The 144,179-nt window shown below is 31.3% G+C and overlaps 2 protein-coding genes, 1 long non-coding RNA gene and 1 pseudogene across 14 annotated transcripts; 2 read left to right on the top strand and 2 right to left on the bottom strand.

Annotated features, from left to right (window-relative positions):
- Positions 1 to 7,638: 7,638 nt before the first annotated feature.
- On the bottom strand, positions 7,639 to 20,760 carry LOC143238950 (uncharacterized). Its single transcript, XM_076479617.1, has 6 exons — positions 20,032 to 20,760; positions 17,590 to 17,623; positions 14,163 to 14,449; positions 11,615 to 11,821; positions 10,444 to 10,590; positions 7,639 to 7,961 (listed from the first exon to the last, which is right to left on the bottom strand). Exons 1-4 carry the CDS (start codon positions 20,181 to 20,183, stop codon positions 11,737 to 11,739), a joined length of 558 nt encoding a protein of 185 aa, XP_076335732.1. The 5' UTR covers positions 20,184 to 20,760; the 3' UTR covers positions 7,639 to 7,961; positions 10,444 to 10,590; positions 11,615 to 11,736.
- LOC143238951 (uncharacterized) lies at positions 14,327 to 46,139 on the top strand. Of its 4 annotated transcripts, none has more exons than XR_013020854.1 (4): positions 14,327 to 14,457; positions 31,354 to 31,444; positions 44,691 to 44,828; positions 45,847 to 46,139. It is a non-coding gene; the product is annotated as an uncharacterized LOC143238951 (long non-coding RNA). The 4 variants fall into 4 exon arrangements; XR_013020853.1 differs by having other exon boundaries at positions 44,691 to 44,975; XR_013020852.1 differs by lacking the exon at positions 45,847 to 46,139 and adding an exon at positions 33,787 to 33,973 and having other exon boundaries at positions 44,691 to 45,073.
- A 13,028-nt stretch (positions 46,140 to 59,167) lies between these two features.
- LOC143238063 (ARF GTPase-activating protein GIT2-like) lies at positions 59,168 to 131,190 on the bottom strand. 9 transcript variants are annotated; one of them, XM_076477984.1, is made up of 20 exons: positions 130,940 to 131,185; positions 119,600 to 119,733; positions 115,964 to 116,076; positions 115,421 to 115,523; positions 105,435 to 105,521; positions 101,801 to 101,931; positions 99,579 to 99,676; positions 98,796 to 98,841; positions 96,246 to 96,294; positions 93,239 to 93,311; positions 92,032 to 92,129; positions 90,633 to 90,759; positions 80,381 to 80,559; positions 79,076 to 79,282; positions 74,962 to 75,114; positions 71,140 to 71,478; positions 70,446 to 70,516; positions 69,750 to 69,959; positions 66,704 to 66,767; positions 59,168 to 61,903 (listed from the first exon to the last, which is right to left on the bottom strand). In XM_076477984.1, exons 1-20 carry the CDS (start codon positions 131,001 to 131,003, stop codon positions 61,709 to 61,711), a joined length of 2,541 nt encoding a protein of 846 aa, XP_076334099.1. In that variant the 5' UTR covers positions 131,004 to 131,185; the 3' UTR covers positions 59,168 to 61,708. The 9 variants fall into 9 exon arrangements, 7 of the variants coding, with proteins under 7 accessions (XP_076334099.1, XP_076334101.1, XP_076334100.1 ...); XM_076477986.1 differs by having other exon boundaries at positions 69,750 to 69,953; XM_076477985.1 differs by having other exon boundaries at positions 99,579 to 99,673.
- A 10,049-nt stretch (positions 131,191 to 141,239) lies between these two features.
- Positions 141,240 to 143,915, top strand: LOC143236373 (potassium voltage-gated channel subfamily B member 1 pseudogene; annotated as a pseudogene).
- The last annotated feature ends 264 nt before the right edge of the window (positions 143,916 to 144,179 follow it).

Here is a 144,179-nt window from a genome sequence, read left to right as displayed (position 1 = left end):
GTGTAGAAAAATGCGTATGCCCATAATTGTTTTAGTCTCTACGAATAATTAACAGCTATGAAAACAGCCTTAAAGGCAGAGCAATTGTGATGAAAAAAAAACCTTTTACAGAAAATTATAAACCTGTATTTTATAATATATTTTTAAATATTGCCTCAATTTGTTATACAAGGAAAGCTCTAGGTTATCGCAAAATTATAATTTTATATTTTAAATTACCATTAATGATATTTTCATATCTGTTTCATATCAACAGTGGGTTATGTTAACATTTTACATATGCTGACTCGAGAAGTCAAACTTGACCTTATATAAATACATTAATTATCAATTGTCATCACTATTTGATTCAAGAGAGGGAAAATGAAGTAAGTAAATCAGTAACAAGCGTACAAATTTTAATATTATGTGAAATCATTTGAAATAACTGAAATCAAAATATGTTTCGAACTACATCGTCACTTTAAGGCAGCTTAACACAAAATACAAATATTTAGCTATCTATGAACAATTTTTTTCTTACTTTTATTTCCAAAACCATGTATTCAATATTTTCATGACCGAATGTTTCCCTGGCGAATTCAACAAATGCTAACAGAATATAAATGGCAAACTATTTTTTCAAGTTTGGATAGTGTAATAAATGTATATTTTTAGGGACATATTAGAAGTTCTAAGACGATATCCCGGTTAGACCGAATCATTTTCGATATGTAACGTGATAGTCTTGAATCAATCCACTTTAAAACCTTTCTTCAGCTAATCCAACAATACTTAGAATCCATTCTCAAAAGCTAGATTTTCATTTTATTAAAAGTCAAGCTAATAATATATTTAAATACTGCACTTATATATTTTTCATTTAGTCTTTATCTTACCAAAATAGCCAGATATTCTACAAAAGAAATTGTATGTTTCACTTCTTGTACTCACAAAACATATAACTTAATCATATTGAAAATCGTGTTTCAGAAGTTGTATAGTAAATCTAAAGAGCTGGAAGGGATGTACGACATTATTACATACTCGCAAAAATGTAAATCAAGGTATATGTACAAAGTGTAAGTAATATATTTTTAGTTCACAACTTACCAGGAAGTTTTCTAGCTTTAGTTGCTGTTGATTTCTAGAACAAAATTATGTGCACATCAATTTAGTCAATATATATAAAATGATTATTAAAATAGTTGAAGAATTTCTAGTGTAGATATTACTAAAAAGTTGAGTTAGATTGATATTTTCATTATGACAGTTTTTCTTTATAGTAAACTACGAAGTTGTACAACGAGTTATTTATCTCTGTGTACAGCTTATTATCGAAACTCAATTTTTAATGGCATAAGTCTTCAGATATACACCTGAGCCAGTGGAAATTGAATATTGAAATAACAAATTTTGATTATTCGTGGAAACAACCATTTTAACAAACAAATGCAAACAGTCTGATAAACCAGAAAAACTATAAAGATCTTAATTTTCTACGGAGCGAGTAGAAATATAACCAGTTAAGGATATACCATCTATTATAAAATTGTAATGACAGTATTTGAACATTTATAGAATTAATATATTATTCCATAACTTTGAGGTTTCGAGATAAAAACAAATAAAAAGTCATTCAAAATAAAACAATAAATACATCTTGTGTATCTGTGTATGTTGTCTTCAAATTTTTAGCGTCTAGTGGGTTTTTAACTCATTCTGCACATATATTCCGTAGTTAAGTGGTAAAATCAGTGGATGTATGACTCGAAAAGACTATCGATAGACGTTCTTGTTAGAGTACAGATTGTAGAGCTTCAAGCTTTGTAACAAAGAAAAACGATTGTTCCATGAGCACAATATTTATAAAAGAAAGTGAAATGTTACACAACGACAGTATAATTGCATAGCAACAATTATATAATTAAAAATATTTCCTCATCTTTAAAAAGGAGTGATCAAAATTTACACAGAAGCCTTAGATGATACAAACTGTGATTAATGGTCTTACAGATTTAGAATTGTAGCATCTTATAATCTTAAGTTACATATTAAGATTTGCATCATAAGAGATAATCTTAATTTCTATTGTATAAAATATTATTTATTACTTATTTTAGACCTTTCTTGCCTGACACCTCTCATTCACGCTCTATAAACAGACAAAGTTGAGAACAACTTTTTGATCTTCTTACGTCATCTTTGGGTTAACAAAGAAAGTTTGCAATTCTCAGTTCCAAACTATTTCTGTTAGCCTGAAGATGACATAAGAAGGTCGAAACGTTGTTATCTACTCATTTTAATAAAATTTTTAACACCCATAGCAGCCGTCATTTTTACTTCAAAGGAGTTTCTCGACATCACGAACAACAAACATAAGTCCAAGGTCACGATTATAAATCTTTGACAGCCTTGTTAACTTCACGTCGTGTTTGTTTCAGCTATTTACATGAAATAACTAAATATCTGGAAGGTGTTTAATTACATCATTTACTACTAATCTCAACCAAGTAAACATCTAAGCGAAAATTATTAAACTCTATACCCGAATTGCCTGAGTGTGTGGATTATTTCCATATTCCATATACCTTGCTATTATTCCTTTTATTATATAGGCTTCTCTATTGTGATAGGCTGTTGCAGTTAGGTTTATGCAACAATTTTTTTTTATCTAATATACCTGAATTGTTATTTTTGTTGTTGTTTGTGTTTTTCCAAAACAATGAAGTCCACTATTGCATGGAACGTTATAATTTTTTTTTTTATCTCTCCCTCTATATTCAAGGTTGGTTCGTGTATTTCATGTATTGTAACTTCTGAGCACTGTTCTTTCTTTATTGGAGGCCCGGCATGGCCAAGCGTGTTAAGACGTGCGACTCGTAATTTGAGGGTCGCGGGTTTGCATCCTCGTCGCGCTAAACATGCTCGCCCTTTCAGCCGTGGGGGCGTTATAATGTTACGATCAATCCCACTAATCGTTGGTAAAAGAGTAGCCCAAGAGTTGGTGGTGGGTGGTGATAACTAGCTGCCTTCCCTCTAGTCTTACACTGCTAAATGAGGGACGGCTAGCGTAGATAGCCCTTGAGTAGCTTTGCGCGAAATTCAAAACAAACAATATTTCTTTATTATATTCATATATCCTCTCTACGTTTTACAAAAGAAACTTTCACTGAAAGATACATATAGTGTTTGTCAATTTCTTTCTGCTTATACTTGGTGTTAATCTTTGTTTGTTATTTATTGTCTGTTCGTGGTATTTATTTTCAAGTGGGTTGTATTAACATATTCTCCTTCTGAATATCTTGTATATTATAAACCTTGTTCATTCTAAAAGCTGTAGAGGGTGTTTTACGAGGTCTGTCACGTATAGATAGATATACATCTATCACGTAATAGCAATGAAAGTTTTCTAGCTAATGGATTATACAGCTCGTTAACAAGCTTTCTTTTAAATCTGTTCGGTAAAATACACATCGTGCGTTCATGTATATAGGTAGTCTGTGTAAAAATATGGGAATAAAATCCTGGCTGTGTATCTAATTGACTGTACTCGTTTAAAAAAAATTGATGTAGATGCTTAAGAAGTATACACTCAAAAGCGTAAGATCTTCCAGGTTTGTGGTTTCAATACATGGCAAAGAAGAAGAGCATTGGCAGAAGCTAAAGGAAAATTTTATAGTGTGGCATAAGTGTTAATAGGTAATTCCACTCATACCTGGTGCAATATCACACTATTCTGTATTGCTAGATATTTTTCAACCGGCAGTAACTTCAGATTGGGAGGTATTGTACAACGTGTAAAGTCGATAGAGTGTAATTGTGAGGAACGAAAATTTAACTCGTGAAAGACTACAGAAAGATTAACTCTTTACAGAGGTGTTTCAATAAAGGTGTGACTTATAATCAAGTAAATGGGTTAGAATAATTGACCAGTAACGTAATTAAATCGTTATCAGTGACGAAAGGATTTGGAGAACTTTCTATGTTCACTAAAGACCTTTTGCGACTTGAGGCTATTAATTGCGAAAGGATAATTACGTGCTGTTGAATACAGACAGTGTGGATAACTGAATATCAGGTCAAGGAGTATTCACGAAATATAGAAAAGGAGATGTGAAGTAATGACACTTTTCAGTGGTGTAACATAAGTATATGTAAATTAAAACAAATGCTTGGAATATGCTGGTTGTAGTTTCAAGCATTTTAGCAAAGTAGTTAATAAGTTATTGAAAGTATATATCTATGACCATATCCTCCAGTGTATTGTTGATGTAAGTCTGGTCCAGAAGTTACAATATTCAAATAATACTTCTGATTCTCTTCTCTTACATATATATTTTACGATATTCAAATAATACCTCTGATTCTCTTCTCTTACATATATATTTTACGATATTCAAATAATACTTCTGATTCTCTTCTCTTACATATATATTTTACGATATTCAAATAATACTTCTGATTCTCTTCTCTTATTAACTACTTTATGTAAGTTATTGAAAGTATATATCTATGACCATATCCTCCAGTGTATTGTTGATGTAAGTCTGGTCCAGAAGTTACAATATTCAAATAATACTTCTGATTCTCTTCTCTTACATATATATTTTACGATATTCAAATAATACCTCTGATTCTCTTCTCTTACATATATATTTTACGATATTCAAATAATACTTCTGATTCTCTTCTCTTACATATATATTTTACGATATTCAAATAATACTTCTGATTCTCTTCTCTTACATATATATTTTACGATATTCAAATAATACTTCTGATTCTCTTCTCTTACATATATATTTTACGATATTCAAATAATACTTTTGATTCTCTTCTCTTACATATATATTTTACGATATTTGAATAATACTTCTGATTCTCTTCTCTTACATATATATTTTACGATATTCGAATAATACTTCTGATTCTCTTCTCTTACATATATATTTTACGATATTCAAATAATACTTCTGATTCTCTTCTCTTACTTATATATTTTAATGTCTAGCTAAATCACAAATAAAATAGATCATTATCAACTGAAAGAAGAATGAAACATTTTACTAGTTATATGTAAACCACATCTACATGAGGAGTGGTATTAAACAGCTTCTAGCCGAGTACAGAATGGTAAAGACAAAATAAATCGATAATTATTGTTCAGTGTAGAATGAATATGGTATCATTCATAAAGGGATTTATCATGATATCAGATGAAACGATATGTCTTCGGAAATTATGGTCCACCTACAGTTCAAATGTTGATTATTGATTGGTTAGTTGTTCTTTGATAAAAAGAAAGGTACACAATGAACCAGCTGCACTCTGCCTACCATGAATATTGAAATCTCATTTTTAGTGTTCTAAGCTTGCAGACTCTTCGCTGAACCGATAAGGGAGAGGGTATCAATGCTCAACTTGTCAAAACTTTTATTGTGAGGGTTGATGGACGTAACAATACTTCCAATGTGTGTGCCTTTTTATGTTTAGAATGTCATTACACTATTTGTAAATTTAGAAACATGAAAAACGAGTTGTATAAAATATAGAACCCATAATAGAGAATAGGAGAGATTAAAGAATACGCAACGAGTAAAATATTTATTTAAAGAGAAAGTGGAGAACTAAATAAAAAGTCGACACGTGCTCTGAAGATGATAAATTAGTAATAGATGCATTTGACTAAATTCCAAGGAAAGTGAAGACTAGATCATAAGAAGTTGTTGTTGTTTTGAATTAAGCACAAAGCTACACAATGGGCTATTTGTGCTCTGCCCACCACGGGTATCGAAATCCGGATTTTAGCGTTGTAAATCCGCAGACATACTGCTGAGCCACTGGGGGGCAGATCATAAGAAGAAACAACAACATAGGAACGGTCAGGTAAGTTAAGTGAAAAATTGTTAGGATGAAATTCAAATATACCTCCCATGACACACAAGAGAGTCTCTAATAGCGAATTGAATGATGTTAGAGCAGATATCTTTTACTCAATGGACGGACTGAATGAAGTTTAGATCATTGATGGCTTGAAGACAAGGTAGGAATCTCTATAACAAAAACAGATGGCAATACATCCTTGCAGTAGGAACTTATTCTACTGAAAGAAATTTAGATATGCACAAATAATAAAATAACAGGACAAAATGCTTAAAGATAAAAACTACCAATATGAAACTCATCAACTGAGCTGAATGTAACCAGTCACTAATGACTAGTAAATGTTTACTGGAAAACACATTCCACCGAAATATCACAAAGTTCACCTTTTTTTCTGAATCCACTCTCTAACTTTTGAATAAAGTAAGCCTTGCATAGTGATGAAAGAAAGTAGAATATGTGGATCAAATGTATATTACTTTAATAATTGCTATGGTTTAACATACTTTCAGGGTTAGGATATTTGAAAATGTGTCAAAAGAATATCTTACTGCCAGTAAATGTAAAAAATATTTTCTAATCAGAACAATCAGAAGTTAACCATTGTACATCTCAGGAAGAAAGTTATCATTTCCAAGATTATCCACCGAATTAAAGAGACTTTAAGTAATCAGTTTTATTGTTGTTTCTACTAGAGGGAAACTTTATGACAGCAACTGAAGTCAGTTGCAACGGTATTTAACAATTAAATTTAATTAAAAGTCTATTGGCATATTATACTACAACACTTTAACATTTAAATAACTCTCTTTCACGTTGAAAACATTACAGCAATTAAAGATTCATGAAAACATGCATTTATTTTCGTACCCTTCTTGTACTGTTAGTATCAGTTTTTATCTTTTATTCAATTAACTAAAAAGACTGCAATTTATTCAATGTAATGTGTTTGCTGGAAAGTAACAGAATCTTAAGAAAACTGAGTGTTTCTAGAGTCAGGTACAAGTGCTCCAGTTATTTTATGTTTCAAATTTCTACTTGTGTATTTCTACTGCGACAGATGGCGTTATATAAATGCTTGCATTTCGTTTTCTCGTAATAATTTTTATGCCTGCAAATACATAGTTTCTTGAGTAAATACCTTAAATGCAACTGAAAATATTAGAAATTGTAAGTAATTCTTTCCTTCAAACGAAAATATTCCAGTATTTAGAAATTAACGTGGATCTTAAAAATCTATATTGAATGCTTTTCAACCAAGATATAGTTGTCAACACTATTCTGTATCGTGAGATAAATCAGGAATATTCTTAAATGCAACACGTTGTTTGAGGTAATATCAGTTTTCTTCTACACTTAAAAATGATATACGTGAACTTGTATGAGATAGTTAAAATAAGTTTAATGAAATATTAACTTCAGTTTTCTGCCTTTTTTAGTTTACCAAATTCCAGTTTATTTCTAAATCATTGTTAAATTACGTCCACAAAAATAACATTTTCAGTTATTTCCTATAATAATCTTGCAAGTTAATTAGTATTCTGGTTTGTTTCTTTATGTTTTAAATTGGTGAACGTTTTACCAAACATGTTTTCATCTCCTAGTAGAATACATTTCATTCAGTGCTGCTTCAGTCACATTATAAATATAGTTAGTTATCCTACAATGACAAATTTCATTTCTGAAGTTGTTTTTAATTCAGTGTACTATGAAATGAAGTAAATTTGTGGCTGCGAACATCTGAGACAGTATCAAGCGAGAGGTTAGTAAATTTCATTATTTTTATTAATATTCTATTTGTAATCAACTTTCTTCAAATTATACATTAACTGACAACTTTAACACGATATTTAGTCTTGATTTAATCTGGTAGTTATCAACGTCTTCAGGGTATATTGTGTAACACACGTTAACAATATTTAACTATAATTTTTAGACTGAAGACAAATGTCAAGAATAGTAAGTTGAAAAGAGACTGTTCCGTCAGCATTGTAAGTTACTTCACATTTCTTAAATGCTTCCCCAATGTCTTTCAAGAATTTGTCGAAATTTTCCAAAGGTATTTGTTTAACAGTTTCTTCTGGCAAAACGGACACCTGGAAATGTGCAAATGGTTAAAAAATTCTTACTGTGTGTAAATATAAAGAATATTCAACAATCAAGATACTTTTATGTTCACCATTTCACTCCTAAGTAAGGATATTTTCATTTCCTGGATCATCCACCGAATTAAAAAGACATTTAATAGTCATTTTATTGCTTATCTGTACCAGAGAGAAACTTCAGATCAATCAGTGAAACGAGCTGGAAACAAAACTAAAAATGAATTTAACTGAAAATATATAATAACATATTACACTAGAATACTGTAGCATTGAAAAATTGTCACTTTTAAGTTAAAAACAGCACAACAATTAAATTCCCAGGGAAGCATGTTTAAGTTTGTCGTACATGTTAGAACGTTTCTTTTGGTTTTTATTTTATTTTTTAATCAAGAAATCTGATATTTATTAAATGTAACATGATTATAAGGAAATAATAAAGTTGAAAGCATTTTCAGTGTTCCTTAACTTATATGTTAACGCTTTCGTTAGGTTGGTTAGAAATTTCTCCTTATATCATATAATATAAAACATTTACCGTGTCAAATAGTGTAATATGTTCTTTCCTTCCTCTTTATGCTTTGTTTGTTTGTTTATGAATATTGCGCAAAGCTACGCGAGGGCTATCTGCGCTAGCCGTCCCTAACTTAGCTGTGTAAGACTAGAGAGAGGACATCTGGTCATCATCACCCACCGCTTGGGCTACTCTTTTATCAATGAAAGTGGAATTGACCGTAACATAATGACGCCCCTACGGCTGAAAAAGCGAGAATTTTTGGTGTAAGGGAGATTCAAGCCCTCGACACTCAGATTACGAATCGAATGCCTTAACCTACGTGGCCATGCCGGGCCTCCTCTTTATGCTAATTTCGTTACTGAATAGAATTGGTTTCTTAGTTATATTAATTAAGTACAACAGTGTAAGAAAGATAATTTAAAAGTAACTAAATTAGGCTTTTAACACTATTTGTCTATTACTTAAATGCATAATATACACTTAAGTGATTCTAATAATAACAATTCATAAACTATAAACAATATAAATGTTAGTGAACAGGATAACATACAGATAAATATTAACTTTTTATCAGACTTTGTGTCCAGCACAAAAAAAGGCAATTATTACATTAATTATCACCGATTAGCTATATCAGTATATACATTCACGTTTTAAGTCAACTCTAAAACTGCTATAACGTAAAACCGACGAATATTATTAGTAAAGAACATGTTACTGAAAATAACAAAAAAATAAAAGATGTTAAGAAAAAGGTTGTAAATTTCTAAATTTTACTGATCCTTTCACCAAAAGTATTTCGTCAACAATAGAAGTTACCCTGTATTACTTCAGTTGTTAACTTTTGTTTTTGAGTTAGTTGGATGAATCTTTGTGCTCGAACTCGGTTTATATCTATGGTACAAAAATACAGCCATCATGTGTAGGACTTCAACGTCACTGGATCTTAATTGCATGTTGTGTTTATGGCATACTTGTAATATCTGAGACGCTTTATTTAAAACTAAGTTCTTATCCCTGACGAATTCACTGAAACCTGGTGCATGTACTCTTGTGTTACGTACAGATGTCTTAAAACAAATTGGCAGTATTGGAGGACCTAGATCAATACATGGGACCTTTGAACTCCATTGTGAAGTTTGGTTCCTTTATGCCAGTTTTATCAATTTTGGTAAAATAATGAAATTCTAATCCATGTTCTTCTCCAGCTTTTTTTTGTATTATCAATAGCTTCTGATGAAATCAAGCTGTCTATGTAGATCAGACATAAATTCAGTCTAGTAAAGTACTTAGTTTTTTAATAGCTAGACTAACTAGGAGTATTGATTTATAATTAATTTATCAGTTTGGTGCCCTTTGTGTTATCGAATATTTAGTCATTATCGCAATGATATTTAAATTTAGCGTGAAGAGGATTTTATACTTATTTTTAAATCAGATTAGGTAACAATGTAATACAGAAACATGTATGTCAGACGTTTTTAAAAACTGTATTAATAAAACTGATATTATTGCAAGAATCTAATAAAACTTTATTGAAAGATACAAACCGGATGGCTTCACATGGTATCTAACACATGAAAAGCGTGACACCAGAAGAATTATCTTCAACTACTTTTTGTACTTATGCAGCAGTTACTCACGATGTGATAATTTATAAACAATTATGACTTGAGACTTTAATTTTAACTTTCGGAGTTTTGTTTTCTTATTTCTTTAATATTTATTAGACTTTACTTCTCTCCGTGGAAACGTACTGTGATTATTTTTAAAATGACAAATATTTGTATTTAACTAAACAAGATGTACGCATGTTTAAGTGATTGAAAAATATATCACAATTAGAACTTAGAATTGTGAGATCATCACAGTTAGATTTCTGTTTTGATACAATTAACAATAAGAATTCGTATCCAAAATGTTTTATTCAAGCACATACATAATTAATACCATACTTACCCACCAACGCTTTTTTTAATCGAAAGTAAAAGATTCCAACTTTGAATTTACAGCAATGATGATAAATCCACATTCTTCTGCTAATTTCTTGATTTCATTACAATAATCTGTCGACATTTGAGTAACAGGAACATATTTTTCTATCCCCTGTTATAAAATAGAATGATTTGAACATTTTGTGTACTTTGTCTGTGTCAGTGAAAGCATTAAAATATTAATTTAAACAGTTTATCGAGTTAATGAAAATACATTGATCGATATTGTTTGCATTGACTTTATTATGCCCGCAACATACCCCACACATCCTAAGATGAATAAAATACAATGCTTTATTTCAATTTTTTTTTTAACACTGATACGTTTCGTTATAAAATTGCCATATTGGTCTAAAAAAGATGTTATTTGCAGTTAATAAAGTTACCTGTCGTCATCCTCAATATTGAACTACTGTTCTGAAACTACCCTAAAACCAAACTTTTATTCTAATATGTTAACTGTCATTTTTATGACGATCTCGTACTTTAAAGTGAGGCAAATGTTTTACGTTATTGCTTGGAGTCTTAAGGGATAGAGCTATTTCTAAATAACTTATTGAAATACGATTTGTATATGTTTTAAACGACAATCAAGTGTACCGTTAGATAAACAAGCAACTAGCAAATATTCTGGAGTACGTTTTGAACTGTTACTGCAACTGTTCCAGGTTTATGTATAATGTCAAATTGTCCTAAATTGAGCTTAAAAATTGGGAAATTATAAGCAAGCTGATCTTTTAGTTCGATTTATAGACGATGATATAAATAAGTCAGAAATTAAAGCCACTTGAGAAATACATAGATTGTTGAAAATACCTAATTATATAGTACTGGCTTATATATATTATTTGACAAATATAACCTTCTAACATAACATAAACTGATTTAAAAGAGTCATTGAAGTAATATACATTAATGTTTATCTACCAGTGGTATAGCAATAAATTATAACGCTAAAACTTGGGTTACGATCCTTTTTTGGGTACAACATATATAAATATAACTACCCTCTGTGAGGTTGATTACGTTGCTTTGATCATAAAAACAAATAAAACTTTGAAATGATATTAAAATAAATACACAATATACATATTATACACATAAATCAATATAAATTTGAGAAATATCAATATTACGATAAAGTACTGTTTCCACTCTTCATTCTTTGACATCTCTAACCAAACAGAAAACTGAGGAGATGATGCTATACTAAATGATAGGAGGTTATTTCCTATCATTAATATACCACGAAGAATGTTTAGAAATTTTCTAAAACTTTTGACAAAGTGAAGGAAAGGATAGCAAAGACTTTGTCAAAGATCTTGGCCCATTGCGAAGGAGTCCTAAAAGGAAAAATGAATGAATGATGTATTAGATTTCTAAACAATATAAGCTAAACATTTATTTTGAAATCGGCTGATTCATATATCAAAATAATTTTCGAATTAACAGCCCATTGCACACTATGTATATATTTGGATAACACTGGGAAAAAATTTTAATATTAACATTATTTCAAAGATATAATTTGGATACTTTTTTCTGATAAGTGAGTAAATCTACTTAAAGGATACGGGTGCAATTCGTTCCTCATTTTGCCACACGTACTCTCATAATTTGATCAGCACAAGAAAGTTTTCTGAAAGTTGTATATTATAAATATCAGCAAATTTATAAGTACATCTTCGTGTTAAAATAGCAATCTTATTTTCTTTTGGAATATATAAACAAATAAAACGGTCTTTGAAACATTATTAAATCATTATCTTCGCAGAACGTAAAAACTAAACAATTTATTCAGTATACAACTTTTAATCGAACACAAATCAACTGAAAAGTGAAGCCATCGTTTTAATTTCAGAAATAAAACGTTATCACAACAAGGTTTAACCTTATCTGTAGACTTATTCGTGAAACTTGGCTCCAGTTTTTTTTATACAGAGCAATATTAGGCTAGCTGCTGTATCAATCGAGAGGAACCTCGCACCAGATTGTAGCATTGTAGGTCCGTAGACATATCGCTGACTAACTGTGGAAATTTTTCTGTAGGAAGACACGTTTGTTCATTATGCGCTATGTACGACAGTTGAATATATATAATCCCCGTATCTGCTCTGTTCATTAAAAAGAAGAAAAATTAAGGTACCTAAATATATCGTGCCTCTTGTTTTTCTGAGAACTATTGTATATATTCGAATGATTTCAAGTTACGTTTAACCTAAAATATCTTTTGTAGACGTAGAAAAGACATACCTCCAAGAAAAAAAACGTTTTTTAGTTTTTCAATTTCTAACGTTAACCTATATATCTTAGTTTATTTTATACTCTTTTATAATAGGGTCACCTAAGTATACATTTACTTGTCACGCTAATTAATATTAGATCATGGATGTAAACTGTTGATGTACATAATACATATATACTAATATATATATATAATATAGACTTTATACGTTGTCGGACACGTTAGCTCTCAAATTATTAACGTTTTATATCTGTTATATAATGAGAAGTTGGGTCCCTAAGCTTCTTTTGATGTTTATTTTATCAGGTAATTTGTGGTTTAGGCTTCTTTTGCACAAGTTACGTAGTCTAGATGTTTCTTTTAAGGGCAGCTTAATTTCACAGTGTGATCAATATTTGTAAAATTTTATACTCTCCGTAAGTCCATATATTCATTTCATACTTCAGCGTACGATTTACTTCATTTTATAAGTCTTGGCTTCTATTTTTGTCACTTTACCTTTTCCTGAATAACAGTTTCACAAGTTTTAATAATTCACATACATGTATATATATATATCAGATACCACTCAGGTGTGGGGGCGTTATAATGTGCCACCCAGTTCAACTATTATTTGGTGAAAAAGTATCCAAATGTTGTAGGTGAGTTGTGATGACTAGCTCCTTCCCTCAATTCTTTGACGACTAAATTATGGACGGCCAGCGCAGATAGCTCTCTTATACTTTTGCGCAAAAATCAAAAATTACAAAAACAAAGACAAACCATACCTTCAACATGTACCGTTTCACCTTTACTTTTAATGTTTTTAGATTTCCAAAAATTTCCCATTTAACCACGTAATCAGAGAATTTTTATATCAATCATTTCTGTACGAACATCTAGCACATTTATTCAATACGCAATAGCTAAGCAAGGCCATTTACCAAGACAATAACCTTAAGTGTACAGAAAAAGTGATTAAAGATTTATTCGCATATCATAACAGTAACATAATTTATAATATTTTTTAATATTGCCTGAACTTTCCTCTAATAAGAAAGATTCAAAGCTGTCACAAAAATTCTGCTTTATATTTAAAAATTACCTTCAATAACATTATCAGCATCTTCATTAACAGTGGTTTATCTCAAAACATTTCATATGCTGCTTTTCAGACATAATGGTTACATAGTTAAATAACATTCCATATGCTGTTTTAGTTAATCTAACTTACACTGTACGCCCAATTCAATATAACAGATAAAAAAATAATAGGAAAAATAAAGTAAGTATATCGGTAACAAATGTATATTATTTAAAAATAAGTATATATCATTTGAAATTATTAATCTCAAGACAAGTTTCATTATTCAAACCATTCAGTTAAACTTCATGAACACAATATATATATTTAAATATATGGCTATTGTTACACATATCTAAAACAATGTTCTCCTTACTTTTGTGTTATATCCAAAACCATGTATTCAATCCTTTCATCATCAAATTTTTCCATGGCGAAGTCAATAAAATCTGATTGAATATCAACGGCAAACATTTTTCTCAAGTTTGGACAGTGTGATAAAAGTATATTTTTAGTAACGTCTTCTGGACCACATCCAAAGTCTAAGACAAACTCACAGTTAGAACCGGCCATCTTTGAAATGTAGTGTAATAATCTTGAATCTGTCCACTCTAAAAGCCCTTTTGGTCTATTCGAACAATACTGAGCAGGTTTTGAATTCATCTAAGAAAGTAAGTCTCCTTTGCATGAAGACGTCATTTTAATAATATGTAAATCCTGTACTTCTAAGTTTTCTATTAAATATTTAGCTTACATTAACAACATTCTATACAAAATAAACTGTATGTTTTACTCTTCGTACTCAAAGAGAATGTAATTCGTTTATATTAAAAATTATGGTTGAAAATTGTCGTAGTAATTTGAAAAGGTATAACTGAAAATATACGTATAAACGTATACAATCTATTCTAAGATCACTTCTCACTAGGAAGTCTTCTAAATTTCGTTCTTATTAATTTCAGCACAAAGGTATGTGCTCTGTGTGATCCAGTATAAAGGAACCCTGGATTTAATTTCCTAATCTCAGTAACTAAAGACTTATTCAAGTTCTAAGACTTTTTATAAAACGTGATGAAACCTACGAAGTTATTGAACACAATTTGTAACCTCTTTATATCATTATAGGTTTACTAGTTAAGTCACCGTAAATGTATATAAAGTGGATAATGATACAATAAAAACTGAATAACGTGCGTATACTAATAAGAAAATTTACATTATGGTAACCATGAGAGCCAGAATGGTTTCTTTGAAACACTGCTGGTCAATAGGGATTTGTTCAAATTATGACTGGACTAGCAGGACCATAGTGGATATCTATACAGCTAAAGTTAACTAAAGGGGGTAGTGGGATCGAATATCCATTCAAACAAACATGCTCGCACTTTCAATTGTGGGAACTTAACAAGTGACGGTCAATCCAACGATTCGTTGGTAAAAAAGTAACTCAAGAGTTGTTAATGGGTCGTAATGACTAGTTGTTTTCTCTTCAGTATTACACTTGTATATTAGGGCGGCTAGCGCAAATATCCCGCGTGTAGCTTTTCGCGAAATTCAAAAACAAACACCCAAGTTAATTAAAGGAGATACAAAAAGGTTGCACTAAAACTATGAACGGCTTAGCAAAGTTCAATGAACACGAATAAAATTAATTATCTCTCACAAAATACCCAGATATCCTGATGTAAATAAAGTGAAAATTAATGAACATTGTATTTATACTGACCACATCTTACGAATAAAAGCCAAGAACAGAAAATCATCACTTGCGAAATGAGATGCTTACAGAAAGCTGTTAACACAACTTGAAGAAATAAAAAAATAAACATAAAGACCAGAGAAATGGTTGTAATAGCTCCAATCAGTAATACATTGAGAAGCAAAGAATTAAGTAGTTTGTCCACATAGTTAGAATGCAGTCTGATCACATTTCAACAATTTGTGACAATCAATATAAATATCGTGGTTTTATGATCAAAGTACGTTCTTTGTCACTTAGATTTTCTAATGTTCGTGTTATAAGTTCACTCCATATAATAGTCATGGAGACACCTCTCTTTATTGCATATTAAAAGCCTCTAGTTCTCCATATGAGTATTCTAAGCAAAATACGCCTTCTTTAAGTGTTACCTACTATACAATTATTTTCAGATGTGTATTTATTAAATCTTTTAAGCATATCCTTGTTAACTGTCAACACTATTTTTTTGTTCACCATTATTTAATGCTACAAATGCGTGTTGGATTTCATTCCCCATTTTCTTCACAATGTAAAAATCTTTGGTTCTTAAACACCATTAACAATCACTTTAATATAAACTAGCGTTTCTGTATTTTGAAAAAAATGTATTCATTTGCTTTGGTATTATGGTTTAATCATCAAGGAATGATCTTTATCTATCAGATTTTATATTGTTCGTGTCATAAATTGATTCTTTATAATGGTCAGACAATCACCTCTCTTGAATACACATTTAGCACCTTTATTCTACATGTAAGGATTCCACAAATTTCTGTTTTGTCACTTCTCTTCTATATCTTGTGTTTCTGAAACACCAAAACCTCTACTTTCATAATACATTTTTCGGTATACTGGTGATAATACCATAGTAACTACATTCTTCTCCATGTTATCTTAAGACAGTGTTTTCTTCAAATAACAGTTAATTACTTTCTTATCTGAGGTAGACACTAGTAGCTGACAGACAATACAAATAAGACTATAACTATTCTATTTGGTGAAAAAATATTTAGTTATCTATGTAAGGAGCTGAAACCAAGGGTGTGAAGTAATTACTATCTAACAACGAAAGTTCAATAAGCAAAACCAAATTTAAGTATTTATATAAAAGCAAGCATTATAATGTAGTAAGAGAAATCATCCCCATATTAATTAATTTTAATATATTTTCGTTTTATGAATTTATATTTAAGAACTAACAACAAATAACGTTTGAAAAACTACAGTGATGAATATATTTGTGTTAACAGGAAACTATTCAGTCACTACGTACGACAACAACAAAAAACACGACATAAGGGATTAAAATATTTATAAATATATCTATTGAAACAAGTGTACCGTTAGAATGCTTGTTTGTTTTGAATTTCGCGCAAAGCTACTCAAGGGCCATCTGCGCTTGCCGTCCCATAGCAGTGTAAGACAAGCGGGGAGGCAGCTAGTTATCACCACCCACCGTCAAATCTTGGGCTGCTCTTTTACCAACGAATAGTGGGGTTAACCGTCGCAATATAACGTCCCATGGTGAAAGAGCGAGCATGTTTGGTTTGGCGGAAATTGGAACCCGCGACCCCAAGATTACGAGTAGAACGCATTAACCCACCTGGTCATGCCGAGCCTAGTACCGTTAGGAAGACAGACAAAACAAATAGCGGAATAACTGGAGCAAGTATCGAACCGTTACAACAACTGTTCCAGGTTTATGTATAAGGGGTTGATTCAGAGCTTAAGTTAGGAGATAATAATCTTGATGTTTTATTATTATTATTATTATTATTATTATTATTATTATTATTATTAAAGTTTCTTTTACGATGAAATAAACAAATAAGAAGTTAAAGTAATTTGGTAACAGGTAAAAGAAGTTTTAAACTTATAAAAAGGAGTATAAATATCAGAAATATTAGTTATTACAATGAACTATTGTTTCTTTACTTGTTGCACTGACATTTCTAACCAAACAGAAAATACAGGATCTGAGACCAGACACAGAGAGAGAGGGTTGTATTTTCAGAAAGTTTTGTATATCTTATAAACAGTGAAGACAAAAAAAAAGAAAAACCTTGTCAAACATCTTGTCCCATTCTAGTGGAGTCCTAAGAAAGAAATGTTTAAAATATATTAGATTTTTAAACAATAAGAGTCAAATGTTTCTTTTCAAAAAAGGATATTTCATATATCAAATTTTTTTTCGAATTAACACCCGTGTACACTATAAGCATATATACACAAATACAATTGTTCTAACGTTGGCAACGTGTTCAAGATAGAATTTGGATTTCTTCGCATAAGTGAGTAAAGCTACTTTAGTGGTACCTTATCCATATAATTTGTTCAAAACTACGACAGTTAACTGAAACTTTTATGTCACAAATATCAAGACATGTATAAGTAAATCTCTGTGTTGGAATAAGGCAATCCTATTTTTGTTTATTTTCAGAATTAAAACGTAATCACAACATGATTTTAATCTTATCTATAGAATTATTCGAGAAACTCAGCGCCGTTTTTATTTAGGTTTCTTTGTTTTTATACAAAACAACATTACGCTAACTGTTGTGTTTACAGTGGGGAATCTAACCATGGTTTGTAGCATCGTAAGTCATTAAACATACCGCTGTCCAACAGAACAAAAAAAATATGTGTAGGAAGATACCTCTTTTGTTTATGTTGTACGTACGGCAGTTGAATATATACGATCCCTGTATGTGCTCTCTTTTTAAAGGGTAGAAAATTAAGATACATAAATATATCGTATCCCTTTTGTTCGTTCTATAGAACAGTTGTTTACAAAAAAAAATGTTTGAATATAATATCTCACGTTGGTCGTAAAACACATTTTATGCAGAAACGCGGATAAAAGACATATGTCTCAAAGGAAAGTTTTCAGTTATTGGTTTTCCAACTTTGTCTATATATTTTAATTTAGTTTATTCTCGTTTCTTATGCGTATACATTTACTATTCACATTAATACAAGTTCATACATATAAACTTTAAAGTATCTTATCTCTCTGATTATTAACGCTTTACATTTGTGGAGTAACTGGATACCTAAGTGTTTTATGCTATTTGTTGTAACATAAACCTTTGGTTTAGGCTTCTTTTTCGTTATTTAACTAACCTAAATGATTAATTAAGACCAGTTTAATTTCACAGTTTGGTATTCATTCAAAGTATGTTTATACTCTCGATAAGTGAATAAACTCTATTTCTTTGTATTGTTTTATCTACTTCATTGTCCATGGTTCCTATTCCTTTCCCTCCACGTTTATAACAAGTTGCACAAGTTTCCAGCAATTCACACTAATATACAGACACACATACTTGTGTATATGTACACACATATAGACACACAAATAAAATATAACAGGCCTTCTTTGCGTAACATAGCACTTTGTGTGCTTGTTTATGTTAGATATTATTATATCTCTATCAACAGGAAATGTCTTTCATTTCTCTCTTCAAGTATTCACTACTATCAAGTTAACGTACTTATTTGGAGAGAGTATCTACGATGTTTAAGTGCAGGAAATTCGACTTATTTTCGTCTTGAAGGCCATAAACAACTCGTTTAATTGTTTTGAAGTTTAAAGTCGTTTTTTTTTCTTTTGAAATCTCTCTGTCTTCCATAAGAGTTTCTTTGAGTTGAGATATATTCAGAATATCGCTGTCTTCATGATATACGTATTCATGAATATTCGTTATTGGTTTACTTCAAAAGTTTAGATTTTCCGAAAAACTTTTCAGTTCCCCATTTAATGACAAAATGTTTTATACAAAAATATGTTCATCAATTATCATTTTATTCTGTACGAATACTTAACAACTAAGCACATTTATTCAACCACTTGACAAGACAGTAACTTCAAGTATACAGCAAATGTCATGAAAAAGCTTATTTACAGATCATGAAAGTAACTGTAAATGTGCATTTCACGAAATATATTTTTAATATACGTTACATTAAGAAAGTTCTAAGCCTCGCAAACTAATAATTTTGTGTCTTAATCTTATTATTTTCACAGATGTATTAACTGTGTATTAGTAAAAAAAATTACTTATGCTGACTTGGTGAGTCTAGCCTGATTTTATATGAAGACCTTCGTTACCACTGTACACCAACATTTGATATTACTAATGACGGGAGAAAAAAAGTAGATAAATCAACAATAAACGTACATTGTTTGAAAATATATATATACAAGCAATTAAAATGGCTAAATTTATTTCATTAACAAAACCATCCCATTTAGGTAACTTTTTTCGAACCATATATATATATATGATTATTTGTATGATATATAAAACACAATTCTAGCCTTACTTTTCTCTTATATCTAAAATTATGTATTCAATCCATGGAGCTAAGCTCAAGCCAATCTTGTAGGTCTAAGTGCATGTTTCCAAGACAATTAAACCTGAATCTAACATCGTATTTGTATTACATGCACTATCGGGATATCTGTAGCACCTTATTTTAAACTACGTTTATACACACTTACTTAACTAATATCCTCATCATACCAAACATGTTCGCCCTTTCAGCCGTGTGGTCGTTATAATGGGCAGTCAATCCCACTATTCGTTGATAAAAGAGTTGCCCAAGAGTTGGCAGTGAGTGGTGATGACTAACATCAGTGAGAAATGAGAGCATTCTCACGTAAAGTGATTCTAACTAGACGGATATGCAAGTTTAAGTGATTCTGTTCACGGATGTGAAATATAATCTGATACCATTTAGTTGAAAGAAAATGTCTTTCAAGACAAAGTAAACAGAATGAGAAACTGTACAGACAGGAAATCTTTCCCGTGATCTTTTACGTTATTTGGCGTTATGACAACAAACAGTAAAGGATGACAAGTTCGCTCTTACTTTTGGATCAATCACTTCAATGTGTTTGAAGTGATTATGCTGTAATTTGACGAAATCAAGGGCAAAGACGAATGTGAGACATATTTATGGATCGTAAAGAATGGATTTTCATTAATACTTGCATCTTATGAAAGAAGTGTTATCTTGACTTGGATATTTGTTCCTGGTGGAATCATACCTTTAAAGTATCTCCTCTGAGAAGAGGCTGATAGAGGCTACATACTTAACTAATGGTGTCCCAGTTATTAACTTACCATTATAACTTGAACGTGAACCATAATATTCCAGACTTTAAAATAACAAAAGGACGATAATCATTCACCTGTAATAAAAAAAGACACTTAGGTTGGTATAACTTAATGAACAATGTTCTCATGTCGGTTTTTTATATCTTATGAATATCATGTGACATACATTGTTAACAGGTCCAAAGAACGTTCGTATTTTATCTGCAAACTTTTAACTTTTTATTAGTTCCTGTATACCACATGCATTTCGTCGTGCACTATTTTTTGTTAAATTAAACGTTTTTAAACAACACTTGTAAAATAACACCTCAGATAACCTTTATTTCCACGTTCTAAAATGTTTAACCTTGCATGCTTTTATAATCATTAAATAGCAAAACTTTATGTCAGAAAGACTAGTAATTTAATCATTCCAGAAAGAATTTGTTTTAAATATCATCTAGACTTTCAACTGAATTATAACTTGAGGGTCAATTTTGTAATTATAGGTCAATTAAATGGGTGGATTCAAGGTTATGAAATATAAACTTTATAATATAAATCTTCGACAACTATTATATAACGTCTATAAAGTAATGACTGAGAGTTCGTAATTATTTATCATTTGATATATTTACATTAGAATCGTTAACAAAGTCCCAATTTCTTGCTCATAGTATAGCCACTTATATATAAAAATACATCGATAGAGCGATACAAAAATAATAAATCCTGAGCACTGCATTTTGTTTACTTTAGAGATATTACAAATACGTTTTGGATTCAGGACCATAGCAAGCTACTAAATCACAACGTCAGATGTTTTTCTGGCTTCCTTCACTTTCATAATAATATAAACACTCACATACATATACATACATATAATTGAAACATACAGTTTGAAACCAAGGCCTGCGACTTTAAATTACAAAAAATGTTAACGGTTAACCGCAGATTTCGAAAATAATATTCATTGTTTTTTTATCATGTAAGGCGTTTTTCAAATCGGACATAAAACTTACTTATATCAAATTATTATTTCATTTACTATAACAAACAAAAAATTAATAGGCCCGGTATGGCCAGATAGGGCGGTAGGGCGCTCGACTTCCAATCTTAAAGTCACAGGTTCGAATCACGATCACACCAAACATGCTCGTCCTTTCAGCCGTGGGGGCGTTATAATTTTACAGTCAATCCCAGTATTTCTTGGTAAAAAGGTAGCACAAAAGTTGGCGGTAGGTGGTGATGACTTGCTACCTTCCCTTTAGTCTTACACTGTTAAATTAAGGACGGCTAGCGCAGATAGCCCTCGTGCAACTTTGCGTAAAATTCAAAAACAAACAAACAAAAATTAACAAAACTGCAAACAAACTGAACAAGAATAAAGAACATTGATGTCAAATAAGGATGCATTCTCGTCCATCCTGACTTTTTGTGTGTGAAACCTATATAGTTTAGTATCAAAATCTACGTGTTGTGGTCTTTGTTTTATGTATTGCGCCTAGAGCATCAGTTTCTAAGACGAGCGAAAATTAGCCATCATACTGATGTTCCACCTTCCCTGATACCTCCTCTACGTTTTCCTGATGTCTGGATGAAACCTTTTCCTTTGTTCTTCCCTGATGACACTGAAATTTTCAGGGAAGTAGTCAATAGGTGAGTGAGTCTAATATAGCAGTACTAGATAACCTAGAGAACACTTCTTGGAAACCAGTGTGGTTGTATTACAAGATGTGTTTGTAGCCAAAATTATATCGGAGCAAATTAAACAAAACAATGTTTAATTACTATGAAATATCTTCATATTATATTTGGACCGCGTTTTATGACAAACCCCAAAATGAAAGATTTTTCAATTTTTTAAATTAACAGAAGCAGGTGGAAACAAACATATTGTATGTCTGTACCTCATGCTTCTTTATCTTCTAATGTAACCTTAGGATATAGATTTATTTTTCAAATTTATATCCTTAAAGGATATGTTTGTCGTGAGACATTTTAATGACTTTTAGAGGATAATTTTAGAAACCGGTTTCTTTTCTTTCGTGTTTAGCAGTATTAATAATACTTTATTAACACTTAAAAAGAAAGATTAAATTAAAACCCTCGATTTTATCGAGAAAATTTTAATATGGTTTTCTCCTTTTATCACAACAACAAATTTTCACAATAAATCTAGTGAACCGAGTAGGTCTGCATTTGTTTGTCTTCCAATGTCATGAAACCAATCTGAACACATCTTTACGATCTGAAAGTAAGAATACTTTTTTTCGACGTAGCTGCTACACGTTTTTCTCAAAAGTAATGAAATTTTGGTGACATCAAACTACTTACGTATACAATACAAAACAATGTCAGAATGTAATTTTTATACACACCATTCCATCACAACTTTATATCAGCTTGGGCTGACATGCGCCTTGCTTAATTGTATATTTAAATTGTTTTAATATAATATACTCAATGCTTTGTATTTTATTATAATATTTTTGTTACAAAATTCTAAGGACTAAGCATCTTACTAAAATCTTTCTTATTTATAAATTCTGTCATATTTTTCCATCTTACCAAACATAAAATTCTCAAAAAGAACACTAGTTTTCAAAATGACTATATAAATAATTGATTGATTAAAATAAGGTTACTTTTGTTTCCAAACTCCTATCTCTTGGCGAGGGGACTTAAAATGATAAACTTGGTTGTTTGATTTTCCATAGTGGATAGATAACTTAATGCATTTATTTGTCTGCATATTCCTGTCTCACGTTATGGGCTTACAAGCGGACTCGTGACAGTCCGTGGGTGTTTATATTTATATGATGTAACCCTGCAACCAAGATGGTGAAGTAATAAGAAAGGCTTAAAGTCACCCATCATAAGCTTCATAAAAAATTTTCCCTGTCCTTAAACCCGAATCTAGCACCACATTTGGTGTTTCTGGGACACCATGAGATCCTTAAAGCACAATCTTTTAAATTCATAAACTATTGAGAACTTCATTCGGGTAAGTGTCCCAACAGGGCATTTGTTGGGGGGGGAAGGGTCCTCTAGTTCTGTTACCTATGAAAGTAATTACAAAGAATAGGGGATCTTAATCGGTACAATGGGGCCTTTGAACTTTAAAGTTAAATGTAAATGTGTTTTATGTTAACATTTTTAAATTAAGTACCAAAACAGTTTAATGCTGCAATTACTGGGTAACACACATAATAATTGAGAATCAATATCTGACATTTTATTTGTCACTCCGATTATTCCAAATAGATGTATAAGTATTATTAAAATATGTTATTACATTTTAGTATTTGTTACCAGTACAAACAGATATTAAAAAAGACAGGTACAACGTTTAACATGCACAATAACAAGTTTGTATGGACAACGGCCAACATTAAAAAACTCTTAGGTATTTTTAGCCAATAAAATAAAAGCATGCACCTCATAGCTTTGGGTGTCGGTCAAATATTTAAACTGGTCATATGTGATTCAATAAACACATTGGATCGTTATTTTGAGCGTGAATAAAACATATGAAGCTGTAAAGCCATAAGAATAACAAGAAATAATGTTTTTATTGAAAAAGTAAGAACGTATCAAGCGTAATTTGTACATCCTTTAAGGCTACAGTGTAAATTTTAAGGACTCATTCTTAAAAATAAAGAAATATTTTTATTGTACAGTTGTTGAGTATGTTACCATGTGATGACTTTCGTCATAATTTAAATACTTTCATTTTTGTATCGCGCACGTAGTATAAATTATATGGATATAACTAACACCAATTAAATGGTGAAACAATGAAAACAATATTCACAAATACATAACACCTATTTCTTCTTTTATTCTAAATTAAATTTTACTTGTTCTCATGTTCGGACCTTGATGATAGGAATACAATGACACCTGCATGATTATAGGTATTCATTATTTTTCTTTTAAAGAGTATGGTATTAACGTTGTAGATCTGTACTCAGTTCGTATAAACATTACAAACATTATATGAAGTCTCACAAACTAAGTTATTTTCGTTTTAGACAAAAGTGTTTGTTTATATGTATTCACTCAGAATCACAATTATATTCTGCAACAACCCACACCCTTTGGTAGCTAAATTGTACTTTGTCTCAAATGTCAAGCAATATTTACACCAGAAATTCTTCAAATTCAAATATATCAAATAAACAAATATATTTGATTAAATTAATAATGGCTTGTATAGCTTACATTAATGTTAATATTCAAATTAGCAAAACTATTTCGAGGAGAAAGTAGTGAAAACACTGTGTTCACGAAATTAGCTTTTTTACATTGAGATTCGAGCTGGATCACATATGTACTTCATTGGTCAGTCAATCACATTCCACAAAATACATCGAAATTCATATAAATAAATAATGTGTTTCAATATAACCTAGAGATTCACAGACATGCTCAACAGTATCTATACATTGTTAATATAGCGTTTTCAACCAGTGGAAAATTGTTTGTTGTTTCTTTAGAATGAAGTTCAAACCAACCAAGTATTGTTTCAGTAGATCTGAAAACTATATTGAGTGGATTACAAATGACCGTATTTAACTGAAATATTGTGTTAGACTTTGATTGTGGCGCAGGAACGTTACAAAACCATACTTTTGTCAATCAACATTTGTCGACTTCGCCAAGTATACGTTAATTTACGAAAAGATTGAATATATGGTTTTGGATATAATACAGAAGTAAAGTAAATGTGGCTTCATATTCATACAGATAGCTACGTCTTTAGGGGATTCGGATAATGTCTCACTAGGTTTTGGAAAAAAAGTGCAATATCTCAACCAAATATATTTTATATAGTAGAACTTTTTATTAAATACATCATGAAAGTTTGTTTGTTTACAAGTGAGAATCTAATTACGTAGGTAATTTGGTAATAATAGCTTGTACGTTTCTGAGATAAGTAATTACACATTGTTAGAAAAAAATTCAGCACCTTCTCGCATAACATTGACATCTCATTAGAAAGAAATGTTTCTATTCCAATAAAACAGTTGTCAAACACACTTTTTAGTCGAATACAAGAAACTAAAAATTGTCAGAAAATGATTAGGAAATACAAAAGACAAAGGAAAAAATAGTTTTGTTAAAACACAAATAAAAATATCACGATTCATTACAAAAGAAAACTTAAAGCACTTCTCTACAATTAAAACATCGTTTAAAATCTTTTGAATGTTTGTAAAAATTATACTATCTTTGGTGGTTGACTTCCTTTGATTACCATATTTAAATCTCTTAAAGTTATTAGTTTTCACAGACTATGCATCTTATGCTTTATCAAAGTAACGCAAAAGAGTATCAAATATTGCAAAAATCAGTATTTATGAACAGCAAGGCAACACCAAAGCTCGATCGTTTCAAAGTGACAGTCAGTGATCATGGAGGTGAGACAATGGTTTGGTTCCTTTTTTGTCACATAATTCACAGATGCGAAAGAATTATTGAAAAGTAACACAAACGTATTAAATTGTAACTGATTGTAGTACATAAAATTGGTTGTTAATCTATACTACATAAAGAGAAATCATAAAAACAATATTAACAAATACATGCCACGTATTTCTTCTTTTATTCTAAATTAAATTTTACCTGTTCTGATGTTCGGATCTATATAACATGAATACATTGAGACCCCCATGACTATAGGTATTCAGAGAATGTCGTTATATTTCTAGTAAACAGTATGGTATTAACGTTATAAATCTGTACACAGTTAGTATAAACATTATATGAAGTCTCAAAAATTACATTATTTTTATTGGTATAAAGAAATGTTTGTTTACATGTGCTTACTCAGAATCACAATTATATTCTTCAATACCCCCACTCATCGGTGGCTAAACTGTGACACTGTCACAAATGTCTAGCAATATTTAAACCAGAATTCCAAACCAACCAGTAGATCTAAAAAAGACTTTGAGTGGATTGTAAATGGCCAGATATAACTGGGATATTTGGTTAGTCTTTGGTTGTGGCGTAGGAACATTACAAAAACCATATTTTTTTACCTATGTCGTTAAAATATAACAATTAACTAATCTGTCGCAATGCAAATGTGAAAGTGACTCAATTTTCTAGCAATATTTTGCCCAGGAACACTTCAACTTAAAATAAACAAAATTAATATTTTATGTAAATTCTTATTAGCTCTTCTAAGATTCATAAATGTTGTTATTGAAACTGCTAAATCTGTTTGGAGGTATAAATAATTAAAACTGTTTTTCAAAATCGCCGTATTTTCATCTACATTAAGGTTAGGCTCAACATATATCTTTCTTAACCTGGTCACATTTATCATAAAACATCAACACTAAGCTGTTTCCCGGTGGGTTAGATTTAAAATTCCGTCCTCATGAAAGTGAAATGTTGGGTTTGATTCTAGGTGTCAGTAAAATATTTTGCAGTTTTGTGATTAAAATTAACAACAAATGTAGTGGGTTTTATAGTGGGAAATAACTTCCAAGTAGAGATGAGTGCTTTCACATTTGATAATTTCATTTGCAGTGTTTGTAAGTGGGTAACAATTTAGCACATCCATACCATATCTATGAAGCTACTATACCACGTTTTAACAAAGTTTTCACGGTGATTGATTGAATGTTCTGTGAGCTCAAGCAGTGAATTTTTTTACTTTTTAATGTAAAGGTTCACAAAAGAACTAAGATGTCTAGTATCTATGTATTACTAATATCACATTCAGACAGCAGAACTTTACTGTCTTTTTTTCTTTTTTGTAGAATGAATACAGAACTGGTTTTAAATATAACAGAAAAGTAAAATGAAAATTATCTTTAAATATGTATTTAGATATATATGTGATTTTTTAAATTACATTAAGGCTTTCTTTTGTGAAAACAAAACATGTTCTTGATTTCAGCCACTTCAATTTATTTATATTTTTAAAGGATGTACGTTTATGTTTGATCTAGCTACATCATTTTTTCTGTAATTTTTATATCTTTATTACGTGACGTGAGTCCACAGACATACCGCTGTCCCACGGGAGAAATTTATGTGCAGGAAGACTCCTCTTTTGTTTATGTGCTATGTACGGCAGTTGAATATTTATGATCTCCGTATGTGCACTGTTGTTTAAATGGTAGGAAATTAAGATACCTAAACATATCGTATCCTTTTGTTCCTTCTAGAGAACATTTGCTTACCACCAACTTATTTGAAGTTAATATTCCACGTTGGTCCTAAAACAAAATTTATGCAGAAACGCGAGAAAAGACACAAGTCTCAGAGAAAAGTTTCACTTATTGATTTTCCAACGTTTTCTATATATTTTAGTTTAGTTTAATTTCATTTTTCATAAGTCCATCTAAGTTTACGTTTACAACTAACATCAATACTAGTTCATACATGTAAAATTTAAAATATATTAGCTCTCTGATTATTAACGCTTTACGTATGAGAGGTGGCTGAATACCTAAGTGTTTTATACTGTTCATTGTAACATTAGTCTGTGGTTTAGGTTTCCTTTTCACTATTTACGTAACCTAAATTATTAATTAAGCCCAGTTTAATTTTACAGTTTGATCTTCATTCAAAGTATGTTTATACTCTCGATAAGTGAATAAACTTATATTTCCCAGTATAGTTTGATTTATTTCATTGCCCATGGTTCCTATTCCTTTCTATCCACGTTTATAACAAGTTGTACGAATTTCACACTAATATACAGAAACACACGCATGTATATATGCACACACACACACAAATAAAATATAACAGGCCTTCTTTGCGTTACTAATCACTTTGTCTGCTTGTTTATGATAGATGTCATAACATCTCTATGAACAGGAAGTGTCTTTCTTTTTTCTCTTAAAGTAATCGCTACTATCAAATCAACGTACTTATTTTGAAGGGGTATCTGCGATGTTTAAGTATCGGAAACTCGACTTCTTTTCATATTCAAGGCCATAAACAACTCATTTAATTGCTTGGAAGTTTAGAATAATTTTATTCTTTTGAAGACTCACGAGTTTCTTTGATACTAGATATATCCAGGATATCGCTATATTTAGTATCTCCATTTTGATTAATAGTCGTTACTGGTTTACTTCAAATGTTTAGATTTTCCGAAAAACTTTTCAGTTCACCATGTAATGATAAAATGTTTTATACAAAAATATGTTTATCAATTATTCTTTTATTCCGTACGGATACTTAACACTTAAGTACATTTATTCAACCACTTTACAAGACAGTAACATCAAGTATGCAGCAAATGTCATGAAAAAGCTTATTTACAGATCATGAAAGTAACTGTAAATGTGTATTTCACGAAATATATTTTTAATATATGATATATAAAGAAAGTTCTAAGCTCTAGTAAAATAATAATTGTATTCCGTATTCTTATAATTTTCACGTATATGCGTATTAACTGTGTATTATGTGCAAATATCACATATGCTGACTTGGTGAGTCTAATTTTATTTTATGTTAAGACCTTCATTACCACTGTACACCAACATTTGATATTAGACAGGACAAATAAAGTTCGTAAATCAATAATAAACGTACATTCTTTTAAAATATATATATGTAAACAATTAAAATGGCTAAATATATTTCATTAACAAAACCATCCCATTTAGGTAACTTTATTCGAACCATATATATGTATATGGTAATTTGTATCATATATAAAATACAATTCTAGTCATACTTTTCTGTTATATCTGAAATAATGTATTCCGTCCATAGAGCTAAAGTCATGTCATGTGTGCTTAAGTGTTTCCAAAACAATTGAACCTGAATCTAACATCATATCTGTATTACTTGCACTCTCAGGTTATCTGTAGCACTTTATTTTAAACTACGTTTATACATTCTTACTTTATTAATATCCCGTCAAAACAAACATGCTCGCCCTTTCAGCCGTGTGGTCGTTATAAAGTTACGGTAAATTCCACTATTAGTTGGTAAAAAGTAGCTAAAGAGTTGGCAATGGGTGGTGATGAATAGCTGCCTTTCCTCTAGTCTTACACTGTGAAATTAGGGACGGCTAGCCTAAATAGCCCTCGTGAAGTTTTGCGCGAAATTCGAAAACAAACAAACTTAACTTATACAGCTAAACGTGTTGAGTACACTTAGATGTTCTAAATTTAACAGTCAGTAATGGAGAACCTTAATCGATACATTAGGATTTATGAGAATCAGAAGGTGACCTTTGAACTTCAGAGTAGAGAGTAATTCCCTTTTACCGATTTGAACAATTCTGGTAAAATAACAAATTGTATTACACGTAATTCTTCTATAGATTCGATTTGTTATCAGTAGCTTCTGATAAAGTAGATCTTTCTAGATCAGAACGAAAACTCAGCCTAGTAAATAATGTAGCGTTTCAGTAACTAGTCAACTGAAAGTATTAATTTACCATTGTTTTATCAGTTTAGTATTAATGTCATTATCGCATTTTTAACTATTATCCCAATGATATCTAAATATGGGGTGAAGATGATTTTTAAAGTTAGTCTTATGTTCACGTATCTAAGAGTGACGAAAAAAATCATAAAATACCTATGTTTCATGCTGCAGCTTCAAATTACACACACACACACACGTATATATGCATGTTTAAGTTATTGTGAAAATGAAGGAAGCCAAAAAACAATCTAGGTTATGCTCTGAACCCAAAACACATTTGTTATATCACTAAGGTAAACAAAATGCAGTCCTGAAAATTATTAGGATTTTTATATAGTTCTGTCGATATTTTTATGTGTATAAAAGGCTTTACTACAAGTCAGCGTATCCTAAACTTTCTCGATTCACGGCGCCCTTAATGTCTCATCAATTCATTCACGGCGCACCGACGAAAAAGGGAAAACCTAACAGTTCCGTTTATTAAGTAGTTAAGTTCAAACAACTTAATACTTAATAAGTATTTATGTCCTAACAACTTAGTAGTCGTTTGAAAGAATAATACACGTAAATTGAAAGTAAAAACAATTATCAAGTAAACACAATTACTAATGGGATGTGTGCGCCTGTTGGGCACTGCACAGCTTCTCAAGCCTTCGAATCAGACTAGACAACGCCGTTGATTTTCGCGTGGTGCTTGCTTTTTATCACAGTAACTACCGAAAACCTAGCTTCGCAAAGATATGACGTTGTAAATGGAAGTAAAATGCGCTGAGTTTTAGCACTTAGCAGTGGATATTCATCTTTCACTGATATCCAAAACTCAGTTAATTCCAAGCTGCCAAATTTTGTTTTTAAAATCTTATCACAAGATAGCTCAATAAGATTTTCTTTTCCTGCAGATGTAAATTCAGATGGAGCCCTAGCCTTGAATGGGTCTTGGATCCATGCAAACTTCTCCATATCTTCTGGAAAGTGATTTTCAAACCAATCTCTGAGCTGTGTTAAACGCTTCTCAAAAACAGATTTTAGTTCGTGAGTCAAATAAACTTCACTGGATGTAGCAAACTGCTGCAACAGGGGGGAAACAGTCTTTGCTGCCATCTTCATTCATTTGTCTTCTCCATAGTAGTAACTTTTTTCTAAAGGCTGAAACCTTCTAGAGTTCCATAATGTGCGTGTTGCTTCCCTGCAGAGAGAGATTCAATGCATTCAGGTTTTCAAAGAGATCACACAGGTTTGTTAATTTTGACAAAAAATCAGTGTTCAAGAAGTTTCTACCATATTCATGTTCTTTTTTTTTCCAGATGAGAGTAGAGTTCCTGTGGTAATCCGAACACACAGGACAGTACATTTCCATGGGAGAGGCATCGCAAGTTTCATTAGTACAAGAAAAATGTAAGCTCAGATCCCATATTCTCACACAGTATTTTTAAATAACCTCGCCTTCTGTGACCGACTTTTTATAAAGTTCAACACACTTTCCAGCACTAGGTTCAGTGGAGGAATCAGATACTTTGATGCAAAGACTTCCCTGCGGATTATGCAGTGGGTCCACAGTACATAAAGAGCTTTACTTCGTATGAGCGCCTGCAATCCTTCATAACAGCCGGACATAGAGCGACCACCATTGGTACAGACATCAACACACTTAGTCCAGTCTAAATAGTTTTCACACATAAAAGTGTCAAGGATCTCAAACAACTCTTGAGCCTTTGTACCTGTAGTGATACTTTTACAAAAGCGAAGATCTTTCACAATTTTGTCACCATTTACAAAACGTGTGTAGCAAATCAAATGAGCATCCTTGTTACTATCCGTCGCCTCATCCAGCTGTAACCCTCCCTTTAATTTTATCAATTACTGATCGTCGAGATCTTCGGTCGTGTATTGGATTCTACGAGTGATAGTATTGTTGGATAAAGACACCTATGAAAACAGTCTTTCCGCAGGTTCATCAACCATAATGTTACCATATACACTGCAGCCGGTAAAATCAGTTCTGCAATGGTGTGAGGCTTTTTATATTTTGCGATTCTATATGCCACCTTTTAGAATGCTAGCAGAGCATTGCTTGATATTCATGCTTGTTTCAAATATGTGCCTTTTTTGTTCTTTCAATTCTTTGAACTTTCTGCTAAAATAATCACGGGATTTAGTAACCATGTTGGGGTGATTTGTCTCAAAGTGGCGTTTTAGTTTACTTATAAGCATGCACTCTGGAGCCAAAACGTTTAGACGTAATACACACTGCAGACACTCTTCATGATTGCAATTCGCCGAAGTGAAACTAAAATCTAGATAACTATCGTCATAATTCCGATATTTCCGTTTCTTCACAACTTTGTCACTACTCTGTAGTTTGCCATCAATTTCTTCACTTCCACACTTCTTATTAATGTTCAAAAATCTTTCCACTTTTACGCACAAGGACTAAAAATCAACAAAATAATTCACTGAACTTCGCTAGACCTCGCAGACACTTGATCACAGCACCCTTCAGTTTTTTCGATTACTAACAAACCTGGAGAGTCGATAGCTATTTATGTACAAAATCTAAGAAACAAGAAAGTTCGAGAAGTTTCTGACGTAGCCAAAAGTACATGTAAACTAAAACATTCGAGAACGTCATCGAAAGGAATTTAGCTCGATCTAAAGTTAAAACTACGAGCTACCCCGAGCTAGTAGTTCGCGTGGTGTCCAACAGATGTTCATATCGCTTTTTCTTTGTGGGTATTTGGTTATCTTGAATTTTAAACACCCAGGAGGATCAGGTGCAAAAGACATCTTTCTCTATCCCTAACTTTCATGTCGGCTACTACTATGCTGTAATGTTCATCTCTCTCTCTCTCTCTCTCTCTTCCTCCTTCCCGTAATTTTGTGGTCTTGCAGTATTTGATAGTGATAGTTACTTCATTTTTGGGTCAGAGTGAACTGAGGATTACTCCGACCCTTTTCAGGGCAATGTCCATGTATTGTGATACATATATTGTTATTATTTTGCCCTATCAGCAAGATGTCAAATTTGTTGGTGGCACTTTTTTAATATTTTTTATTCATTATATGTATATATATTTATTTTATTATATATTTATTTTATTTTTTATTTATTTTCATTTATCTATTTTTTTATTTAAAATATATATTGACCGGCGGAGAGATGTTTAGGACTAACTGCATCATGTATGAGGTACTTATCTAGTTCGCACAGTAATTCGTTTTTCATCCAATTTTTATCAAAGTACGTTATTGTACTATGTCGGAGTCTATCAGGTATGGTGAGTATGTTCGACTATTTGTGTATGAATTGAGATGATGTAGTTTTTGGAACTCTGTATGCTGTTGTGAGAAGTGTGTTTTGGATTGTTTGTAGTTTGGTTTTAATTATTTTGTCACTTACAGTTATTCATGCTGGAGCTGTGTAGTCTATTACTGGTCTAATAGATGCTTTGTAAATTTTTAGTATGTTGTCCGTAGATGCTCCACTGTTCTTGCCAGTTAGACTCCTAGCATAGTTGGTTCTTCGCCATACTTTGTTTTTAATTTTGTTTACATGTTTAATTTTGAATCATAGGTTAAACCTAAAATTTTGCAGAGACAGTCTGAAGTAGCGTACCATTCATATATATTTCTGGCTGTAGTTTTCTGTATTTTGCCAATTTCGTAAAGAATACGAGTTGTGTTTCTGCTGTGTTTATTTTTATTCTACATTTTTGACAGTATTCACTTATTTTATTTAGTTGTGGTTGGATGTTTGTGGTTGGTGATGCAGCACTTTTCCAGACTGACACATCGTCAGCGAACTGTAAAGAGAATCCATGATTAGGATCCTTCAATGGCATATTGCTTACATACATGATGAAGAGTACAGGTCTAACCACCCCTCCCTGAGGAACACCAGCTTCTGGAATAAAGTACTCAGAAAAGGTACCCTCTACATTCATTCTACACTTTATATTTTCCAAGAAGTTAGACAGCCAGCGAATAATTCCACGAGGTAGTTCCATTTCATTCATACGGAACTTAAGACCATTTATAATGCTTTCTCGATATCGAGGGAGCAAACGACAGTGCATTATTTTTTATTGAAGCTATTTATTATAGTTTCGGTTAATCTAATTAAATGATCTGACGCTTGTATAAATTTCCTGAATCCATTTTGTTCTTTTGGTAATTTTGATGTTCTCCAAGATGTGGAGAGTCTGTTACTGATTACTCTTTCGAGAATTTTACCTATACAGCTGGTTAGGCTGAATGGTCGGTAGCTATTAGGTTTATTTGCTGGCTTTTCTTCGTTATGGAACATTAATATATTAGTGAGCTTCCAAGAAACTGGGATATATCCTGAGGATAGCGATAGGTTGAAAAGTGTTTTTAGGTGGTCAAACAATATCGGAGTGCCCTTTTTAGAAGGATGTCTTGTATTTCATTTTCACCTAGAGATTTGTTTTTTTGTGTGTTTTTATTGCTTCAAGAAGTTCTTGTAGGGATATTTCTTTCTTTAGTATCGTGTTTTCATAGTTTGTGATGTGTTTTGTGTTTGTCTCAGATATGCTTATTGAGAAAATTGTTTCAAATTGTTTTTTATTGTTTAGTATATGGTTGGTGACTTTATTGTAGAAATATGTATTCATATCTGGATCAGAGTGAATTTTAAATGTATTTTGTAGTTGAGCTTTGAAAGCTTCGGCTTTTTCTTTATTTGTATATGATATTGTATTATTGTGTTCAAGTGCAGGATATTTCTTTGCGGCTGTATTATCGTTGGTGAGTCTTTTAAGGTGTGTCCAGAATTTTTTCGGGGCAGTTTTATCGTTCAGTTTTGAGCAGAAGTTGTCCAATTTATCTTGTTTTTGTTGTTTTTATTTGTGTTCTGACGTGATTTCTTACATCGCTGTGTTACACTCAAAAATTTGAAATATCCCGCGGCGCTCTGGGGCACCGCGACACCTAGTTTGGGAACCACTGCTATAAGCAGTGAATTGTGACCTTTATAAAAAAAATAATTAACTTTCTTTCTTTCCAACAATCAGACGACTTCTGTGTATATTTATCAAGTGATGAATGGTTACGAACTTTCCTTCGTTAATTTTCTTGATATTTTGTAAGATTTATCGAAGGTCTCTGTTATTGTTATTTTTGAATTTCACATAAAGCTCCACTTATGATACAGTATGTGCGCTAGTCGTCCCTAATTTAGCTAAGACTAGAGAGAAGGCCACTATTTATCATCACTTATAGCCAACTTTAGAACTACTATTTTACTAGATGATAATGGGATTGACCATCATATTATAACACATTCACGGCTTAAAGGGCGAGCATGTTTAGTGTGACGGATATTCGAACTGGAGACCCTTAGATTACAGATCGATCGCCCTGACCACCTGGCTGAGTGAGACCGGACATCTATTATCAAATTCATATTTATGAGCCTTAAGTCCGAACTTTCGCGAGACCTACCACCGTAACCTTAACATTTGTGCTACAATTTAGTTGAGAGTGCAGATAGTATCTAAAATTAGTTCCTTCTGGAGTAACTAAATTATGTTTTTCCCGACATAAAGTTTTCATTTTTAACGATTATAAAAGCATTTTAGAATATGGAAGAAAAAATATCTGAAGTTTTGAACCGTACTGGTAAAAAAGTTTCAATTTAACTGGTAAAGACAAACAAAGAAAGCAATACTGCACGATGAACTACAAGTGATTAACAAAAGCTAAGAAAAAGTTATACGGTTTGCCAAAAAAAAGGGATTCTAACACCACAGCTATTCATTAGAGCTAATATATGAATCTTCTTTGGAACTATTAACAAGATACATCTTTTCTAGTGAGATATAAAAAACAACTTCATGAGAACATTGTGCAACAGCGTCTGCCTTACCACACACTTAATTAGTTTAAGGCTGTACTAGAACAGGACGATAGAATGTCATTGTTATCTGGGTAAAAGCTTATATATCTACCTAACCGTCTTGAAATAACAAGTAATTCATTACAGTTCTGCTGTTTTAATATTGTACAGAATATGATGTGGACACAATGTAGATTACTTTTGTTGTTTGTACTTCAACATTCTTATGCAATAAGGAATCTTGAAATTTCTCAATAGAAGATATATGATATTAATATTTTTCAATTATTATAACACTAATACACAGTTTATATACATTTTACTTGTGAATTAAGTCAACTTCATGTGTTTATTGTGGCAGTTTTACTGTTTCTACAGAGTAGCGAAGATGCACAATGAGCTAGTTGTGTTTTATCCACAGCGTGGTAACAAAGCTCTTACCAGACTTACCGCTGAGGACAGCTGGATGTGGACACTAACATAATGAATTGTGTTTATGTGTATAAATAAAAACCAAACAAAATGGTTATGGGCTAATTTGTAATAACTGCCAGCCATCACTTTCTAGCCCAAACAAAGAAGTGATTCAATATTGTTTGAAGAAAACTCTGTTTTAGGAAAATATGGAGGAGAATGTAGCTATTATGATACTATTTTCAGTACAATGAAAAATGTGTAACGTAAGTCGAGGTATTGTCATATCAAAAACATATAGATTATAGAGTAGAAATGACAGAACTGAACGTTATGGAATACGTACAAGAACAACAAGGGTCTTAAATGTGTATGCAAGAGAAGTGACTGCGTAACTACTATAAGGAATAAATTTATGGCACGAACATTATAATATCTATGTGACAAAAATGTATTTAGATCATCAAGCCATGATACCATTAGAGAATTATGTTTATTATAACAGATTATTGGAATGTGTTGCAAGGAAACTGGAGTAATTAGAGATTGAAGTAATTTAGTAAATAAATTAATAAGTTAGAATATAGATCTAGAACCACATACTAGACGTATTATTCATATGAGTGTAGTAAGAAGGTAGTCTTCATCATAGTAACTAAAACAAATCATATGTGTTTCTACCTTCTAGTTGAATTATAATGGAACACTAGTGCTGAGTGTGTATATTCATTCTCAACTAAACTATCTATCCACGTCTTCATTGGTCGCCCTCTTCTGACTCCAATGCATTCTTTCTGTGTTGCCAAACTATTTAATTCTTTGCTTCTCAATGTATTCGCTGATTAGGGTATTCCAACCGTTACTCTGATGTTTACATTTCTATTCCTGTTTTTTTTCTAATTATTTTAACAACTTTCTATAAGCATCTGGTGACCTTCCGTTGTTTATTTGTATGAAGAATACTTGTTTGATTTGGTAGGATGGAGTTAGTAAAAACACTGTGTTTATTAATTTTCACTTTATTTCCATGGAGATATTTGGGTGTTACAGGATATGTCTTTATTGTTACTCGTAGTCATTCAATTTTGTTAGTCCATTAATCATTTAGTGCAACCGTTTTTATTTGCTTTAATTAATTTGAGCAGTTTCGACATTCACTATGAGCTTGCTAATTCAGTCATAACTTTACTAGCGCTTCGTTTACCAACAGAGTTTCAATGAAGCTTGTTTTCAGATAACTATTATGGTACTATGCACATTTTTTCTCAGTTTTTATTGTTCGTGAATTAATAAATGGTGTATTTTTATTAGATGCACGTAATAAGAAACTTTCTTAAAGTTATAGATTAACTCACAATTCTGTTTTGTTTTAACAAAATAAGTCTTTATTTAATATATAACTAATAATATCTTAAGTGTACATCGTATAATGCACGTTAATTGTATTCAAGTATAATTTTAAACTGAAGATAAATCTCAAGAAAAGTAAGTTAAACGGTGAGTATTCGGTCAGAATTGTAAGTTACTTCACATTTCTTAAATGATTTCCTGAAGTCTTTAACAAATTTTATAACGTTTCCTAATGGTATTTATTTAACGATTTCTTCAGATAGAAAAGACATAGTAACTTATCATCGCCCTTTTGTTGATACATTTCAAGCATTGTACTGAACACTTTGTAAAGTTTTTCTCAAATACTTTATTATGGTTGAGAGTTGTAGCTATAAAGTTCAAATAAACAATGCAAGGTAAACTCTGTATACTATCAGGCTTAGATTCTATGGACATTCAAGGTCAGATGGTTGGGGCAGTCGACTCACAATCTGAAGGTCAAGGTCCGAATGCACATCCTACAAAACATATCTGCCCTTTCAGCCGTGGGGGTGTTATAATGTCACTGTAAATCCCATTATTCTATATTAAAAGAGTATCTCAAGAATTGATGGTGGTTGGTAATGAGTAATTGCCTTCCCTCTTGTCTTTCACTGCAAAATTACAGACGACTACCGCAGGGAACTCTCGTGTAGCTTTGCGCGTTGTTCAAAACAAACCTATACAAACTAACTTTGAACACCACTATGAAGAGAGGAATTTCAGTTTCTACGCCGACTGGATTCCAATGTGGTATGACTATAAAAAAGAAAACATTCAGTCATACTTACAAGTTAACATGACACCTAATCAATGAGATGTAAGTATTTACAGAAATTAATGTTTTACCATCAACAGAAAATTCCTCGAAATTCGTTAAGTTGGTCAAGAATTCGTTATCCAGTCATGGTTCACGAAGAGTAAAATATGAACATTATTGAATCACACAACATTATACAACGGCAAGTTTCCATAAGACGAACTGTGTCTGTCGTGGGGTAAGAGACGGCAAAACCTAGATAATCGTCACTGTGTTATTACCACAGGTGATGAATGTCTCTATGTAAGACCGCAAAAAGCCATCTTCTCATACGTACCATATAAGTGAAAACTAACATTAAAACTTGACAGACGTATTTCTAAATGTAAACAATAATGGGAATTATTTCTTTAACATTCTAATTTTATAACCAAAGTTGTAAATATAAATTGCTTTTGTCGTTCTTTCATGCTTATATATGCAATTATACTTGCAAACTATATCCTTACACGTAAACGTAATTAAGTAGTTTTGTAAAAGTAAAATTTTGCTTATGGGGCTATTTTCCTTTACATTTTTGTAAAGTATGTCTATATATAAAACTAAAAACTATCATTATCACCATAAGTATTTGTACAAGTATATCTTTCAATCAAATCATAGTTAAGGCGCTTGACTCGCATTCTAAGGATAACGAGATTAAGTGTCTGTCTCATGCATGGAAGCGTTATAATGTGACGGTCAATTCCGCTATTCGCTGGTAAAATAGCCCCAACAACTGGCGGTGAGTGGTGATAAACTAACCTCTTTCTCTCTAGACTAAATTAGGGAAGGCTAGTTCAGATAGCCTTCGTGTAGCTTTTCATGAAATTCAAACAAAAAACCAACATAAGTAATAAACTATTCCGTATGACATCATGATCCAAGATAGAAGTTTTATCTACACTAAAATGTTACACGTGTACTTGTTAGAGATAAGTTCTAAAAAATGAATTTAGCTAAATAATTCTTCTACAGTTATATCTTTTTAAACTTCTTAAGTTCCAGTTCATTTCATAATAATATTGCAGTCACATCCAGAACGAATGATTTGACTTTAAAATATCACGTTGGGTAAAAAAAAATCATCATAAGTTATATTTTATTACTTTTGTGAAAGTTTTAGTAAACATTGTGTTTATCTCTTCCTCCATGAAAGTAAAGTTTCCCATAACTTTACTACAATCCAATAAAATCATATTTAGCCATTTTATAAAAACAAATCATTCATACGAAGACTGCTGATTTACAAAGTTAAAATCAGCGGTTCGATCACTAGATAGCCCGATGAGGCTTTGCTAGAAGAAAACACACACACTGATATGACTTTGACATTTTAACTATTTCAAATCAGCTTACGTTTTGTGATTGGACAGATATTATTTGTCTTCGATAGTTTACCACACGAATGAAACTTCCTATTTACTTGTTGGGCGATTGATTTCAAACTGACGATTGAAATAACATTATATGAGACTAGTAAATATTGCGTAAACTGAATAAAAATCATTTGCATTTCAATAACATGACTATTTTGTATCACAATGAACTTATGTGTCTAGTGTTAATTTAAAACATTTCATAATAATATCGCTTCTGATATTGTTCTGTTTTGAACAGAGTTGACTATTTTATTTATTATACTAAAAAATTGAATTGTAACAATAAGTATGTAACTTGCATCATTTCCATATGTCATAATGGTGTGATTCTTTATACAGTGAAGAAATAATAACACATTGTTCTTTAAAGATGTGCTTAATTTTAGTATTGGTAAATAAATGTGAGTACTTCAGTACACCATTCCACTTAAAATCGTCTTAGTGAGAAATTAGCTAAAAACAGTATTTGTTGCTATATTTATCCCAAGTCTTGATTCAAACTGTTAATTAAAATGAATAATATAATAACGGAAGGAAAACTATTCGTTGATAAAAGAAGAGCCCAAATGTTGACGGTAGGTGGTTATGACTAGCTGTCTCACACTACAAAATTAGGGACGGCTAGCGCGGATAGCCATTGTGTAGCTTTGCGCGTAATTCAAAAAACAAACAAAGTTTATTAACACAAATATATTTTAATATACAAACATCAATACAACTCATAATAATGGTAATTACAAAAAATGATGTGTATACAAATGTTTGTATGACAAACATACAAACAATACTGTGTCTTCTCTCATGTCTGGAACTAAATATTTATCGACAGTTCTCGATGAACGAATTAATTCTGTGTTGATGTACAGATACACTTCAGTTGAGGGATGCTAGGTAGCTTCATCTCATTCTCCGTTGAAGTTAATTCAATGAACGTTCGAAATCTATAAACGTTTATGGTCAAATACCTGTAATGTTTCGATTAATAAGCGTTATTAGCATCTATAGCTTCCGAGCTTTATGTTATACTAATTGTAGCAAACCAATAATATTAAACTCCGCGTTTCGTTGATTACTGTTTACAAGTTTGAGAGAAGGTTTTTAGAAGTTTTATGTAAGTCAACAACACTGGTATTTCACATATACATGTCATACATTGTTGATTCTTACACTCGAAAATCTTCATCAAATATAGGGAATAGGTGGGTATTTCGAAGTACACATTTAACAATAAAAGTTACATGCATTTCTAAATACAAATTTAATTTACAAAAACGTAAATATTAGAATAAATATATAATAGTGAATCTGTTGCATTTGTTACAACTGGCCTTTTGTGTGATTTTACACCATATTTTTCAGTACAAAGTGCATTACTGTATAAATTTCTCTAAATGCTTAGCTAATTACACCAAAGTTTCTTTATAACAAACGTTATTGTTCTATTTTAGTAATTTTAATACAAATGTGTTAATGTAAATCTATAATATTTAATAATTCTTAGACTTTTTTATTATAATACTCATACAAAATATGTTTGGTTTTATTATTATAGAATTTGGAAAATTAGATATGTTTTTAAAATAATAGCTTTATTAGATTTTATCAATATTGAAATTTCTTAAAGCTACGCATTAATTAACAATTATTTTTCCTATAACACCTACCTTTGGTATTGAATCATCTGTTAATTAATCACATGTTTGGGGTATACTGTGTAGACAAGTTAAAGTATTCGGATTGGTGACTGTTCTGTCAGTATTAGAATTTACTTAATATTTCTGAGAAACCATCCTGTAGTCCTCTAAAAATATTTGGCACTGTGAAATTATATTTGTTTAACTAATTTTTGGGCATGACTGACTCTTAATGTGACTAAATGTATGTATTTTTAATGTATATTTGTAATGAACTGAATATTTATTTTTTCCAAGTGTCTGTTTCGTTTTCCTATTTTCACCAATCAGGATTAATTGACTTTGATCATTTCACTATAACATTTCTCTTTAAATACGATGCATATCCACCGATATAAAAAAGCTGTTTAGTAATAACTTTGGGCTTTTTTTTGCTACAAAACACCTTTCTCAGTACTACTTGCATCAACTAATACCGTATTTTAAAATAAATTTTAATTCAAAGCACGTAATTACATCTTAAACTACTGGCAATAATATTGAAATGACTCATGTTTACTTAATAATATCAAAGTAGTTGCAAAATTCAAGAAGGGATGCTTTGGAACTTTGTACCCTTGATATAGTGTTTGCATTGGATCTTTTGACTTTGTTTTATAAGTTAAGCAGCGTGAAATTATTGGATTTTGATATCCATGGTGATCAGAGTCTAGAATATGTATTGTATAGCTTTGGTTTAACAAAGACCAAACTAATTAATACAAGAACTTTCTCTTGGAAATTACACCTTATGTAATTTAGAAATTTTGCCATGCTAAATGACATTACGTAAGTTTTTGAATTTTTGTCTTTTCCATAAGGACATTTCACTGAAATCTTCCGAATATTTACTTACACCATGAAAACTGGTGAAACGAAACATATAAAGTAACTAGCATCTTTCTACAACGTTTATTAAGTACACTCACGCTTAGTTGTTTATATAACCCACTACCAAGAATATTATAAAAAAAAACAACAAGAATTATAACATATATGTAGAGCGCCGCCACTACATTCCGACACTCAGTTACACAACCTTTTCCAAACATGTGGTCAGCTTCCGGTCAGTGGCTTTTCTCGACATCACTGATTAAGAATTATAATGTAGTGAATGCATAGTCCTTTTATCATATTACATTTATTCAAATTTGTTGATTAATATAGCTTACCTAGCAAAGTAGCTGGCCCCTGATATTGTTTTATTTCTAAGAGCAAGTGGTATCGAAAATATGAAAACAGACAATTTAAAAATGTATGTGTTCACAAGAAACTACAGTAACAACATAAAACTTGCACTCAAGAAACGCGATTTTCATTGGTTGGGACAAATCGTTCAGTGACTAATGAGATTTAAATTTAAAACTACGGTGGTTGTCAGATAATATTTAAGATATTGATATTTGACTCAACTGAGGCATGTTTCTTGAGAGTGAATAACTGGTGTCAGAGAGCAAAGCTATAACGTATGTAATAAATAATACTTCATGCGATGAAAATTAGTTAATTATTAGATGAAATTCGTCAGGCAGTAAAGTCAGTAATAAATTATATTTTATTGTGTAAGTTAGTTACTTGGGATTCTCTTTTATGACGCAAATCTTAACATTAATTTAATGTTACACAAAGTTAGAAACTGTAAGTTTATTAAACTGTGCAAAAATAATGAAATATTTTAAACTGCATAATTTCTGTGTCTATTAGTACATGATAGTTTTCCGTTAGTTAATATTCTGGTTTCATTTACAAATATTGTGCACATATAACAATTGTTTTTATTTGTTATAAATCATAAAGCATCACAATCTGTGTTCTAACCGTAGCATGTATCGATAACTGGATTAATTTAGTAATAAGGCAACTGAATTACCGCTGAGCTACGGAAGCTATATAGAGCGTAAGTTTAAAACCCACTGAACGTTAAAAATGTGAAACAACATACACACATGCACAAATAGTATTTGTTGTTTGAAATAACTTCTTATCTGTTGTGATGTCAGGTCCTCAAAACTGAAAAACAAATTGACTATTGTATAACGATAAATATTCAAACACTGTTATTATTGTTTCATAATATATAGTATGCCTTTAGATTTTTATATCTATTTTCTGTTCTTAAGAAAATTAGCATGGCCATATGTTGTCCTTTTAATCAGGCTGTTTTCACTTGTCTGCCGATATGTTTGTTTCCATACACAATCACAATTCTTTATTGCAATACCCAAACCATCGGGTTTCAGCGATAAGTCTGAGGGCTTATGTGTTTAAAATTTGACTTTCGACACCACGATGTAAGCAGACAACAAACAACTCGTTGTTCAATTTCGTGATTTGCTAAAAAGAAAAAAAAACTTTTACAATGGAAATATAAAAAGACTCACCTTTATAGCAATATACATATATAATATACAGACTAAAATTATTGAAAGTAATATAAAAAAAGAAACATTTTGTTTAAACTTGTAACGATTTGTCTAAATTCAGTGAATGTTAATGTTAAAATAATGAAACTATATGGAAACCTAAAGTGGTAAAACTGTGGCAGATAGAAAAGTTCGTACATTAATAAAAGTTACAAAAGGCATCAAAACCTAAAGGTCTCTGGGGGATGAAGTTTACGTTGTGGGTGTATGAGTGTGTGTTTTCTTATAGCAAAACAACATCGGGCTATCTGCTGAGTCCACCAAAGGGAATCGAACCCCTGATTTTAGCGTTGTAAATCCGTAGACTTACCGCTGTATTGAGTTTTGAGTTAACAGAACTGATGTAGAAGGTTTTTTATACGTGATGAAAATAACGCACATATAGTATAAATCAACAACAACAAAAGCTAGAAAGCTTCCTAGTGAGAAGTGAAATTAAAATATATTATTTACATTTTATGTTTATAATTTGGTTTACATTTTTGTAAATGTAAAAATATTTTCGTATGTCCATTTCTTCTTTTTTAAAATTACTATACAACTTTTCGAACAATATGTTAATATGATTAAGTTACATGTTTCAAGTGTAGAAGGAGTGAAATATACAATTTATTTAATGGAATATCTCTTTGTAAGTGTAAGCTAAAGCTTAAGAGAAAAAATAAAAGTGTAGTACTTAAGTATTTTTAATATAAAGTTTTAATGCAACAAAAATTTATTTTTAGAATGAATTCAAAACCAGCCCAGTATTGTTCAAATAGACCGAGAGGAATATTAGATGATAGATTCAAGACTATCACACGACATCTCGAAGCTGACCGGGTCTGACTGGAATTTTGTCTTAGACTTTGGTTGTGGTCCTGGTAATGTAACAAAATATATACTTTTAAAACACTGTCCAAACATGAAAAAATGTTTGCCGTTGATATTCAGTTAACATTTATTGATTTTGCTAAGCAAATATTCGGTCATGAAAGGATTGAATACATGGTTTTGGATATAACACAAAAGTAAGGAAAGAGTTGTATTTAGATATGTATAACAATAGCCATTTATATGCATATATATAAATATGTATATATGAATTGAATAAAGTTGACTAAATGACGTGGATTGGTCAATGAAACATGACCAGCTATTAACTTTCAATTATACGTATGAAGTAAAAGAATAATTGACAAAGACATTCTTGTGGAAAAATGTCATCATTAAATGGTGAAATTAAAGATATTCAGAACATAAACACAAACCACTAACTACTAATCATGAAAACCTACGTTCTTACCGTTATTTCTGTTTGAGAGTCCAAGCAGTATCTCAAAATATTTGCCACACTATAAGACATCAGAGTGTCATAAAAGTATCAGTCACTATCTTAATTCATCGTATTAGAAAAACATGTAGACTCACGAAGTATTAATAGAAATGAATTTAAAAAAAAAAAAACCTATAACCAGAGCACTTTCGATAGGTAGGTTTTCTTCTTCAGGGTCAAATTAGGTAAATATTTTAAAATGGACGTTGGGTTATAGGGTGATGTTGAATGGTTGCCATCTTTTTGTTCAATAGTTCAGTATTGAGGATGACGGCAGACAGCTTTAGTATTTTTGACATAAATACAAACAACATCCTTTTAGAGAAAACTGGCAATTTTATTACGCAACTTATTCAGTATAAAATTAAAAAATGAAATGAAATAAAGCATTATATTTGATTAATATAAGGATGTGTGGGTTTATGTTATGGACAAGTAACATTAAAATAAATAATATCGATAAATTTATTTTCAGTAATTTGATAAATTGTTCATGATAATAAATTGAAATTTCAAGGTCACAGAAGATATGCAACAAATATTAAAATTATCGTATTTATCAACAGGGGATAGAAAAATATATTCCGTTCACCCATATGTCGAATGATTATTGTACTGTAACCAAGGAAGTGGCAGAAGAATGCGGATTTGTCCCTGTTGTTGTAACTTCAAGTGTTGAATCCTTCACTTTTAGTTCTAGAAAAATGTTTACGAGTAAGTGTAGTGTTAACTATGTACATATTTTAATAAAACATTTTGGTTATAGATTTTTGGAGTTAACTTTATGAAATATTGTAATCTAACTGTAATCTCCAATTGTGATATATTTATCAATTAATAAAACGTGTATATATCTTGATTTGTCAGTTACAAATATTTATACATTATTAGACTAAATTAAACAAATGATTCACAATACCATACGTAACAGCCCTTAAAGGGGAGTTATTACGTTTTCTCGAAGACAAGTAAAGTCTAATAAACATTAAACACGTGAGAAAATACAAATGTGAAGATTATAATTAAAATCACAAATCATAATAGTTTATAACTGGACACATCGTGAGTAGCTAATGCATAGGTACAAGAAAGTAACTAAAGGTGACCCTACTGGCATCACGCTTTACATGTATCAGACAGTGCGTGAAGTAAACCGATTTGTGTTTTTGGTTAAGGTTATATTCCATTTCTACTATAATTTCAGATTTATTAATAAAGTTGTTTATAATTTCTGATATGTATTGATGTATTAGAGAAATCTGTCATTGTGAAATCGTAAATTCGAGTATATTTTGACTGGTGAACATAGTAAAAACTGATAAATATTTGAAAAATAGAGAATAGATAATTCGTCAAAAATTAATTGTATTTTTTTTTAATACTAACTGAGAGTAAGAAGTTTTCTCAAAATTTTACAGATTTCTACGAATCTGTTTTGCCCGAAACAATCGTTAAGCAAATACAATTGGAAAATATGAAAAAAATTCTTGAAAGACTATGAACAAACATTTAAACAATATGAAGTAACTTACAATTTTGACGGAAGAATCACCATTCAGAATTCTTTACTAGAGATTTGTCTCCTGTCAAAAAATTAATGTTAAATGGTATTAACGTGTTTTATACAGTACACTCTTAAGATGTTATTAATTGTCATATTAAATCAAGACAAAGTGTAGTGTTAGAGTTGTTATTAATCTATAACTTGACAAATATTGGTTATTAATTGAATATCAATATAAATACTGAAAGTTACTGATTTTTATGAATAAAAAATGAAACAAATATTCATGATAATTATAATAATAATATAAAGAAGTATTAAATATTATATATCATCTAACAATAGTTATTAAGTTTTCTTATTTGTTAAACATGGAATTACTTTTAAACCTATACTACCCTTTTATTCAGACAGCTGGATACAGCTGATCTCCATACACAGCATAAACAGAAATTGTTATATATTGCTTTCAGCTTATCACTACCATAAAATATATGTTTTGATACTGAATCATATGTTCGCAGCCACAAGTGGGGAAGTAATAATAACAACCTATCCTGAAACACCAAAATATCGTGGTGGAAATAAAGTAAAATTAATAAAGACCATTTTTGAACTAACTCTTACAAACAATTCGGCACTTTGTAACGTTAAATTGGCTTCTCTCTAGAAAAATATCTTTCTATTTCAATAAAACAATTGTCAAACACATTTTTTTCAGTCGAATACAAGAAACTAACAATTGTCAGTAAATGACTGAAAAATACAAAAGACATACGAAAAAACAATTTTGACAGTACACAACTAAAAATATCACGATTCAATGAATGTAAAAAAGAAAACAGAACAATTTCCCGCTATTGAAACATCGTTCAAAAACTTCTTGAATATTTATAAAAATTAGAGAAATTTTGGTGGTTGACTTTATTTGATTACCGTATTCAAGTTTCTTATTGTCATACTTTTTCACAAACTTATGCTTTATCAAAGTAACACAAAATTTTTTGCAAAAAAAAGTATTTATGAATAGTAAGGCAACATCAAAAATTAGTTTGTTTCAAAGCATCGGTTTGTGATCATGGAGGTGAGACAGTGTCTTGGATCCGTTTTTTGTCACATTTCCACTTAGACATATAAAATTGTAACTGATTGTAGTATGTAAAATTACGGTTGATATTCGAATGTGTGTGTATGTTGGTTCTTGCTAGTTTATTTTTTGCTGTGTGCTCGAGATTACTGCCATACCCAATGAAGTCTAACAATTCCCGGTTGAACCAACAAATTTTGCTGTGAATCATTAGTACGTAAAGAAGGGATAATTAAGTGTAATATTGTTACACAATGGCTTTGATAATTTTAAACTTTCAGCAAATTAACTGATTTTTTTAAGCGTCTTTAAATGGCAAAAGACTGATTTTCCCAAAAATAAACACCGTAAACATTAATTTGATAGTCGAGAAGAAAAAAGATTTATTGTTGAAACAGAAGTTATGTTATCTGACGTAAATTAACTGAAATAGTACAACAGAAACTGGAAAAGTTAACATAAAACATGTTATTTTTAAAAGTAAAGTAGACAGTATTTTTGGGCATGACTTAAATATGACTCAACATTAATTTAACAGTGACATCTACTACTGCGTGTCTTTCTATTTCTGGCCCGGCATAGCCTAGTGTGTTAAAGCGTTCGACTCGTAATCCGATGATCACGGGTTCGAATCCCCGTCGCACCAAACATGCTCGCCCTTTCAGCCATGGGGCGTTATAATGTGAGAGTCAATCCCACTATTCGTTGGTAAAAGAGTAGCTCAAGAGTCGGCGGTGGGTGGTGATGACTAGCTGCCTTCCCTCTAGTCTTACACTGCTAAATTATGGACGGCTAGCGCAGAAAGCCCTCGAGTAACTTTGCGCAAAATTCAAAAAACAAACAAACAATCTTTCTATTTCTACAGCAGAAATGGCTGTCATCTCAACTTCTACCCTATGACCACTATCATTACTTGCCACATTGTTTTTGAATGAGTTAGCTTATCTACTACATATTTTACTCAGTCCATCTGATGGTAACCTTCTAACATACTAGTAAAGGTAATAATGTATCACAAATACTACAACTATAACTAGTTCTTTCTCATCATAGGGTATGTGTATTAGGATGTTGTGAGCACATCTTTATGACGACAAATTACTCTTTTTCGACCCATTCAGCCATTTGATCTTACGAGTACATCAGAATATCCTACCAGCAAGTGTTGTATCAAGCCAATGGACACATCTCACTATGACTTTGTCAGTTTCCTGAGTATTTGCTACAGTATGTACATTTTTGCTGCTGATTTTACTTGATAGTTACTGTTATCCTTCTATGTGTACTATAGGTTGTTTTGTTTTTTGTATTTCGCGCAAAGCTACACAAGAGCCATCTGCGCTAGCCATCCCTAATTTAGTAGTGTAAAACTACAGGGAAGGCAGCTAGTTATCACCAGTCACCGCCAACTCTTGGGCTACTCTTTTACCAACGAACAGTGGGATTGACCTTCACTTTATAACGCCCCACGGTTGAAAGGGCGAGCATGTTTGATGTCACGGGAGTTCAAACCCGCGGCCCTCAGATTACGAGTCGAGTGTCTTAACCACCTGGCCATGCCATACCTGCGTATCATGGATTACTACTATCTACTTGTAACCAATAGACATGCTGCCTTTGTGGTTAAGAAACATAATATGTAAATTTTAATAGCCAATATTGATCAATTTCCAATGGAGTCAACCTACTTATATAACACCAAAGACATTCAAAATATAGTTATAATACATTTCACTCTATTTCAAATTTATATGTGCTGTGACTCACTCGTACGATAATGATTTGCGTATTCAAAATTATTTTAATGTAGCATAGTCAAGCCTGTGTATTTTTTTATAATATTTGACTATCTACACCAGATATTTGTGTAAAGGTGATTACGTGCTCAAAAACTAATTTTATACCAAACTCCAAATGGTCATAACCAAAACTTAAAAACTTGCCCATTCACTTGAAACTAATGTAACTGCACAGCCCAAAAAAGTACTACGAGGTTCTTAAACTCCTTCATAATAGGTTGAAGTAACTGTTGTTGTCGATTTTTTTTAGAATCAGTGAATCAGAATCTGGAATCACATTTATTATTTCTGTGCATTTTGGGATTCTAAAAGTTTAATGTTTGATACTTGTTCATACACCTACTCGAAAATCTTTCCTGGGCAATATTATAATGGAAACTTTCAGGTGAGGAACTATTGATACAAGATGTCATCGACAAGACCTCAAGTTCCACATATGGGTGTCTTAACAAGATAGTTGCTTGGGTATGTCCCCAAAGCGATGCACTTATTGAATTATTTGTTTAATTGTGCGTAGTTTCTTCTATTTTAAAACAAAGCCACTGTGTCCATAGCGAAAATCCAAACACGGTTTTAGCGTTCTAAGTTCTTAACTTACCATTGTCCCATTGGGAGACATTATAAAAGTAAGTGGATATACTAGAGGATTGGCTGTTTGTAGTTAAGTATAAGGCTAATAGAATATCTTTGCTTCACTACGAGTATCGAAACCTGGTATTTACAGACACACCACTGTGCCACTAAGGAGTTATGCTAGAGGATCTTCATCAATGCATTGGGGTCTTTGGAAACGATAATTAGGCCTAATAACCCCAGACTGAAGTGCGAGTATTATTCTTAAATATTTTTAAATAATGCACCTAAATAGCTAAATTTGTAATTTTGAGATAACGCACAGAATATCCGTGAGTCAGTATCTGTCATTTCGTTTGTTACTCTGATAATTCCAAATAAAATGTATAAATAATATTGAACCCTGCTGACAAACTATATGTGGGTTTGTTGTTAATACAAACTGATGCTAAAAACAAAAGCACAAACAATGTTTAAAATGTAGAATAATAACTATGAATGGTCGTAGAATAATATTAAAAGAATCTACAAGTTTCGGTACCTTGTAGTGTTTTAATATTGACTGTTAGCCATTTATAGATGCTGTTGTTCATTTGAAATATTTTTCGTGCGTTTTTTAATTTTTTTGCGAATGTTGCTTTGATGATTAATTTTCATAAAGACATGTCTTTATTTTGGTTATCTTTAAAGAGAGATTTTCCGTCTTCTTTGAAACCCATTTAGGAACTTATTTATCTCAATAATTTATTGTGTGGCCTTTTGCTATAACAAATAAACATAAGAAATTATGAACTTTAATTTTTATCTCATTGCAATGTTGAGTTACTAATACTATAGAATTGCTGATAAATTGATAGGAGTTTGAGTTCACAGCCACCTGTATAAAACAGATATTTATAAAATAACTTTATGAAAATTTATCACTTATAATTCCTAAAATATAACTTGAATAAGCTCGAATAAAACCAGTTTAAAGCAAACATAATAATAATTCCAAATAAAACTTAACTAAAAATTCATTCCATTTTTATTTATCATTTTTATTTTGAAATAAATATTATAGTTTTCATCAGAAATTTGTTTTTATTTTCTTTCCCTTATAAAACGTTTATTACTGCAAATATAGAATAGTCGTTCAGATTTCTATTAAAATTTGCTTAGAAAAAATATCATTAAAATAAACAGATATTTTCTGATGTCCTTTTTAGGCTTAAAAATGATAGCAAAATATCCATTATATTTTCCTTTTAATTTACATAGGTGAACTTTTATAAATTACAAAACTATTAAAAAAGTAGTCGACATTGGCTAAAACATAGACAGATATTGATGACCCTGGAAATACTCCCTGGAAACAAAAGTGGTTGCATTACAAGATGTGCTTATAGACATAATTGCATAGAAGAAAACAAAACAAAAATAATTAATTTGTATGATATGTCTTCATATCACACATTGGGAAAAGTTTTTATGAGAGAATTGCACACAATCCAAATGAAAGATTTTTATAATTTCTATATTCATAGAAGCAGGTGGTAACAAACATATTGCATGCCAGTATCTCATGCTGTTTTACCTACTAAAAACGCTTTACGATATATATTTATTTTCCAATGTACATTCTTGGTAAGACATGCATTTATCGTGAGGCATTCTGATAATTTTTGCACAATGGTTTTACTAACTGATTACTTTGTTCTTTCTTATTGCTTTATTGACACTTGAAAATAAAGTTTAAATTAAAACCCTCGATTTCATACAGAAACTTTAATATGATTTTTACTCCTTAAGTTAACTTGATATATAATCTACAATTTGAATTTACTCTCAAAGTATTCAAATTAATAAAGCTAACCTCGTATGTTGAACAAATTCCCAGTTGTAAGTTCAAAGAGGACATTGATGAAAAGGATGTCTGTAGAAACTTGAGATAAAACTTGCAATATACAGACCTTTAATCACCACAATATATCTTCTTAATAGATTTAATAACCTGAGTTTTTGGTTGTTGTATTTTATTGTTGTTGTTGTTTGTTTACAAAATCCTGTCTCTCGGTGGATGAATGGTAAGAATAGAGGATCTCAATCGGTGCTTTGAACGCTGGAAGTGAAGTGCAGGAATCTCATGTTAGTATTTTTAAATTAATTACCAAACAGTTAAACGTTGTAATTATTGGGAAACATAGAGAATAACTGTGAATCAAAATCTCACATTTCATTTGTCTCTGATTATTTCGAGTAGATGTACAAATATTACGAATTTCTGTTAGTGAATTTGAACGTCTGTTGCTAGTGCAGTGTGATATAAAAAAAGGCAGATTCAACATTTATAATCTAGAATAACAAATTTAGTTGGACGACGCCCAACATTAAAAATTTCATGCTTTAGCTAAAAAAAAACACGGTCACAGGTTTAAACTGGTCGCATTTGATTAATTTACGTATTAGATCGTGTATCTTGAACGTGAATGAAACGTATCAGTCTCTAATGCTTTAAGAGTAAGTAGAAATAATCTTTTTATTCAAGAAACATAAGATAGTATTAAGCGTAGTTTGTATACCCTGTAAAGCTACCGTGTAAACTTTACTGATTCGTTCTTAAAAATAAAGAAATGATACCTAATGTATAGATTTTGAGTATGTTACCATGTAATGGCATCTGTCGTAATTTAAATATTTTTATTTTTTATTTAAAAATATCGTGTACGTCGTATATATTATACGAACATAGAAACCCCCCATTAAATGTTAAAAAGAATATTTACAAATACGCAGCAGTTCTTTGTTCTTTTATTCTAAATTAAATTTTACCTGTTCTGATGTTCGGTCCTTGATATTAAGAATACAATGAGACCTTTATGACTATAGGTATTCAAACAGTGTCATTATTTTTCTAGTAGAGAGTATGGTATTAATATTATAGATCTGTACTCACTTCGTATAAACATTACAAACATTATGTGAAGTCTCTCTAATTAAAGTATTCTCATTTGTCTACAAATTTTTAAGTACAAATAGCAAAACTGTTTTGAGAAAATTATCTTCTTTACACGAATGTTCAAGTTTGGTCAAGTATGTCCTTCGTAGACTAATAATATTCTATAAAATACATCAAACCCATATAAATAGATAATGTGTATTAAGATAATCTAAAGATTCACAGAAAATTTAACAATACTGATATATTATTAACATAACATTTTCAAATACTGAAAGATTTGTTATTGTTTGTTTGTTTTTTAAATGAATTCCAAATCAGCCCAATATTGTTCCAGTAGGCCTATGAAAGATTTTTGGTGGATCGATTCAAGACTATCATATTATATCTCGAAAATGACAGAATCTAGCTGGGATATTGTGTTAGACTTTGGTTGTGGCGCAGGAAACATCACAAAAACCATACTTTTATCACACTGTACAGCCCAGACTAAGATTATTGCTGTCGATGTTCATTCAACATTTGTTTGTTTTGCAAAGCAAACATTCGGTCACGAACGGAATGGATATATGATTTTGGATATAACAGAGGGGTAAAGTGAAAATTGGCTTCATATTTATGTACATACCTTTATGTTTAGGTATATGTAATTTTTAAGTTATGTTAATGTAACGCAGTGATTTAATTAAAAATAATGTTCATTTTCATTTCAATTGATATATATATTTATAAAGATTTTACATTTTATTTTTGTTTACTAACTTTCATCTTAACATCTCTGAGTTTATGAAAAGTAACGAAGGCCTTTTAAGAAGTCAAACTATTCTTACTAAGTCAAAATGTAAGGTGTGTTTTTTTCATATAATACACTGTTAATTAATTGTGAAAAAATTATTGAAAGTAACTTTGGCGTATACATTTATACTTTTTACCGTTATTTCTTTGATGTTTGAATGTGTTTTGTTTTGTTGGTTGTTTTTTTTGCTGAACGTTTGAGATTACTGTCATACTCAATAGAGTTTAACATTCCTCTTTTAAAGTAACATAGCTGTTAATCATTCATACGTAAAGAACGAATATTTAACTGTAATATTGTTACATAATGTCATTTATCACCTTAAACTTCCAACAATTTAATTGACTTTTCAATGGCTTTGGAGGTGGGAAAACAGCCGAGTTTTTCAACAATAAACACCGTACATGTTTAATACTTTCAAATTAAATACATTAATTTGATAATCGCGAAAAAATTTCCTGTTCAAACAACAGTTATGGTACCTTACATAACCTAACTAATTGAAGAACAACTGGATGAAAACTGAGAAAGTTAATGTGAAACATGTGACAAAAAGATGCTATACTTGAAAGTAAAGTGGACAGAAAAACCTGACGTGAAATTTTATTTTACATAAGTAAATTGTTAAAAAAATTGTGCTACTGCTTGTTCAAGAATTAAGCAGTGAAAAGACAATATTCAACAAAAGTTATGAAGTAAAGAAAATGCTGATATAGGTCAAATGGATAAATTAACTGTCCTAACAAAACCACCTAGATAATGTAAATAGGGCGAATTAATTCTTAATCACGATCAATGTAATAAAATAAGCCAAACAAAAAGCTGTGAAAAACAGCTATACACGTTTTAAAGGCTTATTAACGTGTAAATTAATTTAAAGTAACGCTAATTTAAATGAACTACTATTCATGTTTGTACTAGACACATAATTAGATAAATGATTCAAAAGATAAAATACATAAAATTAAAGTTCATACGTTAGTTAATGTTGGAAAATCAGTAAAGGAAAGCTTATCTATCAAGCATGACAGTTTTGTGGTAGTTCTGATATATTCCAGAAAAACAGTATTATCGTTTTATTAACACTAAAACGATGAAACAACTAAAACGTATTTTTATGTATATTCATGATATGAAACTTGTAGGTAATTTTTCTGTTGTTGAGCGAATTATACGGGAAGTTGTGTAATTACGTGCGAATATCCGAAATAATCCAAATTATACCTTGGATATAATATCACATTTTAAAATAAAGTGTATTTTGAGTACGTTTATGTATGTCTTTTCTCTTTCTCTGTCTCTATATATATGTATATATAAATTGTATGGTAAGCCATTTATTTTGAATGAATGGTATTTGAATTGTCCTATTTTATAAAACATAGTTTTCAAGACATAAAACATTTTACTTTTTCGTTTTGTTTTAGAACTCCCTCGCACTGAGCCAAGATGTTTAACAAAGTTTTTGTTTTCTTTTACCATCATTACGTCAGAGATTTTAGTAACTTTCTGAAAATACTTCGTGAGATATTAAAACCAGATGGTAACCTTATTTGTCTTGGTATTGCTTCGGCTCATACATTTTGTTTGGTTAGAGTTGTCAACGAAAAAAAAAGTGGAAACAGTATCTTATCGTAAGAAACAATGTTTCTGGTATTTTTGATAATCATGGAAAAGAACTAAAATTTTTGGCTTAGTAAGAAAATGCTGAGGATGTTGTTGTGTTTTTTTATGGAATAATCCATGAACCATGAATCCAGTGTCATACCCATCCCGCCACCTTTTATACGGAGGATAGAGACACAATTGGCGAATTAACTGGGGCAGAAGCTATAACGTGCACATTATGAATGCATTTTCTTCAAACACTCAAGATTTAAATTTAAATGTACTTGTTTATTGTGCTCATGGTAAACACTAAATTAATCACACACTGGAATATTATACTCATATTTCTATCATTAGTTGTAGATGAAATAACTAAATTAATATATGATTTATCTCAAATACTTACCTACAGCAACACCTAATAGTAGCACAACAATCCTATAGAGCTGCAACATAATAAACCCATTATGATTTTAAAATATAGTAAGACTTAATTTAAAACTAACCTAACCCACAAGTACTTACTTTTCAATTTCAAAATGAAAGACATTCATTAGAAAGAGAGACAACTACCTCTTTTCCTGACATTATTCTGGGACATTATGAAAATATCATGGAATATTGTACACTTTCAGAGGTGACCACTGAAGGAGAAAAAGAAACATGGCACAAAGTAATTAGCAAATAAGTCATGTAGTTTGCCTTTCTCTAACATCAACAATTATTGGATGATGTACATCTTAGCCACTTCCTTCAGCTAGTGTTTTATGATGTGCTCTCTTGAATGCATGTATTTTGTTTGCTGCCTACCTACCTTGTATCTAATAATTTGGTTTTTATGTCAAACAATTACTTCAGGTGGGATATCTATAAATCTATCCCTTGTGGGTTCAATGTCTTTGTCTTGTAAATCTGCATCATTGTTACTATTCATTGCCTTATCTTTGAATCTCACTTAAAGGGTTTATCATGTCTTAATCCTTGAGCAATTTTTCAGGTTCATATGGCATAGATTTTTTAACCTTGTTTAACTTATTTATATGTTATAACTTCATTTTGTTATCATGCACTGCTTGTATCACAACTTATTAGAACTTATTTGTTTTGATATTATAAACATGCCCTTCCATAACTTAACTACTTTCTTATTGTTTCCATTTCTAACAATAAAAGTATATAACAATACTCTGTGTCCTAGTTTAATTACACTAATTTTTACTTCTTTTTTTTTTTTTTTTTACTTACTTGTTCTTCCTTACTTTGTGTTGCTGAAATCAAATTTCATTTGGCTATTTTGAATGATAATTGCATCTTTGTCATGATTTCTGCTTTTAGGTCCTCATCAAATCCATAAGTAACTCTTGTTAAAGTTAATACTTCTTGCATTAACATTGTGTAATAAAAAATCATTTATCTCAGTCAATTCATTTATGTCACTTTTATAAGCTAAAAATAATACATAAAATCTGCTTATTCCATGTCTTCTGCCTCTGATTCAGTTAACAGCATATCTAACAAAGTTTTGTTAAATACGTTAGCAGTTGTATCTATTTTTTCATACCTAGGAGTCTACATATTTCTTTCATTAATTTTCAAATAAAATTTGTGCCCATAGTCAAAAAATATTCTAGTGTTCCATACTGAGCTGCAACTCCATTTCTAAAAGCATTTGCTAAAATTTCTGTTTTCTGATCTGATAAACATATTGATTGTATATCTATTTAAATAGACTTTAACATTTAATATTTTATTTATTTCCTATATATATATATGTTGCATCATTAAAGGTCTTAACATATCTTTCTATCATCTGAAATTACATGAATAATCTTGGCATTCTATACAAAACATTCATTCTTTAAATGTGGATTAGTTTCACTTTTTTTTGTTGACACTCAATACACGTATTCCACTATATGTTTTACTATAAGATAGATGTGTAAAAAATGGCAAAGCTTTCCTTTTTAACATTTGAGGTACACACTCTGTATTTCCTACTTTTATGCATAACACATTTTTAATCTAATATATTTTAAATTAATTAAAGTTTCCTACTTCAAACTTAATGCCTCTACATTAATATATCCATCTGTTTGTATATGACTTTGATAGAATAATACTGTAAGAGGAACAACCACCTTGCTAAACTTGAAGATGGATCCTTTAATGTCACTGACTATTTATAAGGGTATGTTATATGTGATTTTATCATAGAAATAAAAACAATGTTTTAATATCACGTACTACTGTTAAACATTCTTGATTGTTTACCAAGTAATTCATTTCAATTTTACCCAAATGTCTACTTTGACTTGTTGCAGATGTCAAATTACCAATGAATGAAAGGACAAGATTAATATGGTTTTGAAATGTTTGTGTGCTGAATTCTTTTCAAAGCTACCAAGAACTCTCTGAACTAATTTCTAATTTTGAAGTGATGGTATAGATAGAAACCAGTTAGTCAACATCACTTATTGCAAACTCATGAGCTACTCTAACTCAATAGTAGGATTTGACTATCACTTTTATAATGTACCCAAAACTCCAAAGGGCAGAAACTGAATGTTTCTTTTTACCAGTAATGTGGCATAAACTACAAATCCTCAGATCCACAGTCCTGTCTGCTAACCACTGGGTTGTGTTTAAAAAGGTAAACTGTTTATTTTATAACTGTCATCACCTGAAATACTGAATATATTGAAATGGAAAATTATATTCAGTAAATAGCACTTGTATCTTTTCATGTGTTAACTTGTTTTCATTTGTTTTGTACACCTTACTACTGCCTAATAAATATCTGTACATCTGCAGAATTCTATAATTACTAGTGAACAGCTGATTTTTAAAATGATAAGCAAAGAAGATCTGCTTGCTTTTGTTCAAGTTTGAGCTTACAATAATTTAATATCATACTTAACATACTTTTCATTTGTGAATGACTGTTGTTTCTCAAGAGAAGCAGAAACAACTCAGGTAAAAGGTAATAGAAAAATAAATTAAAGTGTCTGAATAAAAAAATTATTTACTTTTATTTTAAGTATGATGTTAGGCACGCTTCTACCACTACTTTGCCTCACTCCTATCTTGCTCTTACATGACATTTTAACACAAAAAAAAAGGTTTTTCTCCCCAGTCCTTTGCCACTAAATATTTATTGTATATTCTATTAAACCTTTCTGTTAAATGGTAGAGGAATGGTTCTGGGCCCTCTAAAGAGAAGTATAATGTAATTCCACCCCACTTCAAGCAATGCTATTATCTGAGTATTTTTCAAATGTTGTTTATTAGTACAAAAATATTACTTTACTATTATTATTAAATGTAACAAACATGTAGGTATAACTTTATGGATCCTACATTCGTTAATATCTTTTTTGCATACTAAACTTCTTAATACTATATCACACACAAACTTCAGAAATGTATGTGGTATTCAGTCTACATGTCTATGTCAAAGTTCTGTTTTATATACAACTATACAAATATATCTTTAAAATACTACAAGTAGTAAAAAATAATGTATCATTTAGCTCCATAAAAATATAACAATAAATAACTGCAGCGAGACACTTTACAACAGACTTTTGTGTGATAAAGATTAATATTAATAACAGGTTTTTATTTTCTTCTGGTTATCTAAAAATACACTCAAGTTCTCTAAAGATATCTCAAAGGCAATAGCTGCTTAAACTCAACATCAATAAACTATCATCTTAAAACAGTAAGAAAATAACTGATGAATTTCCACTTATCTTTAATTATAAAAGCACATTTCTTCAATGTACCTGTAATAGAGCTTCAAAATTTAGTAACGTTTTATTCTCACATTTTCAGGTACTAAGAGTTTTTAAGGGTAAATCTTTATATATATATATATATATATATATATATATCTACTACCACGAAAAAACACTTTTCATTCTGATTTAGAATTCTTAATATATGGCATTGTTTCACATACAAGAATGTGATCCAAAAGCTACTGCAGAAAAGCAGTAGTTTTCATATCGTTAGTAAGACAATAGCTAGTATCTTTCATACAAAAGTGTAAATTTTGATAAGTTTCAAAAAAGATTATTCCAGTCCTAATAAATTATTCATTTTTATAAATTTTTACTTTATAAAACTAAAGAAAGAACCCTTAATTATTGATTTCAACAGAGTAAGATTTGGCTCAAAAATACTACCTACTTGAAAAACTCTAGCATTCCTTTTACATTTTGCTTATTCAACAAAATTACTCTCCTCAGAAAACTATTAAAATTAAAACCTTAAAATACAATCAGCCTTTCACACTACAGATATACATCTTAAAAATGCAAGAAATTCTTAAAATAGTGTTGTAGGGTTTAATACACTAACATTTAAGAAACATGGAACAAACTGCAAAGACAGTGGTTTCTCTCAAACACTATATTACAGTCAACTGCATACATTTGTTTTATAAAATTGAGTGAAAAGTTGGTAACTGTCCAGTAAGACAAGGACATTAACTTAGAAAGTAATATTTTTATTTTATCCCTGTATCTAAATCCTATATGTGCATAAGAAGACACAGGAAGTTTCTGGAAAACAGGTCTACTTCAAAGCTCTGTCAAGCAAACACCATGATTAGCTTAGAAGAACATCACTGCATGTTATACAGTACACACACATTTAATAATAATATAAATGTAAAAAAAATAAATTTTTCATTGTATGTACTTTCAAATAAAAATGCAGTGTGATCCACAATTCTCAAAATTTATTTACAATCAATTAGCTTTTTCATATCATCATTACTGTCTTATCTTAAACAGCATTTTTTATTAATTATTAATTATACAGACAGATAAAAACCCCTTTGATAAAATCATGTTAAAATTTTTATCTTAAACAGTATTATTATCAAACATATAAATCGGTAAATCCCATTTGATAAGATAATTTTAACTTTATCTTAAACAGTATTATTAAACAAAGATGGATAAATCCCATTTGATAAGATCATGCTAACTTTTTTACCTAACAATCCCACATTTCTTACTGTAATAAAATAATACAACTGTTTTATCTTTAATTCTACAGCTTCAAGAAATACTTTAATTTGTTTATGTTATATTTTAAAATCATTGCATAATTCTGGAAGATTTAAAAACTAAATCAAGAAAAACAGTCCAACAAGGATATTTAATGTTTCTTTGTTGTTAAACACAAAGCTACACAATGGGTAACTAGTGCTGTATCTACCATAGGTACCAAACCTGATTTGTATAATAATAAGCCTAAAATTTTACTGCTGAGTTACTGAAAAGGAACATTATTAACATAGTGAATAAACACAAAAGTGATTAATCTTATCAAATTATAAAGAAGTAACTTCTAAAATACAATACTGCTTGTATACAAATTACAGTGGTAAGATGTCAGGTTTGTTTTTTAGACATGCATGTTGAATTTATTAAATACATATCTTAAATATGCATCAAACTTATCACATTAAAACATAAAAGCTACAATTTTCTTTTTAGTTTTGAACTTTTATACCTTTTTGAAATTGAAAATAATTTATAAACCTCAACAAAGTGCTATAATAAGTTAAAATTATGAAAATGATAACAAGACATAGTTTATACAAGCATCATTTATAATACTCAACTGCTTCATAATCCAGCCAGAACAAGAATTACTATGCGTGATTGTCGCTACGTATTTACGGACTTTATGTACATCACTACTACTAAATCTATCACATAAAAATATGGCAATATCTAATGCCTTTTAATGTTGAAACAAACTATGTAAGCTACAATTAGAAATCTTGAGCTTTGAGCATAATAAAATATTTTTGCATGGGCTTTTAAAAACTCCTTCCTTTACTCTTTGAAATATAGCTGAAATGTTTATAATTTTCTATTATCTAACATGTACAAATTACTCCAGCATCTATAATTCAGTTTTGAGTTTAAAAGTTAAGGGAAATTCTTAATTTTTACATATAACTGAAAAAAATTATTTCCTATTTATCATAGGTTGAAAAAAAACATTTTAACTGATTCCATGTATTTAACATACTAATTACAAACAAATAAGATATTTTTGTCAGTTAAATTTGTTTTTTCCCCATCTTGCTGTAAAATTTTTTTAGTGAAAAATTGTAACTAACTGTTTAGCAGTTTTAGCAATATCATAAGCACACTGAATAACCTGTTGAGTCACAAATCGATAGTCTATGGGTGGCTGGTTCTCACGAAGAAGCGTGTTACATTCTGTTTGTAGTCGTGATGCACTTCCTCTCAACTGCTTCAAGATGGACCAGATGTGATCCTCTTGCATACCCTGAAGTATTGAAAGTTCACAATATTTCTTATTTTTGGTCCACAAGATGTACAAAAATACTACCCTATAATATTATATCACAGAACAACACACACAATACTTCAGTCTCTAACTTTTATGTTAATAGTGTCCTATAATATTATATCACAAAACATACACATTTGTTCAGTTTCTATAACTTTTACGGTAATACTGTCCTATAATGTTATATCACAGAAGAACACACACAATAGTTCAGTTTCTTTAACTTTTATAGTAATACTGTTCAACAATATTGTATCACAGAATAACACACACAATAGTTCAGTGTCTCACTTTTACAGTAATACTGTCCTACAATATTATACCATACAGACAACACACACACACACACCAGTTCAATTTCTTTAAATTTTATGGTAATGTTTGAACAGTAACAACAATGAAAAAATTTCTTCACATAAAATACTGAAATAATTCATTTTATCATCTTCCTTAATATACTTATAACTTGAATATGCAAAAATATGTATGTGATAATCCTAAACATCTTTGATAATGACTTGATTTCATAAAAACACTTCTTGTTCTAAGTACACTTGTTTTATTATAAACAACTTTACAGAAAACATATAAATACTGTTCAATCTCCATTCATCAGTATCTATAGGAGTAACTGCACTATAATCTTTGGAAATGTAAGCAAGTCTTTACAAAATGCTTGCAGATTATTAGTAAACATGATTTCATATACAAGTATCAGGTTTTTTAATTATGTTTTAAGATTATTTTATTAGACTTACTTGTTGAATTCTTTCTTTCAGAATGTTGGCTATCAAATGTGCAAAATAATTTTCATTTTAAGGTTAAAAATACTTTTCCTGATCTGAAATTTGCCAAGTTTCATTTGTGTAATTTCTATATCCTTCTACATAATTACCAAATGTTTTTAATAAAACATTATACTTAATCTGCTTTTGTTTTTTTTAATCAATATTAATTCTACATAGTGTTGATCAATATGAACAACCTCATAACAATCATATCAATTAGGAAATAAATCTAAGTTGCATTTTTTGTTTTAGAATAACTAAGTTTAATAGGAAGCCACAAACACTTACACTAAATAGTTTAAATATTGTAACAGTATAAATCTATTTGTATTTTTATTTTATTGACTTTTGAACCATATCTGACTAGAAATACTCCAACAAAGTCAAAAATTATATGGCACATGTGTAATGACACGACCATACCAAACAGTGTAATGCAGAAGCTTCTGGTACGTGTACCTTATGAAGATTACTATTTTTCTTTCATTATCTTACCTAAAAACTTTCTATTTTTATTATTTTAGTTACTATTATAATAAACAGTAAAAACAAATGAAAAATTAAGACCTTGTAATTAAATATCTAACATTTTTATTTTCAGTAAAGCTTTATATTTTGTACTGTTACATTATAGTTAAGTAATTAAAGTATAAAAACATAAAATATTATAAAATAAAATATATTGTATTGTCAATAGTGATTACAAAATTTCAAAGTTTACACCCTCACTTTTTTACACTTATTTTCTTTAGTTATTTTATTGCTAGTAGATGATTTAGAAATTAGAAGAAACAAAATAAACAGTACTTTGTTCTTTACAGTATGGACAGCAATGCTCCAAATAAATCTGTTGAGTTTCTTCTAATCTTTTTACACCTATTACTTATTGTTATTCTACTGATAGTGGCTTATGTAAGAACCTGCCAAACATAAAGCAATGAATCATGGTTCCTGTTTGGGTGTTACCATACTCTGACACTGTTAATATCAAATAAATTCATGCTGCAGAATTCTCAGAAGTATTCCTGCTTTAAAAACACAGTGGGATATGATATATCAACATGTTAACAGTATAAATGGTTACAATGACAACTGTCTAAAATATTATAAAATGTTTATGACTTCACAGAAAGTCTAGTCCAATCCAGTAAGTCAAAAATACATAAGTATCCCACAGAAATGATTCAGATCGAGGCTTCAAGGACACAGTGGGGAACAATTTGCCAGTTTCTTTAAAGTACAGTAATTGCAACAAGAATTCTCTAAGGTACTATATAAAAGTGACAGAAAATATTTATGATTTGGTCCTGTAAAAGGTAGTATCTGATGCAATAAACTTGGGTGATGGAAATTTAGTGGTTGAGGTGTAAAAATGCTTATGAACATCCTGTTTCCTATTTTACCATGCTTACACAGTAACCAATAAATGTGTAGTTTCCAGTAATATAGATACAGCTCGTTTTGACTGGGCTAGTATTCCTGGCTTAGCCTCCTTGATTGTAACTTGAGAAACAAATTATTCACCAGCAAACTGGAAATTCAATTGGATATTTATGAAGCATTACCTTTAAATAAGTAATCATCGTTTATAATGTATATAGAATCTAATCAATAGATATGTGATGATATACAATGTGTAACACACAGAAAGTGAGAGATAAAGCCTTATGTATATTTTGTTCTAAAAATGGAGCCTAAACATAAAGACAAAACAAAACTGTAGAAGAAAAAGGTCTTGACATAGGAGGAAACCGAGTTCCTCCTAAATATGTCATTTCCTTCTGATGAAGAAGGTTTGTCAAAAGTTGAAGTCAATTCTTCTCTTGCAGTACTTTTGACAAGTTCTTCATAAAAGTCAATGACCAAAAAATAAGGAACTAGCTCTTCTTGATTCAGTCCTGTGGAAAGAACAGGATGTAGCTGGTGCAAGTTCACTTATCAGAAGTGAACCTATTTCCCAATAGGTTACCTAAATTCTGTTCATTGTTTTAAACTTTTCTTTACAATAGAAATACAATTTGCCACCAATAAAACAGACAGATATGTTAAAGACAGTGAAACTGTAATTAAAAAAACAATACTGAAATGAACTAATGTTGATACTTTAAGGCATTTTAGCCTACTTTGGTCTCAGTATAGCTATGGGTCTCAAGTCTCATAAAGTTCAAAATCTATAAACATTCCTGGTTAAATATTGTAGTTTTCTGATTAATAAGCAGTTATCACAATTATAGCTTCTGAGGTTTATAGTGTACTGACTGTAGCAAACCAACAATATCATACTATCTCCTAGCAAGTCAATCTATAAACTTTAGGTGAGATTCTCAAAAGTTCAGTTGGCCCAACAATACTGGTATTTATGTATGTATACACATTACTGGTTCTGACACTTGAGAATCTTCTACAAATTTAGAGAACAGGTAGAAATTTCAAAATAGAAATTTAACATCACAATTCACATTTATTTCCAAATATATATTAACCCAAAACAAACAAAGATATTAAAATAAATATATAACACTAGATCTGTTACACCCTTAACAGAGAAGTATCTATAAATTAGCAGATGTTAAGCACAAAATGTAGAACTGGTTTCCTTTAGTACCTGCCCAAAAAACATGTCAAGTGGGATATCAAAGATATGGGTCGTAACAGAAACTGTGAGTGATACTGTCTTAAATTTATAATTAAACAGGTAAAGAGGGACAAATGACAACTAGGGAGGGGTCTTGCATATATTATTGTGATGGAACTAATGGGCAGGTAAAACTGACTAGGACACTTGGTTTCCAGGACAATTTCTAAATGTCCTCTCATTTATTGGATTGGAACCTATGTTTGTGGAACATACAAGAGAAACAGACCTTTTCACTTTCCACTGTAGTACTATGACAACTGTGACAATAAGAGGAAGAGAAAACGAAGTTACAAAACCTCAGTTGATTATGGACTACAATAAGTTTGTAAGTGGGGTTGACCTGAATGACCAACACAAAACTAATATTCTAAAAAAACAAAAAGACTGTAGAGTGGTATAAGACAGTTTTTTTTTTCAACTTTTGGACTTCACAATTATAAATGCTTCCACACTGTATAGAATGCAGACCAACTAGTCGACGTTGTCCCAAAAGATCTTCAGGATGGATTTGGTCAATTGGCTTGTTCAGTCTCTACTTCAAAGTAGACCATGTCTTTCTGGTATACCACTTTTAAGAACTTTCAACTCTGAGCTTAACTGTTGGAAGGCATTACCCCACACTTTTGAGAAAAATGACAGTAAAAGATGACGACTATCTTACAAACAGCAAGATACAAATGAAATGTAAACTGTGCATTAAGTTTGTGTCAAATACTTTGAAGAATATCATACCACTGCGATACAGTCTTATAATTAACCAAAATGTTTGTATTAATCAGGTTGAAAAATAATTATTGTGTTAGAAAACTTTATTAGGCTTCATAAACTGTCATATTACAGATCCTGGCAGTAAGAACAAAGTCACTTCATTTAAGTTTCAAGATGAGGCTGAAAATATTCATTGCTAAAACTCATGATTATTTTTGTGATAAATAACTCATTTACACATATAAAAGGACTGAAATTTCAAAAAGTTGTTCTGCTGAATTAGTGAAGCTATCATAAGTAAATTATACTCATTGGTATCTGTCCAAAACAGTCCAATTAAAAATGTGTTACCTATCAATATAATCTTAACCACATATCATCCAAATGGTTCAGGATTAGAACATAATCAAGATACAGTGATATATTTACATTAATAAAGATAAAATATAGTTTTAGATACTGAATTAAAAATAAATTACTTTAAAGTATGAAGTAATAATACCATATACACAATAATAACTGGTTTCTGGTTTTGAACATTATTCAATCTTAAGATTATTTGGATCATAAAAAAAAAAATTCACTTCATGCAATTACCTTACAACTTAATACATCTTTGCAAAATAAGGAAGGAAATCTTACCTGAGGAAATATATTTGCAATCTCAGTTACAGCCCTGAATATTTTCTCAGAGCAGGGTATGAAACTGGAGAAAAGATACAATTTAAAAATAAATTCAAAATTTGAATTTAATAGCAAAATTCCTAAACAAAACAATGACATGACTGAAATATAAAAATTGTTCTTAAAACAAAATAATAAATACTTGATAAAGTAACTTTCTATAACTTAATTACAACAGGAGAAATAAAATGTTTAATAGACTAAAATCAGTCATTACACCTAGCACTTCAAAATTACCATGAGAGATAAACAGTCCTTTTTCATTCCTTTTCACAGCCCAAATTAGGTTTATCATGTTAACTATCCATTTATTAACAGTGTACTCATATGTGGAAAATTAAAACATGATGTCTGTTAGCTACAAATTACAGCTGATCATATGAATTAAATATAATTGTTAAATATCTGAAGATAGTTTGCTCAATTTTAAATTTTTGATATATATCAACTATACTGACACCTTTAGGTTTCAAAAACTGATAGCATATATATATAACATGTTCAAAATGTTTGACAAAGATTTCATTCTTTTCCCATCTCAGGCATGATAAGGTTATCACACTCCTCGTGTTTACAACAGGTGAAGAGTGAAAACTTTAACAAACAAACAAATTTCAACATCTATTTCAAACATTCATAATGGGTTTTATACATTACGTTTTTGCAATCTAAAGACATTCATAACTGAAATCAGAAATTATTATGGGTGTTCATTTCTATAATAAGGATTAAGTTAAAATAGCAGTACTGTTATTTAAGTAAAACAAATTATATTTAATTTATTGAAAATATGAGAGGATATATTTCACTTAATAACTTGAATCACCTCACTTCATACTGATTTTTTTGAAAATATATGTTGTACACTTGTTTATTCTGCCAAGTAAAAAAATTGAGGAAAGCAGTTCTAATGCACATGTGTTTATTAGTATCTTATATCAATGGCACCTTTACTTTTCTTACAAAAAAACTTCAACACAATTTAGAACTAGTATAAGGTTATCTCTCTGAAATTAAATACCATATAATGAATTAGGTATTCACAAATACACATTCACAGTGTTATATAAATATATCAACTATACAAACTAGTCAAATTTAATGTTCAAAATAAATGCAGTTACACATGATGGGGATATGTAATGAACAATACTGAGAAGCTTCTTCCACTCATTTAACAATATACAAGACTCAATTTCTTATAACTAATTTTCTACACGTTGAAATCATATGATTGATCTGGTAATAGCATTTTAACTGAAATTTTGAATATCCTAATCTATGCATAGAAATGTAGTTCACTGTTTCACTATAAACTGAATATCTGATTATGAAATCTTGTCAAATATAGCAAGTTTTCCTCAACCCTTGTAACACTAACAAGCACTTTACCCTCACCCAGTGTAATGCTATGTAGCAATTTTACATACTATACACAGCACTATCAAGTAGTTTATCCACTCCCAGTATAGTGCTGCATAGCAGTTTCACATACTTTACGCAGCACTATCAAGTAGTTTATCCACTACAGCTGTGTAGCAGTTTTCTTATACCCAGTGGATATGCTGCTTGATAGTGCTGTATATAATATGTAAAACTACTACACAGCACTATACTGGGAGTGGATAAGCTGCTTGATAATGATGCACCTGGTGATAAAAACTATTATGCAGCATAACACTGGGTATAAAAAAACTTCTCCCCCAAGATTTCTCCCCATCCAAAAGAGCACGAAGATGTTCTTTTCAGTTATAATGTAGTGCATGCTGTAGTGACCATATGAACCTATATAGCATAATGTATTGGTTATATTCAACAAACAGACTTTTTTCAAATTAAAGGCTGCCAAGTATTATACTAACAAATGAGCAAAAAATTATTCATAAGCATAATGAAGTGATTTACGTGAAGGTGAACATATTTACTTCAATGGAATGCTGGTCTGTCTTATATCTTAAAAGTTTCAAACAAAAAGTTATATACATAGGCTCAAAATCATATTTACATGTTTATTGTCTTTACAATGATGGACCTACTGTGGGAAATAAAAAGCTTTTTGATGGTTAAAAATTATTAAAGCATACAAGTAATATATTTAACAGCTCAAACCAGTCATTATTACTAAAAATGAACCCTTCAAGCTTCAAGTTTGTGAAACACACAGGATATTAATGTCATTTTTATATTTGGTTTTTGGTTTTTTAAAAGCATGGTTTAATACAAGCAATTAAATGTTTCAAAAAATGTCAGCCATTTCCTGGATGTTGTATAATGTTTTCAGTTTTTAAGTGTGATTTTCATAACATTAAATTTGGTATAAACTTTACATAAGCAGATATAAAATGTTAATACTTGTTTTATTATCTTGTCATCACAGGCTTGATATACATGGTTTTATGTTTAAAGATATTTTATGATATGGCTCCAAAAGATGAAAAGTTTACAGCTTTGAAGGGAAACTGTCTCCAGTATTACATTTTCATATTATTTACTGTCTCTTACATTCCCAGCCAAACCATTCTGTGGTACTTTTTATGCAATTATAGCATAATAATATACAACATATCACAATATAACTGTCACATTCATCAAATTCATACTTCTGTAAAGGTCATCAGGCATTATATATTTGTTACTTTCTCAAGAATATTAAGTTTTAAGAAGGTATACCAAATCCTTCTTAAGAAATTGGTATTGAAAATTGGTGTTTGTTCTTTTTTTTTTTTTTAATTTAAAGGGCAGTAGTAAATATGGGTTTCCATATTTCATATGGAACTTTAAAACAACTGGGCATTTTCTTTTGGAGTTTTTGTTTCTCCAAAACATTCACCTAAAATAAAAATCATTAATAAGAACTGATACCTTATTTTACAGCTAAATACAGAAGCCATTTAAAATAAGCTTTCTATGTTAAAATAGACTGAGAAATAAGGACAAATTTACTATTTGGAAACATAAAACTAGAAGTGTATAAAAATATCTTGTTTGAAAACATAAAACTAACTTTTCATGCTTTCCTTCCTGAGCAGATATCAGAAGCTCTTGAATTTTTTTTGTGATTTGTTCTGTTTTACAATCTATTTCTTCTCTGGATGGCAGATTACTTTTGTTGTTTGAGAGTGAATGTTTAGATTGCAACATTTCAGATGAAAGTGGTGGGGACTCAGAAGAAGGACTTAACGAGTTACTTCGGCTTTGTTGTCGAGGGCTGTTGCTTAAAGATAAACAATTACAGAACACAGTTTAAATAAAAGTAAAAAAATTACTATAAAAATATTAGAAAATGAACATAACATACAAACAATATGAAACTTATTTTGTATGTTGTTTTTTTTTATATAACATGAAACACCAGGTAACCATGTTTGTACTACTTTTGCTCTCTGTCACAGCTGTTCTCCAAGTATTTTAAATTATAATTGTACTTCACTAGTGATACCTTTCATGTATTAAAAAAAAGCAAGTAATAATTACAAAAACATGTTAACTCTGCTAGTTATAAAGGAGAAAAACAATAATTCTAATTGGTATTGCAAATGAACAATGAGTATATAAACTTATTACCGTTATATGATAGAGAAAGACCCTGTAAGTCACTCCTGTATGACAGTACTGAAAAGAATATATTTTTACTGGCCTACACTACACAGTTATCAAAAATCTATCTAGCATTTATTTTTACATATCAATCAGCACTTACCTACTAAAACTGATAGACGTGTTATCATACTCGCTGCTATTTCTTGGGGAGTGACTAGACTGTATGTTACCCTGAAATAGTATTCTATTTTTACGAATGAGGTATATTTCCTCAAAAATAACAACCTGAATATAATCATCAGTAATACTGAAATGAGATCCCAAGATTATTACTAAAGTTATTACACTAACATCTTACTTTTATTTTAAAATTCACCAAGCTTTGTAAAGTACTATAACCATAATTTTTTTATGAACAGAGCACAATTTTGTAATTTTAATAAATAAACAATTTCTGTACTTATGTGAAAATCACAGAAAGTATTAAAACTGGGATTACTAAACAATTTTGTTTTTGTATTCCAATAACAAGTATGATCCCTCAATATAAAAAGCCCTTGGTCATTAACACCTGCAGAGCTGTTATATTTGTGACTACCAAAATTTAAGTAACTAGTATTGTGCCGTATGTATTCATATGATTTTAATATTCAAGTCCAGTACATAACAAAAATATTTATACTAATATGTAAATGCTGTTACTTTATCAAGAACAAAAGAAACCATTTTAACATTTTTTTTATTAAAAGCAAAATTTCTCTCTGTGTACACAAGTACCCCAAATTTTGTTCCCAAAAAGTTGTATGGACAATAATCAAGTATTGGGGTTACATTTTCTAATATATGAGACTTACAATTCCACTATCATCTCGAGGAAAAGCATGACTATCTTTCTGATCTGTAGGTGATACTGTTTCCCACGAGTAAGAAAACTGCTGATCTTGCTGAACATAAGGTCTCTCTCGTGGCTCATACATTGACTGAGGCCTCTGATTCCCTCGGGGTGGGCAAAAAGCTATAGCAGATGTTTCTTCTCTTTTATCTGATGTTGTTTTCTGACCAGTAGCTGGATGATAATGACCAGAAGGTGGTTCAAAACCATTTGGAACATGCTGGGAAACTGAATGACTGCTTGATGTATTGTTCAGAATGGATGATCTCAAGTGAGAGTTTTCTTGCATCAGTTTCTGAACCTGAAATATCAAGCATTAGGTATGATGTATGCAATACAAACATGACACTGTATGGCTCTTTATATGCCCTACACAACAGATTCAATGTAATCACAGCACACACAAACACAGGTACAAAGAACCACAAGAATAACATTTCTGGTTATTAATTTGATACCAATTGTGTAAATTCCTGTAATTACAATAAACTGAGCATAAAACACATTGCTTCTTTAATAGTTTATGACTATTTTATTTTTTTGTTTGTAATTTCATATATTTTTTTAACTTTCCTTATTAAATATAGACAAACACAAATTCAACATCTTAGACAAAAATAAAAATTGAAGCAAGTTAAGCAGAATACAAGAAACTTACAGACAAGTAAGCTGAAAAAAAAAATGTCCAACCAACCATATATTCTACACTTGACCATTAAATATTTAAAACATTTTAAACTGAATTTCATACAAAGCTATACAAGAGTCATCTGAGCTCACAGTCTCTAATTTTAAAGTGGTAGACTAGATGAAAAGCAACTCTTGACCTCCTCTTCTAAAACTAAATAGAGATTTCACTGTCACACTCACAATGCACCCATGACCCAAAAATACAAAGTGCATTTTTTTTCCATGTTTGGTGGTAAACAACCCATTGAATCTGAAATTAATAAATCTGGCATACTAATCATTGGGCTTCACTCATCCCAAATATTCAAAAACAAAATTTTTTCATGGAATTAATTATTGTTATCAATCACAAATTTGATACATTTTGAAAAAAAATTAGTGTTGGTTACACCAAAAAAGCATTTTTGTTATAATAATTAAATAATATTTCAATAGATATGGATAATTCATCCTTTACTATTATATTTATGTGTATACCAGAAATTAATTTAATAATAGAACATTGAAGTTTCTCTTCCTTTAACTATTCAGATTATCAAAGGATCAAAACTGCATATACCTGTAAAAGAGGCTTTTTACAATTATCATTTAGTGTCTTACTTTATCCAGTAAAATTTTGAATAGTATAATTCTTTCAATTACCTTATAAAAATCTTCCATCCAGATTACATTATATTGTCCTTCGTTTATTTGTCAAATTTAGCACAAAGCTACTTAAACATTATCAATATCAGATGTACCTAAAGCAGCTAGTCAACTCTACTCACTGCTAACTCTAAAGCTAATACTCTTTACCAACAAACAATGGAACTGATGTCAAATTATTATGCTCTCACAACAAGAAAGGGTAAGTATGTTTGGCAGCAAGTTTCAATCCACAACCTGCAAATTGCAAGACAAGTGCCTTAATTACCAGGGACCACACAAGACCTTTAATTTTTTTTAAGTTACCATGAGTTTCAATCTTTTTAACCTTTCACTACAATTTTTTTAACAAATAACATTTTACAACTTAGAAATAAAAATCCAAGTCATATATACATTAGAAAATCTTTCATTTTAAATCATGCTCTAAATAATATCAACAAAACTAAATAAGAATTTTTTAAAGATGTTAAGAACCACACTGTACCTTCAATATTAACAGCTTATTAATATGTAATTTCATTCTACATTGTTTTCATTCATTGTTTGATTTTTACAGTAAATATACATCATTACACATTTGTATTGATTGGGCAGAATCTTCAACTACTTTCTGCTTTTCTTGTGACAAAAAGAAATCTCTATTCTTTTAAATATAATTCTAGTTGTTTAAGATATTACTCCAAGTTATTATTTGACTTTCACAACTCAGTAACTTGGAATGATTTACTTTATTTCAGTCAACTCACCCATTTCAAAATGCAACTTTCTTAATTGGTTGATTTTGTGAGTTTGTGGTAAATTCAACATTAAACATACCATACAGTTAACTGATCTCTGAAAAAATTAGAGAGTTGATTACCTGGGATGAATAAGCACACATGTAATTATCTGTTGTAAGTGGATTACAGCAGAAAAGATATGACATTAAATTTGGAGTAAAAATAGTTTTATTTACTGAAGAAGAAATAAAAATAAGTCTGATCGTTCAATGGTAGGACATTGCATTTTACTATTAAAATTTATTTTTAAAAAACACAGTTGTATTAAAATAAAAGCAAATGAGAATAAACTTGATTTAAGATTGAAATAAAAAAATTAAAAGTACATGACCAAAGAGTGAAGGATACAACATAACAAAACTAAATAAACCTTTCTCCTCATATATCATAAGGCTTCTAATTTGAAAAGTGTAATCACACAACACCTTTTCCCTGTAGTTGGTAATTAAAAAGTCCAGACTTATCTTTGTTCTGTGTGATGGTCACAAAACACTTCTCTGCTCTATACACAAAAAAAGTTGGATACAATACAATCAGTCCATGAAACAGTAAAGTTTAATGAGACCAGCTTATGGAAATTAAAGGGGCACATGATCTCAGTCTCATTTAGCAAGTTCCTAATCAGAAAGAAAAATACAATTTTGCTAATATGACCTATAGGGCAGTAAAGTATGTATCAGCTATATACTACAAAATTCTGCTTTAGCCAACACGAGAACTTATGCTATCACAAAAACATTATCTTTCACTTGTTTCTAGTACTCTTGTATGATAATCACTAGTTCTGAGAAACTCAATTCCCATAATAGGTAAATAAAATTTTTGGAACTTTACGGAAGAACTTATTCCCTCTCTCTCTCTTTAATAAATAACTACTTTATGTTCATGTTACTTATTTCGGACAGTAACACATTTAAACTGCAAAGTCAATTTGTTGCATTTGTTATACAAAAACTACAAATCTCAAGGCTTTTGAATGTTTCAGTAGATCAGCATAACCATCTTGGTTGATTTTAAACACATACTGACATTACTGTGAACAAGTTTTATGTCAGTTTATTCAATTATCTGATTTTATGAACAATTTCATATAAAATCTCCAAAGTCCTTTAAACTAGTTTGGTCTATTTTTGTGACTCGTTTCAACCTATGTTTTAATAAACTCACATTCAACCCTGTTTTGATCTGTCATCTTCTGTCTTTTTACTTTAAGATATTCCTGTTATTCTTCTATAATTAATGTTCAAAATAATTCTATTACAGATTTTTTTTAAAAATTGGTGAGAGCTATTGCACATCTCTGCCTACCTAACAGGAACCAATTTTCAGCATTTTCTTGTGCATTTTTCAAATAATCAGCTCAAGTCAAATCAAAGTTCAGACTATGAATTCTGACAATTTGAATTTTTGCAATACAAAATGTGGTAGAAAGGAAACTATTCCTTGAGTGCAAAATACAATTTTCTACAAGATTGTCTTTCCTAAATTATATTCTGAATTAAATAAGCCACCAGATGATAAACATTTGTTACAAGTATGTTTCCTTTGGTTACTAAATGTACAAGAAGTAAACAGTAAACAACTAATTGACACAAAACTAATAATACATTTTTTTATATTTTTCTCATGTATCATTAACCAAGTCTTAAGAAAAATTAAATAACTACCATATTCTGTAAAAGGTTGATTTCTTTACTCATATCTTTGTTGCTCTGAATGAGCTGGTTAATTTGAACCTCAGATGTTGCCAACTGTTTCTTGACCTCCAGGTATTCTTCAAGAGTAATGGGTCCATCTGACTGATCTGATGAGGCAAAACTCTGAAACAATGGGTAACATTCTTATTTGTTTTCTTCTTCACAATTATTAACTTACTAGCTGGAGTACCTGCCCAATGAATAGGTGAAATAAAAACTCGTTAATAACAAAGGATAGGAAAATGTTGTTGTTGTTTTTTTTCTTAATGTAATAAATATTAAAAGTGCAATTAAAATACATATATGTACCAGTACTGAAAAGACATACATACTGTTTTCAAGAACTCTATGAATATAAAATTAGATGGTGGTTCAAATATTGGAAGTTACAATTTTAAGTGTTTTTAACAACTGAAATTAAGAATTTTCTCTATTCTTCCATATACACACACATCTTTTGCTGTTGAAATACAAAACTGATTTAACAGTTAATTCAAAACTTTACTGTAATGAATGTCCCTCCTTGCAAGTGCAGGCTTGGTTTCATATTTTTACTAAGGATCAAGTAACAGTTCACCCCCCCCCCATAACAATAAGGTAATGTATCCAAAACTAAATACACTATTAAAAAATTATGGAAACCCCTCACTCTTTTAAGTACTAACATTGACTAAAAAATTATTTGACCTACCAAACATTCCAATCAAGTATTAAATTGAAACCCAAACCTGTACACTGAAATATTAAGATTTTTACTTGTATACCAAGCATGGATTATGATCTGTGGCATGCAGATTTTTTTTGGTAAAACAACATTTTAGTTTGAGTTTGTGTTCTTTTTTTGTCTTATAGCAAGGCCACATCAGGCTACCTGTTGTGTCTACCAATGGGAATCAAACCCCTTATTTTGGAGTTGTAAATCTGCAGACTTACTGCTGTCCCAGAGGAGGACTTTTAGCTTGCTGACCAAAGGACTTTAACCTCTGGTATGGATTCATTCAATATCTCTTAATATTAATAGCTATTAATATACCAGAAACTTTATACAAGTTTTACAGTCAGTGCACAGAATAGCACCTACACCACAATCTTTCATAGATGGCCCAATTCAACTATGGCCAAATTGTTAACCTGCTTATATTTGGACCCACTTTTCCCATATATTTATAATTAACAGAATGACTGATATTAAATTATACAGTTCATAAATAAACATTGAGGTTATAGTTCTGTGAAAACTCATAAGAAGCATAACACTATAAATATTATGAGAGGTGATACATGACCACTTTCCCAAACACCCACACACTCCCACATATGGTGTCACTTACAAGTGACCACCCTTGAATGCAGTGACATCACAACAAATTTCTTGTATACATTAGTTTTGGAACGTTTGAAATCCTAACAGCATTTTTGGTCCTGAATGAAATTGTTCTTTAAATACTGTATTATGAAGTTTTCAATAATACTAAATGGACTTGTACAGACTAGATAGAAAGTGATAAAATACTGCACCCATTCCAAGTATTAATTTCCCAAACAGCCGATGACCTCTCTCAACTTCACTAATTAACCTATGTATTTGGTATGTGATTCTACTTAATTAACATACACTTCTTAAGTTTCCTATTAACTTACAACAAAATAGTAGATCAATAACTAATACATTCATAAAAAATAAAAACACCATAACTGTGAAACTAGGGAAAAATAAATCAACAAACAAATTTCTATTTCTAAAAAAATCCAAAGAAAATTTTTACATACATGTAATCATTAGGGAAGCTTAATACATCAATAAACCATGTAAGATATAGGGAATCCTTCCCACAGCAACACATATCTAAGAATTAACCAAAGCTTGCATACTCTATACACATTTTTAAGCTTCTTTTATGTTTCCTTGAATAACATTTCATAAGAATGCAAAACAACCTCAAAGGTTTTTTTAACAAATTTGTATTAGATGTTTTTAATATAATAAAGCATATAAATCAATGATGTAAACAAATCCTAGTTACTTACAATTAACACTTGACAGTCATGCTATATGAATCTTTATTTTCATGTTGCAATTCATGTTGTATTTGCATAAAATAAGAATCATGCTTATTTATAAGATTTTACAGGTCATTCTTATTTTTACACATAAAAAAGGAGATGTAAAAATCTTTGGGTTTTTACATACAATATTAATAAAAAATACAGAAAAATTTAAATTTAAATTAGCTTCACTATGGTAATATAAGATGCATATAAGAAATAGCAAACTTACACACCTGATTGTTTCAAATCCATTACAGTTACATGTAATTTACAGAAGTTTCCATAATAAATGACTGCATCCACAGCAAATTTTAAAACTCTATATTATATTACTGCAAGTAAACAGAGCTAAAACAAATGTTTTGTACAGTATGTTTAGTTATATATATATTGAAAGGTAATTAATACATGTTTTAATATATTTCTAAATTCTCCATAACATAAGCAATTACTTGCTTTACAGTGAGTATTTAAAAAAAAGAAAAAGAGATACATCAGTCCATTTATTTAGTTTGAAGGAATACATTTTCACACTTGTTAAACACATCTGTGTATAATAAACATGGTGTATATCATATGGTTATAAATAGGTAAAACCTGTTTCTTCCTTTAAAATATTTTTATATCCCCTAATGAGTAAATTAAAGGCTGACACAGCAAAATTACAGACGTCTTTTTATACATGCTTTTCATACGACACAATATGTGCTGATTAAAACTACCTTATTCAATTAATTTGGAATTACTGAACTACTGTTTCTTTAATTTTTAACATCTCCTTTAACATAACGTTTTAAGCAAATGACAAAATTATAGAATAAGGCATCTTAATCCAACTATTATTATACACAATCTTGGGGGAAAAACTACAAACTATTCATAAAAAAAATTACATTTTTTATTTTTATACTTTTCACATGAAAATATAAGACTAACCTTCATTTGTACTGCTAGAAGATTTGGTTTAACCCAAGTTACTATGTTACAGCACATACAGCTGCTAACTACTAGTAAACAGATGAAGATATTCTCATTATGATTATGATTCCATGTTCAAATAAATTATTATAACATACCTAAAATCAGTTCAGATCTTAAAATACATAAAACAAGCATTACTTGTTGAAGTTTTATATTTGTCAGAAAGTTCAATGACATGGTTGGTGGGTTATTTCTTTTTACACCCAATCACTGAGACCAAGTTCTGGGAACTGTGTGGAATACAGAAGTGTGTCACTGTTTCCTATGCTCATTTTTGAGTAAAATGAAATAGACTTTGATAAAGTGCTCAACTTACTTAACTAAAAAAAATTGCTTTACTGCTCAAAAGAACTTGACTCTCAATGTTTGGATACCAATATGTGGTTCAGGTACACTCTGTTCCTCTTACACAATATACAGGGTGTTCGGAAAGTCGCTGTGCAGTTTAGTCTGTTAATAAATATACAAGTGCACAGTGACTTTCCAAACACCCTGTAGTAGGTGTTTTCATATTCAGATAAGTACAATATTTAGTTAAGTTACATAGCTAAGTAAACTCAGTGAGTCTGCCTTGGACATTTCCACAGACAAAACTCACTAAAAAATGAAGAAAACAGCTTTATAGAGCTGAGGAACCAGATCTTTTATAGCACAAAATATGCAGCCACTATTATGTTTTGTATGGTATAGGATTAGGGTAGGAAATTTACTTCTTTATAGCAGATATCACCAGAAGTTAAAATCTTTATTCAAAATTTTTAAAAACTGGAAAACTGTTTGCAGACTGAGAATGAAAACAAAACAGGCACTGCTCATTTCACTAAAATTTAATATTACAGACATTTAACACCACAGAAAATATACCAATAATAGTAAGGAATCACATACACAAGTGAACTTGAATTTTATTTGTTATGAAAGTAATACAAAATCATTTTGACTGGAATTTAGTGAAACACAAAACTTTCAGTACTCTTCAACCACCTACTAAGTGTTACAACTGTTACAGAATATTAGAATACCTAAATGGTCACATGTTAACCTCTCATCTTACCTCTGGTCTATCTCGAGTACTAATTATTCTCTTCTCACTCTTCTGACAAACTGCTTCTGCCAGTTCAGAGACATCACGATCATCTTTTATCTGTTCTGTGATCAAATCTGTGGGCTTGACCAGAAGAGCAGAAACAGACCCTTTACTTACCGGCTCAGATCCTGACTCTACCTGGGTAAAGGTTTCTTGTGGAGGGCCTATTACAAGCTGGATGCCATGCAAAAAGGAAGGAACATTTAGGTGCCCTTCACTTCATTCAAGCAAAAAAAAAAAAAAACCTTTTCAGTTATTGCATTTTTACTAAGAAAGAGAAGATTAAGAAAAAATATCTCATGCTAGAAATTGAAGATTAAAACTACATATACTCACATGTTTACAAGCAGAAAAATTCATCTGCTACAAAGGTGACCAGCTTAGGTTTGTAATCATGCAGCAAGTACAGTAAACATTTTCATTTTAGGTTGAAAATGTATTACAAACAATCTACAATGCATGACAATTTTCTGTTGCACATAGATGCTGTACAATCTGTGACCTTTTCATCAAACAAGGTTTTGTAAATGACAGGACATGTATATTACTTGTACAGGGTGATTATAAAGAAAGACTCAAACTAATTTTCACCAGAAGCATAAGAATCACAAGCTTCATTCAGTAAAGTTTAGATATTGTACAAGGTCACCTTAAGTGCTTCAAAACTATTATACAAGGTTATCAAAATGATTTCCATTACTCTCAAGTCAGCAGACAACAAGTGCCACTAATGAGCACCACCTACTTGGGAAATATCCACTGATCCTCTCAGTTTTCACCAAACTGACACGCATTTTTTAAACTGATAATCTAATATTATTGAAGTAGAAAGAAATAACAGAAATAAAAGTATTGCTAATTTGCAAATCATGCAATTTAGGTATACAATAGAATGTGGTTTTTAAATATCATGCAACAGATCCAACCTTTTTTAAACAAAGCTTGCAATTCTCTATGTGCCTCTGGAAAAATTTATTCCTTTAACAAGGCAAGCTGTTTTTAAGACAATCATTTTCAGTGTTTTTTTTTAACCTCAATATATATCATACAATACACATATTTAACTGCTAAAAAGCACTAAATCTGCAGTTCCAAGTTAAAAGCATTAAATTCACACCAGTACTAGTTATTTTTCATTCTACAGTAAACTTTGTTATAAACATTATCAAAATAACCCATTTCATTGCAATTTCTTTATAACCTAACTTATTATTACAGTAAATCCGAGTTGACAATTTTACTGCTAGAATACACATCTATGTAAGCATTTACGTCAGTGTTTGTCATCACTTTTTGTTCCACCAAAGACTTGTGGTTTCCTTCCATACTCTCATCATCTGAAGCTACACTATCATAAAGAGGCTCATCATCACTTAAGTTGCCCATTTCTTCAGATACAGCACTATCAATTTTTGTGTTTCCTGAACATAAGACTGGTCTCAGGTCAGGTGCTGAGCAGTAATAAAAATAGAAATTTAAAGCTTATGAAACAGTTCTTATGCATACAGTAAAAATCAAGAATCTTACTAAATAATATCTGAATGAATGACAATAAAAGTCTTTTTTTTTATCAATTTCAAAAAACTGAAGAGTTACTTGAAAAAAATTAAAACTTTTCCTTTTAATTTTAAACTGGTATAATTCCACTTAAAATCTACATAAAAACTGTATGTGGGTCTACTGAAATAAGTCTAATTCCTAAACTTACAAAAATTAGCTGACACAGAAGTTCATAACTATTAGTAGAGAAAAATATAATGGCATTGCAGATTTAAAATCTCAATATTCTCTATGCATGGTACTGAATTTGTCTACAAGTTACATAAAACATAAAAAGCCACAACACGTATTTAAATCTAAAGAGTTGGGTTCGTATAATTTGGCTTGCTTTTACCCAATAAATACACATGAAAATATACACACTATAACTATGAATGTATATATTCTATCTTCACAAAATCTGGCAAGTGTTAAGAAAGCATTAAAAAAGTCTTTGTACACAAAAGTTATATTTTTTTAGTGAATTATATATAATAAAATTTGTTAGTGAATTTGCAAAGCCTTTACTGAGTTAATCAAGTTGATTTTAATGTTAAGAATAAAAATACTTCTTTTCACCTAACAGTTTCTTATTTCATTTGCTTAACCTCTATCCTTTTAACTTCCTTAATGAATAACAAAAGTTTATACTTTATCTGTTATTTTCTCTCCTCTAACAAAACCATAGAAAAATCATCCATGTACAACAATATAAAATTTTGAAAACTATGCAACAAAATGAACAACATTTTATTTCTTTTAGAATGAAAGGTTGAATGGAAAAATAATGTACATTTTAAATCTGCATTTTTAAACCTAAATAATACATTAATCACTAAAATCAATTATCCAAAAACAACTATAACTTAACTGTATTCTTTGACAGATTGTTTAGGGAGAGTATTCATGATGAAACTTTGCATAATGGACAGCAACTGCCTGTTGTGGAGACAAAAGACAGAAGACTTTCGAAATGTCATCCTCCACATTTGTGTCTCCACAACAGGCAATTGCCATCCGTTCTACAAAGTTTCATTATAATTTAACTGGTTTTATAACTACGTTACATAAAGTAGAAAAAGTAGTCTAATGCTGTGAGTATCAATTTCCTTTCCAATAAGCATTGAACCAAATCCTATACTATCTAATGTCTCTTGTGTCAATTTCAAAAAGACCACTGCTATTGAGCTTAAACATGCATTTCAAATAACTGCACAAGGGTTTGAAAGCTTCTTGGAAGATAAGTATAAACAGGCAGGACTTCTGCCAAAGACTGAGAACATTTTTCTCACTATGGGAAAAAGTTAACATGTTAACTGTTGAACCTGTAAATTTGACCTTGGAATTGTTTAAAAAGTGTCTGGGATAAGTCAGAATATAGTAGCAATAATACTGAAGTTATACAAACTAAGAGAAAATTTTAAAACACAAATGCATCACATGACACAAAGACATGAAAATTTAGAAGTTTTTTAAAGCATTTTCTTTTGAAATTAATAAACTAAATCTCAGATAATATAAATATTTGAATCAAACTACACACTGATGCTAACTTTATTGACATACAGGGGTAATAAAGTCGTTTGATTAAATTTTAAATGCAACTCTGTAAAATGGCATGACATGGTTTGGTTTAAATTTTCCACAAAGCTACACAATGGTTATCTGCATTAGCCAATCCTAATTAAGCAGTGAAAGACTTAGAAAGAAGACAGGCAGTCACCATCACCCACCACCAACTGTTGAGCTACTCTTCCACCACCAAATAGTGGGATAAACCAACACATTATAAAGACCCCACAGCTTAAACGGAAAGTATATTTGGTGGGATGTAGATTTGAATTCATAACTCTCACATTGAGATTACAGTGCAGTAACCATCAGGCCATGCTGGACCATCCTGACATGAGCAGAAAAGCTAGGAAAATATAAAAGAGGGTTAAAACTGCATACTTTTACTTCTGTGAGATATACATAAAATATACAAATTACAGCATACTTATGGGTTAATGCTGTTTGTCATCATACCTGTTTACCAATCACACTGGGTACTGCTAAGTACTTCAGAGAAGCTATTATAAAAGTTTTACACATTCAATACCAAGAAGCTCTTTAATGAAATTAAAAGTTGAAACGAAAACCTTACTATTCTAGAGTAACCGTTCAAACATTATAAGTTTCCTATACTGAAAAAGCATTTCTGATTGGTTACTGACCTCCTCTTGCAAGATTAACTATTTCTGTTCAGTGATACTTCTACATACAAACTTTTCTTTGTGCATGTTAAAAGCCTTCTGCTCCCCCTCTATTGGAATTGCAAGACCAACACGTCTCTCACACAAATGATCACGCATTATCTTCTCATCAATAGGAGCATGACATGCTCACATGATATACATGACTCCCTCTACATTCTGTACCAAACTATCACACTGAAATTTGACAGAAAATATTAGTATGAAAGAAGAATGGAGAGGAAAAATGTATGAATGGACATAAGTACCTATTGGAAATACATTTCCAGTGTACGAAAATTATAAGTTCTGATACAGTACTTACCTCCTCTCACAAGATTAGAAAAAATCCCACATTGAAATGAGGAGGGACTGGTGCAACAGAACAGCAGAAGTACTCCCTGAAAGTGTTTGCAGAATACCCATGAAAATGAAAGATTCAGATCTGAAGATGGGAGCCACTCCACTTCTGAGCCAGGTATACTCATTATCCATATGTAGTGTGTGTAATACATAAGGGCAGAAATTGAGAGGTGTAGAGCAGCTTAAGCACAGAGGACCATACTCAGTAAGTCAACTGCATCCAAAAACCTCTTCACAGACAACCAGCATCCAAGCAATGGTAGGACAAGGCTCATAACATCTTCACCTAAAACTCAAGAATCAGTGATTAAGATCTGCACCATTTTTTTGATATAACATGAGAATCATCACCAATCTATCATTTGGAGAATTGTCATCTGGTATAAAGAGGACATCTATTGTATGCAATCACTTTCCCCAACCATGGGCACAGCCAGGGACTATCCAAATGGCAATAACATCCCTTTAAGAAGAGAATGGGGTATAGTCAAGGACAGAAGCAGAACAATCCCACATATTACTGTTGTGACAGAAGAAACCAAGGGAGGAAGATAAACAACCTAAATCCACATAAGGACTTACACTGATTGGTCAACTTTAATCCAAAACCTCTTCATAAGGTATGAAAGTAAGATCAGGATTCCCAGTCAAAGGGGTGAACTGCATTCTTACATCTCACTTTGTTGTACTGGTTAATACAAGTAGAAAGGCATTGAAGATATTAATCACCTACATCTACAGAACACTGATGCCCTACTCTCTAACTAATTTTTTTTTGTATGGAACAACCAGCAGAGTCCCTCTATGGTCAACCACCTCTGCAGCTTGGAACTGGAAAGTGGGAAAAACTCCCATACTCTACTTAAAGAATGAGCATGACAATGCAGCGGAAAGTCCAATGGAATTTCATCATTGGAGATAATGCAATAGTGACCATGAAACCTTATTTTGAAAAGCAAGTTATACCAAGTTATTTACTCTAGGCATGGCAGGGATGGGCAGCAATCTCTATCTGCATTACCCATGTAGTTTATGGGTGGTACACAGTTAGGGACAGGTATGTTTATCAAGCAAAATATTGCAAGATTCTTGATAACAAGAAACCCACTTGAAATAAAAATATATCTCAGAATGGCTGGTATGGGTATTAACGCTTTTACTAACGAGGAAAGAACAACGTTTAGACCTTCCTAGGTCATCTTCAGGTGAAGAAACAGAGAGTGTTTGAATGTGACCGTTGACGGACACGTCTAGGGACAAGAGTATAAACGCGTACTGGACTGTAGGGGGCATTGCACATGGATGTTAGGTTATTAATTAGTATTGGTATAAAGGTGTTTCTTTGTATGGTTATGTTGTGTTTATCTGATTTGCAGTGTTCAAAAACGTGTGAAGGTGTTTTTTTCTTTGTCTTCTTTAAATCTAGTTTCCATTTTACTGCTTGTTTCTCCAATATAGAAGTCATTGCATTGTAGTTTATAAATTATATTGGTGTTGCATTTGTCAGTGTAATTTTTATTTTTACATAGTATGGACATTCGTTTTGTACCTGGTTTCTGAATAAATTTGATGTGTTTTGTTATTAGCTGCGTCCAAATGTTTGTTATTTTTTTTTGTTGATGTCTGAAATATATGGTATGCAGCCATGTAAGGTTTTGTAGTTTGTTGTTTCTTAGGTTTTATTATCATTTCTTTGTTGTTGATCTAGGTGTGTGCATATAATTTTGTCCATGGTTTTTGAAGGGAATTTGTTGATATTAATGAAGTGTTGTTTTATTTTGTTGATTTCATTGTTAATTTTATTGGGTGAGCATGGCTTTGTGGCTTTGTTTATTTGGTTTCTTAATACGTTGAGTTTTTGTTTCATTTCATGTGCTGAGTCCCAGGAAATGTATAATCCAGTATGGGTGATTTTTCTGTAGATTTCTGTTTTGAATTGTGTATCAGTTCTAGTGATTTTAAGGTTAAGGAATGCTATTTGGTTAGTTTTTTCACAGAAAAGAAATCTAAAAAACAACATCACACCAAAAGATGTTAATTCTACAAACAACTTAAAACAAGACAACAACATCAAAATTCTAAAAGCAATAAAGGCAATGCTATAGTTATAATGAACACAAATGAATAATTCAAAAACGAACATCTTGTCAGATAAAAACAAATTTAAATTACTGAACAAATCTAACAAAAACACATGAAAACCAGTTAAACAAAATACTACTACAAATGAAAAAACCAACACAATCTCAGAAAACATTTATTCTTACCTACAAAAGGCCAACTCACACACACCACAACTTCTTAATCAACTGAATCATAAAGCCTTAATGTCCAGTTTTGATGGAATCTACCTCTTCATAAAAGTCCTAACAACTGAAGCCTGCAAGATAGCTTTAGAACTTTATATCCAAAACCCCAACCCATTAATACACACCCCCAGCAACCAATTAGCAACCCTTATAGAATTCACTATCAACAAAACTACCTACAAATAAATGGCCTAAGTATGGGGAATCCCATGTCAGCAGTTCTAGCCAACATTTTTATGACAGAGATTGAATCACAAGCAATCAATTCAGCCTTACACCCACCACCATACTGGTACAGGTATGTTGATGATACAATTGCTGGATTCACATCTACACAACACACACTTAGTTTTTTCAATCATATCAACTCTACACCCCAACATTAAAGTTCACCTGTGAACAGGAAAAAACTAACCAAATAGCATTTCTTAACCTCAAAATCACTAAAACTGATACACAATTCAAAATAGAAATCTGCAGAAAAATCACCCATACTGGATTATACATTCCATGGTACCCTCAGCACATGAAATAAAAACTCAACATATTAAGAAACCAAATAAATGCACCCACAACACTATGCTCACCTGATAAAATTAACGATGAAATCAACAAAATGAAACGACACTTCATTAACATCAACAAATTTCCTCAAAAAAACCATGGAAAAAATTATACATGCACACCTAAACCAACAACAAACAAACAAACAACAATAAATACCAAGATAGAACAAACTACAAAACCTTATACTGCTGCATACCATATCTTTGCAACATCTGGAAAAACTTATAACAAAACACAACATTCCAGTAAATGCCAAATTCATTCAAAAACCAGGTACAAAACTAAGGTCCATACTGTGTAAAAATTACACTGACAAACATAACACCAACATAATTTATAAAATACAATGCAACAACAGCCACAATTTCTATATTGAAGAAACAAGCAGAAAAATGAAAACTCTATTCAAAGAACAAAAAAAACACACCCTCACATGTTTTTGAACACTTCAAATCAAATAAACACAACATAACCACAGAAAACACCCAGATATTAAGTAGGGAAATAAATATAAACAAATGCAAAATCAAAAAAGCCCTAGTTATACAGCAACTAAAATCAAAACTAAACCAATATAAAGAAACACCTTCATACCTATACTAATTAATAACCTAACATCCACCTGCATCGCTCCCTACAATCCAGCACCTGTTTATACTCTAGTCCCTAAGACGTGTCCACCAACGGTCACATTCAAACACTTTCTTTTTCTTAACCTGAAGATGACCTAGGAAGGTCAAAATGTTGTTCTCTCCTTATCAGTAAAAGTGTTAATACCCGTACCAGCCATTCTGAGATATATATTGCAAGATTGTTCACCATTAAGCAATCTTGTGGAACACCCTATCTCCATGGTGAATGTGCAAAACCAAGGAAGATAAAGACAAGTCAACACTCCTGTACAGTGGAAATTTAAAGAATACCTAGTCAGGCATCACTCACCACAAAGTGTTTTCTGTTATAAAAAGTAGATAAAAGCCCCTGCATGAAAGAAAGTATGAACAAAAACTTACCAGTGAGAGTTGCTGAAGTCTTAAGAATGACCAGAGGAGGTAAATGAAACCTTGATGAAGGAAAAATAGGGATATAATAGAAATAGTGGGAGATGAACATACTGGAAGTGGTCCACATGCCAAATTGCAGAATATCATTCATTGGGCAATGAAGACAAGAAGCAAGAAAAAAGTGAAGTGTTGGATCTGGTGGGAGGACACCTGGAACAAAGTCCAAGAGGATGGATGGAGGGAGGAATAGGCCAACTGTACCAAAAGCAGACCCAATTGTTATGGGCAGAAAGTAAAATATCACAAAAAGATTAAGGGGATCAGGAGATAAAGAGTGAGGAAAGTGTACCCTGGAAGGTAACAGTATGGGCTATAAAACAATGAAGAGCTATGACCAGACACAAAAATCTGTTTGGCTGCAGCCAAGAGTAAGGATAGAAAATAGAAGGAGCAAAATTGGAGAAAAGGAAGAACTTCTACCCCCAAGCTGCCAAGGTCTTTGGGACAAAGAAACAATCTTGATAAAGGAGAAGATAGGTAGGGTAATAAAGGGTACGTGAAACATCAATCTGAAAGGAATGCATGAGCTTGATAAGAACAGAGGAAGTAAAGACACTAAGGTATTGGGAAAAACAAAAGTAATGGGATAAGGCTTCCAAATAACTGAAAAAACAAGGAGACCAAAGACCCACAGTCCAAGAGCCTGGTGAGAAATTCTACTACATGTGTCACGGTAAGTTTATCAGAGAGAAACTCCCTGGTAATAAACCAACTGTTGTATAGTTTCCACTTGCATTGGTACTTCTCCATAGAAGATGGACAGATAGAACTAGCTAACAAGAAAGTGACTCACCATATAAAACTAAATCATCTCATGAAGAACTAGAGAAAAGCCAGGTGTGAAGATACAGGATGTGAAAGTAGGGATATTGGACATGTGATCAAGGTTGATGAAGAACAAAGAGAAAAAGTGGAAGAGAAACAGGAAGAGGAGCAGTCACTGTAAACTTGGAAACCAAGATTGAGCTATTTAAAAAGAAGCATTCAGAAGAACTCAAGAAGGAGTGAAGTGGACAAGAGAAATCACTTGATAAACTAATTGATATTTATGTGACCAATCCTGGCTGAAGGAATCTACTGCCAAAGCCTATAAATGAGGTACAAATGTTTGTTTTTTGTTTGTTTTTGAATTTCGCACAAAGCTACTCGAGGGCTATCTGTGCTAGCCGACCCTAATTTAGCAATGTAAGACTAGAGGGAAGGCAGCTAGTCATCACCACCCACCGCCAACTCTTGGGCTACTCTTTTACCAACGAATAGTGAGGTTGACCTTCACATTATAATGCCCCCAAGGCTGAAAGGGCGAGCATGTTTGGTGCAACGGGGATCCAAACCCACGCCCTCAGATTACGAGTCGCACACCTTAACACGCTTGGCCATGCCGAGCCAAGAGGTACAAATGACCAAAAGAGGTGTAATTTGTTGATGAGGGCAGTAGAAAAGACACCCACATTAAGAAAACCCCACCAATGACAAGGATCCATGAACATGATGGGATATAATGCCAACTCCATGGGATATATCTGGTCGGGGTGAAAAATACAATTCACAACCAGATTGAAAGCACCCAGCAGATGACATGCAATAAGACAAATGATGTGCTTGTGCCGAGTATAATACATCCAATGTTCAAAAACACATGCTTCTGGACCAGGTACCCCACTGTGGTTATGTGCCATCACTATAGAATTGTCCAAATGAACCATCACAAGACAATGTTGAGAAAGAAGGAAGATGTAATGCAACACTTTTCACAAGGAAGGAAGAAGGGAGATAAGGGTGGAAAGAAAATCCTGAGAAAGGATCCATTATTCATTTAGAGCCCACTGAAGTGATCTCATATGGGCATGAACTGAAGAGACCAGTGATGTCACAGAATACCACATCCCCAAAAATAACAGAAACTTGGGAGCAGTAAGTCATTAACTCAAGAGCAATTCCCAAACCACTTCTGATAGACACTGGTTGGGCACAGGATTTTAAGAATGAGGGAAAGAAATAGTTTGGGGAAGAAACTGGACAATGAATTCTTCTGACAGAGCATGAAGCACCCACTGACTTTAACCAATGAAGAAGCACAAACAGCCAAGCCCCTACCAGACCCAAACCCACTGGGTAGTTACAAAGAAGGCCAAGGAAGCCAAAGATAAGAAATAATACATGTGAAAGGAATGGGTGAGGGCTGGGAAGTTGAAGAACAGAATTGTTGCTGGACTGATGTCACCCAAAACTCTACAGTTTCCAGAACAATATCAAAGATATGGCATCTCAGAAATGTAGCTACACATAATCCCCAAGATACGTAGAAGGAAATAGACCCAAGCCAATAGGACATCAGGACCCACAAGGTACCAAAAACAAAGAAACCATGTATGTGATGCCAGAGCCAAACAGGATCTGCAGGATCAAGTGAAGTAAAAAGGAGCAAGAGAATCTCATAAAAGGTTCATAAGGGTAGGGTGCAAGCAAGACTATTGGGCATGGGTATGACTGCCATTTGATTCAGTCATACCCATGCCCAATATTCACACTGAAACTTTACTTCCCTGTTATATCTTAATGTCATTGAAAAATAAATCATTTCAAAATCTCTAACAAGCTTATAAGAATTTCACTCTATTAAAAACATGTGAATTTTTAACAATTCGTTTTTCTTTGGTAGGCACAGTGCAGTTGTCATAGAATGACCTTTCTATGGTGTCTGACTCCTCTGTACAATAGAGGAAAAGAGCATTACAAAAAACTGCAAAACACTGTTAGTGTTATGAGTACCTCTTTTCTGTTCTTATTAACCCTTAAACAGCAGGAATGTTGTAGGTAGCAACATCAACTGATGATGGCTGCCGTTTGAGGGTTAATAGTGAAATTGGTACTTAATTTTCTTTTTGTATTTTTCTTAATAACAAGATGCCAAAGAAGCCTTGCCTGAAACTAATAATGTGCCTTTAAATCTATCTGATTCTGTAAAAAGGTAATATTTCTTGTAGATTAAAATTACCTAACATGAGGTGAAACACAAAATTTATAAAATTAATTCTTAAATAAAACTTTTATTTAAACTATCAGTAAACAACTTGAATGAACCTAATTAATTATTCTCCAATAGGTGTAATCCAGTAATTAAAAAAGAATTATTTTAAAAATCACAAAATAACACTTAGTGTTTTATAGCTTTTTTTTAATACTTTCCCAAAAACCTCTGCAAAATACATTTTAAAGTAAATAACTGGTCTTTAAGTATTTTTATTCAAACATGATGTCTTCAGCCCTCTAACAACAGGTAGATCAAAGTGCACATCACAACTTATTAATTACCTATTTATCAAATTTTTGTGAAGTGCCAAATTTTGTGAAGTGAAAAATAGAGGTAAACAATTTCTTAGTAGATCTCAATAACGATTTTACAATACTGCACAAAAAGCAAAACTTGCACCTTATTATGCCTCACCTCTGTCTCTTGGTGTTGCACCAGTTGTTGAACATGATCCTAGCTGTCTTCTTTTCACTTCATTCAATATATCAATCACCAAAGTGGCAAATTCTCGTGCATTAAACTTAGCTAACTTCTGTCTACCCTAACGCATCAAAAAATGATTAATATTAGCTTTTGATCAAAGCATGCTACTTACATAGACAAGAATTACAAAATATGTACCAAGTAACGAGCATATCTAATTCATATTCAAACTGTATTTATAATTATTAGAATGCATTTTTACATCATTTGGTTATCCTTCTTGTTAGCAATATTTTTGGCCATAAAATGAATAATATCTCAAAGTTTGACAACCAAAAGAGAGACTCAGTTTAGTCCTACATCCATAAACTAAGTTAACAACTTCTAAGAATATAAGCCTGTACATTACAACAAAATGCTAACTGTGTTGCATGAATTTTATACATACTCATATATATCCCATAAGAATTTCCAAAACTTATACTCAACATTCATCTTCAGAAAAATGTATATATTATAACCATAAATTTTTAAGGCAAAACAAAACACATTAAAATTAAACAAAATACACTGCATTTTTTTTTAGAAAAAGATCCTAGGGTACAAGCTACAATGTGGGATTATAAAATGTATCCTAGGTTTTGGACATGACTATGGAAATAGGACCCACATTGCAGTGGGGATACACTGTCTATCAGTCTTAACCTCCAGTTCGCTAGTCTCACATGAGAAGATTAGAAATTAGAAGAGTGAGATATGGGTGCTCAAGCCCACAACGTCCTATATCTATATCACCCTTCACTACCTGCAGACAGTTGTGGGAAGGTGACTACTCTCCCAAGTTAAAATAAGGAAAAGATAAACATAAAAACATGAAAGTAAATAAAAAAATATTAAAAAATGAAAATGAAATAAAAAATAAGGTATATATATATATATATATATATATATATTTATTTATTTATTTACATTCTTGTTTATGATACAATAAACAATACCTGAACAAGTAAATACAACGTGTGAATCAACAACAATAATAATCTATATGTTTATGTGGAAAAAAAACAGTATGATACATGTTAATACCACCAACCATTATTACACTTCTTTTTGTTAAAGGTGATGACATTATAACTATGGTATGTTTATAGGATACATGCTCTAACAAACTGATGCCTTGCAACATTTAAGCTCAATTAGCAACTATTTCTATAGGGTCTTATTAAATGTAGTTTGTATAACCAAGCAACATTCACATGACAATTTCAAATCTTGCATGAATGACTCCATAACAATAACACCACTAGATATGCCATACATCATAAAAGGTATTATAAGTCTACAAAATGCACCTTTCATGAAATGTTAAGTCAAAAGTAGAAAGTCTTACTTGATTTCTTGTGGATGAAAATTCTGGATTAACAGGGAGGAATCTAACAATCTGTCGGTCTGTGACTAAGGCACTATGGTTTTGATTGGACAACCAAACTGATGAATACAAAACAAATTAAACTGTTTTATTTACTTATGGTTATATTAATCTCTATTTCAACACAAACTTAAGTTGTTGTTGTTAACAACCAAATTTCAAAAGAAATTATAAAGGTAGCAGTAACAACTATTCAACTTAGTGTTTCGTGAACAAGTACATGTTCAATCTTGTCATTAAAATACCCACAACTTAAAGCTGTAATAGCCAACACAAAGAGAAAACTAATATTATGACAAAACACATTAGTTCAATGCTCTGACTAACACTTTATAACTTCAAACCAAATCTAAAAACCTTAGCAAACCAAAATGGAAGATTCCAGTTACAACAGTTGCACCCTACACATGAAAAATGAAACAGCAATCATTACTATGTTGTTACTTTATAATGAAAAAACATGCAATATAAACACAGACATTTCATCACTTCTATCTCAATTGTAACCCATACATACAGAATTTTATTTGAAATTGTTACAAGTAAATATATTTCAAGATCGTTACATTTTTTAATTTAATATAAAAACACAGAAGTTTACAATGGGTAATATAATCCACTCCACAAAACAATTCCCAGCAAAAATATCAACCCCATCAGTTTGCTAGGGAAAAAGTTTTATAATACTGTAAATACAAACCTCCAATAATTTTATTCTCTTTTACATGAAGTACATTTTATGTTGATAGAGAATAACTTATACACAAAAGTTCAAACATTAAAAAATATTTTTATTTAAAAGTAGTATGTACTTTCTAATGCAAAAAAGTTGTCACTTCTAAAATAAAAATTGTAACTTTAGAAACAAATTCACATCTTTGGTACTATATGTGATTCCATAAAATACTTATTTTTTAAGTAACATTGTACGCTTGTATGTAGCCAGTCAATTATAAATATTTTTATATCAATTTAAACAAAATTATGATTCTGGAAAAAAATTAATTTCACATAATATGGTAGCTGCTTTTTTCTATTTATATATTCATTTAAATGATAAAAATTAATCAGATATCTATAATAACTGAAATGAAACAATATGGGGAAAAGACATCTCACCAAATAATTTTGAAAGAAGAGCAGAAGTAAAAATATAGATAACTCTTACTTGCATCATTTTCTCTCCTGTCAACTTCATCATAAACATCCATTACAAGTTCTTCAAAAAGATAGTTTGGAAGCTAAAAAAAGTAAATGGTTGTGAAACTGGAAAGATTACAACTTTTATACTTTAATACCTTTTTTATGTTTCTCATTCATGTTGTACCTGAAGAAGCAGTAAAAATAAATACTCTAAACCTAATCTTAATTCTTAAGCAGGATGAAAATGAAATCATCTTTACAGTAATTCTAATTTTATTATTTTCTGTGTTTACTTTATTTTTATATTTCAACCAAAACAAAACTTAAACATTTTCTTTAAGTTCTTTTCTTCAACATGAAAACGTTTTTTCTGTTGGTGTTTTTTTTTGTTTTTCAGATTTGTTATTCAAAATATTAATATAAAATTTCATATGTTGAAAATTTAATATTTAATCCTCCATACAGAATCCTAAAGATTTTTAAAGGCTCTAATGGACTGGATCCACATATTGACCTGAAAACTGGCTAGAATGTGCAAGTAATATTTTAAAACATTATCTTAATTTAGATTTTAACAATGGGGCTCTTAATGGGGAAAAAGGATTAAAGGGTATTCTCAAGTCTCTCAGGAATGGTTGAACAATTTCCTTGGTAAAAGACAAAATATGTAAACAGTCAATCAATCCAAGGTGTGTAAAATGTTTTAAGTAATTATTATTTCTCATGAGTTTTCACAAGTACTTTATTAACTTGAAATAAATAAGGATCTTGGATAACAACAACTGCTCATGAAAAAATATTCTTTAATCCTTTTCACATGGATGATGCACATGACAAATGATATTTGGTTAGTTTTTTTTTCCCTGTTCTTGCAGGTTTCAGTAGCTGGGACTTCTGTGAAGAGGAAAATTACATCTAAACTGGCCATTAAAGCTTTATGGTTCAGTTGATTAAGAATAGATTTAAAGTTAAAAGAGTCTTTGAAAAAGGAGCTGGCTGATGTTACATTATATTTCTCAACCTCAAGATCACAAGAACCAATACACAATTCAAACAGAAATCCACAGAATAATCACCAGTACTGGACTATACATTCCCAAACAAAACAAAAACTCAACACAATAAGAAACCAAATAAACACAGCCACAAAACTATGCTCACCCGATAAAATTAATGATAAAATCAACAAAATAAAACAACACTTCATTAACATCAACAAATTTTCTCCAAAAACCATGGAAACAATTACACACACACACCTAGATCAACAACAAGCAAATGATAATAAATCCTAAGAAACAACAAACTACAAAACCTTACATTGCTGCATACCATATATTGCAGGTATCAGCAAAAAAAAGTAACCAACATTTGGAAAAAGCTTATAACAAAACACAATATTCTAGTACACACTAAATGTACTCAAAAACTAGGTACAAAACTAAGGTCCATACTATCTTAAAACTACACTGACAAACACAACACTAACATTATGTATAAAAGGCAATGCAACAACTTCTATATTGGAGAAACAAGCAAAAAAATGGAAACTAGATTCAAAGAACACAAAAACATACCTTCACATGTTTTTGAACATTGCAAATCAAATAAACACAACATAACCAAGAAGACACACAGATACTAAGTTGAGACACAAATATAAACAAACACAAAATCAAATAAGTCCTATTTGTACAACTCAAACCAAAATCAAGCCAATATAAAGAAACACCTTTATACCTATACTAATTAATAACCTAACATCTAATTGCAACACCCCCTACAATCCTGTATTCATTTACACTCTTGTCCCTAAAACATGCACCAGCAATGATCAGTTGCAAACTCTCTTTGTTAACCTGAAGATGACCTAGAAAGGTCAAAAAGTTGTTCTGTACTTATTTTCATTCGAGTTTTAATACTAATACCAGCCATCTTGAGAACACATTTTTACTTCATGTGTGTTTCTCGTCATGTATATCACTTAGGTAAATCAAAATGAGCAAAGGTTCTAAGACAGTCCTGAGGTACCCCAATAGTGACATTAATCCAGTTTGAATGAACTCCATTTGTACCAACCCTCTGTATTCCTTCATCCAGCCATTCTTCCATCCATTTGTTAACTTATCCTTCATACCTATAAATATACGTTTTTACAAGCCTTTTATATGGCATCTTGTGAAATGCTTTCTGACAATCCAGATACACCAAATCTGCACCCTCACTTTCATCTACACAAGTAGTAACCTTTTTAAAGAATGTCAAAAGATTTGTAAAACAAGATCTTCCTGTCGTGAAACCATGTGGACTATCCAATAAATCTATAAACTTTGTTAAATGACTTTGCAAAACATCTTTTATCAGACTTTCCAAATCTTTTTCCACAATTGATGTTTGACTAATAGACCTACAATTACTAGGACAATTTTTATCACCTACCTTGAAAATTTTGTTTTGAATTTTCTCACAAAGCTAAATGAAGGCTATCTGCATTAATCTGCCCTAATTTAGCAGTGTAAGGCTAGAGGAAAGGCAACTAGTCATTGCCAACCTCTCCCAACTTTTTGGCTACTCTTTTACCAAAGAATAGTGGGATTGACTGTCACATTATAATTTCTTTATAGCTAAAGGATGAGCATGCTTGGTGTGATGCGGAATTGAGCCCACAATTCTCAGATTACGAGTTAAACACCCTAACCATGCAGCCATGCCAGGCTCCTTGAAAAGAGAAGAAACATCAGCCAACTTCCAATTGTCTGGCACCTGTCCACTATTCAAGAATTTACCTTTGTATTTCAAAGTTACAACTATACACATATTTTCTTCACACATTAAAGGAAACCAAAGATGCCACGAAAGGCTAACATTACACCAGTTTCTTTTGTTTTATCCAACTCTAGCAACTTCCTCCTACTTGTACACTATAATATTTTGAAATAATTTGCAGTGAAGGGTCACATTACAAACTAACACTTAAAAATAAATAAGCAATCAAAGTTTAAATTATTATATGAAAATAGAAAAAAACTTACTGCTTGGAGTTTCTTCTTAGCATCTTTTGCAAATTCTGATAGATCAAGACTGTAAATGCAAAGAAAGAAACTCCTGGTTTGAAACCCAAAATTTATTCAAAAAACACTGTGAAGATGAGTGTAGTAGAACTTTTAACATGTATTTATGTAAAGTAACAGAAGGATTACTGGAAGAAAACAACAGATGCAAGCTTTTAGCAATAATAGCTATAATATCAGTAAGCATTCACGTCAAATAATAGAAAGATTATTTAAACAGAATTGCATTCTTGTTTAAATAGTGCTACTCTTGTATTAAAAAAAAGAAGAAAAGGAATTGAAGCTAAAAAAATATAACATTTTTCATATATCAGTCAAATCCTGCTAGGGAATCCAGAAAGCACTTTACTTACACCCAGTAAACAAGCAAGGTAAATACCCACCAAAAACAAATTTGAAAGCAACTGGCATTACAACAAATATTGGTTTGATGTTGTTTTTGATGCAAAATGAAATTTGTTGTTGAAAAGTATAAGTTGCTTTCCATCACAAAATAAGCCCAAACATAAAGGTTTTTGAATGGAAGTTCTTTCAAAACAAGTTTTAAACAAGCTAACATTATCATAAATATGGTTTAATTAGATTATTTACTTTCAGTATACTGGTTATTGTATCCACAATAGTAGTCCTATTATCCAAAACTTTAACAAAGTTATCCTGTATCTTAGTAGTTCTGATATTTATTATAACTTCCTCTAAAAAATCAATTACTATGATATATACATGCCATTATGCTGGAGAAGCATGATCTATTGATCAGGAACCTGAGTGAAATTACATAAAAAAATTAACTATTATTTTTACAAATCTTTTCACACTGTCATTTAGTAGGAATTTAAAAAAAAACATAAGAACATTTCCAGTTGGCCTGGTGCACGCTGATATTACGTGAGAGATCTTGTCAGCAGTACATGCAGTAAAGAAATATTTCTTACTTCTTATTAACTACAATTAACAAATCATACTTTGCTAGCATAAAAGGATTATATATCATAATAATTGATATGTCATAAATTACTGGTATTAACAGCTTCTTTGACTGCTTTCATTTGGAAAAAGGTCTCATTGGCAGTAGTGTGCTGTGCAACAGATATGTGGTCAAAATAATATTACATTCTGTTTATTGGCAACTAAATGTATATGGCTAGTAGAAAAAGAGATTTCTAAAAACAAATTATTGCAATTCTTACCAGATGTTATATCATGCAAAAAAACAATTTTCAAAAGAAGTTGATTTTGATAAAATCATTAAGTCATATAATATCTTCGTGGTCTTGGTATCCATAACTTCAATTAAGTTACATTGCATTTTTAATAATCCTAGATGCACAACTTTAATTAAGTCATACTGTATTTAGTAGTCCTAGTCTTAAAAATTACACCAAATCACACTATATTTAACAAAAGTGTGGTGATACAATACAAGTTTCATATCTTAAAGCTATGATACAATTGTACTGATACATCATCTGATATCATTTATGTACCCTCAGTATTTGGCAAGCTCTAGATAACATTATAAGTCTTTTGTACAGGAAAAAATCAGGATTTCTAATTAATTATTTTTGCTAAAGTAAATAAGTATTGAGCTTGTTTAGCTCATATGTAAATAAACAATATGCATATACAGTTAAAACCTGGGAAGATTGGAATTCTGCAACGACAAAAAATGCATACATATAAAAAGGTTTATTTTCATTTTTTTACTGATTTTCTCAATTGGTTTTTAGTTTCTTCACATTTTCCTCACCACATATACACATAAACTCACTTTAAATGCAATATTATACAGTATTTTGACACTAGGTAGTAAGTTTTAACCCTAATTCTATTTATTGGTATGTTATTAGCCTTGTAAGAATGTGTGGAAATTATCCTGTTATAAAGCTAGAAAATACTGATATAAATTCTAGCTTTTCTTTTGGGGGTGAAGAGTTTAATGAATAAGACAGCCTAATGGAAAAAAAAGGCCCCTTGTTGTCTTAAAATTTGAACAGTTGCAAGAAAACTTTAACTCATGGTAATACATATAATTTACCCCACACATACAAAAAAAACATCAATAAAAATAAAAACAAATAATATCACATCAATTAATCAAATGATCATTTTTTCTTAGTATCAGGTAATTACAAATTTTCATAATCATAGTGAACAGTTAAAAGAAATTGTGTTGGGCCTACTTATAATGTCATAAATGGATAAAACAACACAGAGTATCTTCACAAAAAAAAATTATGCCAAACGTGAAAAAAGGGAAATGCATTAACTTTGACATACAACCTAACCTAAATAAAAAAAATATCTGAATAAGAATAAATAACAAGAAAAGAGAATACATTTAAATAAAAATGTCTTTGTCATTAATAAAAGAGAAGTGAAATACTTCTTTTAATTATAATTACAAATTGTAACAGTTTACTTATTTTTTTATTTGTACTTTCCTTTCTGCCCATAAATATTATCTATTTCATTTCATGATGTGATATCTTTCAATACAAATCAACTCACCTGTCAGACATTTCTGGAATAATAAAGTCTTGTCCAGACTGGTGGTCTGAAAGCAAAACTCAAATGTATGAATTATCAACAAATTTTGATGAAGGGTGTATGAAGTGATTTATATATTAATTCTGAAAGTTTTGGGAATATTATCTATATCTATCTAAATGCTATAGAGTTTCTTTTTTATTAATTTTCAATCCCATGAAATAGACAATTAGAGTTACCAGAATACTGGTATAAATGAAACAACCAAGTTATTTTTTAGTTTATGTATTTATTCAAGTGTTAACTTAAAATTAGAAACAATAAAAATCAATATTTGTGAAATTTCCACTTTATCAACTAAACAGTTTATATTTAGCATTTAAAGATGATTACCTCAATGATAACTTAACAAAGTTAGGGTTCTCATACTTTTGCTTATCATGACTTGTGGCTTCACGCACACATGCACACACACACACACACACACACTAGTTTTATAACACCAAATAATAAAATATTAAAAAAACAAATCTAAATTAATTAAATTAAAAATTAGGTTGGATTCTATTTACTGTACAAATTGAAAATTACAAGTACTTCATGCCTTCTCTTCTCCTTTTAGAAGTTAAACAACAGTTTGAAAAACAAAGACTTAAAAGTATTTCATTACAATATTAATGTGTAACAGTAATTACACAAATAACCTCAAAACTGCAGAGCATGAGGAAATGTTCACGCCTTTCATCTGTGTAAAGATAACTAACCTTGAATACATGTGTATAAAATCAGCACTTTTTGTCTTACCTGGTTTCCTACCACAGAGGTAATAAGCTAGTCTATCAGTCACTTCATAGTGATACTCTATTAGTCTGTCCACCAAATCTGTATGTCCAGCATCTCTATTGAATGTCAAATCATAGTAACTATACATGCTACATACATAGAATTACAACATTCATAATACTCAAACATTTTAAAATCAGAAACATTTGGTACCTATCTTGAAGGAAATATATAAGGTAAAATGACTACTCAAGAGATGATGCTAATGAAAAATATATGCTCTGAACTGTGAACAAATGCAGTGAATTGAGGTATTTTTTGTGTCTATAATAAAACATCAGACATAAGTATCATGTTCCACTTACTTACAATCACTGTATGACTGTTAACAGTATGCAAACATAACAAAAAGATAATTGTTTTAAACCATAAAATTTATTTAAACTCATGACACTTTAACCTACTTATCTTGAGCTGTGAAACACAAAATGATCACTGCTTTAAACCATAAAATTAACTCATGACACCTTAACCTACTTACCTTGAGCTGTGAAACACCCCTGCTGCCAATTGCTATACTTATTTTTGTAGAAAAAAATTTTAATGTTCTTAATTATTTTTTGTGTGGTGAAACTCTCAAGTTACTCCTAGCAACTTGCAGTGACAAAGTTTGGAAACCACAGCAATAATGCTCAAGAATATCAGATATTTCATCTCTTTACATAGAATATATAAAATTTAAATTTGTTAAAACTGATGATAAAATTTCAACTCTCCATTAGCCCAATTTGTCCAAGATGGTTTCAGTGTTACTTTATTTAAATTTTAACATCATTAACCATTATCACTATTCATACAGTTATATGCTTTAAGTGCTTGCCTAAAATAATCTACACAATCATTATATTTACATTCTTTAAGTACAAAAGTAGAAACACTATTATCTGACATGTTCAAGAGCAAAGTGTTTTAATCTAAAGGTAATTTAATTTAAAATAGTTGTTTAAGCATGCATATGAGAATGTCAAATATCTGGTGGACAATCAACAGTGAACAATTATAAATATTTAACTATCTGTATCACCATCTGATATACAACTGAGCAAAATGTTTTACATAAAGCAATAAACTAATTATTTGTTCAGCTAAAAATCTAAGTCTGATTGAAAAGTTTTTACTGTGCTCTTGAAAATGTTGCTATCGAATGAGTCTTTCATCTGAACTGAATGTGGAACATGTTAAAATATAAAACTGTACAAATATATTTAAAAAAAAAGAGCTTAAATAAATTATATGACATCACTTTAGTAACAAACTCACATTTCAAAAAACATCACTTGTATTAAAGAAGCCCAGGAACAGCAAGAATTCAGTAATATCTTGAAACTGTTTGTTTTTTAATTTCATGCAAAGCTACACAAGGGCTATTAGTGCTAGCCATCCCTAATTTATCAGTGTAAGGCTAGAGGGAAGGCAGCTAGTCATCACCACACACTGCCAATTCTTGTGCTACTCTTTTATCAATAAATAGTGGGATTGACCATCACATTATAATTCCCTTAAGGGTGAAATGGTAAGCATGTTTGGCGTGATGGTGATTTGAACCTATGATTCTTAGATAACAAGTCAAGTGCCCTATCCACCTGGTGTTTTGAAACTAACCATAAATAACTAGTAATGTAGTTTTGATGATTCAGTAAACTTTCTTTTTCAAATTTTCTAAGTGTTCATAAAAAAAATTTTACAATGTCAATAAGTGCTGGTAGTATTAGTTTTATTATTATTATAAAGTCTATAGATTTAAATTGAAATCAATTTTCTGGAAAATTTTGTCAATCATGTTAAACAAATTTTTATTGTAGGAGTCAGTAAAATCTGCTATTATTTTCTATAGATCAAAAAATAATTGTAGCATGAAAATGTGAAATTTAAGAAACTTTTCATTTATATTAATCAATAAAAAGTTGTAAATATGTGTTAACTAAAACACAGGTACAGATATATAGTCAACCATACTAACCTCCTAGACCATATTCAGCACAGAGATGGTTCAAAACCCATTCAACAGTAAATGCAGGAAATAGTTTGTATTTTCCTTTCTTTAAAGCTTTACTGATAAGTCTTTTATATGATCTTTTTTTAATTACCCACATACATGTGCTGACATCTCTCCAATCAAAGAATACTATTATCCTTAAAAGTAGGAAGCATTTATATTTATACAAGTGGGTATAATTTATTACCTGGCATAATCAACAGGAGTTTTTCCATCTTTATTCTGAGCCATAGGATCAGCACCATAAATAAACAACAGCTCCACCTGGGAAGACTGACCAGTTTTTGCAGCTAAGTGTAATGGAGTGTTTCCTCTTTCCTAAAAAAAGTTAATTAATGTAAATTACTTTTAACAATGTATATTACTTTTAATGCTACAAGCAAAGATGTTTAACTTTTCTTTTCTTTACAAAAACAAAATTCAATATATAGGAGGCAGTGATGATTGTTTCAAGTGTCAAAGTACATTGTTTCCATGGAATGTGATACTAACAATTATTTTATTCAAAAGTCAAATAAATAAATAATATGCTGGAAGAAAATTATTAGTAATATAAAGAAAGGGGTCTAAATTTAAAACATTCAGTGATTAAGCCACTAACTTTCTTATCACTCAACAGCTTACACAGCTTAATTCTGTATCATATGATTTTATATTGATTATTAAACTCTACCCTCTTTATGTATGATTGGTGTCCCATTCAATCTCTCATTATGGTTGCATTATAAGAAAATTTAAAAACAATGAATGAAAATTGTTTGAGGACTTGGCTACTCCTTCTCTTATCCACTCTCTTTTTCCTTCTCCTAGAGTATCATGGAAGTAATAACTGTTCTTGTTCTGTGTCATCTGTGAAACATTAAAACAAAAAAAAACAGCTGCAACCACCAAGTCAAAATGAATTGTATCATGATTATCATTATCTATGCAAATAACAAAGCATTGGCTGCATCTTCTTCCACTTCTTCATCTTCATTTTTCACATCTCTACCCAACTTCATTCTTCTGTCTCACAAGAAGACATTGACAACCAAATAGAATGAAATGAAACAAATGGAATACAGTAAGAATAATAGGAGATTGTTGAAACAAAAGACAAGATGAATAGACAAGACTTACACAAAATAATCCAATCAAAGATATGTGAGGAGAGAGCCCAGAGGGGGTAGATAAAAAGAGGCAGAAAATTGAGAAACAACTACAGAGAGACAAAGACACCACAGGGAGACACAAACATGAACACAATGGATATCAGGCAGACAAAACTAGGGCAACTTTCATCATCAAATGATTGCTAAAGAAACAGACTCCTCAGAATCAACATTACCATCCACAGTGGAGGTATGGTAAATATGCAACTCCTAGAAGACCTCAGAACTGTCTTGAACAGTTTCCTTAAATGAATTTTCCCTTCTCTCATTTAACTCTTGGATGGAAGATCATATTTTCCTTGATACTTCTTTACTGGATATTCTAGCATCCTTCCTGGAACTCTCTTGCAAGAGGAATCTGTTTCACCAAAATCAAAAAAGCAAGCCTGTAGTTGTTTGAGACAAAACTGTACATGTTATTACCATTCCTGCTCTCAATAATGCCCAGTTCTTCAGACTGCCACAAAAACATAATAGAAAAATCAGACCCCTCCTCCCACACCCACCTAACACATTCTCTCTTTCATAATTCATTAATAGTTCATTCTTACATTTAATTACATATTAACTATAAACAATAGAAACTCGAAGTTTTCATTGATCAAATGTCATGTTGTATAATGCTACCCTCTGAGCCATTAAATATCAGTTGGGCTCAGAATACGAACGTGTTCCCATGAAAAAGTTAATGACTAGCTTGGATGAATTTGAAACGACTGCTGTCGCAAAGTAAAAAAGCCAGGAAAATGTTTGAAAGGTATTAGAATTTTGTCTACTTTTTTGGATGCTATTAGCCTATAATGTTTGGAGCACAATTTAATTAAATAAAAATTATTAACTGCAATTATGTGAGTAGTATAAAAAATTAGGGTTAACTGTCTTCAACCAAGAGCAAGAAAAAACATCTTATATGTACTTTATTTCTTGTTTTTCATATTTATTCTTCATGTATAACTATAAAAGCAACTAAAATATAAAAATATATTTTTAGGTTAGTTAAGATTAGAATAAGTAAAATAAATAATAATGTAATAAAAATGTTTCATGAGGCATACATGCTAGCTGCTTGTACCAGTTGCAGTAGCCCATGGGTAATGTAACTCGATAGCATAACATGAGTTGAACATTCCCCAAATGACTTACAACTTATAATTGTGACGACAGTAGTTAGTCATGATTCAAAGGGAAATAAAACAATAAAATTTAATCATAAACATATACATATACTGTTACAAACATAGAGCTACTTGGGTAACTTAGATAAAGTAATTTAGATTTATTTAGATATTTTTGGTGGATACGATGTCAGTCAAATTGACCAATCCTGTTCCAAGTAAGATTAGAGAAAATAACACAAATTATAAAGTTTTACTTGAAAAAAAAAAAAAATTAAAATGTATTTATGAGGTCTTATAGATTATACAATAGAAGTCTGAGATTTCTGAGATAAGCAAAAGTATTTTTAATTTAACATGAAAATTACTTTGCACATGTTTTATTCAAAACAAATACTCAATATATTCATGGGCAAATCTTCATTTTATTAAAAATACTTAACTAAAAAATATGTTTGTGTGTATGTAAAAGACTAATATTACATTAAATACTGCCAACTTTTTGAAGATATACACACTATACTGAAAGTTAAAAGTATCAGATCTAAAAAGAATTTAAATGGGTATGAAGAAGTCATGTGGTCCATCCTACAGACCCAGCCAACAGTGACAGTTAAACTCACAAATACAAAAAATAAAACCCATACTAAAGAAAAAGTAGCTAAATATGTTTACAGAAGTCTATAAAATAAAGTGAAGCTAAATTATTGCAAAGTACATATAATGTTGTAACAACAGCAAACTTAGCTTAATATTAAGAACTGTCTGAATGCACATTCACAAGGTGATAAGAATATGGTTTTGAACAAACTGGGTAAGTGAACTTTACACCTATATAAATCAAGAAAACCCATATCAATTGCATTTAGTGTAATACTAAACTTTTTTAGGAAGTAACACTCCAATGTTGTTTACATGAAATATTTTGCAAACAAAAAACTACAGTTGAAACAGAAGCCAGTCATCATGTGATGCCAATTATGTTTTGCCATCATATATCATATAAGAAATAGTCTGAACACAGAAACACAAGCATATTATATTATTTATTATTTGTTTATTTATTTGATGAAAGATAAATGAAACTATGATCAACTTCTGAAGTACACAGAAGGTTTTGATGTAACGTAATATCTTTTCAGGTTATTCTTGTTGTTTTCAACAAAATATGTCAATGGTTGGTCTTTATTCCAATTCAAATATTAACTATTACTGGTCAAATCTGGGTAAACACTGATATATTATTTTACAGTAAAATGTGTCAATTTTTGGTCAGAAGTGGAGGAAAATGCAATATAACAGAACAATAATATATATGTAAAAAAGGCTCGTTTGAGTTGAGAAAATTTTTATGTAGAAGAGTGAACAACATTTTAACCTTCTTTGGTTATCATCAGGTTCACAAAAATAAAATTCTCAACCTAAACGAGCCATTTTTACATATATATTTTTCCCTACAAATGGGTTTTCTCGTCATCACTAATTAGTATAATAATAAATTATCATCTCACTTTAACACAAGAAAAAAAACAGTTTAAATTAAAATGCAACTTACTGGGTGTATATAGTTTGGGTCAGCTCCAAGAGATAGTAGCCTTAGACTAGTTTCCAGGTTAGCTGTTCGAACACTTGAGTATAGTTGCTATGAGAAAAGAGAATAATTTCTGCTGTACAGATAAACCCATTCATTTGCAGCAAGCTTCATAATCTGATAACTTGTGATTAAAATTACAATTCTTTACATTAAAAGCAAGTATTAATCTCAGCATTGGGTACTCTTATGATGGCCAGTACCATTTTTTAAATTCCTTTCTGTACATTTCAGAAAGTGTAATCGAGTTATATTCAAAACTTAATTAAACCACTTTACTCTTAATGTATTAATGAAATTATCATTGTTGAAACCACTTTACTCTTAATGTATTAATGAAATTATCATTGTTGAACCCATTATAATACAAATTTTTATATTATTTAAGTCGTGATTCCTTTATTTCAAAAGAAATTACTAAAACAATAAAATTAAAAACTTCAGGTTTGGTTTCATTTAAAGTGCAAGAAGTTACAGCAACTGAACTTCAGACATAATATATAAAAACCATCTATGTTTAAAAAATGATTTTTGTGCTGGCTAAACTACATGTACACACAATTTGTTTATCAGTATCTTAATATAGGTTTCTCGAATTAGCCTTGAAAGGAAACCATTGTAGAAATTCCTGAGTTCAAGCTATGCCATGTCCACTTGCAAAGTACCAGCTGTGTTGCTAAACGACAGTTTTAAGTTAAAGGGTATGTTTATCACCAGTAGAAATAACAGATGGTGCTCTTGAAGGTCATTACTGTAACAGGAAACATGTTTTTATATATCCATTTTCATATGGGATGAAATGAGTAAGTTTATTGTTGAGAGGAATGACTGTAGCACTTGGTAATTGTTTTTGCTTTATATATAACAGTTTGATAGACAGACTGCATTTAAGTTTTATTTTTATATTTTAGTTAATTGTGTATTGTTTTATTTCAAAATGTATATTTGAAAGCTTCAATAATTTTTAAATTATTCTAAACTTCAATCTGCAAAAACAGCTTTGCTAAACTTACAAGTGTAAAATATATTATGCCAGAGAGCTAAATCGTCTTGCCAAATTTAATTTTATATTACCTGTGGGCACTTTCTGATGCACATTCACATAAATAATCAAAGATAATTAACAAGAGAAAAAAATAAAACATTAAAAATACAATATAAGTGAGAAAAAGATATAAAATTGCATGTGTTACCCAAAGAATATATATATATATATATTGACTATTCAAGATTTTGAAGGAAAGTAGATACTTCTATTTCTTAATTTTAAACACTTCACTGCACTTTACATTGAAGATAATAGCTACAGTTAGTAATAAGATAGAGAAAACAAAAAATAAAATAAAAATGCTTACCTTAAAAAAAAAAAAACTTTTGACAGTCACTTATGAGGTTCTAAAGATTATACAAGTGAAATACAAAAATTGTAAAATAAAAATTACTAATATTATGCTTAAAATGAAAATTATTTTACACTTAGACTATTCAGAGTCTAAGTTCTTGTTAAATTTAAAACCATTTTACCCATTAGTTTTATTTTTGTGATGAAATATATAACAAGACACTACATTTGCTCGTAATAGAGAAGACAGGCATTATAGGGTTAAAACCACAAGTTACATGTACAATATAAATAGTAATGAAACTCCAAATGGTACCAAATTTATCATGGTAGCAACATAACATTGCAGAACTATCTCTCACCATAAATAGAATAAAACAAAAAAGATCTATATTTTTTAGGTCTTCCCTTTATCACCCCTCTGAGAAGTATAGAATTCAACATAAATTACTAATTATACTATAGTTATTACCAAAAATGGGAAACATGAAAAATTTCAATTCATGTTTTTGATTTCAGTTTGATATTTGACAAAATAACAATTTCAACTTTGATTCAAGTTTTTCTATACTTTTTGATTTGGATTCCTTTTTCAAGTTCAGTTTTTAGTTCTCTTCAGTTTTGATATTTCTTTAAAATAGTTATTAATTTCTTCTGCAGCAGTATATACTCTTGTGGTAACTTGTGACTTTATTATACATTTGCATTTGTGCCTAGTTCTGAAATATAACTTTTTAATTACTATATACAAGTTATTTATATTTGAATTTATAAATACCACACTTTTTCAACTTTTTTTTTCTTTTCCTGTCCTGTTTCTTCTCTCTTTCTGGGGAAATGAATTTGTCTCCTCCTATTTACTCTTCTTATTTTATTTAAGCTCTTAATACTTTTTTAATTCATAGTTTTACAAACATATCATGTTTTGAAATGGGAATGGTAAAAAGGGGTTTCTAATGTAATTCCTTTATCATATAAAAAAATACAAGAATTATATAAAATAAGCTTACAAGTTGAAATTAGAATGAACAACTAACATATTCTCAATGATTTCAGACAACAAATTGTTTGTTTGGGGATTTAAGATCATTCTAAAAATAGAAGATAACCTTCCTACACTGACTTGTGTCAATGGAACAGCATGCACAACTATAGCCAATTTGTACAAGTCTTCATGCTTTATTTTCATTGCATTCCAACATGAAGTTAGACTGCTATCTGCTGAAATTCTTTCAGCATTTGCAAAGTCCTTCAGAGCTGAAGCAATGGTCTTTTTCTGGAGTAATCAAGTTTTTCTTCCTTTGTGCAGCCACTCTAAGCATGTTTTCCAACTCATCCTCTGACATACTGGATGTCATCTTCTCTTCAGGTTCTGAAGTTACTTGTAGCTCAAGTTGGGATTCATTGCTCATAATTTGCCATTATGTTTGATCAAATAATTTATGGCCCAATCCTGTTGTGCTTCAAACAACATAACACTAAATCTAGGATCTTGATATCACAGCACTAATATTAATTAATTTTAAAAAGTTCTTTTTCCCTCACATTCATTGCTTTTATGATATTATGAACCAGCAGATGTTTTGTTTTGTATATTTTACTTCTGCAAACAAACCACACCTTATAGAAGTCCCCCATGACTAAATTTTCTTCTAGTAACCACACTGTAGCTTTTTTAGCAGTCCTAACACATGTATAGTTCCTTATTCCCCCCTTTTATTTTATTTTTATTTTTTCAGGATTGAAAAGAAAGTTTCAAGACAATTCCAATTATTTCAATATATGTTCAGTTTCACTAAACAGGAGATCACATGTTGAGCACCATCATATCACCACATCTATGGCAAACATATATATTTCTGTCTTTAAAATCGTCGTTATAGCTGGAGTTTGAATCTTTTTGGACAGTTTTACTCCTGAAAAATAGTGCTTGCAGACAGTCCTCCATTTAAAGCATCTTTTACTGCAACTTGAAAAGTGTGAGCAGCACATTTAACAGAAACAAAACACTGCCTAGTTTAATATCTAGCTCACTTATATCACTTTCATCACAAGCAGTGACAATTCCTTCATCAGAAATCAAATCCACAGTTTTAACCATATTTCTAGAATTATCAATAATACACTTGATTCATACTTAAATTGTATTTGGATAGCACATTTATAACTATTTCTTTGATGTTTTCACCCGAACGAGCTGAAGAGAAGCTTGTGACAGCTAGCATTCTTACTTTAAGAGTGTCTTTGTTAATGACTTGGGCTAGTACAGATCTATCCATATATGATGCGATGTCAATATTCAGTAAAAACATTGTCTTGCAGCTCTTCATTTATGTGCTTCACAATTTCTGTAGCTTCTTCATCAACTAAAGTTGAAATTTTCTTCCATTCCACTGTTGTGTTAAGCACCTTTTTAACTAGATCAATTATTTCACATAAACCACTGCCCTCTGCTACAGAAAAAAAATATCATTTAGGGTTATCAACTTAATCATAGCATTATTAAACATTTTGATGCCCATTGGAATCTTTATTGTTGGACAAAAAACTTGTGCATGGTTTTTGTGCACTTGGTGTCACTGTTGTCTTTAGGCTTATGTTGTGGAAGTGATCTTTCATTGTTGAAGCTTTACATCTTCTTACTAGATTTTCAAATTCTGCTTTATAGTGTTTCTCCAGATGTTTTGTTAGTAGCAAAAATATGAATCAAAACCATAGTGTAACCAGTTATATTGCAAGTTGTTTTTGCATGTTTGCAAGAACCAGTGATTGTGAAATATCAATACACTTCCTTAGTTTTGTAATGCCCCACATTTGATAAAGGTGGAAAAACACAAAAAAAAATGCAAAGGAATGATCTTTCTCAATACAATAAGGACGGACTAAGTAATGTTCATTATTTCTCTCTAATTTTATCTACAGCAGATGAGTGCTGAAGGGATTATATACATCCAGTGTGCAGCTTTTGACAGTTTGATCAGGTATGGGTGGAGCTTAATGACTTCCAGTGCACCCCCCAGTTAGGCCCAGTTAGATCATTCCACAAAATTTTCTTTGAATATCATGGCTTAGTTTCTGTCATATTATAGTATAAAAATGTTACAGAGGAAAAAATTTTAATCACCAGTCATTTTCATAAAAGACAAAAGAAATAGTAAACATGCCAAAGGTGCTATGTAATTATGTTGCATATGCATGTTTCAACAATAAGAAAAGAACAAGTGAAAACAAAGATTTGTTACTTTCAGTTTCCTAAGGTAAAAAGGCATAAAAACACAATGGATTAATTTAACCTGGCATAGAGACCATATCAAACACCAACAATGCTCTCAACATTCCACAAAAAATGATTATGCTGACAATATGAAGTAAAAGAAATAAAAGACTGAAGAAAGATACAGTGACATCTCTATTTTTATACAAATATACATTGATGTTAAATTTAAACATGTTCATTTGTTGAATGAATAAATAACTTCATGAAAAATTTATATTAAGAATCAATATAATGTTATGTATCTTAACTAGCCATCTTTTCATTTCCAATATCTAATGGACCTTTTCACAAAATTGGACATTGACAAAGATATCAACAAAGATTCCCTAAATAATGTAAATAAATAATAATGAAATTACTGAACAAATACACTGGTCTTGTCATGGAATAGAGTCGACAGAGAATCTCTCTCATGATATGTGGCAAATGTGATACACATGGTATCACATTAATGTACTGATGAAAAATGCTAAAAATTAGCAGTAATGTTGTTACTGTTGAATCATGAACTCATTATTTGCATAAAATAATATCAATCATTTTTTGCATAAAATAATTTCAATCTTTATTTGTCTATATTAGTTACCTTACTTTCTACTATATGCTATAATGTTATTTAGTAATTTCGTCCATCTGTAATCCCTATGTAATTTTATCTTTAAAATATATATACATATACACACACACATATGTATGAATATATATAAACAGTGTGTGTGTGTGTGTTTTACCCCTTTAGTTTTACTCTAGAAATAATACATCTAAATTGATTTACATCATAAGTAAGAAATATGCAACATTAAAAAGAATCCTGCATTACACTTAATTGTCATACGTGTTGTTTATCATCCACTGAACTCAACAGTATTGCATCCAATTTTTGGAGATCACACTCTCCAAAAGTGCTATTTAGTATGCAAGTGCTACATCCAAGTTGCATTTGAACGTAACATCTGAAAAAATATCTTTCGTATCATTTCATAACTTCTTAAATCTATAAAATAGGCAATTATTTATAACATACTGAAAGTTCATAATTCCATCTATAGGCTATAGTGAATTATACTGCATTGAAAGCTGTATACAGGTTTTAATAATACCCCATTAGGACTTTTTTTTTCCTCCATATATTTCATCTTGGTCTTTGGATGTTATAAGAATTATTCAAGATATCAAAGACAGGAAATAAGAACAATGTAAAATGACATTGCTGAATCAAAAACTTTTACCAGATTCAGAACTATTTGGATTTGGCCAAATTTTAAGTGACTGAGTATTCACTCACAAGGAAATAAGATAGCCATTCTTCTGTTTCTAATTAGCAGGCTTCCCTTATGACTCTTTCATCATGTTGACATCAGAGGAAGCTGACTTTAGGCATAATGAGATCAAATAATTATTTATTGATCTATGATTCAAAAAGATAAGCAACTGGTCATTCTCTCAACAAGGCCATTGTTATAATCCCCAATAAGGTCCAAATACATCACTTCCTTCTTGATTTTTCTCCATGTTGCTACATCTACAAATACAGTCAGCAATCATTTTCCAGGTAGCAGCAGCCTCGTAATGGAATTAAGAACTTCCAACAACAGAGGCTAAACAGATCTGTGTAAGAATACATATCTCCTAAGAGGTTTAATATAGTAAGACATATTAACAGGGAAGGTTAATGAGGTCAATAAGAACATAGGGAAAACGAGAGATGAAAAATGTAATGGGTACCTACACACAAATAAAAGGCCCAGTCTGACCCGAGGATATGGGTTTATCGAGGGAATAAAATGTGTAGCAAGTGATCCTCTATCAATGAAAATTCAGGTATTCAAAAATTTCCCATGAAAAACCTAAGTATAAATCAATATTGATTCAAGTTAAAATTTTAGTGTTTTATATCATTTCAATTTGAGTTTGAACTCAATTTAAGTTTTAAAAATTTTTTAGACTTTTTTTTTAATCTGATTTTGGTTCATGAAAAGTATCAGTTTATCAAATAGAATTTGATTCAGTTTCCCTGGTTATTACCAAGATTAAGCATTTTTTTATATCTGTCAATTTTATTTGTTTATAGAATCATAACCAAGAAAACCAAATCCATTTGCCATACCCAGCTGTCACATCCTCACTTTAACAAATTGCCAATAGCTCTCTCTGATGTTTTTCATAACCACTAGAAAGACAAAGTTCTAATCTATCAAATAACATATAATATTACCTTGTTCTTACTACAGAGTATTGTCTATTCCATCTCAAGTTGCTCTCATGGTGTCATATCAACAAGCTTAAGGTAAGATTAAATTCTCTTATACCATAATTAGAAAGCCTGATAAATTAGAATAGTTACAAAACACTTTGCTTTGTGCATGTTATTATTATGCATTATTACATGCATTATTAAATTTTTAAAAAATTGTTAGTATACTAGTAACATTACTATAAAAAAGCGTATTTAATACCATCAGCAAAAAAATGAAAGATCAAAAATAAGCAAAATATTTTTAAATCATATTCTTTGCTATTACAAGAATTAGAAACTCATTAGGTTAGATAAGGTCAGATAATAATAAAAAACTTCTTCACAAGGCATGCTTAAGAGCAGCTTTTGCTGTATGTCATTGAATATAGCAACATGAGTTACATGTTTGCTGAGCAATTTGCAGCTAGCATAGCAAGATTATTGGTTAAACATGAGTCAAATGGTAATGAAACAATAAGATTATTTATGTTACAATTTCTAGTCATTCTAGAAATAAAAAAAACAAATTTAGGTTTTTTATATTTTTTATGGGGGTTATAAAATTGAACAAATCAGCCAAATGTATATGGAATTAAGGTAGAGAAAAAAACAAAATATAAAGTTTTACTGAAAAAAACTGATATTTATTTAGAAGGTTTTACAGCTTAAACAAATGAAAACAAAGGAAAAGAAGTTTTATTCTTAGTATGAAAATTATTTTGCACTCAGAATAGCCAACACTAACTTCATGTATTCATGGAACAATTTTTAATAAAATTCCTCAGTCAAAAAGTATATTTTTACTATGCACCAAAGATTTGTAATTTCTACTGAAAGCTTAAGAAATTTCATGTAGATATACAAAACATATTAAAAGTTAATTTGTGAAAACTGTGATGTCGCTTTGGGATTAAAAGATTGTTCATATCAACCACCAAGCCCATAGCAAAAGGGTTTAAGGAATTGTCAAACTTATAAAGTACCCTTAAGAGTTAAAAAAATGATAATATGATAGTGGAGGAAATTTACCAAAAAAAACATCAGACAAACAAGTTCACAGTGAGTAGGGTTTTATATATATATGAATTGCATAAGGTTCATAAAGAGGTCCATTAGAAAAATTGTGTAGGCACCTGTAACCAACACATAGCAAGATATATGATCTTTTTTTTTTAAACAGTTTGAGAAGAATAAATATCCTGTTAAAGATACTTTTGAATTTGTCAATAGCCTAAAGCAAACAGTTTAATAATGACATTCATTGTGCTATATATTTTATAAAATCATTGTTTACAAATATACATCTTGACAAAATTAATAATATTTGTTCTAATCTTGTGTTTGCTGAAAATAAAACTGTACAGAGTATAAAATAAAGATTTTTAAAAAATACTTATTTTTAGTAATGAAATAATAACATTTTATGTATGACAGTTATGGCTGGCTATGGTCTACAGCTTTGCCCCTGATTTTATACATTTTTTCATTCCTCCAGGATAAAGTTTGCTACAGCTCTGTTCTGAAAGTTTTAAGTCTATGTCTAACAAAATATATATGTTTACAATACTTTTGTTATGTTTAACAATGTTGAGCCAATTAACAAACTTTCATCAATATTACAGTGGTAAATATTTCCATATAAAGTTTACTTTTGAAAATTAACATATTCTTGTACGTTTATGTCTTAAGCAACACAGGTACATTTACTAATGAAGTACATCATAAATCACTTTCACTGTACTTTATTCACATTTTGAAAGTTGCACTCCTAAGGTTATATATATTAGGTCAATCATTAAAAGACGGTAAAATGAAGTAACCCTTCTTCCATTAAAATACAATTAAAGCATGACTAAGCAAGGAAAGAATGCTGCCTTGAATTTGGAATTTGAATTAACTCCATTACATAACAGTCACTTTGATTCAGGTCTTGGACTGAGCATACTCAGTGGTGAGCACATGAAATGCTTTTTACCTTGAAAGATTCAGAGATTGTGTCTCATTGCTGATAAAAAGGAACTCAATGTTCAGCTGTAAGTGATTACAGAAGTTACAACCACTAACATTATTTGATTCAAAATGCTGGATAAAGCCCTTACAGTGGCAGATGTTACCGAATAACATCATCATTCTGGTCAGTAGTTCAAAGTTAGGTATATATATCAGGATTTCTTATAGAAGCTAGATTCTTTATGATAGGTGTCTGTGACATGTGGTCAATAAATTTAAACATCATTGGTTACCACAGTTAAGTCTAGATTTAAAAATCCTCCTTTTTCTCAAAAGTCCACACAAGCTGGGTCAGTCACTTTAGAAATCAAGTGACAAGATGAATTATTTCTTCCCTACTCTTTTATCACAACAGAATCAGTGATAAATTTACTTAAGTTACCCTGCAAGTTATCACAGTTGTATCCAGTTTTAAATAATTCTTTTTTACATCAAAAGGCCACACAGTCTAGTTCAGTTAATTTAGAACCAAATGAACAAGAAAAATTATTTTTTTTATTTCTGTTGTTATAATACAAACCATGAAGCTTTCACTTTACAAATCACACTTTGCAACTAAAATGACAATCCCCCTTATTTTCAATAATTTAACTTTTCCATCTGCATGTATTTATACAATGTGACAGAAAATTCTAGAAATATCTAGCCCTCTAATAACGACAATAGCAAACATAAAGAGAAAGACTTGGAAGCTTTCAGCAATGACAACAACATTACAAAAGTCTAGTACAAATAATTAAACTACATACACAACATATGGCTTGTACAGTGTTATGTAACAAAACTCGTCATTGTTATTGGTTTTTGAAAAAATTAATCTTTAACACTCTTATTATGAAAATCAAATAATTATTAAAATTTAAATCACAAAATAAACTAAATACTAACTCTTAAACTGAACAGTCTTATTTATCCAACAACACCTAAATCCTAGGTGACCTTTAACCTGAACACTTAACCCTTTTGTTACATCAGGTGTCATTTGACGTGAATGCCCTAACTTAGATCTTGAATAAATATATGTATAAAAGCTATCTTTAATTTCATCCACTTTAAACCAACAGAAAAAATAATAATAATAATACCTTATTCAAATCTGATACAAACATGGGTCCTTCATCCTTGCTGGGTCGATGAACAAAAGCCAGATTCTGATGTTTGGCTCTAATAAAATCTGCTTTGGTTGGGCTAAAATTAAAAGCAAATGTTTTTTTTTAGAAATATTTAACTACTGTAACAACCTTCTTGACATACATTTAGATATTTTTAACATTTACTAATTTCTAATACTATGTACTTTCTCAGAACAAATATTTCAAACATTAGGGAAAAATTTAATTTATCATCATAAGCCAAACATTTTTCTTACCCAGCTCAACATACTTAATGCCAATTTTGCATGTCAAATACTGAATTTCAAACTAAACACTGAAAAAGTGTGATGACTTGTGCCTTCACAATGGACCTCAACTCACAATAGTAATGTTTAAATTTTACTTCAGAACAATCTAGTTTTCTAAATTTTTTAATATTTAAATACATCTAAATACCATTCAATTATCATATGTGCACTGCTCATCACAGTGTACTTGAAAAGAATAAAAGTTTAAAAAGGAAAATTCACTTACTGAAGAGAATCTTTGGCATTTGGTTTTCTACGTTCACTTTTGTATGGACCAGGATCTAACAAAGTGTATTCCCAAATGGAATTGGCACCACTACTGTTCAGATCATGAACCATCTAAACAGTAATAAAAAAATTAACAAAATTTAACTGATATTCTAGTAGTTTTTACTTTTAAAACCAGTAGAGACAGCCCTCATGTAGCTTTGTACAAAATTCAAAAAACAAACAAGCTTAAAACACAGAGGTTCATATGGTTAGATATGAGTATCAACATTAAAAACTGTCTTCAATGTTAGAGAGAGAAAAAAAAAAAGAGTACTTTAATCACTGAAGAACAAATCTATAATTGAAATTTGAAATTAAACATACATTATTGAGGTTTATAAGTTTGTGCCATAGGAACAATTATAAAAATCACTAAAATCATTATCTTAACTCAAACTATTGAGCTGATACAATTTTAGTATTTTTTAGACTTAAAAATTATTTTTCAGAATTTTGAAAGTCTCATAAGTTAGGAATACTTTAAAAGTTGGAAATAAAAAAAAAATTAATATCTTCCGAAAATTAGTTAAATACCAAATTGATGTAAAATTTATTTGTGATAGAAATTCATCAAACCAAGCTACAGAAAAAAAATATCCTTTAGGCTTATCATATCAAAGACAAAATGTAACACCCCAAATTATGCTTCAGTTGTCAGTTAATACACAATATTTACTTTAGAATGTTATCACCTTAATACATCTAATAATCTCTGGATATTTTCATTTTTCTGCTTTTTAATACAAATTTAACATTAAATGTAAAAAAGGGCTAAAGATATATATACTATAAATACCTTGTAAAAGTGTTGTCATTTATGCACACAAAATGTGCTAATGAGATAAAAGTTTTCTTCTTTTGTTCTTTCACAGATTATTAAAATGAGTTCAGTTTCTAAGTGTATACTACTTTGTCATATTTTTTGCAATAACTGTTTTTAATGTGAAATAACTTATTTTGATGGCAGTACTTCTTAAATCAAGAAGGCAATGTTACAATGCACTTAAAGTATTATAGCTGTAATTATGCAGAATGTTTTTATAACCTATCACAGCTGAGGAAAAGTGTCACACATTTGTATGTGCTATTTATAAAATAACCTAACAAAGGAAAAGAAAATCTGTTTAACAGTAGTCCTATTACAAAAATAAACATTTAATAATCCAACAAAAATATATAAATGCACTGTAAAATATTACCGATGATAGTGGCATACCTTATGCTATCTTAGTCATTGATATTTTGTTTTATACATGAGCTATTTACAGTTAGAATAAACAGTATTCGAAACTGAACATTTCTTCCACCATGTCCTTAATTATGTAAGTGCTATTTGTTTTAAATAAGCAGTATTACTGTGCAAAAATTCTAAGTATTTAAATTATTCTGCTTCATGTTTTGCAAGGCAAGTTCAATATTATTCATAACTTAGTATCAATACTTATATGGGTTTATAATTAGTTTTCAAGAAACAACTATTTTCTTATGCAACACTTAAAAGATATACATACATTTGATGGTCTAGTATATCAAAGGACTGATAGAACATTATTTTCTCTAATGCTCGGTTATCCTACTGGGATAATTTATACTACAACATTCTTTGGTACACTCTGTATTTTAACAGCCCCCCCCCCCTCACAAACCAGTGGGGAACATTTTTGTTGAAGAAAAGAAAAACTTACCCAAACTGTTTTTTTCATAATTTGTATAGAAATTTTTTGTTCATTTTTATTGGCTAAAAAAAAGGCATTTTTTAGACTCTTTTGGCTTTGGGACAACAAAAAGTGATTTGAAGTAGTAAGGTGACTGAAATCTATCAGCACATCATGAGCTTAATGACTAGGTATAAAAAGCATGAAAGTCTCCAACTGACAAGCACAAGTATTCAGGAACTGTTTAGAACCACTTTGATAGATACTGCGTAACAAATCAGATACAATATTATGTTTGTAGTTGCTTTCAGACTGCTCCTGTCAGCTTGTTCTACTGTTGACTATCGTGATGCTTTGACTTCCCCTACCAAATTGCAAGTAAAATCATTTGTATCTCAGTTGAAAGATAAACATAAAAACATGATAGTAAAAGCATAAAAAGTTGACATTTGCACAATTAATGATGCTGGGAATGTGGCCTTATTGATATATGTACACTGAATTTACTACCAATGGGTAGATCTTAATACTAGCTAGTAGGGAGACTTAAGGATGTTGTATTTCACTCAAACATTTATCAATTAACAAATGAAAACTTGTGTCAAAGTTGCTTCAAAAAGACACTTCCAAAACCACTCTCTATGGGAGTTTCTAAATTGAACTTGCTTTTAATATTCAATAAACTGTAATGTAAAGACACTCCATAAGCTCCAGGAGAACATGTTATTATGAGCTTATTGTACAATTCATACATAAAATAAAAAATAAACACATACACCAACATACACTGATAGTATTTTAAGGAACTGATGCAGTATTATTCTCCCACATGCTCAATTACCTTATTGAAGTTTTTAAGTTTTCCACACAGGATTGTAACTCAAAAAAAGTGGTCATCTTAAGTTATAACAAACATGATTTTTTAATGACAGTTCTTCAGGGTCAGAACCGTAAATTCTAGTGATGTGAATGAGTATCAAACCAAGTTCTATTTCATAGTAAGTCATGAGAATCTATGTGGTTTAATTCAACAAAATGTCAAAACTAAAACTGTTACTTCAACAGTGTTTCATTAGCTTTAGGTAGGATAAAAGTAGAAAATACATGTTAAATTTCAAGTAAATGAAGATAAGTTATCTAGGTACAATATGATTTATAATTATATTGCATTACTACTCTTAAAAGTCCTTGATTACTTATCATAAAAGTAATAACAATGCATTTCATGTTTTTTAAAGTCATCAGTTTGGTATAGGAATTATACTATAATCACTTGAAAGAAGAAAATTTAATGAGGGTTAGACAAATTATGCAACTATCTTTAATTATTTATGTAAATTTAATTTCTTTATTAGTGCTAAATGATCAAAACCAAAAACCTAGAAAATTTCTTGTTCAAACTACAAGAAAAGCTACACTTTTTCCTAATTGGGGCTTTTATAGTTTTTACTTAACTATAGGAACTGTGTCAAGTACCTCAAAAACTTTGAGAACTTCCTGTATATTACAGTATAATAATAGTCAGTTTCCATTAACATACAATTATGAAACTACCATATAAAATCCACACTTATACTGTAATATAAAAAAAATTAATTCAAATTAATGCTTGAATTAAACTTTTGAAAGTAAAAAAAAAAGTAAAATAAATTGTACTGTACAGAAATTGTATGGACTCACAAAATACTCACAGTTAGCCAATAAGTTTCTAATGCATACAAGCTGGTCGATAAAGAATAGTTTTAAATTAAAGATTAAAACATTATTCACTGAAATGAGTTTCAAAAAACAGGAAGCATAATTTTTCTCTTTATAGCTACAGATAAAACTATGAAAACTCAAGAACATACTTTTCTTGTAACTTCTCTTCCTAACACTTTACATTTTAATTTAATAAAAGAGAGATTCAACTTACTCAGTAAACAAAATATACTTACAGACAGCTGAGAAGGACACCAAGCCCCCTTTTTCAATGATTTAACTTGAGAAATGTGTCTTCCCAGACTGCGGTGAACACTGCAACATTCATCACATACAAGAATTCCACGGTTCAGCAAAGCCCAAGTAGGATCTAAAATTTATATAAGATAATGACATATACTATAGGTAGAAGTTTGGACCTAGAATTCACATACCTACAAGTATAACATCTACTTATAGAGTTAAAAAAGAAAACTGTCTGGGTTAAAGTTAATGTAATCTTCTTCAAAAAAGAGAAGAAAAAACAATAGGAGAAAAACTTTCAGATTATGAAAAGACAAGTAATAAATGTGATAACCATGATGGAAAAAAATTAGGATGAGCACCATGGTTAATCTCAATGTTAAACATGCAGCAATAAAACACACGACTGGATATGAAGGTAGTCTATTTGAAAAATGGTCTAAGTAATTACCAACTATTTAAAAAAGGTGGAATTGAAAAGATGGGAGATGAAATCCTCCTCCTCTATTGTCCAAGTCTTAGGATGAATGGGACTCCAGCAGAAATCAGAAATAGGTGGATATCATAGAACATCAAGATTAACTTGACATTAATAATACAGGTTTCTAAAGACAACATAAAGATGGAGTGAAAGTGTAAGCCAAGCTTAGAAAATTTCTGAACATGTGTTTGAATATTTACACCTATATTATAAATTTGGGCACTAAAACCAACTGGAAAAAATGAAACCCTTCATAACTGGTGAAAACTTTAAATGCAATAATAAAACAACCACCACCAAACATTCTGAACAAAGAGCAACTAGGGTAATGAAGTTGTATTTGAATTGTTTTTTGTTTTGTTTTTTAGGTGGTAGTTGATGTTTCTCTCAAGTTGAGAATCATACTTTTCTTTTGAAAACTAAGGGCCTTATGACTTACAAGAATGAAAATAATAGTTAACAAAAAGGTGCGGGAATGAAGTGTAGTGTAATCCCTCAGAAGTTGAGGACAAAATATGTATATTATATTATATTGATCCTCCAGCAGCCCCAACTTCAAAATTATTCCTGAGTTTATATTAATTATACACAACATAAAATGATATAATGAATGCTATAAAAAAATAACTTGGGAATTAAGACCAATAAAACAACATTTACTATCCGTACAAAAATACATTTACTTGAATCATACTGAACGAATACATGTGCACTGTGTTTCGACTACAAACAAATTATTATGTAAATTAACCACTTATTAAAACATTGAAACTTTACACGTTTTAACTACATTTCTCAAATGTGGTGTACTTATTATACTTAGAATGTTAAACACTGAAACTTTCCATGACATGAAAAAATCTTCATTGTAAGAAGATACTTTAAATGAGTAAAACAAATAATTGTGATGGGCTTGTTCAAAACTGAAAGTTACAATACAATGGCAGGCAACAACCATAAAAAATTCTGTGTGAAAAATAAATAATAAAATTAATTTCAACCACTTTTTTTTTGTTTTTTATGTTTTTGTTGTTTCTCTGAAGTCAAGAATGATCTTTGTTTTTAAAACTAAATGTTAAATTATCCAGTGAATATTACATGGTGCAGTACAGTAAATACACAGTTATACAATTACTATAAAGGAAAGCAAAATAATAACAACAGCTTGACAATGCAAGCTAATAAAAATAAATAGTCTGTTGATACAGCTAATAACCATATACACAGAGGACCATGCTCATTTACAAGCACACATGAATAATTTTTAACTTATGGTGAACGTTTATCAAGTGTGACATTCCTGTGACAATTATTACAAATATTGAATATGATGATAATATTGATTTATAGATAACATGTTTATTTCAAGTTAGTATAATACACATTTAAAAAATTATAATATAATATAGGGATGTTAGAATGTTATGCTTGTTCATTTTGTTACTTTTCCTATAGACAACAAGGAACCATTTGGTCTTTCAAGGATGTGACAGAACATCCATACATGTAAAATGTAAAAATTTAAGCTTATCTTTCCACTTTCAGGAAATTATCGATTCCCCTCCTGTGAAACTCGTAAAATGTTGGCCTCAATTGCTACCATCAGCAACTCATTTCATAAACCAATTATCCTGTTAGAAAAATAACACTATCTTATCCAGAGCTAGCCTGTCTTTTCCAAATCTAAAATTTGTGTCCTCTCATACTATTATCCTTAGAATACAGCATAAAGAAATCAGATTACTTTTCAATCCCCCAAATAATCTTGTAAACTATAATAAAATCACCTCTTACCTTATGACTTCTTAACCAGTTATTGTAAAATAACCTTTCCTTTTATGGAATTATCTTAACACATATCCTCTGAATTTTTTCTAGTAAGTCAGTATGCAAATGAAGCCTAACTAGTGATCTATATGTCAGAAAAAAGAATATTATGGAGAATCATACTTCGATAAAATAATGAATATATTCTTACCTTCCTCACGAACTTATAAACTTACTCATGGCTATTCACATTTTCACTCTCTCTCACTCTCTCTCTCTCTCTCTCTCTATATATATATATATATACACACACACACATATCAATGTCACTTTCATATCATAATGTTTGATTTCCACTTAATACATTCTATATCTTCATCATTACATCTCAAACTATCTGGTTAGGTTTGTTTGTTTTTTAAATCTCACGTAAAGCTACTCAAGGGTTATTTGTAGTTGCCATCCCTAATTTAGCAGTGTAAGACTAGAAGAAAGGCAGCTAGTCATCACCACCCACCTCCAACTCTTGGACTATTCTTTTACCAACGAATAGTGGCAATGACCCCAATATTATAACACCCCAACAGCCAAAAGGGGTAAGCATGTTTGGTGAGACAGTGATTCGAATCCCAGACCCTCAGATTATGAGTCAAGCACCTTAACTACCTGGCCATGTCTGGCTAGCTCATAAGTGCAAAAAATAACTTGATAACAATAATTATACAGTTAAGTAAATAAACAACTAGTAGGAGCAAAATACATAGATATAAGTGAATTATGATTCTGAAGAATCAATACCATGGTCCTCTCCATGAGTTGATAGGATAGTAAGTCTTTGCACACACAAGCAAAGTCCTGAGACATAATAATCTATAGTTGAAAAGGATTTACCTCAGAATAAAACAAAAATAGTTTCCAAAATTTGACATATTAACTATACCATTAACAAACCCCAGAAAAAATTCAAGACAGTTAATATAAACCTTAATTTAAATAAAGTAATAAATAAAGATATATAGCAGATATCCAGTCATTATTGTTTTAGAACAATAGATAAGAATAAAACTCTGATGATGCATCCAGAACCACCCCAACGGTCTCTTTGCTTTAAAGCTTTGAGACCTCCAAAGTTTTGAACAGAACTTGAAAGACAAGGTTTACATGCAACATTTTTAAAGTTTACAACTCAGTAAAATTCTAGTTAAAATTTTGACTTGCTACTCTTTTGGTGGTTAAAACTGAAAACACTAGTCACTGTTTAATAGCAAAGAATAACAAACCAGTTTTTTTGTTTATAAGGTACTTAATTTTACAAATGTATCATTATGTACCTAGTTTTGTTTTAAGAAGCATGCCTACAAAATGCATAGTTATTGTTATCTTGCAACTGCAATACTTAAAAGCTTCTATTTTGCATTATTACACTTTTATTTTGATAAAATATCCAGATTTAAATTAGTTATTTAGGTAAAGAAAGTCAAGATACACATTTTTATGTTAATTTTCATGATGGCAATTTAACTTCAATAGTACATATACACAAAATAGTAAATCAACTCTATGTGGTAAGCATAACACTAAACAGTAACATTATGGTAAATATGTCAGCATATTTAATAGGTAAACACTTTGGAGTTATTCATATCCCATCATCAGCAAGTCTACAAGAAGAAACAATAGGAAAAGTCTTCAGTATAGCACGTTAACATTAAAATATCAAGAAATTGTGTAATTAAATCAAAATATTCACCTAACAAAATATTCAAATAAAGCAAGGATAAAAATTTTGTGTTTCTGTTAAGGCATGGATTCTTTATTACAATATCTAAACTTTCTTTTATTAAAACTTCCTAATCTTAAAGTAATATATAAGAATTTCAAGGTGTTTTAAAGAAACAAGGTGTGTTAAAATTTTCGTGTGAGAATATACAGGACACTTAGGCAGGGTTGTAAGTTTAAGATCAGTTTTGTTATAAAAATCTCTCGTGTATGTATTTGTAAGTGGCAGGAGGTTGTGCCAATATAGGTGGCTTTATGCTGCCATATTTATATTAATATATCAGAGTTTTGAATGTGATACTGAAGGTAGAACATGAAATTTAACCTGAAGAATAAAAATACTAGAGTAGTTTATTGAGTTTAATCAAATCATAAAAAGTAATCAATAGAAAGTATTAGAGAAAATTTAGGGGAAAATTGGGTATTAGTCAGGGAAATATTTTTCTTTGTAACAAAAATTAAGTTAAATTTTCAAGTAAAAATCAAGGACACATTTTTAAGGTGTTCTGGAGGAAAGCAATTTCATTAAAGATAAAAAATTATCCTCTGAATCACTTTTTCAAAATTTCTCACTACTCTCTGAAGGATCTCTTTACACTTCTTAAGCAGCTCTTTCAGTTCACAATTTCAACATCATTTACACTTACATACATTATAAAAAGTGAATGTTCCACGATATCAGCAGTTAAACATGTTCTATAATACACTGCAATTTATCACCTAGCAAGCAAGCAAATTTTAATTCTAGTCTTTCTTCTCTTCCTACTCAAATAACATTATTTATACACCAAATCCCGACTTAAATAAACCTCTTGATCATTTCATTCCTCACTTCACATTGCCAATGGTTAGTTCGTTGGTCGATTTGGTGTTTCATGACACAAAGCAACTAGGCTATCTGTGCCAAATATCCAGTAAAAAATTAAAATTAAAGTAAATTTAATAAAATTCATAAAAGGAAATTAAGGTAAAACAAAACAAAGTTTAAAAAAAACATAAATAGCATAAAACCAATGTTTACATCTAGCCTACAGCAGTAAGAAAAAAACAACAGTAATACAAGTTGTAAAGGACTTTCTGTAGCATAATTGTAATTATCATAACTTGCCAGGAAAACTACAGGTAACTTCAAAAACCATTGTCAGTCACCTGAAGTTGGTCTTTCCAGTCCTGGTTCTCAGTTATTTGATGTTATGGCCATTTTTAAAAAGTAATAAAAGTTTTAAAATACTTGTAGTAAAATTTTAATAATAACTCGCCAGTAGGACTATTGGGTAGTTCAAAAAGCAGTGTCAGTCACCTAAAGTTGGCCTTTCCAGTACTGGTTTCGAGTATTTTGATGTTGTGGCCATTTTCTAATTTCAAATTGAACAAGATGGACTGTAATTTTTAAAAGGGAATCACATTAAAAAAAAGCCTAATGTATAAATTAAAAACTTAAATGGCATTAAAAAGATTAATGGCTTTTAAAAAACTAAAAACATTTCCAAGGTGGACAGTGTTACCATCACCAACATCACTCTCTAACATTATGGACAAACCTTCAGACATAACATGTTTAAAATGGTACCATTGTTGAGACTTATAATGACAGCAAGAAAGTAGAATGTGGCTCATGGTGTCCTGAGTGTTACACAGACTACACATTGGTGCATCAGTTCAGATAAAAGAAAATGATAAGTTAAAAAACTGTGACCAATGTGTCATCCAGTCAGAACAACTTCCTCTTTCAAATCCTTATGGAAGCAAGACAGCCAAAGTCCAGCATGTGGTTTTATTTGGAAAAGCTTGTTTTCACATTGATCACTCCAAGTTGACTGCCAGCTGGCACAGAGCTGAGCCTTGAATACAGGACCATAATCCATGTAAAGAATAGGCACAGTGATGTTAGTACCAGAGCAGATAGATTTAGCTGTGGTGCAGGCAAGCTCGTTCCTGCGAATACCAACGTAGCCCAGTGTCCAGAAAAAACTGGATAGAAGTAGATGTTAAAGAGAAATGGGCCAGTCAGTTTTAAATATTGGCAAGAACAGGGTGTTAACCAACATGAAGCAATTCTAGGTCCAGAAGAAGACTGAGTCAGAATAAATAGTGCAGTTTGAGTACTGCTTAACTTCTATGTGATCAGGACAAAAGAAATGGTATACAGTTCAGCAGTGAACACAGAAGTTGTAGAGAGAATTCTGCACAGAACCACCGAACCACAACAAACCATGTCAGAGCCCACAGAGTCATCTGATTTCGAACCATCTATACAAATAGGAATGGAAGGATGGTTAAAAAGATGTTCAGCAAATAGCAGACAGTATTTCCAATCAGGAGGGTCTACTCTTCTCAGATGACTTAAAGATAGGTCACACTTGGGGACTGTTAGAAGCCATGGTGGGATGGGCTGACCAGTGGATACAGCAATGTTATCCAAAGACAGACCCAATTCATCCAACTGCACCTGGAGCAATGGCAGATTGTCTGTTCTGAAAAAGCATGGCCCACTAAGAAAGGAAAACACAACCCCAGGTAAAATGCTTTGTTAAGGAACGAAGTTTTGAAGCATATAGTAAGGACAGTTGCAAATGACAAAGATACAAAAAAAGTTCATGAGGCTCCATGTATAAGCTCTGAACTGGGAAAGTGTGGAAAGCCCCAGTGCAGAGCTGAAGTCCTTGAGGATGAATGGGGTCTAGCATCTTTAGGCCAAGATTCTAGCAAAGCCATAGCCCAGTGATCCATAGTCAAGTTTTGATTAAATAAGAGCACAATATATCTTTAACATAGAACATTGATCTGCTCCCCAAGTGGTGGAAGGGAGAACATGGAGAATGTTCAGTGCTCTTGCATGTTTGACCCATAGTGGCTTGATGTGTGGTATAAAGGTCAGCTTACGGTCAAAGATAAGCCCCAAGAACTTTGTCTCAGGGACCACAGGCAGCACAACTTCACCGATTCAGAGTTCAGGATCAGGGTGAATACTCCATTGACAGCAAAAGTGCATACAAATGGTTTTAGAGAGAGAGAAGTTAAAGCTGTTTGCTGTGGTTTATTTCAGTAAATGATTGAGGGCAGTGTGTAGCTGCCACTCAATATACCTCATGTTCGATGACTGACTTGAGATGTGAAAGTCGACATAGAACCCTTTTGCAACATTGAGAGGGAGTTGTTCAGTGATGGCATTAATCTTTATACTGAAAAGTGTGACACTCAAAACACAGCCCTGAGGGGCTCCAAGTTCCTGTAGAAAAGAATGAAAAAGTGTTGAACCCACATGATCTCAGAATCTCCTGTCCATTAAAAATTTTTAATAAAAATAGAAAAATGGCCACATAACCCATATATATGGAGGTCTCTGAAACTGTCAAAGAATAATGATACAAAATGTTGTCACTTGAGAAAAGCTTCTCTGATTGACATTTCAAGTTGAATCAGGTGGTCCGTGGTGGAGCACTGTCCTTGGAACCCACACTGGGTTGGAGGAAGAAGGCTGTTTGATTCAAGGAACCAAAAAAGACAAGCATTAACCATCCTCTCTAAGGTCTTACAGAGGCAGCTCATCAAAGCAATTGGATGGTAGTTTGAAGGAATCTTGGGATCCTTCCCAGGCTTGAAGAAAGGTAGGACAATGGCCTGGCACCAGGCATTAGGAAAAATATTCTCCTGCCAGATTTGGTTAAAAACAATCAGAAGAATAGCAAGAGAAGCAAGAGATAGATGGTGCAGCATTTTATAATTTACATCATCAGGTCCAACTGACGTCCGGTCAGACCGATGAAGAGCTAGTTTGAGTTCCACCAGTGTAAAGAAAAGAGGTGATTGCTCTGCCCATGTCTTGATGGCCAAAAAGTACAAAGAAAAAGCAGAGGTGCTAGTTACCCGGCAAAAGCTTTCACCTAGTGTATCAGCAATGCTCCAGGTATCAGCTAATTTCTGCCAATCAGAGAGCAAGATAGAGAGGGGGACAAAATTATATTGCCCAATGACCTTTCAAATCTTGTCCCATATGATTTTCGAACTGGTGGTAGAAGATATGCACCTGCTTGCTGGAAAAGATGTGGTTTGAGAGTGTGGGATATCTACCAAAAGTATCCCAGATCTGTGGCAGGCAGGATTCCACCACGGATGAGGATATTGTGGAAAACTTATTGAGGTTTTAAAAATGCAATGAACAGCTGCTTATACAATACAGTAAGTTACTGCTGCCACACAGTCGTCTATTGATGGCGTTTAGCATATGACTGAGGTGAAGTGGTGGAGAGTAACTTTTAAGCCTCAGGATGATAAGTAATGTTATGAATAGTTTTCAAATGCTACACCTTTTTTTCTTCCAACCATTTAGGGCCAGAATGAAAGTAGGAAGAGTGAGAGCCATTGCAATTGATGCAATGAGGATCCGTTTCACACTCATAGGCATCATGGTCCTTGCCACCGCAATGAGCACACGTCAAAGAACCACGATGATGTCTTTGAGTGACCGAACCACTGACATTGGAAACATCAGAAAGGGTATGGAATGTAGGGCTGTACCCTGCAATAAAGATAACCTGCCTTGATGGTGGCAGGTGAACATAATATAAATGTCAAAATGAGGATACTGGTCAGAATCGTAATTCCATCTTTGCAAATGAAGATATGCCTCACTGCAGAAACTCCTTGAATGAAGAAACCAGCGAGAATCCCCAACTTGGGAATGTTCTTCAGATCCCTCTCAACAATAACTCATGATGAATTAAAAGTAGCATGAGATATTACCTCAATAGATATATCCCCAATCGCCTTTGAATGCAAGAGGAGTTCACTGTGTTGAGATGTGAATGTTTCCACCAATATGTCACCAGATCAAAGCTTTTTTACTGATTTTGGAGAGCCAGCAAGTCCCTCTGGTTCCTTCTGAATGAAAAGGGAAACATTTGCCCTAAAGGTTTGTCTGAAAGTGAATGTGGGGTAAAACATTAAGGTACAACAGATGTTACACGTGTTGAAGATTGCTGCTTAAAATCTTCAGGACGTGGTCGTTCACCTATGAACTGTTTTTTCACTATTTTATTTAAGTTTTTATTTGGAGGATCCATAATAAAAAAGGAATATTTCAATGCCCACTGACCCCACCCACCATGGAGCCCTATGAGGGGATGTACTACAATGTCAAACAAGCACACTGCAGCAATGCCAGGGTTTCATGAGCACTAAACCCAAACATAAGCATCAGATACAATGTCCACAACACCTGTTGAGAATATCTGACACTGTCACTTGGTTGATGTCAGCACAAGTAGACCAGCCAACTGACCCAAGGCGGGTCACTCCAAGGCTGCCTGCCTACAGAAATTCAAGGCCAAAGTGGGGTGTTAGGGTTGGACCACTCAATCACCAGGGTCCTCTCTGCCCCTTCACAGGTTGCCACACACAGCAAACACATGGGTGGATGTTTAGATCCCAGAGGAGGTAAACTGAAAGAAAAGAACTTTCCCTTGGAGGTCCCCCTCACCCCGTGTAGGAATCCACACCAAGGGGTTGCAATGGTTCAAATATATCAGAAGCTGGTACCTGAACTTTAAAAGAACCTCTCTCTAAACTTAACTTTTCTACTGTTATGAACCCTTGTAATTCCAGCAATCACATTTTCATTATGTACTGCTTCTTTAATTTCTGCTCACAACCTACTATTTTCACTCACTGATAGCATAACTTTCCCCCAAAGATACCTCCAATTTTTCTTAAGTAAGCAAGCTCTGAAAATGAAGTGTATTCCCCTAATGTATCTTTTTTACATTTAAGTCCACAACAGAACAATGTTTTTTATGGTTTTAACAATAAAAGTAGATAAGGTGAATCTGAAAAGACAAGGAGTATTGTAGTACCATATTCATTTCTTTGACCATTCTAAATTTTTTTTTCATTTTGACATTTTATTATTAACTTTATAACAAAAAAAAGAGAGAGAACCATAACTGACGAACATGTTTATTTTCAAGAATGATGTTGAATGGACTAATTACATCCCAGTAAAAAAATGTACAGATATAAAAAGAACACTTATATCCAAGGTAAAGTCACTAACAAGTAAACAATGGCTGTAAGCATTACATACTAACAAGCTCAGCTGTCAATAAAGCACTCAAAAGATTTGAATACTAACACTTGTCCAATCATAGTTCAATAGATATAGCAAAATAAATCAACTTGCTTACTGTTTGGGTTAAATAACTTAGTCCCTATCAACAAATGCAAAATATAGTAATTTTCCAAAACAATTTCTCTCCCCAAAGTGGCCCACAGTATCATATATTTAACATTTTATACAAACCTAAGTTTACCCTTTAGCCCTTAAAATTGATTAAAATTTAAAGCTGGACAATTTCACTAAAATCTGTGTTACAATACATAAATGTCAGCAAAATTTATGAACAGTAACAATAACATGAAATTGATTAGATGTGAAAAATGGGAATGGAATACTGTATAAAATACAGAAGATATTTGTTTTATAACTAAGTGTCACACTTTCTATAAACAGGAATAAAAACAAAATATTTCATCAATCTTTCTCACTGAACTGACCGACAGCCTGAAACCTTTAACCAGACCATGCCACAAAGTATCTGAGATAACTGGAACCAAACACATCATTGCTGCTTTAAAATTTCCAATTCTTCCCACAGACACAGAATGGTAAAGGAACATTATATTAGCAGACCTTTACTAATTGTATAGCTGCAATCAAAAATATTTGTTTTCTAACTGTTAATGGCTTCATTCATTGTGTATTACTACATTAAAAACAAACAAAAAACTATCTTTTACACAGTAGTGTCATTGAATTATAAATTATGTTGTAGCACACTAATATTTTCTGTTTTTGAAAGTTACCACGTTTTCCATATATTTTAATAGTTTAAACCAGCTGAATAAACACTCATATCTTGTTTACACAGACACAGTATAATGAATTTGGATCTGAAAGAAGTGAATGAAAAACCATCAATAAAAACTGGAATAAGAACACGTCTACATTTTGGGTAATTCTTTCATTAAAAATTCCATACAAATAGGTGGTGTTATACTATAATAAGTTTCTGTTTTAACTTTTTAAATTTTCACTATTATCAATGAGACATTTATCTACATTTATTCCGATTATATCACATTCTCATGGATAAATTTAAAACTTCATTCTCAATCATTAAACGTTTGTCTGAATTACGTTAAATTTAACAAATTACAAAAGTATAACTTATTACACAGTTATGACACATAAATTATTATAAATACAATTGTTTTATATTTATAAAATGTTATGATGTAAACTACAAACCTGGAGCAGTGCAATCAGCACAAACCTCTGTGATACTTCTGAGTTTTCCCCTTGAAATCATCATTTCATAACCTATTATGATTTATATTTTGTTAATTAACTATTCTGAAAAAATACTTCACAGAACTGTAGCACATGATCCATCCGAGTCGACATGAAATTAATCAAATAACAAATAACAGCAAAAACACACAAAAATCTTCTTACACTTCACATTCAACTTCATAATCTCCGTAAATCAGAACTAATAGAACATAAGACTCTATGGCTAACCAAACAAACAAATATATCTCTCTTAAAATAAGAGCTTCAAAAATTGGAATTTAAAAAATATGTAAAAAAGAAAAATATTGTGTAATTTTATAACAATAGACTATTATAAAAACTGCTTTCTCTTATAAATAAAATTCCTAAAAATGGTTTTTAAGTTTAATCTTGATATTTAAGTATGATAGTATACAAGAGCTGGTGTAACGACGCATATCTAGTTATTGATGCTGCAATACCATACCTATCGAGATACAAAATATTTATCGACGGTTTGTAACAAAAGCTGACAGTTTTGACAGTAACATTTCAATAAAAAAGATGTACAATATTAGGAGATTTAAGTTATTTGATGTAAGCAAGTATAGTTTCTTGCTACAATTTAAAACTATTCTAGAAAGAAGAAAATATAACGCCCCCACCGCTGGGAGGGCGAGCATGTTTGGAATGACGGGCATTCAAACCCGAGACCCTCAGATGATGTTTCACGTTTGTAAAATAATTTTAATGCTTGTTTAAAGCTCGACTTCCGAACATGCTAAATACAATCGAGATCATATACTAATTTAGCCCTTTATGTTATCTTTCGTAGCGTGAATCAGTCAATATGGCTTTGATGTAAGAAAAACACAAATAGTTCAGCTGTTAAACCTAAAACACATATATTTGTGGATTATCGTGGTCCAGTATTCTGGCTGGTCAACCACAGAGAGCAGTTTTATAGTTTTCAGCTATATTTAGCCACAGAAGAATCGGAACTTAACGTTCAATCACATTTTTATATATTAGTAATCACAGTGTCAATCATGTGCACCTTTTATTTTAAATTATTAGCCAAAAATATTAGTTTATTTTTAAAGAAAACCTTATTTTAATTTTCTTCCATAATATTCTGATTTACCTTAAATAAATAAATATATATATATATATATATGTGTGTGTAAGAATATACCTCAAATGTCTCTCGCTTAGACAGCGGTAAGCCTCCGGATTTATCATGCTAAAATATGGGGTTTAATTCCCCTCGGTGAACATAGTAAGTGACCCGATATGGCTTTGCTTTAAGAACAACACAAATTCTTTGACTATCACCTGAAACACGAATTTCTGTGGATAATTGTGATCCAACTTTCTGACTGGTCAAATACAGAGAGAAGTTTTGTATTTTTCGACTAGATTTAATACTGTTATAGAAGAATCTAGAATTAACGAATACAGGAGCAGCCTTTTAACCACTGAAACAGCATTGTTTTGTTTTTTTTTACCTCCATGCAAGTTTCCCTACTACTGTTCAATTGTATTCAGTCTTAACTTTGTCAGTTTGGAGATTCACCTTATCACAACAGACGAACTGTTCTAGCATAACCTTGTCTTCCTCTGACTCACAATATGCAATCAAATAAGTTTCTAACATCTTTTTTCATCTATTAAATTAATATAGATACAGTGCCACAGTATCTTCTGACTCGTACATTCATCTACTTGTGAGTAACAGGTTCAGCCAATCCACTTAAGTCATCTAATTCTCAAAGTGAAAGAAAATATTAAAATAAAAATTATGGTTTTGAAACAATGGGCAGTTTCTCTAAACTACCCGAATAAAAAAAGACTGAAAACAATAAATAACCATCCTAGCATTTAGAATTTTAAAAAATACTTATAAATTGGTGGAACGAAAAACAAAGGCTTAAACAGCATAGCATATCACAGTATATTGGCTCACTTAAAGCATAGGGCTCAACTGTTACACAAGACTTCAGCCTATCACACTTTCAGTGAAATTCCATGTACCATATGAGTGTTAAAACTCACAACTTAATGAAATGAACTGACAAAAAAGACATTGTGTCAAGTCCTACCTGTGCCAAGTTGTTGCCATACTTCAAATGCATAACATAGTCAAACCCAATCTTTGAACTAAACTGGTATTTTTTCACTGTTTTGTCTCAGCATTTATTGATGTATGAGAACTTCACCTAACTGCTGTAAATAAAATTTACATATCAAGCAATGTGGTTGTCAGCTATTCTGCATGTTCCAGTGAATACTGGTAGAATACCAGTTCTGAATGTGGAATTATATATCATGTTCACATGAATCTGTATCTCACGTTCAATAACACTATGTAACATAAATTTTGTTCCTAAATAGTATGTGTTATTTTTCAACTGATTGCTTACATTGTAAAAGTACAAAAATGGCCATTATGTCCTTCAAACTTTGCTTTACAGACCTGGATAATAAAATATAGAAATTAACCTATTTTCTAATTAAAAACGAACAAATTTGCACATTTAATTTACATAAAGTCTGAATAAAACAACATATGAATCAAGATTTACATGTATTTCTATTAAAGTTATACAAAAATGTTTAGAAGTGAGTAGTTTTTCGAGATTTGCGATTGTAATGTAAATCACTTTCATGTATCAGCCCCCATATACAGTCTCCCATCATGTTTTCGTTAAACGCTCCTTGGTAGCGGCGTTCAAAATCCAGTATATCTTGGCGGAAGCGCTCGCCTTGCTCCTTTGAGTATGCTCCCATATTCTCCTTGAATTTATCAAAATGAGCGTTAAAGATATGGACTTTCATGGACATCCTGAAGCCCATTTTCCCGAAGTTCTTCACCAGAGCCTCAACCAGTTCTACATAATTTTCGGCCTTGTGATTGTCTAAGATGCCCCAAACCACTGCGACAAAGCTACCCCATGCCTTTTTTCCTTCCTACTGAGCTTCTTGTGGAATTCTGTGCACTCCAGGATCTTTTTTATTTGTGGTCCAACGAAGACACCAACCTTTACCACAGACAGCATAGGGAAGAAGTCTCGAAAGTACTTGAATGCTACAGATTCTTTATCAAAAGCTGCGACAAATTGTTTCATAAGACTCAATTTTATGTGAAATGGTGGGAACAACACATTTTGGAGGCACTAGTGGCTCACACTTGACATTGTGCCTCCCCAAATAGAACTCGGTCCGCTGTGGCCAGTGCTTTCTGTTGTATTGCGCTGTAGTGTCTCTGTTGTCCCAAAGGCAAAGGTAACAAGGAAACTTGGTAAAGCGTGTGTGTGTGTTTTTCTTTTAGCAAAGCCACAAAGGCTATCTGCTCAGCCCACCGAGGGGAATCGAATCCCTGATTTTAGCGTTGTAAATCCGGAGACTTACCGCTGTACTAGCGGGGGGCAACTTGGTAAAGCATCCTTGGAAACCCATCAAAAATGCCACCATTTTGAAGTCTTTGATAACCTCCCAGCCATACTCATCATACTTCAAAGCTACTAGTAAGGTCTTGACACTGTTGTATTCCTCATTGAAGTGCACCGAAAGATATTTAAATTTTAAAAGGTCTAAAATTTGTATAATATAAGATCTTACTATTAAAGCAAGCAAAAATTGTCCGTCTTACCTTCTAGAGTTGTTTTTTTTTTCAGTGTTCACAGGTAAAATGAGGTGCCCAGGATTTGTCTTTATCCCTGACAGGCATGCCGAAATATGCCTTGTAGGCTTCATATATTTTCGCAGATTCTGTCACAGAGTACTTTTTTGCTCTTGTTTTGATAAATTTGCCACATACATAGCAGAATGCGTTTGAAGAATGCTTGCAGCTTCTTGATGCTATCGCTGATAAAATCAGATAGGTCTATGTGTTCACTTAGGCTGCTAGAACTAAACTGAAATAGTTAGTTGTGAGCCCCTATATATATTATTATGGAAAGTTCTAGAAAATTCTGAAAGAAAATTCTCGTAAGTTTTACAATATTCTAGAAAGTTCTAAAAAACTGTAAAAGGTTCTTGAAGATTCTCATAAGTTCTACAACATTCTAGAAAGTTCTTGAAAATTCTTGTAGGTTCGAGAAAATTTTCTATCAACTACTCAACACTGAATCTACCTAGAAGGTTCTGGAAAATGGGTATATTTGAAAATTTCATTACCCAAATCACAAAAGCATATTTTTAAGAGAAAAATAGGTCTTTTTCTCTTTACTTTAGGCATAAGCAATTAGGAAATAACACTTTCTGCCCAGGAACAAAAAAAAGTAAATATTTTGTTACATAGTGTAATTAATATATTTGGAAAACACCCGAGAAGTCCTTGTTTGTTTGTTTGTTATGGAATTTCGCACAAAGCTACTCGAGGGCTATCTGCGCTAGCCGTCCCTAATTTAGCAGTGTAAGACTAGAGGGAATACAGCTAGTCATCACCACCCACCGCCAACTCTTGGGCTACTCTTTTACCAACGAATAGTGGGATTGACTGTCACATTATAACGCCCCTACGGCTGAAAAAGCAAGCATGTTTGGCGCGATCGGGATGCGAACCCGCGACCCTCAGATTACGAGTCGCACACCTTAACACGCTTGGCCATGCCGGGCTCCGAGAAGTCCTTACCATTACTCTTTACATAATCGTTTTATATGACAGGTGACTATCCTAACAGTTCAATTCGAACTTAGAAACTTTACAACACATGACAATTTTCATGGTCGATTTAGCCAAATCTCCCAGTGTAACTCGATAAAGTGTCTTAACTAAACCTCGTATCTGTCACAACTCTGCTAAGATTGTTAAAGTTCACTCCTTGAACTATGTGAATTTTTCTAAATAATGTGTTAGTCAGTAAATAACTTCAACTCACTTGGTGAAATAATTAATGATAAACAGTACATACTGATTATCATTATCTATTCTGAGACAGGTCTAACAATTCTCTTTTTCCGAGTTTTCCCTCTGAATACTGCGATATTTTTACCTTTTATCAATTTCTTCTCAGATGTGTACACAGAAGAACTGCTTCTATAAGTTGAGTGTAGTGCTTGACACTCTTTGATGGCCTTTAGTTCTTTCGTCATGCAACACAAATAATTTCAGTTTCAATTACCTCAAGATAACTAGTTGCATTATAGAACTACTGTCATTTTTATTTATATTCTAATAATAAAGAACCACATCATCTTACACTTCAAACTGATCTTAAAAGAGCCAGAAGTTACATGTGCTTCACTTTACTGTATAGTATGATGTGCTGAAGTTACATGTGGAGGAAGTACCTGTAAATATAAAAAAGAAATGATGGCACTGTGATGGAGAATATGTGGTCAAAAAAGAAACTTGGAAATGAAATGAGTAGCAAGGTTTCAATTAGTGGAGTCCTCAAAAGAGAACATCTCCAATAGGAGAGCCAAACCTAAGGCTAAAGAGACCAGTTTCCAACCAGGTTCATAGCACCTGGTACGTGGCAGGCAATGAGATGAACTGACTTTAATAGAGCCCGGTAAAAAAGAACCAGAGTTTGAAAACAAAAACGAGGGATTCTGGTTATTCTGTAGCAATTTACATATGCAAAATAGAATAGGTTATAACAAAATTATCCACTATGAGAAGTAAGAAATGGAACATACCTGGCGAACTAACAAAAGTCTGAGTGCATTGATATGATAAAGGACTCATACTGCGTTCATGTAAGAGATGTGAAACTGTCATTCAAAGATGCACACCAACCAGAAAGGAAGGCAGCAGTGAAGAGGTACAGGTCCAGGTAAGTGGAGGTAATGAACACTGGATATTGAATCAGTTGAACCACTAATAAAATCTTGAAGAACAGGAGAGAACAGGAAAGATATTGAAGTCAAAGTTTTCTATGAGAACCTCCTAGGTCATGAAAGGACCAATGGAGGAGGTGCTTATCTGTTTGAGTTGCAGACATATATTCAGTTCCAATGAAGCCATGGTCTCCAAACACTAAAATCCTGTTATGCATCATACCGAATGAGTAGAATATGAAGGAAACATGACAAAGCTGAGTGAAAGGGAAAATAATTCGAGAAAAAGTCTGTACACAAAGTGTAGAGCAACCCTTGTGTTAATGAGAAAATGTGACCAAAGGAGCTCAATCTGTCAGAGCTAGTCACTCACAGAATCCGACTTAACACCAATGAGCTCAAAGAGTTTAACGCCAGTTAAGAGAGGAAACTGGGAATCAAAAACAAAAACCGAGAAGGAAATCAAGGTACAATGGTAGAGATTTGCGTTTGGGACAATGTGGAAACATAGATGAAAGCAAGGGTTGATGATGGCAGCCTCAGTCCATCATTCAATTAAATCAAGAATACTTTCGAAAATACAGTGCAAAGAACTAACAGAAGAGAAGAAGTAAGCTGAAAAATAGATAAGAAATATCACTACCCAATAACAAAGACCTGAGAAGGCAGAGAAATGGTAGAAGTGGAACAAGCCACAGTGGAGAAGTGAAGGGAACTGTAATTGCCCACCAAATTTTCTTAGCACAATAATATGCCTCAGACAGTGTTAAGGTGTAGAAAGAAGAAGTAAAGAAGATTAAACGACAGAAATACTGGACTCTGAAGAACAAAATCGATAGCAAATATTCCACCCAAAAAAAAAACAGGCCAGAGTAATCCTAATTGTGGAAATGGCGAAAGATGATTCAGAATGAGTAGAACCAAGAAAATAATAATTAGGTAGACAGGAATGGTGGGGCTTGAGGTTACAGGAATATAATTGGTCAATGAAAAGATGAATTACACTAGCTAAGATTAGGATTAAGTATGATGGAACTAAGATAATAATGTGACAAAGTGGAAAGAGAATGAATGGTGCATACTTGTGAAATTAATTCCTAATAAAGCGAGAAAGTTTAGAGTTCTTCTTTAACAGGGAGAGAACTTCCGAAGCATAACCTGAAGGAACAATCAAACTAATTCTCCTCATTTTCCCATCAAAACAAGGGGAAGTAATGTCTGAAGAAGGGAATGGAGTTGTTGGTTCAGGTTACACAAGGACACCCGCTACCATATGTACAATGGCTTTTTCTTTCATTCCCTAGCCTGGCATAGCCAAGCGTGTTAAGGCGTGCGACTCGTAATCTGAGGGTCGCAGGTTCGCATCCCCGTCGCGCCAAACATGCTCGCCCTTTCAGCCGCGGGGGCGTTATAATGTAACGGTCAATCCCACTATTCGTTGGTAAAAGAGTACTCCAAGAGTTGGCGGTGGGTGGTGATGACTAGCTGCCTTCCCTCTAATCTTACACTGCTAAATTAGGGACGGCTAGCACAAACAGCCCTCGAGTAGCTTTGGGCGAAATTCAAAAACAAATCCTTCATTCCCTGTGAATGTGCTCCATAAGCCTTAGGTGTTACATAACCTGTCCAAGAAAATTATTCACTCATACAAGTAGTAGATGTTATATGAAATGACGTGTTCATAGTTTCTAAAAAAAAGGAAATTAAGATCCTTAGTACATTTGCTTTCATGTTCTCCATCAGTAGGTCACAGTTAATTTTAGTTATGGACCGCATGATGCAAGGGTATGTAACAGACAATTACGTTTCAAAGCTAAATTTCTCTTGTAGCATACAAGTTTGGGACACTGTTGGGTTCGGCGTTTTATGGCGCAAAGTAACTAAGCTATCTGAGCCAAACATCCCGTAAACAGTTAAAAGTTTTAAAATTCAGAAAAAGGAATAAAAATAAAACAAGACAAAGTTTAATATTTGAATTAAAACTTAAATAGCATTAACTCCAATTTTTATATATAGCTTACAGCAGTAAGAGAGAAATTACAGTAAAACTAGTTTTAAAGGACATTCTGTAGCATAAGTTGAATGGTAATAACTTTTCAGTCCTGGTTTCGAGTTATGTAATGTTACGGCCATGTTCAGAAAGTAAAGTAATACAAGTTATAAAAGACTTTCTGTAGCATAATTTTAATTATTATAAATCGCCAGGATGACTAACAGGTAAGTTCAAACATCAGCATCAGACACCTGAAGTTGACCTTTCCGGTCCTGGTTTCGAGTTATTTGACGTTACGGCCATTTTCTAATTTCATATCAAACTAGTTGTACTTCAAAAAACAGTAACAAAAATGGTCTGATTTATGAATTAAAAACTTAAATAGTGTAAGAAAGGTCAATGGCCTTTAAAAAGACTAAAAACATCTGTAAAGTGGACATTGTTACAATCGCCGATGACACTGTCCAAAGTTACTGGTAAACCTTGGGACAAAACATGTCTAAAATGGTGCCGTCGTTGAGAGTCGTAACGACGGCAAAACAGTAAAATGTGCCTTATTGTGACCTGAGTGTCACACAGACAACATATTGATCCATCAGTCTCAGATAAAAGAAAACAATGAGTTTTAAAACTGTGAAATATGCGTAGTCTAGTCAGAACAACTTCCTCTTTCTGATTCTTGCAGAAACAAGACGCCCAAAGTCCAATAAAGGGTTTTATTTGGAAAATCTTGTTTTCACGTTGTACACTCCAAGTCGATTGTCGACAGGCATGGAGCCGAGTCTTGAATATAGGACCATACTTCATGTATGGAGCAGGCACAGCAGAGATAATGCCAGAGCAAATAGATTTAGCTGCGGTGTCGGCGAGCCCGTTCCCGTGATAACCAACGTGGCCTGGTATCCAGAAAACCTGGAAAGAAGTAGATGATAAAAAAATAAGCATGTCGGTTTTGAATATCAGAGATAATAGAGTGAGAACTGACGTGAAGCGATTCCAGGGCTAACAGAGAGCTAAGCGAATCGGTATAAACAATACAGTGTGTGTACTGCATAGCTTCTATGTGATCCAGGACAAGAGAAACAGCGTACAATTCGACAGTGAACACAGAGACTGTAGAGGGGATTCTGTGTGCAACAACCGAATCACGGCAAACAATAGCAGAGCCCACAGAGTCATCTGATTTCGAACCATCTCATTCATAAATGAGAATGAAAGGACGGTTCGAAAGATGTTAAGCAAGTAGAAGGTGGTATTTCCAATCAGGAGTATCTGTCTTCTTTAGATGATTCAAAGAAAGGTCACAAGGAATAATAATTATCCATAGTGGCAGCTAGTCCTCACCACCCACCGCCAACTCTAGGGCTACTCTTTTGCCAATGAATAGTGTGATTGACCGTCACATTATAACGTCCCCACGATTGAAAGGGGAAGCTTGTTTGGTGGGACGGGGATTCAAACCCACGACACTCATGTCCGGTCCTTGAGGTTGTGTTTTGTGTTTTGTCCATCTTGAGGTCTGTATTTTGTGTTTGGTTCATAAAATGAAAGGCATGCAAGGTACAGTTCAAATAGTTGAAACAAAAGATAGATGGAGCTCTCTAAATAAAATCATGGACCATCGTCCATCTATCATTTCTTCATCACTGCAAGGATGAACTAAGCTAAAGGCATTTCTTACAAAAGTTAGTAAAACTTAATATTTACATTTCCATGATTGTTATTTTACTTTTTTAAAGGACATCCATACCAATCTACAACTTGCAAAGACAGGGGATGAATGGCTAAACTGAAAACATTATTGGATTTGGCACTTGATGTTTACCCTTAAAATAGTTTTTTGATTGGTTGTCCATTGCTTTCATTCTATTCGGGTGCTACTGCTGCAATTATTCCTTATTTGTTATATTACAAAATGTACTTTTTATGATTTTTTATAACTGGTATTTTTTATTAATTCTTACGTAACACAGGTTTGCAAATTAGAACTTTATAAAAGCTGTTTCCGTTTTAATAACGGATGTTTCGTAATTTTGCAACGCAGATTTCGAAAATAATATTAATTTTGTCTCTCATGTAAGGATTATTTACAAAGCATAAAAGGAAAAACTCTTACCTGAATCAAATTATTATTTCATTTACTCACAAAGAACATTTTTTTATTATTATGTTTGGGTCACAGACCAATCGGCTACGCGAGCGTCTTATCGATTGTCAGTATTTTAAGCGTTACAAAGTGTGACCCGATTTTAATGAAAGTAATTCACATTTCACATATCTAAACATACATATGGCGTATTATGAAAAATCTGTACGCGTCGAAGAAAATTGGTATCATTGTTGGATTCAGCGTACAAGAATTACTGTAAAACGTGAAAATTTCAAGACAATAAAATCATCGCAGGGCTGCGTAATTCGTGAATGTTTTAAACACATATACTTACATAGAGTGATAACAAGTATCGATTAGTGATTAGAATTTAACTTTTTCTTTAGATCATTGCCAGCTTCTCTGTGTTCTTCATCCTGCTATCATCCATCACACAGATTTTAGGTACGATACCTTCCTCAAAGGAACAATATGATGAAGATGTCAATGAAGAAATTCCGCTACACAAAGAAAACAAAAAAACTGGGTATGATTGAAATCACATGTGTGGTTTGGTTTAGTGTAGAATATATCTTAAGATTATTTTCTGCACCAAACAAGGGGAAGTTTTTAAAAAGTATACTAAACACCGTTGACCTCCTAGTTATTACACCTTTCATCGTGTCTTCAATTCTTGTAGCTACAAATATTGTCCCTAAAGATTTTGAAAGCATTCACGAAATTATCCTAATCTTCCGTGTGACAAGGGTTATGAGAATTTTAAAACTGTCTCGACATTCGAGAGGCTTGCAAAGTTTGAGATATACAATGAAAAAAAGTATCCAAGAGTTCGGGTTGCTCATCTTATCCCTTGTAATTTCCATCTTGTTTTTTTCTAGTCTCGCTTATTTTGCAGAGAAAGACGAACCTGAAACACTTTACACCAGCATTCCCTCTACCTTTTGGTGGGCTTGTGTTACTATGACGACTGTTGGTTTTGGAGACATGGTTCCCGTTACTTTACCTGGCAAAGTGATTGGGAGTGTCTGCTGTATTGCTGGTGTAGTGGTTGTTGGGATGCCTGTACCAATCATTGTAAACAACTTTGCAGAGTTTTACAAGAAACAGAAGATAGTCCAAAGAGCCCTGGTGAGAAAAAAAATAATCGAAGAGGCCGAAAGAGCAAACACGTTACCGGCACCGTCTTCATGTTCTTCGCTCTCGTTTTCGTCACCAGGAAATCTTTTCCACAAGATAAAATCCAGATTCACTAGCAAGGTGAGCTCTTTGTTTTGTTTTCCGTCATTTTACTCTTATCGTATAGTTGAGGTTTTGAAGGCGTAGACATTGCAGTAAATGTATATCAGCACATGCAGTGGAAAATTTTCTAGCAAGTAAATACAATAAGCCTAAGTTAAAATATGTATGGGAGAAGTTTAACAAATAATATTACCAAAACACATAAAGCACTCAGTAACTAATCAATTCCAGATTAGAATGACATTTACGTTTTTAATAATGTTTTACTCGTCCATGCATAAAATAACTTAGATTTTTTTTCAGTAGATTTGGCCAAATAAGATTCAAACACATCTATAAAGGTATATAAAAACCTGATGTTTGATTCCAAACATTTTATGACTCTCAACAGAGAAATCAATACTTTTTGATATTACGACCATGAAAGTTCAGATAAACTTGAAACAAATTTATACCATTTTATATTTCCACAGAAATACGAGATATGCAGTTCAAACCATCAAATAAACACGAACCTCTTTTATGTTACCTAAACTGTCGATAAAAACTAGCACATACACTAAAGGCCGTGTTTGTTGTCAAGCGCAAAGTTACAAATTGGGCTATTTTAACCTTCAAATTTATCGCTCAGTGACCGAAGAGCCAGTAATGGAACTGTATGAAATCGATATCTGGGGACAGGGCTCGATTCTACTGTCTAACTCTCTAACTATTAATGGAGTATGTTAGAGTATAGATTACCATACCATATGATTTTATCCTACTGTTTAACTCTTTATCTATTAATGGAGTACGTTAAAGTATAGATTACCATGCCATAATATTTTATGCTAATGATTAAGATAAGATTGAGAGAAAAAAAGGCATTTAAGTATTCCAAAAGAAAGTTTTCCCACAATACCAGTGTTATCTTCCCAAAAGCTCACCACCACTAGAAAAAATAGTGTAATGGGAGAGAAAGGCAAATCTTTTTTTTCTATGTAAGGAAGTCATAAAATAACTGCGTAAAAAGATGCTACACTTTTGATAAAGCGTTTTGATAAATTTACATGTAGTGTACCATCTTCGTTACTATCTTTATAGACACAAGTTTTACTATCTGGTTTATCTTACGGCATTGAATCTTTAACAGAATAACAACCATAAAGAGTTCAGGAATTTGACCATCCTACTAAAAGAGATCTATAGTGAAGGAATTTTAATGTTTTGTCAACATGACGATGGGCGTGATTATCATTTTGATGTGAGACCTTCTCATCACATGAAACATTACACCGTATTTTCATGCTGCTCTACCGTTTATCAATATGTAATTGTGGATTATCATTACAAATGTCCCGTATTACTCTCCACAGTTCAGCTAAGCCTTTTAATTAACTTTCTCAGTTTTTATATAAGCCTATTCAGCGTAAAACATGTTAATTGTGAAATCCAAACCATTGTTGTGAATATTCCATTGATCCATTTTTCTCTATCCCATCAAACAAAATGTCTTTCATCATTACTAGATAATTCGATATAGGATGCACCTGCTAAAAGTGCACGTTTCTACCTTTGGTCATCTCGTTGTGTATGTTTCAATGTCCACTTAAAACATTTCATCCTGTCACCCGTTGTCAGTGGTAGTTTTGTAGTGGCTATACACCCATTTGGATTACTTCGTACTAAATGTGTATCTTACTGTTGTCAATATTACCTTCATCCTTGTATTTCAGTGTGGATTAAACTATCAACAGTTCCACGAAAAGCTTGCTATTTCTCTGTGCCAACCACATTGTAATTATCCTGTTAAAGACCGCCCTTCAGTTTCTGTTAAAGTTTGATCTCCACTGTCTACTGGTTTGTTATCTTTCCTTCTATTTTATAACACACTACAATTATAATCTGCTTTTTTTGTGAGATTATACGGGTGTTCGGAAAGTCACTGTGCAGTTTTGAAAGCAGCGATAACAGCATTCATTCAGTCTATTTCAAACCACCAACTGATAGCGGTGTTAGAAACAAAATAAGAAAAGCTTGCTATTTCTCTGTGCCAACAACATTGTAATTATCCTGTTAAAGACCGCCCTTCAGTTTCTGTTAAAGTT

The sequence above is a fragment of the Tachypleus tridentatus genome, chromosome 13 (assembly GCF_004210375.1).
Source record: "Tachypleus tridentatus isolate NWPU-2018 chromosome 13, ASM421037v1, whole genome shotgun sequence".
In the NCBI taxonomy this organism is placed as follows: Eukaryota; Metazoa; Arthropoda; class Merostomata; order Xiphosura; family Limulidae; genus Tachypleus; species Tachypleus tridentatus.
Note: the sequence above shows the minus strand (reverse complement) of the source record. Positions and strands in the feature narration are given on the sequence as shown.

Excerpts from the sequence above, each read along its gene's own strand:
- LOC143238950 (XM_076479617.1), bottom strand. The coding sequence starts at position 20,183 with ATGCTCTCATTTCTCACTGATGTTAGTCATCACCACTCACTGCCAACT. Across the intron at positions 14,450-17,589 it reads GGGACAAGATGTTTGACAAG|ATGAATTCAAAACCTGCTCA; the intron begins GTTTTTCTTTTT and ends TTACTTTCTTAG. Across the intron at positions 11,822-14,162 it reads GTTTTGGATATAACACAAAA|GACTCCTTCGCAATGGGCCA; the intron begins GTAAGGAGAACA and ends TTTTCCTTTTAG.
- LOC143238063 (XM_076477984.1), bottom strand. The coding sequence starts at position 131,003 with ATGATGATTTCAAGGGGAAAACTCAGAAGTATCACAGAGGTTTGTGCT. Across the intron at positions 119,734-130,939 it reads TGCTGATTGCACTGCTCCAG|ATCCTACTTGGGCTTTGCTG; the intron begins GTTTGTAGTTTA and ends TATAAATTTTAG. Across the intron at positions 92,130-93,238 it reads CAGGAGAGAAAATGATGCAA|TTTGGTTGTCCAATCAAAAC; the intron begins GTAAGAGTTATC and ends TGTATTCATCAG.